Consider the following 144,179-nt stretch of genomic DNA (forward strand, 5'->3'; position numbering starts at 1 on the left):
AAGATGTCATTTAGAATAGTTTGGCAGTGAAAAAAGAGTTTAGTTTTAGTCAATTTTGACCGCGAAACTGTTCTAAGTAACATATTGTAATAAATACATATTTTAAAAAGGCATTGGTTAAAGTCTGAGTCATACTTATATTTCTGACATCATTTTGAACTAAGTTTCTGAAAATAGTAACAAGAAAAGCCCTATATAAGAAAAATAAACAGTTTTTAGCTTCTCCTGAACAATTTACAAAAATGCAGATGGAACAGTTTCGCGCTCAGCCCTCGACATGTACATGCAAAATACACATTTTTATTTGTATACATTAAGAAAATAGTTCACCTAGTTAAATTTTCATGTTTTAATACAATACATATTTGTTTATTTTGGTCAGATTTATTGTAGTTTTACGTATTAGGACTCCTTACAGAACAGAACAGAACAGAGTTTATTCGAATCAAAACATTACGGTTTCTCATCATAAAGATATACAAAATAGAGAAATACAACTGATGTTAAACAATAAGCAATACACGACTACATATGACATATCAACAATGTGATACTTAAATATTTAGCAATGCATGAACTCATAAAGATGAAAACAAGAGAACAATAAATCCTAAATTAATATATCATCTCATCATGAATATATTATGCAAAGAAAAAAAATCACACAGTGTTGTTTAATATATGTTATTTCTAATTCTATATGCATCTCTTATATAGGTGGCAATTGATTATTTAGGTTCGTTTCTTCTTTTAGAATTAAGCAGTGAAATCATTTTGAAAACACTTGGATTTCTCCAATAAAACGTTTTAATGTGTCTTCGTCTAAGATCTCCATAAGGTGCACATTTAAACAAAAAATGGAACTCATCTTCAATGTCATTTGAGTTGCACACTTGGCATACACGTTCAGGTCTTTCAATACGATTTCGTCCGTATCTTCCGGTTTCTGTTCTTAACCGATGTGTAGAAGTTCTCATCTGAACGACTTAACGTCTCTTTTCTGAGATCTTAATAATGTCCAAATATTGCACGTACTCAAAGTTTAATTTCATATGTTTATACAATAAGGATAAAACGATGTTATATATAATTATGCCATTTATTTCCTCTGATTGAGATATATATATTAACTAACATAATAAATGCATGTGTTAACAAAATAAACGAAAAGAAATATGGTCATGATAAATGCATGTGAAACTATACTAATGATATGATCAGATATACATTTGCAAGCAGAAAGATAACACAATATGACAAAATGTGCATTTCACTTTGTAAAGAATATGTTTATATCAAAAGAGAGAAAAAAATGCATATGCGAACAAGCATAAATGTTACATTATCAGGATAAACTTTTGTGCAAGCAACTACTCGAAACAGGTTTTCAAACATTATTACAATGAAAGGAGGTTAAAAAGGAACATTTACGATATCTACTTATTGTAACATTTGTTTCGGCATTATCATACAGCAAACAATTTATAACACATCGTCAGGAATCAGTAAAATATCACTTACGATCAAAAAAATCATAAGAGTCATCATCGAAATCTTGCTTACTTATGTTTACATGCTAATTGAAATTGAAATGTATTTTCAAAATAGTTAAGCATTTGTAGACAAAGTGTAATGCTATTCTCAAGAAATGTTTGTGTACCTTCTTATCTATAAAAACTAAATGTTGTTTTTTTCCAAGCAAATATTGCAACTTTGCGTTGGTCCAGAGTTCGAACATTCTCTATGTCCAAACTATGATCGCATCAGTTCTGGACATTTGATTCATGTTCGATTATTCAGGGGAATGGCTAGAAGCGTTCCATGGTTGTGTTACACTAGATACTACCACACGTGTACCTATGATTGTGTTACACTAGATACTACCATAGGTGTACCAATGGTTGTGTTACACTAGATACTACCACACGTGTACCTACGATTGTGTTACACTAGATACTACCATAGGTGTACCAATGGTTGTGTTACACTAGATACTACCACACGTGTACCTATGGTTGTGTTACACTAGATACTACCACACATGTACCTATGATTGTGTTACACTAGATACTACCACACATGTACCAATGGTTGTGTTACACTAGATACTATCACACGTGTACCAATGGTTGTGTTACACTAGATACTACCACACGTGTACCTATAGTTGTGTTGCACTAGATACTTCCACACGTGTACCTATGGTTGTGTTACACTAGATACTATCACACATGTACATATGGTTGTGTCTCACTAGTTACTACCACACGTGTACCAATGGTTGTGTTACACTAGATACTCTCACACGTGTACATATGGTTGTGTTACACTAGATACTATCACACATGTACCAATGGTTGTGTTACACTAGATACTACCACATGTGTATCCATGGTTGTGTTACACTAGATACTACCACACGTGTACCTATGGTTGTGTTACACTAGATACTCTTACACGTGTACATATGGTTGTGTTACACTAGATACTATCACACATGTACCAATGGTTGTGTTACACTAGATACTACCACATGTGTATCCGTGGTTGTGTTACACTAGATACTACCACACACGTTCCAATGGTTGTGTTACACTAGATACTACCATACGTGTACCTGTACCGTGTATGGTTCTTTTGTTTGTATAGTGACATGCTTTTGCCAATTCATTATTGTTATTGTTTTTGTTGCTGTTCGAAGACTCAAGAATACTTATACACTATACTGTTGTTTTACTTAGGTGGAACACCAGTTTGTTAATGTATTCAAGTATTAATTATATTGTGCTTTTTCCATATAACTCAAAAAAATTCAATCATAAATAAACAATATAATAATCTTGTAAAGTGTGTTTTTGTAATGTTTTATTATTCATTCACTATAATAGTACGGTTCTTGGTTATATATGTATTTTTGTGTCGCCTGAAAAGACGACATATAGGGGTTACTTTTGTCGGCGGCGTCCCATTTTCGCTTGTCCGGGGTATATCTCCTAAACTATTAGTGGTATCAACTTGAAACTTCATATGTACATAGATCTAATTGAGGGCAAGTGCAGTGCACAAGAACTGTTACTCTTGCTTTCTTAGTTTTAAAATTATTGCCCTTTGTTAATTTGCATGCTTAAAGTTTTGTCCGGGGCATATCTTGAAGAATATAAGAGGTATCAACTTGAAACTTCATAGCTAGATATATCTCATTGAGGGCAAGTGCAGTGCACAATAACAGTAACTCTTGCTTTCTTAGTTTTAAAGTTATTGCCCTTTGTTAATTTTCATTCTTAAAGTTTTGTCCGGGGCATATCTTGAAGAATATAAGAGGTATCAACTTGAAACTTCACAGCTAGATAGATCTCATTGAGGGCAAGTGCAGTGCACAATAACAGTAACTCTTGCTTTCTTAGTTTTAAAGTTATTGCCCTTTGTTAATTTTCATTTGAAAGTTTTGTCCGGGGCATATCTTGAAGAATATAAAAGGTATCAACTTGAAACTTCATAGCTAGATAGATCTCATTGAGAGCAAGTGCAGTGCACAAGAACTGTTACTCTTGCTGCCATATTTTTAGAGTTATTGCCCTTTGTTAATTTTCTTGCTTAGGTTTTGTCCGTGGCATATCTCGTAAACTATAGGAGGTTTCAACCTGAAACTTATTCCGTAGGTATATCTGATTGAGGGTTCAAATGCCACCTACACTTGAAAGTTAAATGGCAACATCATTGTCTATAAATGAATAAAATGCCAATCTAACAGCTATAATGTCGACAGTAAATAATTCGTCAGACGACACATCCGACTCGCGGAGTTCTAGTTTAAAGCTGCACTCTCACAGATTGACCGTTTTGACAACTTTTTTATTTTTTGTCTCATGGAATGAGCCAATTTTGCATAAATATCGGCAAACCAGACTGCTGGCAAAAGATCAGATCGCAGATTTTCATATTTATATTTAAAAAAATGATGTTTTATGCATTTTTAGCTCTACTGGCCAAAGGCCAGAAGAGCTTATGCGATGGTAATGTGTACGTAGTATGTGCATCCGTGCGGTCGTGCGTCTGTAAACAATTGCTTGTGATCCGCCCATGCATGCCTAGATTATGGCCCTTGATAGTATAAAAAAATGCTATTGTGTAAACAATTGGTTGTGAACACGATACAGTGTTCAGTTTTGATTGTATCTCGATGAAACTTGTACAGTATCTAGATATCCATTAGAGCTCGGTTCCTTTCGAAAACCAGCCAGATCTGCCCATGAATGCCTAGATTATGCATGCCTAGATCATGGCCCTTGATAGTATAAAAAAATGCTAATGTGTAAACAATTGGTTGTGAACACGATACAGATTGTATCTCGATGAAACTTGTACAGTATCTAAATATCCATAAGAGCTCAGTTCCTTTCGAAAACCAGCCAGATCCGCCCATGAATGCCTAGATTATGGGCCATGAAAGTTTTAAAGAAATGCTTTCTATTTTTAGCCAGGTCTGCATGAGCGAATTCTATTTTTAGCCAAGTTTACATGTATGTGTAAATTCAAGTCTAGAGTTAAGGGAGACAATTTGCAAGTCTAGGATTTTGAGAGACAATTTGCTTTTTGCTTTTGCAGTTGATTTTGTGAATTACTCTGCCTTGTTCTTGTTGAAAGCCCAAAGGCCATTTTTTAGCTTTAAGTTCTGTAGTTTGCGCATTCATCTTAACAAAATTGGTTGTGAATGTTTAAGTTATGCACCTGGTGTCATTACTGGCCACACCCAGGGTTCACAGGTTTGGTAAACATAAATCTGGAAAGGTTTGAAAATCTTTTTGTGTGTTCGTGCATCCATCTCAGCACAATTGATTGTGAATGTTTGTTCAAATTGATCAATGTTGTCCTAGGATGCCCTTGACTTTTACCTTTTGACCAACTTTTTTTAACTTTTAAAACTACAGAAAATTTTACTATGAGTACAGATGACTTTTACTTGGCACATATTAAAATAGTTCATGCAACTAATCTGCTTACAATACTTTCTGGGCTCAGATGTTGAACGTGCTACGTTTTCAGGTAACCCAAACACAAAACATACTATATGTCTGTTGCCTTTTACCCATACATACATGCTCTGGATTGATATGACCACAAAAGCCATGCCAATAGAGCATAGGCCCTTTTGGGCCTCTTGTTCTTAAACTGTTAGTAACGCTTTTAAAATAGCCATAAAACAACTAGAGATTGCTTTTTTGAAAAAGCGCATGTCTCCCCCATTGTGTGGTCGTAGGTGAGAAATAATCAATGATGGACATGAAATTTGTACTTTTGGACTGGAGACGAACAAACATAGGGGTCATCTACTGGTCATGACCAACCTGCATACAAAGTATGAAGTTCCTGGGTCCAAGTATGAAGTTCCTGGGTCCAAGTATGAAGTTCCTGGGTCCAAGCTTTCATAAGTTATTGAGCCAAAAGAAGTGTGACGTACGTACTGGTGACAAAGAAATTGTTTTTTACCTGAAGGTCACTTTGACCTTGACCTACTGACCTCAAAATCAATAGGGGACATCTTATAATCAAGACCAACTAGCAAACCAAGTATGAAGTTCCTGGGCCACAGTTGTGTTTAGTAAATCAGCGGAAACTGTTATTTTACCTCAAGGTCACCTTCACCTTTGACCTACTGGCCTGAAAATCGATACGGGTCATCTACTAGTCATGATCAACTGGCATACCAGGTATTAAGTTCCTTGGTGGAAGCATTCTTTAGTTATTGAGCGGAAACCATTTTTTACCTCACAGTATTGTGACCTTGATCTTTGACCTTCTGATCCCAAAATCAATAGGGGCCATCAATTAGTCATGACTAACTGACATACCAAGTATGAAGTTCCTGGGTGTAAGCGTTCTTGAGCTATTGAGCAGAAACCGTTTCTTCACCTCAAGGTCAGTGACCTTGACCTTTGACCAACTGATCGCAAAATCAATAAGAGTTATCTACTAGTCATGACCAACTAGCATACCAAGTATGAAGTTCCTGGGTGTAAGCATTCTTGAGTTATTGAGCAGAAACCGTTTCTTCACCTCAAGGTCATGGTGACCTTGACCTTTGACCTACTGATCTCAAAATCAATAGGAGTCATCTACTAGTCATGACCAACTAGCATACCAAGTATGAAGTTCCTGGGTGCAAGCGTTATTTAGTTATAGAGCGGAAACCGTTCCTTCACCTCAAGGTCAGGGTGACCTTGACCTTTGACCTACTGATCTCAAAATCAATTGGAGTCATCTACTAGTCATGACCAACTAGCATACCAAGTATGAAGTTCCTGGGTGCAAGCGTTATTTAGTTATAGAGCCGAAACCGTTTCTTCACCTCAAGGTCAGGGTGACCTTGACCTTTGACCTACTGATCTCAAAATCAATTGGAGTCATCTACTAGTCATGACCAACTAGCATACCAAGTATGAAGTTCCTAGACCCAAGGATCTTTAGTTATTGAGCGGAAACAGTTTCTTCACCTCAAGATCAGGGTGACCTTGATCTTTAACCTAGTGACCCCAAAATCAATAGGGGTCATCTTCTAGTCATGACCCACTAGCATACCAAGTATGAAGTTCCTGGGTGCAAGCGTTCTTTAGTTACTGAGCAGAAACTGTTTCTTCACCTCAAGGTCACAGTGACCTTGACCTTTGACCTACTGATTTCAATCAAAATCAATAGGAACTAGACATCATGACCAACCTCACTTCAAAGTTTGGTGAACCTAGATCAAAGCATTCTCCTGATATTGCACGGAAATATTTTTTTACATAAGAGGTCACAGCGACGTTGACCTTTGACCTTGTGACCCCCCAAAATATAGGAGTTTTCTAAACCTCATGATCAACCTCCCTACCAAGTTTGGTGAACCTAGGTCAAACCATTCTCAAGATATTGAGCGGAAATGTTTTTTACATTGGGGGTCGCCGCGACCTTGACCTTTGACCTAGTGACCCCAAAAACAATAGGGATCTTCTACACCTCATGACCAACCTCCCTACCAAGTTTGGTGAACCTAGGTCAAACCGTTCTCAAGATTTTGAGCAGAAATGTTTTTTATATTGGGGGTCGCCGCGACCTTGACCTTTGACCTAGTGACCCCAAAAACAATAGGGATCCTCTACACCTCACGACCAACCTCCCTACCAAGTTTGGTGATCCTAGGTCATGCGGTTTTCCAGTTATCGATCGGAAACGAAGTGTGACGTACGGACGGACTGACGGACTACCGGACAGGGCAAAAACAATATGTCTCCCCCAGAGAGGGGGAGACATAATAATAATTTTCAAACTGGAATATGAAAATCTGCGATCTGATCTTTTGTCAGCAGTCTTATATCACTGGTTTCCATGCATTTTCGCATAAATTGGCTCGTTCCAAGACAAACAATAAAGAAGTTGTCAAAACATTCAATCTGTGAGAGTGCAGCTTTAAAAAATAAAAACAGATTAACAAATAATACTGAATGTATTCTGAATGTATGAAAACTGTAAGCTGTCACAGTAAGTGACCAATGCCCCCAAAATGCCACCAAGTTTAATGTATTATGCATTTTTTATGTGTCTACTATCAGGAAGCAAACATAAACTATAAGCATACACCAGGCCCCCTTATGGTTAACTTCAAGTGTGGGGGTGATGAAGTAAGAGGTTGCACAAGGCATGTCTCTACTTCAAGTGTGGGGGTAATGAAGTAAGAGGTTGCACAAGGCATGTCTCTACTTCAAGTGTGGGGGTGATGAAGTAAGAGGTTGCACAAGGCATGTCTCTACTTCAAGTGTGGGGGTGATGAAGTAAGAGTTTGCACAAGGCATGTCTCTACTTCAAGTGTGGGGGTGATGAAGTAAGAGGTTGCACAAGGCATGTCTCTACTTCAAGTGTGGGGGTGATGAAGTAAGAGGTTGCACAAGGCATGTCTCTACTTCAAGTGTGGGGGTGATGAAGTAAGAGGTTGCACAAGGCATGTCTCTACTTCAAGTGTGGGGGTGATGAAGTAAAAGGTTGCACAAGGCATGTCTCTACTTCATGATCTGTCAACAAGTGCCAAGAAGTTTTAAAATCCAAATGTGCATGAAAAAGTTAAAGCCTGGACGCGATCAACTATGATCTATACATGTGCATATATGCAGCATTCTATAATGATTAAACTCCAAGTGTGACCTTGAATTTAAAGGAAAGATTAAGGGTCTTACACAGCAAACATCTCCTTTACTTGCTTATTTATTTTGCAATCCCACTCAGTGCAAGACAAAGTAACAGCCTGGACATGACCAACTACACTGTACATATATGCAGCATTCCATGATGATAAACCTGTAATTGTGGCCTTGACCTTTGAGGTAGGGACGTGGGTATTGAACGTGCCAAGTCTTCTTTTTGTACCAAACACACTTGCCAAGTAATCTTAAAATTCCTTCTTGCATGAGTTACAGCCTGGACAAGACCAACTACACTATATGAGCATATATGCAGCATTCCATAATGATTAAACTCAAGGTGTGACCTCGACCTTTGTGGTAAGGACGTCTTGCATGTGACATGTTGTCTTTATGTACTGAACACATTATTAAGAAATTTTAAAATCCCTCCCTGTCTGATCAAGTCATAGCCCAGACACAGAAAAACATAAAGGTAAGGCAGCCAACTTCATTTTAAACTAATTCAAGTGATCAATAAAACCAATATCAAATACATATGGAAGGAAAAGTATGAAGTATGACAAAACTAAAAAAAAAACTAATTCGATATCAGCCAAATTCCACATACAACAGGTTAAGAAACAGGGGTTTTCAATTTCTGGCAGGGATCAAATTGAAGTTTTTAGATGTATTTGGTGAAGTATCTCTATTTCATTTTTGTCAAAAGTATTTGCGCTTGGCTGCCTTTAAAGCATAATTTTATGTGGATATTTCTCACTGCAATTTATGAAAAGATTGACAGTTACATATCATATGATGCAAATACAATCTTACCGTACATAAAATGAAGACAAACTCCTAAGGTTGATATCATTAACAATGTAAATGTTTCATGAAGCTTTGAAAAAACTGTTAACCAAAACTGTTAACAAAACCAAAGTATTCATGTGTCCTGCCTTACACATAGGTAATTTAAAGATGCACTATTACTCCCAAGTAAGGTTTACCACAATTAAAACAATTGTTTTAAAATACCATAAAGGATGAATATATGTCGAAAACAATGGTTCTTATGAAGGATACCGAGTTTAATTTGAAAGAAAGGTGCAGAAAATACGGGATGTCTACCTTATGAGAGGAAAGTAGATCACAGTAAATCTTTTAGAACTCACCATTCATTTAATATTTTTCACCTTTTTAGGTATTAAATACAATCTTGTTATCAGTCATTAATATTTTCCACAAATGCATTTCATGCATCTAGTAAGTAGTTAAAGATTTATCACCCAAAAATTGTGTTTGTTATACATGTGTATGTATTGACTTTGAATAAGACTGTCATTTTTAATATACTTGTCATTAACAAACATAAAACTAAAGAAGATCTTTATAAATACTGATCCAGAACTCTCATTTCATTTAAAACAAGAGTATTGCTTGAAGCGCTGGTTGCTCTCAAAATGACCCTTTTCTATGAAAAGGGGTGAAGCACCCTGGCACAGAAGCAGAACTGGCTTTTTAGATGCCCTTCTGAGAATGTCCTTTGTGCACTGCACTTTCCTTCATTGCCATACATCTATATTTCAAGATATGGCCCCAGTAAGCAACAGTTTTAGAAAAAAATATCAGCAAAGGGAAGATAAGTAAACAATATGCAGTCCCATCAGTAGTTTTGAAGTAATTCTCCAGATGGAAAGACAGACAAAGCTGCGACTATACGCTCCTTCCATCGGGGAGAATACTAAATAAATAACAACCAATAGTGACATGTTTATAATAAACAGACATAATTATCACAGAAGTTATTTAAAGACAGTAACTCCTTCTCTTCCACTACTATTTATTGTGCCAAAAAAAGTTCTTCAGTGAAGTCCAGTAGTTGCTGTCATGGTATAGGTATGTCATGGATGATCGCAGAGATGGTTGAAGAGTATCTTTTTCGTACTCAAATTCCCAGAGAACGATTCCCCAAACAATAGCTGCAAACCACGGGAAGGTGTCACCTTGCGGGGCAGGAATATACCCTCGCTTCACAGCTAACTTTGCTAGTCCATATATAATACGGGATAGTAGATACAAGTTTATCTGGAAAACAAAAGCATTTGAGAAACAATGGGTAATTATGCAGAACGCCGCATCATAGCTGTATTTTTCATTTTGGAAATGGCATTTATTCAATAGGATGTATGGATAGTGGGCAGTAATAAAAAATTGCTTTTTACTACCATTTATTGTATTGTTTCGAGGAAATAATAAGTTAAAAAAATGTCTCGGATTCAAATTTTCTGACCAAATTTCATGAAGATGGCATAAAGCGGTTATGAGAGAAATTAAGAACAAACTTAAACATTATGCAGACAAGTATTCTGATCAAGCTTCATAACAATATAATTAAAACTATTTAAATTGAATTTATGATGGGGATTTGACCTAGTGGCCTAGTTTTTGGCCAGGGGTGACCCACATCAAACCTAATTTTCAGTGAGATGTGAAAATGAAATACTTATGGAACGAACTGATCATTGCTTTTTATTAAAAAAATATATATGCTTTATTTAAAGCAAAGAAATTTTGTATTGGAAAATAGGAACAATCTTAAGTTTTACTTGAATACTTACTTAAAGTATTTTAAAATTGGGTTTGCAATTTAAATTTGCCTAATGTTATTAAAAATCAAAGTATTCTATGGTCAGTGTACCAAAATCAAATGCTGCATATAACAAGAGCTGTCACAGTATGTGACGAATGCCCCCGAATGTGACATTGACCTATGAACAAGGTCAGCACATGAAAAGTTGATCTTGCCTCTACGTGTCAAATACATATGGCAAGTTATTTTAAATTGCCTCTGAACATAAATAAATACCACCCATATTTGACAACCTACACTCTTATGTCCTTATATTCAGCATTCCATTGTGAATAAACACTAAGTGTATCTTTAACCTTAGTGGTAGGGACAGGGGTCTTGCACGCGACACGTCGTCTTGGTATGTTGAACACATGTGGCAAGTTATTTTAAAATCTGTCCATACAAAAAACAAAAAACAGCCTGGACACAACAACCTATACTCTATGTCCTTATATGCAGCATTCCATTGTGAATAAACACTAAGTGTGACCTTGACCTTAGGGGTAAGGACACGGGTCTTGCATGCGACACGTCGTCTTGGTATGTGGAACACATTTGGCAAGTTATTTTAAAATCTGTCCATACAAGGGAAAGTTACAGCCAGGACACAACAACCTATACTCTATGTCCTTATATGCAGCACTCCATTGTGAATAAACACTAAGTGTGACCTTGACCTTAGAGGTAGGGACATGGGTCATGCACGCGACACGTCGTCTTGGTATGTGGAACACATGCGTAAATTTATTTTAAAATCTGTCCATACAAGGGAAAGTTACAGCCGGGACACGAGTTATTGAGCCGGATACACGGACGGATGGAAGGTGTGATTTTAATATGCCCACCACTGGGGGGCATAAAAAGAGCAGACTTACTGAAAATTATCATGGTATAACTTTTTTGTTTAAATTTTGCTTAATACATCATTTATGTAAATAGTCCATGAACTTCTTTAACAGCACATGCATATTCATATAAAGATATATAACATCTTAACCATTTTAAACTGGCTAAACAGAAAATACAATTTACCTGTTCATTAACTTTGTTGTATTTTCCGAAGACAAAATATCCTCCTATAAATGCTGCGATGAAACTGTGGATTTGTGATTTCTCACTCTGAAAATGCTCCATAATTCCGGTCATGCTTTTGTACAAGAAGACAAAGGCTGCTAGGTTCTTGGAGTGGGTAAATGTTGCTTCAAGAATGAATTTCAACTTTTCTTCAAGGCTGATAAAGAGAAAAAGACTAGACAATTTCCAAAGAATGACTTTTTAGTTCATGAACTCAAATTAAAGAATAACTAAATTCTAACATTTTTCCAGGACATGTTGCTTATAAGTTTTCAAAAATGTAGGAGGCCTGAAGATAAATGAAAATTACAGTAAAATTTATAAGGAATTGCTTTAAAAATTATTCATAATAAGCCTGCAGCTGAATAGAAATGATGGATTAAGTTTGTGAATGATTGTTTAATTAAATATCAAGTGTTTGAATGAATATGGAACTCATATTGTTTTATTAGCAGTGTTCTTCAACCGGAAATGTAATTGGTGGATAGTTCATGGCTATGCATAACAGGGATGTCAAACAAGTGAAAATAAAAAGCAACAAGAGCTGTCACAGAAACGTGACAAATGCCCTTAAAAGGCCTCGTTGGGCAGATTGGGACTGTGTTGACAGATAGCCTTGAGTATGTATCATATGTTAATCCTTCCCATCAAGTTTGAAAATATTGACCTCAAACATGTACATGCAAGTTGGAGTGGATGTCAACTCGTCTCTGGGCCTAAGCATTCTTCAGTTATTAATTGGAGAAGGATATTTAGCTAAAGGTCACCACAACCCTGACCTTTGAACCACTCACCTCAAAATCAAAGATAAACAAGAGATGTTTGTCAAACATTATGCCCCCATGAGCGCCATGTTGTCAACAGTATTTGGACAATTGAATGAATTATACATGGACCGAAATGACAGCTTATTTGTCATTGACGTTGGATGCCTTTGAGGCAGTTTTAAGAATATGACCATTCAAAGTGTAGGGATAGTACCGGTAGGTACCTTTTTTAATTATGTTCAGATGATGATTGATCTTTCCAGATAAACATGTTTCCTCTTAGCAGCAGGGAATAAGTAAATATGATGAAATGTCAATGACCAATATGAGTCGTGATCTTGACCTTTGACTCTATGACCTCAAAATCCATAGGGGTCTAAACTTTAATATAAACTTTATTCATTTTACGACTGCTAAGTCACTCTCAGTCGCATAATATTGCATGAGAGTGTGGTCTTGTGTCTTAGGTAAATCCAAGTGCCTGGAGGAAGCCTACTTGTTCATCTTGGTGACCACCAACCAAACTCACATACACCTATTCTTTCTTTTGAATTTATTTACCTTCCCTCTTTGAAGAGAAATGTCATAACCAAGGCATGAGGAAATCTGACTTTTGTTCCATATCTGGAAAAGAAAAAATACAGTTACAGGATGAATGAACCAGATTGAACAGACAATGATGAAAAATAATGGAAAAGGCAATGGATTAATAAATAATTAATAAATAGAATCTGCATTATTAATTAAGATATATAAATCCAACGCATTTTGATTCTCAGATTTTGGCTACTTGAAATGAATGAAATTCATATAACTTAGCAATAAGTTACATGCATACTTAATGTTTCATTCAGTACAAAAATGTTAAAAATAAAATTTATCCATATGTAGATGTAATTTTTGTTCAGCTGCATTGTTCAACAGAACATCTTGATTTTGTGTGACTGCATGACAAACATTAGTGTGGTGTCGAGATTGAAGGTTGATGGTAAGGGTCAAGACTGGGGGTTGAGAGTGAGGGTTGACAGTGTAGACAGTGTGGGTAGACAGTGTGGATTGATAGTTGGTGCGGGAGTGGGAATCAAGAGTTGGGGTCGGGAGAGGGGGTTGAGAGTGGGGATCAACAGTATGAGATGTGAGCGGGGTTGAGGATGGGGGTTGACAGTGGGGCTAGAGAGCTGGGGTTGACAGTGAGGCGAGTATGGGCGAGAGAGGGGGGTAGATAGTGGGGGTTGACAATCGGCATTGAGAGTGATGGTTGCATTATATTATTTTGTACATGCATATTGCTAATTGTTCATTTTATTGATTTATTATTTTGCTTTATATTGTACAAGCATTTTGTTCACAACTTTATTCATTGTGGTATTATTTTCCTGGTTTACGTGAGTTTTGCCTTGCTTTTCAGTAATTTCCATGAAAAGTACTTCATTTCTATAAAAGTCGTTGCCTTTTCTGTGCGGTTTTACCCTTCACTGTTTTCCGTGCTTTTCGATATTTAGTCATACCGGTAAAATACACAAAAATCAAAATCCGTGTGTGCATTATGATGGAAAATAAAACCTAACAAATCTATAAAAACGTCTTATATTGCTTAAAATTAACATTAAAGTATAAAACCTTACACTGCTCCATTCCTAAGCCCCTTTAAAGCAGCTAAAAAGGGTTTGTTTTTCTCCGAGAGAAGAAATTTGTTTATCGAGGCCGCCATGTTTTGATCATGTGACCTGCAAGGGAGATTCATTATTAATATTAACACGGACATATAAACCATGTTTATGTGTCCGTGATATTAATAATTATAGCTTTGTTGCAATCCTAAGACAACCTGTATTTTATAAAAAAGTTTCTTCATTTAATCAAGATAACAAGACCGCTGAAAAAATGTTAAATCGTAATCATGTTTTGATCCCTCAACATGCGTCTTCCGGTGGTCTGTCAAATTTCGGATATGGAACGTCTGTGTGAATTTTACCGTCATTTATCATCAGCCAGCCAAACATTGTCACCAGCTTTGTCAAGATACTTTGAGTGAGTTTTATCTTGAAGTTCTTACTTCAAACATCTTGTTTTTATAGTGAAAGATAACACGGCCTCTAAACGCCAGCTCCACCGCTAGGGCAACAGCGCCACCACTTTTATAAATATGTGCATGTTTCCTTTTTAAGAAGTGCTTATCAGTTTTATTGTGTTCCTGCATAGGAACTATACATAACAGTTATGTTTGCATGCGTGATAATGTTCTTACGGAATGTATGCACCGAAATGTACTTGCTATGCAATCAGATCTCAAAATATGTCTGATTTGAGAGAAAAGCTCCTTTGCACCACCATAAAGTGGTGGAGCTGGCGTTTAGAGGCCGTGGATAGTGGTTCTTCATAATCATATCCCGGAACAACCTATTTTCGACAACAACCTATTTTCGACCGCCCCCTGAAAATAGGTAAATTTTTAATTAATGCCAAATTAAACCCTTCATTAAGAATGATTTCAGGCGTAAAATACTTCTTTAAAATCATGTTGTTTTTGTCTGCCAGATTTTACATATCTACCAGAGCCTAAAACCTATGCCCTATAGTTTTCTAAGTATAGTGCACAACATTAAAAGCCCATCCAAATATGGTATATTGCTTATTTTAAAATTAATGAAATTTATCTACAGGTAACTATATTGAATTATAATTGAGCTCTCATTTATCATAAAATTATACATATTGCAGACTAGGCAGGTCATATGAGGCTCATTCAGAGTTGGTCCAGTGATACCAGGGTTCATGATGGGTGAAAAATATCACTTTGTATCCATACAAAAGCCATTAGAAGGGATGATGCATTCATTTGCCCCTCTTGTGGAAATATATTAGTATAAAGTGACTGCAGTGTTCGACATTAACGGGGTCCCGGGATCCCGAGGACACCAATTTTTCGGGAGGGACACCTAAATTCAAAGTCTGGTATTCCGTCGGGACCCTTAAATTTCTGACCGATAAACGCTAAATATCAATAAATAAGTAGCATTTCATAATTTATTACCTAAATTCGGGTCCCCCTAAATTTCTTGACAGTGCATGTCACAATGATATTATAATTAGTATTATCGGACCAAAGCGAAAGTATAGCTGACTTTTTGACTATAGTTACGTCATGATTCTATAAATAAACTGGGCGCATGCGGGTTAACGCTTCCGTTTTGTTGTTTACATTTTGAACAAGGTCAAAGGTAACAGAGATTTATTATCGGTTTTATACTTAAGTGGAATTGTTTTGCTTAGGTGTCAGAACCGCTCAAAAAAGATGCCATCACTGGTGATACCTTTATGATACGACCTTCGAGTATTTACAATAACATTTATGGCACAAAAGACCGGCATCATGCATTCAGCATTCTTTGTTAATTGCCATTTAACTTATCAGTATTCTTTGTTAATTTTAAAGATGTATATTTTAATGCTACGATCAAATCAGAATAGAAATAAACTTTGCTAAGTTTTATTCATTATCTACAGTCAATTTATAAAATGTTACGACTTTATGGCGCGAAAATTAACATACACAATTTTTGGTCGTCTGCTCTTTCAGTATGCACTATACCTGTTGGGCAGTCTGATTGATTTATCAGCAGCTCTACTTAATATTGGCTTCAGTTTTCACAAGCCAGATGTAATATTCCTACTTTTTCTCAATGAAAAGCACTGACATCTGACAAGACCTGAACCATGAAGTATTTTATGCGTATTTTCTGAAAATCTTAAAATAGTAACAAAATCAAGTTTTTGTATACATAGTTTCCATATTTGTTTTTGACTGAAAACAAAAGGGACTTAGACACTCTACCGCTTTGAACCCAATTTACCAACTTAGAGACCCAAATATACCTAACTGCCATTGCCAGAGGTTCACATGTCTGACATTCAGTGCTACTAAACTTGTCATTACATGCTGCTGAAAACATGTATAATATGGTGTATACTTGAAATACAAATTGAAAAGTAAAAGACACTGTATTTGTATATTGAATATAATATTAAACAGGCTCAACAATGAAAAAATGTAAAAAGTGGAAGGGACTCCTAATTTCAGGAAGGTACACCTGATTTCAAATGTTGGTGTCCCTTCGGGATCCCTTGGAAAAATGGTTAGTGTCGACCCCTGGTGACTGTATGGCAAATATGTAAACATTTAATTACTTTTTTAAAAACTAAAATACTTTACACAGTTAAAACAAGTTATTCAAAATAGTATGAAAAATACTGTGCACAAACTTTTGTTGTGAAGTATAGTTAAAGGTTATGGTCGAAAACAGGTTGTATTTAGGTCAAATACAACATGTGACTGCCGCCATTTTGGATGGAAATGTTAACAACAGACGATTGAAACAGATTTCATTTTTATGTTTTTTCAAAGATGAATGATTGCTTTAAATGGTACACACAAACATTTATCTTTTATTATCACTTATTTATGATTGAAATCTAAATAATCCTTAGGCGGTCGAAAACATGTTGTTCCGGGATTATCCCGGATATATTAGTGATGCTCTGTAGCCATAAATATGTCAATAATGCATTAACTTAAGGGAACTTTTTAACATTTCGACTTACGTCATGTTCCCCAGAGGTCAAAACAAAAATCGTCAAAGGCTGAAGCGGCTGTTTAAATGGACTAGATGGCTGGGTAAAAACTCCGTCCTGTGGAGACAAACTGTTGGTAAAATCCCAACCAAATGCCCCCACACCCCAGGGACCCTAGGTAAGGCCCATTCCCCGCTATTTTTGGTGCAAAGACAAAACCACCGCATTCACCCAGCACTGCGGGCCACCTGGAAGGTAAAAACACGGCCCATTTCCCCGGCTATCCCCGGTATACCTGGGACCTGAGGGGGCCGTGGTTACAATTGACTGGTGCATTACTCTTACCCTTTATTTCAAAAATTTAAAAATGAAATTCACAATTTATATTTTGCATGAATACACCTCTTTTTCCATATGAAAACGATACTGTATATGTTTTAATAACATTATGATTGGTCCTAAAATAACAAACTGTTGTTATAAGAACTGATTAAACATTTGTAAACAACTTTTTTATCATTTATCTACATGGCTGACCTGGATCCAGAATTTGACACTAGAGAGCGCGTATCTTTGCGTGTGACCTTTTATACATGTGACCCTCACTAAGAACCTAAATTTATTTGGTTTATGAAAACAAACTAACATAAAAGAACTTGATAATAACCTGCCAAAAGTCAACCTCTTGAAAATACATATACTTGAAATTATGAGTAATAATTATGCTATCTTGATTTACCATTTACCTGCCAAGTTATATTTTGTTTGTGCTGTTTATGCGATGGTAATGTGTACGTAGTATGTGCGGCCGTGCGTCTGTAAACAATTCGAAACCTGTACAGTATCTACATATCCATAAGAGCTCGGTTTCTTTCGAAAACCAGCCAGATCCGCCCATGCATGCCTAGATTATGGGCCTTGATAGTATAAAAAATCATGTAAACAATTGCTCGTTAACACGATACAGCCTTCAGATTTGATTGTATCTTGATGAAACTTGTACAGTATCTACATATCCATAAGAGCTCGATTCCTTTCGAAAACCAGCTAGATCTGCCCATGCATGCCTAGATTATGGGCCTTGAAATGATTAGATTATGATAGTATAAAAAAATGCTATTGTGTAATAAATGCTTGCGAACATGATACAGTCTTCAGTTTTGAGTATTCAGATACCCATAAGGGGTTGATTCTTTTCGAAAACAGTGATGTTGACCACACAAACCCAGCCAGTAGAGCATAGGCCCTTTTGGGCCTCTTGTTTAAGACATGCAATTCACAAATGTAAAGCTTGATTTTTGTACAGTATGCACTCAACAAAGTAGCACATTGTATGGATTTAATTCACAATAAGTATAATAATAATTTTAATCATTTGGTGTTTACATCAGTCTTTCACTTTATTTTTAGGTTGCAGACTGATCAGTCGATATCAAAAGGTAATAAAACTTAATCTAAAATTCTTTGAATTGAATTAAAGTTCAATTTATGATTTAAATGCCTAATAATAGGCATTTAAATCATAAATTGTGTATAGGCATTTAAATCATAAATTGAACTTTAATTAGGCTAATTGATAAAGGTATTCCAAATTGGAGACAGGAAAATAAGCATGAACTCCAGCCATCTTTGTATAAGAAATTAATACAATTTGTCAGTCTGTAGGGGATGATTCCTGAGACTGCCAGATGTGAGTAAATGACAGCACTGGGTTAACAGACCAATGCACACATATTCTTATGTTAATGCTTAATCTTACTTCAGCCTTGTAGTGAAGAGTTTAAAAGGCCTAGACACCAGATGGTCCCGCAAATACAGTATTTCCACAAAACAAGCCTAGAATTGTCAATAGGAGCTAGTATGAGCCTACGAGGCCGATAATCATTTTACATGATTAAAAGAATATTTTTTTTGTCTCAGCTGAGCTCTCCCCTTTTTAAAATAGTGCAAAATGGTGTCCTAGTTTATAGTGTGTATATTTAGCGGGTGAACGTCCTGTGATTAGTACAGATACATATACTGATGCTATTTTTAAGTTAACTTAAGTTCTAGTCCTTTTAAGGATATAATGTTTCATCTTTAGAGAGTGGTGCAGTAGACACAATCTACATACCTTTATTGCTTAATTGTTGAATATTTCAGAGGAAAATAAGAAGTTGAATCTGGAAAGATGTATATTCTGTCACAACAAGTTCAAAACTGGAAACCACAAAATCAGCATACACCCAAGGATAAGGCTGACACCCAAAATCAAGCGTCTCCTTGTACGCAGCGAATGCCAACTGACTAAATTGGGAGCATACCAGAAAAAAATGATTAAGGATTATCACCAAAGTGCCAACCAAGTGGTAGGATCTAATTTTGTATCAATTAGATGATGAATAATATTTTAATAATAAGATGATACCACTTCGATCACTATGTTGACATGATTTCTTTACCTGACATGTGTACTTAAGTTGGCTACATGTATTGTATATTCTTTATCTAACTCTTCATACTTCCTCATATTATGTGATACCACTGTACTTTAGATGGTGAGATGCATGGTGTGTCGGAAGACATCAAAATACAGGGGCCAAACCAAGACTGAAAGAAAACATCAACAACAAGAACAACAGCAGCAACTGCAGCTGCACCAAGTCAACAAGAGTACAGGTAAAGATGCATAGTCTTCTCCTTTTGGGTTTGCAGAAGGAGTGAAGACTATCTTTTTAACACATCTGAGCACACAGTGCTGAGTGTGAGCTATTGTGATAGGGTGATTGTCCTTGGTCTCTCTGCCCATCGTCAACATTTTCCTTCAAATTACTTCTCCTGCCAAACCACTGGAACATTTTCAGTCAAAGGTCCTGGGAGTGTACCATGGGCAGTCCTCTCCAAGATTTTAAGATAAGTTTCTGAAGTGAAGATTTTCAAAGTTTTCTTATAGACTTAAAGTGAAAACTAGCCCGGTCCCTGACTTTATGAATCACTATGGGCTGAAGGAATTTATATGGTAACCTAAGGATCATTTCTGTGGCCTTATTTCAAAATGATTTGTGACAAGTTATATGACTCCAACCTAAATATTGTAAGTGTTATGGTCCATTGAATTTTTTTAAACAAACACATATATTTCATGTTTTTATACGCCCATTTAAACAAATCAGACGTTTATATACAATGTCATGTGGTTTCACCTGCAGCTAACAGGGGGATGCTGCACCCAGTATGTTTTTCAATCAATAACTTTAGAACCAATCATGCCCAATCATGACCAATTTTTGTCAGATGGTGTATGGACAAGTTTGATAACCAGCAATATCTCCCTAGTCACTGGAGGGTATTACCCCTTTAATTATAAAATTACCTAAAATTGGTCTTGACCGATCAATAACTTTGAAAGCCTTTGTCTAATATTCACAAAATTTGATCCGAATGTGTATGGGCATAACACCTGAGAAGAGTTTGGTTTACCTCAGGAACACCATAAAGGATAAACTCCAGAAACACCATTTATGACTTACTCTAGAGACACCAAATAGAATACACTCCTGAAACACCATATAGGATTTTCTTCAGGAATATCATATAGGATTAACTCCAGAAACACTATGTAGGATTTACACATGTACTCCAAAAACACTATTTAGGATTATTTGGCATTTTCTTTTTAGCTGTCTTTGTTTGTTGTCCATCTTCGTCTGTCATCCATCTGTTGTCAAGATTTTCCATCGAACAACACTCGGCCTAAATCACTAGATAAATTGCAACCAAATTTCACAAGAATGTTTCTTGGATGGTCCTCTTCCTGATTGGTTCCATGTAGAACTCTTGGACAAGTTTGATAACCAGCAATATCTCTCTAGTCACCCTTGAATTATTGAATTACCACTAATTTCACAAGAATGTTACATCGATGGTTCCATGTAGATATCTGGTTTCCATGGCAACCAAAAGAAAAAAAAACAACTGTGTTGGTTCCTTAAAGACTTTGCTGACAGGGGGTGGGGCTAGTTCTGCTGGCCAGATTTTAAGTTTAATAATTTCACAAAATGTTCCTATTAAGGTGGCCTATTATCATTTTTCTTCAAGCCAAGATGGTTTGTTAAAAACCCTGCCTTCAGGGTACAGGTCTAGTTTTCATTATATGACTTTATTCTATAGTGAATGTAGCAAGGTGCAGTTATAGTGTTGAAATTCTTCTCTGAACCTGCATGGCCAAGATCTTTGATATTTGGTATGTAGCATTATGTTGTGATTCTTTACCACAATTGTTCAAATTATGCCCCTGGGTCAAAGCTGATCCCATCTTCTTCTCTGAAACCACATGGCAGAGACCGTTGATATTTGTTATGTAGCCTTATGTTGTTGTCTTTTACCAAGTTTGTTCAAATGATGCCCCTGGGGTCAAAGCTGGCCCCACCCTGGGGGTCTCAGGTTTTTGATACATTTAATATAGTAAAATCTTTGAAAATATTCTCTGAAATTGCAAGGCACAGACCCTTGATATTTGGGATGTAGCCTTATGTAGTAGTTATTAATAAACTTGTTCAAATTATGTACCTTGGGTCAAAGCTGGCACCAAGCCGATGGTCTCAGGTTTCTATATACTATAGGAATATTTATTTTCTTAGAAAACAATGGCTTACTTAGCAACCAATGATTACCTTAGCAATTACCTTCATCCATAGCAACTAGGGTCTTCTTTTTTCAACCAATTACTTCCTAAGCAACCATTGACTACATTTGCAGCCAATTACTTCCTTTGCAACCTTTAACTTCCAAAGCCACCAATGACTTCCTTAGCAACCAATGTCTTCTTTAGCAACCACTTTCTTCCTTAGCAACTAACTACATCCATATCAACCAATGACTTCCTTAGCAAAAATTGACTTCCACAGCCACAGACGTCTTCTATTGCCATCCCAGGGATCAACCAGCCGACAATGTCTTGACTTCCCCAGAAGTACTATTGATTTCCCTTTACAAGGACCAAGCTCCTTATCAACCATCAAATTACTAATAAAACAATATTACCTAGGCTACAAGGCAGGCAACAACATCCATAAAAAACGGTGAGCGATAAAGGGCCATCTTGGCCCTCTTTCATTACATAAAATATTATTTTAAAGCTTATCAAAATAATAGTTTTGGTCAATCTAATAATTTCATCTGTGTGTACGTTTTTATTGATCTAGGTTTAAATTGATTGCCAGTGAAGTGTATTATTGCAAACATAATTAAGATTCCCAAGAGTTAAGTCATAAAGTTTAAATGGTAAATAAAATTACTACCCAATCTACTTGCAGCGGACTTAAACATACCACTTTTTGAGTATGTAAACCGTCCAAATACATCCGAGGTTGTTTTCGATAAAAATGGCCAAGGAGCTCCGAATATGTGACAATATCAGATATAGTATGTGCCCTCCTGGGGAGCCGAGCTGATTTATGACCTATCGCATGTCAATTTGGCGGGATACCCAACAACTGTGTATAAGAAGTGTTTTTTTCGGCGATAACTGTTTAAGCTTGGTTTTGACCTAGATGTGACCTTAGATTGTAGACCTATCAAATCTTGTATTTAATGAATAATGTCGAAGAAATAAAGGAAATGAACGTTTGATAGTTACGTCCGTGAGCCTACGAGAGGCATAATATGTAGTTTTGTAATGAAATTTCTTGGGGATACTTCTTATTGCTTCATTATAAAATAAAATTCATCAAATGTCATATTCAAGTTCCAAATATAAAACAAACAAAAAACAAACAAACAAACAATATGTTTTCAGTTATTTATCGTCCATGGAGACCGGTATTTTTAAAAATCCTATTCAAAATTCAAAATAGAATATTTTCAATTACACTTGTTTATGTTTTTTGTAAACAAAGCAAAGATGTGGAATGAACGGACGTATATTCTGCATAACCTTATTGGTAAACAATAGAATTGTGAAGGTGAAAGTTCCGCTATCAAAACTTTCCCAATTGACATCAGTGCTTATTGGAAATAGGGGCCCTTTGTTGACAGTTTGCAACTCTCAACTAATTTATTAGGGTCAATTACACAGCGGGGATTAGAGGGACCGTAAATTGTCCGCCTGGCAACTAACCAGATCTGTTACTTCATCTGTAAATCGTGTATTTTGTGTTTTTTATAGATTTTTTCCGAGTACTCGAGTAGTGATTTGGTACTCAAGTACTCGGACATTGGATCGAGTACTTGGGTACTCGTTGCCATCCCTACTATATACCCTAAACAAACCGCTGTTGTTGATCCTAAAATAATATCTTAGGTCCTTAGGGTCTAGTTCACTGTCACTTAAAATAGAAAACAGTTGAAACGAAATATCTTTAATTAGATATGCCATATTGTAACCAAACTTGGCCTATAGGAAAAATTTATCGAGACTTTATATGGGATTGCTATTGGTGTCTTTCAGGTCAAGGTCACTGTTACTTAAAATAGAAAAACTATTGAAACTGAAAATCTTAATTTACAGTTCATTTATAACACCTGAGCTGTGTACAATGTATATAACTGTTCATGAAATAGAAACATGTTTTCTTCTTAGTTTGATTTAAAGATATTTGAACCAATCTAGAGCTATAGAAATGTTATATTGACCTAAAGTTCTTCTGTCAACCATTTAAAACCCGGTTTCGTTGCATTGAGGTGTTTCTTGTTTGATATACAAATGAAACAATATGCACATGTTAAGTTCATACTGCTTTCTCATGTATACACTCTTCAAGACGCACATGTTAAGTTCATTTTGCTTTCTCATGTATACACTCTTCAAGACGCACATGTTAAGTTCATACTGCTTTCTCATGTATTTACTCTTGAAGACGCACATGTTAAGTTCATACTGCTTTCTCATGTATTCACTCTTGAAGACGCACATGTTAAGTTCATACTGCTTTCTCATGTATACACTCTTGAAGACGCACATGTTAAGTTCATACTGCTTTCTCATGTATTCACTCTTCAAGATGCACATGTTAAGTTCATACTGCTTTCTCATGTATACACTCTTCAAGACGCACATGTTAAGTTCATACTGCTTTCTCATGTATACACTCTTCAAGACGCACATGTTAAGTTCATACTGCTTTCTCATGTATACACTCTTCAAGATGCACATGTTAAGTTCATACTGCTTTCTCATGTATACACTCTTCAAGACGCACATATTAAGTTCATACTGCTTTCTCATGTATACACTCTTGAAGACGCACATGTTAAGTTCATACTGCTTTCTCATGTATTCACTCTTCAAGATGCACATGTTAAGTTCATACTGCTTTCTCATGTATACACTCTTCAAGACGCACATGTTAAGTTCATACTGCTTTCTCATGTATACACTCTTCAAGATGCACATGTTAAGTTCATACTGCTTTCTCATGTATACACTCTTCAAGATGCACATGTTAAGTTCATACTGCTTTCTCATGTATACACTCTTCCAAGACGCACATGTTAAGTTCATACTGCTTTCTCATGTATACACTCTTCCAGACGCACATGTTAAGTTCATACTGCTTTCTCATGTATACACTTTTCAAGACGCACATGTTAAGTTCATACTGCTTTCTCATGTATACACTCTTCAAGATGCACATGTTAAGTTCATACTGCTTTGTCATGTATACACTCTTCAAGACGCACATGTTAAGTTCATACTGCTTTCTCATGTATACACTCTTCAAGACGTACATGTTAAGTTCATACTGCTTTCTCATGTATACACTCTTCAAGACTCACATGTTAAGTTCATACTGCTTTCTCATGTATACACTCTTCAAGACGCACATGTTAAGTTCATACTGCTTTCTCATGTATACACTCTTCAAGACTCACATGTTAAGTTCATACTGCTTTCTCATGTATACACTCTTCAAGACTCACATGTTAAGTTCATACTGCTTTCTCATGTATACACTCTTCAAGACGCACATGTTAAGTTCATACTGCTTTCTCATGTATACACTCTTCAAGACTCACATGTTAAGTTCATACTGCTTTCTCATGTATACACTCTTCAAGACCCTGTTTACAAACTCATCACCATTTATCTTTATATATATATTATATTTCTTGTTTTACATATTTCATGTGAGCGATTCAGGGATATTATGGCCCTCTTGTTTTGAATTATTTACCGTTAAATGATTTGGTTGCAGCATAACCATTTTTTCTACATAATGTATTGTAGAAACAAGTATGAAATCAAAGCGCCAAAAGAAACGTGAGAAGGCAGTCGAACGTAGAAAGCGTCAAGAGTTGGAGTTGGGTGCAGGTCTTAATCTCCCTGAATCATCAGCATGTACGACCACAGATAAAGCAGCATGTAGCAGGTTAGTTTAATCATTAGTCTCCTCATTCATAAGTATAATGTCTTTTTGTCAACAAAATAGATTAAAAACCATTTTTGTCCTAACCATACAAAATAGTTACTGTGTACTACATAAACAGAATTATATTTCATTTTAAATTATGTAAAATTGTAAAATCAAGTAAACATATTTTACAAATATGTGTAAGGAATCTTATAACCCAGAAAGATTCAAACTTTAGATAGTGATATTGGTCGAAGTACTCGATTAAGGAAACATGTGGGTGTCTTACTGGAGGAGGAATGAAGCTCTTTGACCAATGTACAGTGATTTTGTATTTTTCAGAAACACAAAAGTCAACCCTTGTGGATGACAGGCTTACCAAGTCTTCAGATACAGTGAAACCAACCAACATTAATTCAAGAAACTCATTTATCATAAAGCCCATTTATTCAACAAACTCTATGAAATCAGCAAACAGTAATATTTTGAAATTAGGCAGCAACAATTTGGGAAGATCTTGCCAAGCTGGTCCTGGGAATAGTACAGCCCAGTCTTTACAGAGTGGTAACAAGTCTGGCAGTAAAAAGAAGAAGTCTGTAAAGCTCACCCAACGGCTGGGAAATATGCTGAAAAAGGAGCAGCATAAACAACATGGCAGCTCACTCGCAGATTTCCTCTCATCCATTTGATGTGAAATCATTGTAGTTGTATGATGCTTATCAGCACAGAACTGCGGAAATATGAAGATCAGTTGTCTTGGGGGAAAATCCCATTTGTATATTTAGGCCACTACTTTTATATAAATTAGTTTACAAAACCGGCGGGTCTATTTTTCCGAAAAGTACAAAAAAAATAAAAAATGAATTTCACTTTTTTTTCAAAATTATTTTCCCGACCGTATTGATTTTGGTGCGAAACGAAAGAAAAACGAACAGATGAGAGTACGAATGCAGTAGATCTCGACTGGTTTGTTGTTCCTCAGCCGTATTCGCCAATTTATAGTGATAGCATGTGAGCCAGTCAACTGTTATGGCAGCGCCGTTGGCAATTGCGGGATTGACGATAGCAGTCATTCTTTGTATGAAATAATTAATTAAAATATGCAGGAGTTGTTAAAATAAGAATAGCAAAATACATTGGCAAATTTAACAGCCGACACAAACAATAACTGTCACGTTATTGTTGTTTTTCCCCGCCAATTTAGGTCATGAAAATATTGTTGTTTATAGATGAAAAATAAAAGTGTCAGAGGCTGCCATCGAATAAGTAGACACAAATGTCTGTAAGTTATATGTGAGAAAAACATTTTATAACATTTTATGGTTAAATATCAAATAACAGTGCACTTAGTGTGAGTGGTGAAATCGAAAGTAAAATTTCTAAGTTGACACTGGTGACCTAGTTTCACAAGTTCGGTCGGTTGGGTTTATGGATTTTAAATCACAAAATGGTTTTGAAATACTTGTCATTGAGTAAATGTAAAGCTTGTGTTTATTCTAGATTACATGTTTATTCATGTTTGGTTAAATAGTAGAGTAAAGACGGTGAAAGAGTTGAACACATGTGGCAATGACATTTACTAATGCCAGGAGTTACTTGTGTGCAAAGCATTTAGATAAAACAACACGGAAAACTATTTTGAATAAGTCCATTTTAATTTGTAATAAACTTGATATTTCACTATAAATGAGATTTTTGTTGTAACCAAAGAATACTCTTTAACATGAAAAATAAACAATCATGAAGTATAGATGCCCTGTGAACGCATGATACACAAAATGGCGGAGTTGGGAGAAGATGAAAATATCCGATACATAATTATGGATTTCTCTGTTACTATCATTGGTACATAAAGTTAAGTCACATGCTAGATTTATTATTTTGCTATGTGAATTTTATGTACTGATGTGGTTATTTGCTGCAAGATTTGAATTTGAAATGGATTTGGTGAACATCCCATGGTAAATATCCCGGTCCGAAAATATCCGGATTTAGCATGGATTGGGTTACACACAACTAGGACCCCGCATAGTAAAGGTTATTAAAACTGAAATCTAGGTCCAGTTTGGTTTTTAGTTTTTTAGGAATTGATTTCACAATATTAAAGCTCAAATGTCTTCATAAAATGTTTCTTCCTTATTTACAAAATTGGAAATTATTTTACTTTATTGACATTTTCCAATATTGAAGTAACTGAAACAATGTTTAGAAAATGCAATGTATTGTCTTAATACAGTGCAATTTTTGTGTATTTGAATGCGTAAAATTCGCCTCCCTTTTTATTTCAATTTAATATTGGTCAGTTTTTAAGTGTTCTGCATTCACTTTTGCTTTATCATACCCTTAAAGCTAAACAAATGTCTTGCTGAGTAATATTCAATATATCCTTGATAAAAAGTGTAGTTTATACATGTAAACATGTTTTATAGTCAATTTCATTGATGTTTTATATGCACAGTATGTAAGATTTAAACTGTGTTTAATTAGAACTTTGAAACTTTGAGTGCATTAAAACATGCATTAATAGCAGTTTAAAAATTTAAAATGTCAAGTAAATGATATAAGTTTTCAATGTGTTTATGTTGTTTTCTGATTTTCACTTTTTAAGAGTATGTTTTGTGACTTTTTTTTGACCACCCGGTGGACAATTTTTCCAAAAAATCTTGTAAACCTAAAAATAAAAAAGGAGTGGCCTTAGGGTTAGAGATATTGGTTATTTGGTGTACACATGAAAAATCAATGACCATTAAAAATAATCAATATACAATTATTGCAGTTGGTATTTTTGTTCTTTATTTCAGCTGAAATTAGACATGAGGTGACTTTTCAATTCCAAAAAGTTTGCTTGTAAGGGAAGCACATAATTTAAGCACAATCTGTGCGACCGTGTGTCCGTCAGTTACATTCTTGTCTCAGCAACTCATTTATGATTTTTCTTGGGATTTTATTTCAACTAGACAAAATTGTAATGCGCAATGAAAAGTTGTGCTCTGATCTCAAATATTGAAGTCACACTTGGAGGTCAATGTCCTACAAATTTCTATTCTTAGCAATATTTTGTGTCTCAGCAATAACGTTTAAGTTTTAGTCGATTGATGAATGTCCGTCGTCCATCCACACTTAGTTTGTTTAACACTCTAGTGGTCACATTTTTGCCTCAATTGTCACGAAACTTTGTCAGGATGTTTGTCCCAGTAATTACTTGAACGAGTTTGAATACGAGTCATCTGGTGTCAAAATAACCCATAAATAAAAAAAATATTGTTAACACTAGAGGCTACATTTCAGTCCAATATCCTGGAAATTTGTCAGAAAGGTTGTTTTGTTGATTTCTAGCTCAAGAACGAATATGGGTTATCTGGGGTCAAAAACTAGGTCACAGAGCCAAAATATGGAAACACCTTGTTAACACTCTAGAGGTAACATTTTCAGCCCAAATATCCTGGATATTTGTCAGAAAGGTTGTTTCGATGATTTCTAGCTCAGGTTCGAATATGGGTCATCTTGGTTCAAAAACTAGGTCACAGAGCCCAAATATGGAAAAAAAACTTGTTAACACTCTAGAGGTAACATTTTCAGCCCAAATATCATTGAAATTTGTCAGGAAGGTTGTTACATTGATTTCTAGCTCAAGTTCGAATATGGGTCATCTGGGGTCAAAAACTAGGTCACAGAGCCCAAATTTGGAAAAAAAACTTGTTAACACTCTAGAGGTAACATTTTTAGCCCAAATATACTGTACTGGAAATTTGTCAGAAAGGTTGTTTCGATAATTTTTAAGTCAAGTTCGAATATGGGTGATCTGGGTTTTTTTATTGGTATTTTATTGTTTTAAAATCATTGAAAGTACCAACTTCAAACTTCATGAACCTATTCACAGTAAATTGTGATTTTTTGTGACTAGTTATATAAATCCAACCTCAATATTGTAAGAGTTATTGCCCTTTGTATCTTTTTAAGCAAATACATATTTGTCATGTTTTTACACGCCTGTTTAAAAAAACTGGACATATAATAGTTCCACCTATGGTGTATGGAAGGGCAGACAGATACCATCCAGTATGTAGTCCGATCAATTACTTTTGAACCCTTTGTCAAATCATGACCAAATTTGGTTAGAATGTGTATAAACGTGTTTGATAATTAGCAAAATTGCTGTAGTTACCCGAGAGTTATTGCCCTTTAATGATAGAAATTACCTAAAATTGCTCTTGTCCTTTCAATAACTTTTTAAGCATTTGTCCAATTGTCACAAAATTTGGTGAGAATGTGAATTGGCATATTACATCAGAGAAGCCAAATCCCTGTTATTACCCTTTAATAATCAACAAGTCTATAGCACAAAGTTTTACTCAGGTGATCTTGGCCCTCTTGTTATAGTTATAAGTTGTGTCTCAGTCAGAACTTTTATGTATTAATGAAAATTCAATCAAACTTTTGATAATTATAGATAAATATATTTATTTCCCGCTTTTCAGAGAAGGTTTACAGAAAGGTAGATCAGTACTTCCACACAAATACATATGCAAACACAAAGATTATCAACAAGATAAGCATAAATGTATTTAGATAAAGCAAACATAGTTCACGGCCAAGTAAACCTGCGCTCTTGTGCTTATAAACAATAAATAAGGTCAAACTTGGTTGTCAAAGTTATAGACTTGGAGGTTTGTTAGTCCAGTTTTGTAATGCACTGTTTGGTGTTGTTATGGTTATAATTGTTTCATTAAAATGCATCTGAATCTCAGCGAGAAAGGCAAGGATTTGAGTTTTAATTCTGTTCCTTTTGGTTTATGCAAAGCTCTTAGTTCATTATTTACATTAAATTATGACAGGGTTGTCTTGTGTTTGCCTTTGCTTTATTTAAGCGGAATCAAGTAGCCTATAGGTCAATTGACTATCACTCTGCATTTGTCACCTTGCCGTGACCGCACTTGTTATATATTATTTCTCTACACTTAAACCCCAAAAAATCATACGAGTTCACGAGGCATCTAATATGCACGTAAGTGTTCATCAAGTGCCGTAAGTTGACTAAGATGTGACGCAATCAGCAAAACCAGGCCACATCAGAAAATGGCGCTGTTTTGTTTAAGGTCTACAGAGGTTTATTCTTACAGTCAATTAACTAAGTAAAATAAATCGTTTACGCTAAACGCTTCTACGGAGTTATGGCCCCCTTTTTACTTAGAATTATTGAAAAAATACGATGTCCGGACATTAATTGAAGAAAGCGTGGACGGTTTAAATAACATTTCGTACACATATCTAACACCAGAAAATACAGGCCAGGTTTGACAATAATACAATACAATACAATACGGGTTTATTTGCAATTAAAGGCAACCGGTCCAAAATACACAGGTTCCATATATATGCATTTTAAATGTAGATTAGAAGAGATTAGTCAACAACATATTGTCAATGACATGTATACTTATCTTTACAAACGTCATTATACAATATGCATATATAAAAACGTTATTTCTTTTAAATACATATCTTAACATATTCAATTTCCATTTCGTTGTAACATATATTAAATAATGTTCAAAAAAAGACGTACAGACAACAATTAGCCGCGTCTATTACCCTCAATAAAGGTTTGCCTCAACATGTTTGCATTATGTAGAAACTTTGTTAATGAACACATTTGTCTCTCTAACATCAGACATCATATAGTAAAATAATGCAATAGTTTTCTATCAAACCATGCAGTTTCAAAGCATTCTAGCCTTAACGATTCATACAGTGGACATATAACAAAAAGGTGAAACTCATCTTCAGTGATATAAACGTTACGTGTTAAACAAAATGCACAAAATCGAAATTCTCTGTCAACATTTAAATGTTCGCCTCTTTCGATCATCAAGTTATGCCCTGAACATCTAAAATTTGACAGTGATCTTTTCAGTAAGAAAGGCAACTCCAATGTTAAATATCTTTCAGTGTCTAGCATAGTCTTAAATTTCTTGTAATGCAATGCTTTGGGTGAGCTATTTATTTTCGAATGTATGTCTTGAAATGCACAATACTTAAGCCTGTTCTTAAACTGTGCTAGAAATATCATTGAGTCTCCAACACTATCTGCTAGCCAAACAAATCCAAATCCATACTTATATAACATTCGTTTTACATTTGTAGCCCAGTTGGATCTACCAGAATTGTCATGGTTTCTGAGCAAGTTATAAAACTGATAGGGATACCGATGTTCTGGCATATCCGTAAGTCGAAGCCAATACTTAACACAACGTGTCTTATAGGCCACTGAAATTGGCAATCGTCCACATTCACTTAAAGCAAAGAAGTTTGCTATATTTGTGTTTAATCCACACACATTTGCAAAAGTTTATATGTATTCTTTCCGTACAGTCTGACAGTTCATAACCCCATACTTATTACGAATAGCATAAAATAGGTACAACCATCGCGTCGAATAGTTTAAATGCTTCATCTGGTCCAAAGAAACCGAATTGTTTGCAGTAGTTAAATATGTTTAAACTGCCTTTTGAGCCTGCTTAGCCAATGTTTCTCTCGTCATTGTCCAAGACACTTTGGGTGTGAAAAAAAACGCCAAGATATTTGTAATAAGGTACCACTTCTAATTGCGCACCTTTATTTCCACTGTTCGTAATATCGCAGTGGTCCGCCATTTCGAAAAACCATAACTTTTGATTGTTCTGTATTAACCTTCATGCCAACCTTATCCCTGAAGTCCGCTTTATTATTGATAATGCGTTGCAAGTTCATTGTTTACAAACTACCATTTTTTTTATTTATTAAGAAAATGGCGTCGATTTGTTTATGCGCTACAGAGGTTTATTATTGTCAATTAACTTAGTAAAAATAAATCCAGTTTTACGCTAAACGCTTTGATGGAGTTATTACCCCTTTCAACATGGAATTTGATTTCCGAAATAGAACTTACAAGTACAGTTAATGGATTAAAAAGGTTAGATTAAAACTACAGATCAAGATCGACAATATACGTACAAGTCAATTATTGTAACGTCGTTTATCATTGGCTAAATGACGTCGCGCTGATCCAATCATAGCGCACTATTAACATCATTTTATACACCAACGTACACCAACTCTTGCGTGTTATACAATATGTTCTTGAAGTTTTCTCTTTTCATTTCAATTTTAAAATAATTATCACTCACAAGCGATCCTATATACAAGTTATACCTGTTGTTACCAAACATGATTAAAGCTGACTTCTACGCTAGGATCGTTTATCGTTGAAACATGTGTAATTCGAGGCTGTAATACCGATACAAAGGGCAGGCGTAATGCACCAGTCAGTCCCTCTCCGTGGCCTAGTGAGCGGGAGGTCGTGGGTTCGATCCCGGTCCGCGTCATACCGAAAGACGTTAAAAGTGGGTACAAGTAGCTCCCTTGCCTGGCGCTCGGCATTTAAAGGGAAGTGCTTGGAAAAGTGGAGTACTCAGTACTGGTTCAACCCAGGAAAGTTGTATCCCATGTATCGGTGCTATACACCGAGCACGTTAAAGAACCAAGAGGTCTCTTCGCAAAAAGCTAGGGTATCCCACCCGGATCCCTTGAATCTCACTCTTTTTCTTCAAGTTTTTCTGGATTTGACTGCGAATTGCTGTCACTTCTATCTCATGTCACTTATGGCATTTAAACACAATTTAAGTCATGATGGCGTCACGGCGGGGTCAAGCCGCAATACAGCCAATGGGAGCTGGCAGACCTTGAAAACTCAAAAAACAAACAAACACCAGTCAGTTGTAACCACTACCCCCAGGTCCGGTGGTATACCGTGGTAATGGGCCGCGTTTTAACCTTCCAGGTGGTCCCGCAGTGCCGGGTGAATTCGGTGGTTTTGTCTTCACGACCAAAATAGCCAAAATAGCGGCCTTACCTAGGGTCCCTGGGGTGCGCGGGCATTTGACGGGGATTTTACCAGCAGTTCGTCGCCGCATGGCGGGGATTTTACCCGGGCTTGGCTAGACCGAAAGTCAAAAACCCCGTTATTCCCCGGACCTGGGGGCCGTGGTTACAATTGACTGGTGCATAACCTTAATATAAAATCAAAGATGTTTTATAATAATAAAAGGCATACTAAGGGAGATAAAAAAAATAAAAGTTTTAAGCCTCAATTGATGCATTGTGGTGTGTATGAAATGTTTTGTTATATAGACGTGTTGCAGAAAAAGTTTGAAACTCAAAGAGGGGCCCGTCCCTATATCAATTATACAGATCAACCTTATTCACAGAAAATATAATAAAAGTAAATAATATTCGGCTTAGACCCTATCAACTCTTCAATTGCTATAGTCTGTATAGATGGTTTATGAAATAGGGTTCAAATGCATGTAGTATAGTGATCAAGCGGTGATGTGCGTGTGTGTGCTTGCTAATGTACTGAAGTGAGTACGTTCACTCACTGTTTCCGTCACCCGGAGGACCACAGTTAACTTAACAGCACTTAATAACTTGAACTTATTTGTGATTCAGGTATTTACAATTCTTGGTTGCTTATAAACACTATCACATGAGAACAGAAACATGTTTTTAAAGACCTTTTATAAATATATTCTGAATAAAAAAAATACTATTTAAAAGTGTTATCCGCTTAATCACGTACTTTGTTGTACTGGAAAAATGGGGCTTCGGCAACAATGATGTTTTAGAAATAGTTCAACTACGATTCCAATTGTATTTTAAAGCTAAAGCGATCTACTCCAAATTATATGGCCTATGGTGAAACCGGGGTAATCCCGCGTTCTGTTGATATTGAAGATGAAATGACTGCCTTCTGGACACAATTATTACCAAATACTGCAATATTAGGATTTTTTCGCATATCATATATAATAGTATGTATAATTATTCAGTCAACTAAAGCGAGCAATTATCGAAAAGAAAATTCCTATGGATCCATCACATAAAATGTATCTTAGTAAATGTGGGCTAAACAATATATGGGAAGTCAATACTTTGTGAACCAAAAATGGCTGAAGGCAACGGATAAGAAAAGTTAAAAGATGATTTTATAAATGAATGGTTTAGTCTAACTGAATCATCCTATAAAGCAACGTTTTACAGAATACTTAAAACGAAATTCGGCATTAAGCCATGCATTTTAAATCAACCGACTAAAAACTTAATTTTGAAGTTAAATTCAGAACATGGAACCATTGACTCCCGATTGAAACTGTAAGCTGAAATAGAACGCCACTTAATGAAAGAGTTTTAAGAAATTGAGATAACTTAGGCGATGAATTTCATGATCTTTTCGAGCGTTAAAATATTTTTGATGAACGGAAGAAATATTTGAAACCATATTTCTACAGAAACCCTAATATGTTTAAACTAGAGAAACTTATGATTACCCAGAATAAACGACTGATGTTTAACTTAATACTGTTTGCTAAAGCAATTTCATTGAAAACAATATATTAGTATTTGTATGACACGCCTGTTTACATATTTAGAACTTGGGTCATTTTGTTTCTAATTGTTATGATATTTTATTGACTCTCCATCATAAATATTTATTTATGGACGTGATAAGACTTTAACCAAATTGATAACACTGGCAATTAACTATTTATAACATAGATTGCCAAAACAATGTAATGTAAACACTCAAAATATATATGTATGCATTCCACTCGTTCGCCTCTGTGATATCTATCATATGATAATACCTACATTTAATATCCATGTTTGTATTGAAACGAGTGAAATTAATTAAACTTGACTTGACATGAAAAACTATTTTGCAAGGTGTTATAATCAAACAATAAGGATACTAGGATTAAAATGTCTGTGGACAGTTAAGCGGCCTTTTCATTATCAATAAAATGTTTAATGCAAACAATAACAAACAGCAAACTTTCGCCACTATCGGTTCTTACATGTAAGGCCTTTAACTCGCACTTATAAGAGGATTGGAAGCTCTGAAATCATTAAGTAAAACCTTCCAATAGCACGGTGGCTCTTAACTTTTAATATTAAATTATTTTTAAGAGCTACAACCATTTAAACGTTGTGGCTATTCGTTGTGGGAATAAAATAATCTAACTCTGTGGATTAAAAAAAGTTATTTGATCTAAAACCGTTTGTGAACAATTTAAGGTAAGTTTTCAATTAAAGGTGTAATTTTTCAGTTAATGAGACTTACATGTAGTGCCTGAGTGAAACGAAGACGCCGTATTTCAGTTGAATGTATCAGATGTGGGTACACGGTCAGTGCCGATTTAACTGAGGGGTATACGGTCAGTGAGTCGGCTCCGGTTTAACTGAGGGGTATACGGTCAGTGAGTCGGTGCCGGTTTAACTGAGGAGTATACGGTCAGTGAGTCGGTCCCGGTTTAACTGAGGGGTATACGGTCAGTGAGTCGGTGCCCGTTTAACTGAGGGGTATACGGTCAGTGAGTCGGTGCCGGTTTAACTGAGGGGTATACGGTCAGTGAGTCGGTGTCGGTTTAACTGAGGGGTATACGGTCAGTGAGTCGGTGCCGGTTTAACTGAGGGGTATACGGTCAGTGAGTCGGTGCCGGTTTAACTGAGGTTTTTTAGTCCGATTTTAGGGATTGACCGTAAAGTTTTCCATGTATTATGCCATTAGAATCATCACTTTAATGTGAAAAATGAGACGATTTGTTTACTCAAACTTTTCTCTCAGTTAAATCGAACTGTTTTCATAATAGTAGTATTGCAAGACACAGTATTTGTTGACTTCAGATTTTGAAGTATTGCTCCTCGAGTAATCTCATAAGTGAAATGCGTGCCCTTTGTGCTACAAAGCATCATTCCGAAAGGCTGCGATGTTCGTTATTACCATCAATTACTTTCTAATAAATCTAGTTGTTTGACTCGTGTTAATATTTAACATATTAAACGTAAATGGTCTAAACATGGACATAAGTTGTCAGGGTTTTCTGATGATGATAAAATATAAAGTAATAAATATATAGCACTTAATTAAAACACAGAGCAGAATAGAACAGTTGATTAAGACTTATACAACAGAACATCGTCTATATTCTCATTTTATAATATTCTTTATATAAGTTTAAGGCATTCTAAAGTTATAGACAGATACACAACACATTTTATTGCAACTGCGTTAACAACTGCATGAGGACAACACACGCCACGTTATTTCATTGTAAGATGTATCATTAATATTATCATTAACGTATAATAAATGCTTCTTTCATATGTTTACAAGTATTCATAATTTCCTGATGAAGTCAGAAATTTATTAAACCTAAAACAGATGGGTAAGCGTATAGATAACATTTGACATTGTTTTTTTTTGGCATTAAAATAACATCAACAAATACATATGAAATGATATTCGTCCTTTAATATTTCCCTTTTTAGTAATATTACAACATAAACGACATTCGTTACGAGATGAATAAGTACATGCGCGTATCTTCCTGTTTGTATTCTCAGCGGGTGCTCAGAAACCCGCAGTTTACCACTGCAAGTACAATCATAAAGAACTAAATCTAAATTTCGTTTATACTCAAAATGTTTTTTTTTCTATAGATACGTTTACTCTTAAATTCGTTTATAACCTGTACAATATTAGGGTTATCAAATACGTTTGCAAAACCATAGTCAGGGGCGGATCCAGGAATTGACGTCACAGGGGGCGTTACTTATGGGCGCAATCTTTTGACATACGCCCCTCACTCAGAACGGAATTTATATGGCGTATACTGTTGCATGGGGGTTGCGGGTTAGTACCTCAAACAAATTTTAACAATTTGTATTCAGAAATGGTGCATTTTCAGTTATTTCTCCTTTTTTCCCAATATTAAAATGAAAGGTAAACTTGAAAGATTTTAGGGGGAGCGCGTGCCGGGTGCGCCCCCTCTACAACCGCTAGTGATAGTTATTTAACATATATTTAACCCTTAATTACAGTCATCAATAGCCTCGTTTAAGGTTACATATTGCTAATTAAATTTCCGTATACATTCTTATGTAAATAGGCTTCAGACTGGAAAAACTGTCATATCAAGCGTTTCACGTATGTGGGAACCATATATCTCCTTAAAATTCAGTTCAAATCCAGTTAATTTAAGCAATAAAAACGTATGTCACATGTTTCTCCTAAGAAAATTATCATATTTTTAAGTAAAGCACCGTGAAGTTTTCATGTAATCTATTCGCAGTTGGTGGGAAGTTAGCAAAATTCTAGTCCTGCTGAAATATATAAATCTTTGAGCTATTCAATATTTTTTTTTTGATTTCAAGTATTTTATTCAAAATGTAACAAACTTGATTGAGAATCAGTGCTATTCTCAGTAACCACGGTGGTGAACGTGTGTCCCTGGTGGTGTACGCTTGTACCTGGAAGTGTGCGTGTACCCATGTGGGTGCACGTGTACCCCTAGTGGTTTATGTGTATCCCCGGTGGTGAACATGTGTCCCTGGTGGTGTACGCTTGTACCTGGTAGTGTACGTGTACCCATGGTGGTGAACGTGTACCCCTGGTAGTGTACGTGTACCCCTGGTGGTATACGTGTGTCCCTGGTGGTATACGTGTTCCCCTGGTGGTATACGTATACCCCTGGTGGTATACGTGTGTCCCTGGTGGTGTACGTGTACCCCTGGTGGTGTACGTGTGCCCCTGGTGGTGCACGTGTGCCCCATGCGGTGTACGTGTACCCCTGGTGGTGAACATGTGCCCCGGGCGGGATACGTGTGTCCCTGGTAGTGGACCTGTGCCTCTGGACAACAAACGTTTTCAATTTCTAAAATGTTGCTTTCGTTCGCAATTCAGTCGATGGTGACTATAAGAAAAAATACATCCGCCTATATAAAAGGGTTGATAAAATACTGCTTATTAATAATATGCATAATCGTCATTAAAAATCACTTATCATTTAGATGGTGACAGTGATAAATAGTTAAATGACAATATTAAGTATATATTGTTGTCATGGTTGTTATGCTGATGGCAACGTTTGATACGTAAGCTTTGTAGTACTCCTACAGACAGTAAATACAACTAGCCGTTTAATTTTTCAATTTCAATGTTTATCTAAGGTCTTTCAGTTAAGTAGCGCCATTGTCAACACTGAAGTTCAATACAGCATAAGGAAGTAAGCCTAGGTAGGGCATTAACATTAAAGCCTTTGTAGACCACATTCAATTAAAAAGATCTATTCAGTGTATTTTATGCTAAAAATAACAAATACAGATATGTATTTTACAGTTTCATATTTTTGTTATGTTTAGGGATCAAAGCTATCCATACCAGTGGTGGCTCTAGCGGAGGGGGCGCAAGGGCCCGTGACCCTCCACCCAACCAGTTTTCCGGCAAATGAAGTTAATGGAAATGAAACTGCCGAAAATATGCGACAGCTAAAATCTATGATAACGTTATATTAGTGAAATTGAGATTGAATCGAAAGAACGATTGTTGTCTAAATCTTTTTTTGCGGATTAAGTTAGAAAATAAAACACCTAATTTTAACCTGAAATTGGTACCTTAATTCTAACTGTTGATATATTTATACATAAGAAATCCCACATTATCAGAAAAAAAGTATTCTTGAATGAAGGGTGGAAATTAATCAACGATTATACACGCGCGCACACGCACACGCACACACACACACACACACACACAGTTATACTTTCCTGGAACTGCCACTGCATACCTCATGTGATTATCAACAGTTTCAAGTAACGATAATGCTTGTGCGTGATGCTGTTTTTAATGATGATGCTGTTTATGGGTAATTTAAAATGACATTCTAGTTAATAAATATTCATGCCAGTCTATTTTTATCACTTTTCAGTCTGTAAACCATGTTCATAGTATTACAATTTTACAGTTCATTTCAAAATATTTCTAGACAAAAATGTAAACAATGTCTATACTAGTGCGATATTACGACTGGTTTGTGCCATCTACCGGTTTCTATCTCTAAGCTATGTGTAGATACTCGCATTCCCGACAAAGCAGTCCTATAGTTTACTATATAAACATCTGACAAATAAGACTGAAATTTAAAATCGGCAAACAGTATTCATAATGCAGATTATTATTTTCTGTTTGAAGTTTCAACTTTCAGTGACGGTATATAATCCTTATATGCGTGATGTTGTTTTTAATGATGATGCTGTTTATGGATAATTTAAAATGATATTGAAGCTAATAAGGATTCATATCAATTTGTTATCACTCTTTTCCGTTTGTAAAACATGTTCACATCCCAGTAGTATAACTATGTCTTGCCGATTTAATAGCTCGTCACAAGATGATGTGCATGTGACAGTCAGGTGCAATACGTTCTGATACTAGAAGGAAGATGAGAGTCACAGCGGTGCTGATTGGGCTGCTCATCTCGCTGTGCAGCCCCGTCCTAAGTTTCTATGGCAACGATTATTACAACGACAGATATTCCGCACAAGGAATTGCTTATACTACCGGTAAGAATCCAACGTCGTTTGATGATTGCATCTGTAAGTAATCCAGTGTAAATATTCTTGTTATTTTTTTTTTTATGGTACATCATTCACCGATATAAATGGCATTCCGTGATAATAGTTGTCTCGAGTTTTTGTCATTGTGTCGCTGAAAATATCCAAATTCGAATATTTTCCTTCCTTACATTTTTCTTGAGTAATGCTCTTTGGACTGCCACACATGTACAACACACAGTTCATACAGTGCAAGCAGGTGGCCATTCCAGGTATAGAAACTACTAGTATGCCGGATATGTGTCGTATATATTAGACATTGACGTATTAGCTAGGTAAACAGTCGAGTTGAGTTGATTGTTTTGTCTTTCCATAGATGACAGACTTCACGGGCTCTGGTCTGACGAGGGGGCGCTGAAAGGGAACTACCTGTTTCCGAGCTCCGAATGGGACAGTGAAACCTGCTCGGGATGCACGTGTGATGACGCAAACAACAACGTCACTGAGTGCACGGGGAACACGGTGTAAGCACATTTAGTTTGTTGTTCGTCTTATATATCAAACGAAACCTTACATACGATTAGTTTCATCAGCGATCTTGCATTTTGGCCAGTTTTGTAATCAGACGATCGATCTGGATAATGGTGTGACAAAAGTTGCAATGTCATATCGTTGATAAATGTGGTCTTTTTCGATGCCGTGAACTATTGACTGATAAACAAAAATATGTATTCAATGCGACCAACTATTCATATAATGACTTAAAACATTCATTAAATCCCAAAAAGATAATATTTTGTAAATTAAAAATGATTGTGTAGAGACAAGTATGTGTTTTGTAAAACAAAATAAAAATTGAAGAATACTGCTCTATTTATATATACTCAGTAATATTATATACTGTTCAAAGTATATTATATAGTCTGTAATAATTTTGATTTCAAACTGTTATTTTGAAAAGACACGCATTGTAAGACACACTTATTGATTTGTCAAAATGTTAGTTAACTGACGTACATAATGGCGTCACGATTTATTTTAACATTTTCGAATGTATGTACGTGTTCGAAAATAAGGCCAAACATTGAAGTTTATGACTCTTGCGTTAGGCGCACATGAGTGATATAGCCCTGGACGTTATCGAGTGATGACACTTTTGAGTGCATTTCTGGAAACATGAAATGGACAAATAAGCCTTGTATCAGTATCGCCAATCCATCGTTTAAGTAATATACAACAAGTCATGAGCAACAGTTCTCAATCCGTTTATAAAGCAATGTTGGTTTTAAGAGCATTAGTCTTAGTTGTCCACAAGTATTACATATCTTACATACATATGAGAACTTCGAGCATCTTTTTTTATTTTTAGTTAATAAAAGTTCCCCTATTTTTACGCATCAGGGGCCGTATTCATTAAGCAACTTAGTAACTTTTATCAACTTGGTGAAAAATAACCCTTTTTCTAATTTAAATTTTAAGAAAACGAAGAATGTTTGTAGACCAAAAATATAAAAATAAGCAAGAAAATGGTCGAAACAATATATGCATATGAATAAATCTGATGAAAAGTAGCGGGTATTTAAAATAATCGTTATGAAAAACTTTCACCAAGTTGAAATATTCACTAAGATGCTTATTGAATACGGCCCCAGAATTATAAACTGTGTGAGTTGAGATTTTAAACTGTGTGAGTTGTGATTATAAACTGTGTGAGTTGGGATTATAAACTGTGTGAGTTGTGATTATAAACTGTGTGAGTTGTGATTATAATCTGTGTGAGTTGTGATTATAAATTGTGTGAGTTGTGATTATAAACTGTGTGAGTTGTGATTATAAACTGTGTGAGTTGTGATTATAAACTGTGTGATTTGGGATTATAAACTGTGTGAGTTGAGATTATAAACTGTGCGAGTTGTGATTATAAACTGTGTGAGTTGGGATTATAAACTGTGCGAGTTGTGACTATAAACTGTGTGAGGTGTGATTATAAACTGTGTGAGTTGTGATTATACTCGTAAACTGTGCGAGTTGTGATTATAAACTATGTGAGTTGTGATTATAAACTGTGCGAGTTGTGATTATAAACTGTGCGAGTTGAGATTATAAATTGTGCGAGTTGTGATTATAAACTGTGTGAGTTGTGATTATAAATTGTGTGAGTTGTGATTATAAACTGTGTGAGTTGTGACTATAAACTGTGTGAGTTGTGATTATAAACTGTGTGAGTTGTGACTATAATCTGTGTGAGTTGTGATTATAAACTGTGTGAGTTGTGACTATAAATTGTGTGAGTTGTGATTATAAACTGTGTGAGTTGTGATTATAATCTGTGTGAGTTGTGATTATAAACTGTGTGAGTTGTGATTATAAACTGTGTGATTTGTGACTATAAACTGTGCGAGTTGTGATTATAAACTGTGTGAGTTGTGATTTCTTGCAGTATTCTCAAGGGGAAAAGTTTTTACAACCTTACAGCTGGCGTCTTCTCGGAATCAACCACAAGCATGTACGTATTTAAGTGAAAGCAAATTTCGCGTCTATTTTATTACAACGTATATTTTGTTATAATTGCCTATCATTGTAATAATTTGCAAAGACACTTCCCTGAACTTACTCAGAAACCTTCTGAAATGCTGAGATGGTCTTGTGGTTAAGTTGTCTGTCCCTCACCCAAAACGTCTGGTTCGAGTAGCTACTGTTCAATAGCCCTTATATCTCGGAATGTTTCAACCATTCCTGTTTCGAGCAGCTACTGATCATGATAGCCCTTATATCTCGGAATGTTTTAACCATCCCTGTTTCGAGCAGCTACTGATCATGATAGCCCTTATATCTCGGAATGTTTCAACCCTACTCATACAGACTCGAGCATGGTTTATATCGGCATATAGTAACATTGCAGCCTTTGATAAATGGATTCAATGCAAAAAAGTCTTTCGCCATAAATGTTTATTATTAACTCTAAACTTTAAATTACTTTGGTTTTTACCATTCTTCGATATTGACCCAATTTAGCCCTTTACGGAAAACAAATAAAACAGACAAAGCATTCAAATGAACTAAGTGGTTGATGTTTAGTGTTGATGTAAGTGGCACTCTGTTAATACCACTTTAAACGTTCAAAATGTAAATTATTACAAAACAAGACATGTGTTGAATTATGACACAGAAAATTGTATTGATCACCGTCCGTGAAATATTTTGAGCCGTTTGTCAGTTATAGGAACCGTATTCCTGATTTGTTTTGACCATCTAATTGCTAAATCATGAATATTGATGAGTTTGGCGTGGCTTTCCGCCATTCTTTTTTGTCGAGCCCACTTGCGATGAGCGACACATAGGCGGCCCTGTATATGTGAGTGAGTGTGTGCGTGTGTTCGGTCTGAACCTTGTCCGGGCTGTATCTTGACCATGCATGATAGGATTTTTAAAAAAAACTTGCCATGAAGGTTCACCACAATGATGCGGCGTCTCGCACACAAAACCTAGGTTGTACATTAAAGGTCAAGGTCACGCTTGGAGGTCAAAAGCGAAATGATCCTTGTACGGGCTGTTTCTTGACCCTACATTATAGGATTTTCAAAAACACTATGAAGGGTCATCATAATGAGGTCCCGTGTCGCGCATAAGTCTCAGGTATGTACCGCAAACGTCAATGTCACGCTTAGAGGTCAAAGGTTAAAATGATCCTTGTTCGGACTATATCTTGACCCTGCATTATAGGGTTTTCAAAAAAACATGCCATGTAGGTTCAAAATGGTGATGTGGCATGTCGCGCATAGACCCTGGTCTGTACCTCAAGAACCTAATGCTTAGAGGTCAAAGGTTGAAATGATCATTGTACGGGCTGTATCTTGACCATGCATTATACGATTAAAAAAAGCACTTTCCATGAAGGTTCACAATGATGATGTGGCGTGTCGCGCATAAAACCTAGGTCTGTACCTCAAAGGTCAGGGTCACGATTATAGATCAGGTTGAAATGATCTTTGTCTGGGCTGTATCTTGACAATTAATTGTAATAAAGGTTAATTTTGATAACGAGGCGTGTCACGCACAATTCCACAGTATGTACATCAAGGTCAAGGTCGCATGTAGAAGGTAAATGTCAAAGGAGTACCGATGGTAAGACTAGCCTGGACTTTACCTTGTCCGGGCTGTATCTTTACCATACATGATAGGATTTTCCAAATACCTGTCATGGAGGTTCACCATGATGAGGCGGAGTTTCGCAGGCTCGATGTAATGTTCAACTCCACGTTATTCTGTGTTGCAACTGCATGGGAGAAGGTTCGGCGTCCAAGGCTCGTTCAACGAGGACGACAAGTCGCCATTTGGCATGTAGTTCATATTTGCAAGCTAAAGCTCACTGTTTTATTGTATGTAAACTATTTACTACAGAGAACACAACTGTTCAGAAAGAAATGTTCATATGTTAATTTATTTATAATAAGATATTTTATGCAAAACAACAAGAGAGTCAATGACTCATAACCACTTCAAATGGCCACCTCCTGCCACATATAATATTTCCATCTTCTCACATTTTTTAGTCGATTTCCAAAATTCTTTTCATTTAAAAGAACACTTTAAACAATGGTTGTCATCACCTTGAACATTTCTGTTTCAGAACTATCATCAACTGTCCGAACTTTGAGCTATTCGAGGACGACACTTTCCTGAATCTAACAGTTCTCAACGAAATGTGAGTGACTAGACATTTTTATTAATTTATTTATATTCTTATTCATGAATACTTATATTAAGTTTTAATATCAATTTACCTCATCAACCATTTTATCTCGTTAGCTCTTTTTGTACAATATGTTCTGTCTGAATGGGAGACCGTGATTGCGTTAATATGATACGAGTCTATAATACATTCCGAGTCCTGTATTCGAGTCGCACGCAATGTACATATACATGTAAGAGAAACGTACAAGAATACAAGGATATCGGGGCCATCTTAAATTACCAGCGGCCGTTTTTATAATACAAATGCATATGTGTTTACTTTATTCTTGGTTAAAGCAATAGTTACGGCACCCGCAACTCGAGTTATTGAGACTTAACATGAGCATTCTAGCTCCAGTGTATTATTTCCATCGCCATGGTTGCCGTCGACATAACTGTTTTGCGCCATTTTGTCAAGGACAACGTTTAATAAATAGCATGCGGTGCATGTGTATAACATTGTTATTAATCAGAACGATAGTTCTAGAACGGTCACGCCCATACTATTCAACCGTTCCAATGTGAGAGTTTACAAAGAAACCGACATAGTACAAATTAATATATTTAAAAAATCGCTTTGCTGGAAATATTTCATTGTGCTTATTGAAATTGGAGAGATAATTTTTATTTTGTCTTTGCATAGTATTGAACTGAGTTTCTTCATGGCATGATTGTACGAGATTTTAGCATTTATACTAAATAAACAGACGCGTTGACATGGAAGCGTGTACGGTAATTGTTCTCGAGTGACGTGTCACGTGTGTTACATTTCAGCACGGTCCAGGGAACGGCGCTTAACCACGTGCCAGATCTGTCAACCACAACCGTTACGAAAGTGTACGTGATATATTAGATGTTAGTTCTTAGTCAACTTAAGCTCACACTCCTTGTTTTACAATCGTCGGAGATTATTCCTGGATAAAGTGAGATTTAAACTTATTTCTTGTAAAATATTCATGCAATTTGTACAATTGGAATATAAATGGACCTCCAGAGAATATATTGGTCTAATGCACACTTCATGTAACACACTTTGAATGTTTTATTAAGTTCATATCAATGGTTTGTTACCATTCGAAACGAAAACAACAATTCTCGTTAGAACTAGTGTGCGGCCTGGGATATATTTTATTCTAAAACTATTTCAATTGTCAGGAATCTAGCGGGAAACCAGATCCGGATGAACACAGAAAACCACCGTGGCTGGACTTGGCCGTCTACTATAGAGTACCTGTACGTTCGTCCGCCTGTCCGTCTGTCTGTGCATAAGGCATACGACTCCTGGGCCCACAATCACTAACACATCAGACTCAATACTGAAACCAATTGTGTTTCAAACCCAGGCTCAGAAAACTGAATTATGTTAATTGTTTCAATATCTTTAATATAACTAATTTTTACCAAGAAAGTGTGCGTGATTGTAGAACGATTTGTTTGTAACATATACCTCATTATTTTACCAACTTTGCTCTTATACTAGCATTTTTAAAACAAAATTAAAATTTAGCTTTTCTGAGTCTGGGTCGGCCCAGTTCTCGGTTACCCCATGACTCACGTTTCGTGTGGAATTATTTATCTCTTATCGACCCCAGTTAAAAGTTTTGTGCCTAATCATAAACTAATAATAATAATAAAAACTGACCAGATTTTGGCAATATACCATTCAAATTTGTTAAGAAATGGCAAATATGTACCTAATATGTAAAGGAAATCAGTGATATCTTTTTTATTTTAAAAGAATCACTAATTGTCTATACACGTTTAGTAATGTTCAAATACAGAACTGTAACTAATTTTGCGAGATCTTTCAATCTTGACCTGAAACATGTTGACACTAGAATGTAAAACATTAAGTTTCGATCATAGGTTCAGTAACTTTATGTTTAATGGATGGATTTGTATTTTCAGCGCATTAATGGATAACGTTTGTCACTGGATTCCACCCAACTTCGTCAACGGCCCAAATCTCCGGATAGCGTATGTTATCATTTGGATAATCATTTAAATCCCAAATGTTCAAAAATACCAAATGTTGGCCAGGTATGCGAATTATGGATTTGACAGGTCTGCTTAACAAATATGCTTCAAGATAAAGGGTTGATTAAACTGTTAATAGTACTCGACCAGGAAGTCTGTATTTTTAGGAATAATAAATCATTGCACTTATCCACATTTATTACAATTTTCAGGAGCTTTGCAAACAACGAACTACTTCAGATCCATCCAAATATCTTTGGTGACGTATCTTCACTGATATATTTGTAAGTACAGCCTTGGGTATTTTTTGATAAATAAAGGGACTTCACTGTTCTTTGTGGTAAGATCAAAACAGTTGTTTTGTTTCCATTAGCGGAGTTAGCTTAGTAAACTGTGCTAATCGAATCATTTTCGAAGTGGTTACATTGTTATATATACTATCACTAACTTCTGGTGACATTCATGGAATCCAGGCCACATATCCAATTTAAATTTGTCAACATCATCTTCGATGTCCACGTCCGGCTTTAATTCAAATATGTCAATTGTGCATTACAATATACAAAGCTTTCAATTTAAAAAGTAATATTTTTAATGCTAAACACAATCAGTTTGTAATTTTAGTTTTCACAGAAACTTAGTTAAATAACTTTATTTCTTCTGAAGATATTTTTTACCCAAACTATAAGTTACCATACAGGAAAGACCGTCCTACTGACAGTCGGGGAGGAATTATGGTTTAAACGGGTATTTCTGCCTTGCACCGATCTGATCTTGAGGTCAATAGTTTATTATGCATTTGGTAAGAAGTCATTGTAAGGTACAATAATTTAATACAGGGGTCTTTCTTTCGTCCTTCAAACAGCAGTTTTGTCTAGTATTAATGACTCCATAGGTAGTAGATACGGGTATATACCAGATATCCTCGTTACTGGTCGTCTTAATGACTCCATAGGTAGTATATACGGATATATACCAGATATCCTCGTTACTGGGCATCTTAATGACTCCATAGGTAGTATACACGGATATATACCAGATATCCTCGTTACTGGTCATCTTAATGACTCCATAGGTAGTAGATACGGGTATATACCAGATATCCTCGTTACTGGTCATCTTAATGACTCCATAGGTAGTATATACGGGTATATACCAAATATCCTCGTTACTGGTCATCTTAATGACTCCATAGGTAGTATACACGGATGGTGATCTTAATGACTCCATAGGTAGTATATACGGATATATACCAGATATCCTCGTTACTGGTGATCTTAATGACTCCATAGGTAGTATATACGGATATATACCAGATATCCTCGTTACTGGTGATCTTAATGACTCCATAGGTAGTAGATACGGGTATATACCAGATATCCTCGTTACTGGTCATCTTAATAACTCCATAGGTAGTAGATAAGGGTATATACCAGATATCCTCGTTACTGGTCATCTTAATGACTCCATAGGTAGTAGATACGGGTATATACCAGATATCCTCGTTACTGGGCATCTTAATAACTCCATAGGTAGTAGATAAGGGTATATACCAGATGTCCTCGTTACTGGTCATCTTAATAACTCCATAGGTAGTAGATAAGGGTATATACCAGATATCCTCGTTACTGGTCATCTTAATGACTCCATAGGTAGTAGATAAGGGTATATACCAGATATCCTCGTTACTGGTCATCTTAATGACTCCATAGGTAGTAGATACGGGTATATACCAGATATCCTCGTTACTGGGCATCTTAATAACTCCATAGGTAGTAGATAAGGGTATATACCAGATATCCTCGTTACTGGGCATCTTAATAACTCCATAGGTAGTAGATAAGGGTATATACCAGATATCCTCGTTACTGGTCATCTTAATGACTCCATAGGTAGTAGATACGGGTATCCTCGTTACTGGTCATCTTAATGACTCCATAGGTAGTAGATAAGGGTATATACCAGATATCCTCGTTACTGGTCATCTTAATGACTCCATAGGTAGTAGATAAGGGTATATACCAGATATCCTCGTTACTGGTCATCTTAATAACTCCATAGGTAGTAGATAAGGGTATATACCAGATATCCTCGTTACTGGTCATCTTAATGACTCCATAGGTAGTAGATACGGGTATATACCAGATATCCTCGTTACTGGTCATCTTAATGACTCCATAGGTAGTAGATACGGGTATATACCAGATATCCTCGTTACTGGGCATCTTAATAACTCCATAGGTAGTAGATAAGGGTATATACCAAATATCCTCGTTACTGGGCATCTTAATGACTCCATAGGTAGTAGATACGGGTATATACCAGATATCCTCGTTACTGGTCATCTTTATGACTCCATAGGTAGTATATACGGGTATATACCAAATATCCTCGTTACTGGTCATCTTAATGACTCCATAGGTAGTAGATACGGGTATATACCAGATATCCTCGTTACTGGGCATCTTAATGACTCCATAGGTAGTATATACGGGTATATACCAAATATCCTCGTTACTGGTCATCTTAATGACTCCATAGGTAGTAGATACGGGTATATACCAGATATCCTCGTTACTGGTCATCTTAATGACTCCATAGGTAGTAGATAAGGGTATATACCAGATATCCTCGTTACTGGTCATCTTAATGACTCCATAGGTAGTAGATAAGGGTATATACCAGATATCCTCGTTACTGGTCATCTTAATAACTCCATAGGTAGTAGATAAGGGTATATACCAGATATCCTCGTTACTGGTCATCTTAATGACTCCATAGGTAGTAGATACGGGTATATACCAGATATCCTCGTTACTGGGCATCTTAATGACTCCATAGGTAGTAGATACGGGTATATACCAGATATCCTCGTTACTGGGCATCTTAATGACTCCATAGGTAGTAGATACGGGTATATACCAGATATCCTCGTTACTGGTCATCTTAATAACTCCATAGGTAGTAGATACGGGTATATACCAAATATCCTCGTTACTGGGCATCTTAATAACTCCATAGGTAGTAGATAAGGGTATATACCAAATATCCTCGTTACTGGGCATCTTAATGACTCCATAGGTAGTAGATACGGGTATATACCAGATATCCTCGTTACTGGTCATCTTTATGACTCCATAGGTAGTATATACGGGTATATACCAAATATCCTCGTTACTGGTCATCTTAATGACTCCATAGGTAGTAGATACGGGTATATACCAGATATCCTCGTTACTGGTCATCTTAATGACTCCATAGGTAGTAGATACGGGTATATACCAAATATCCTCGTTACTGGGCATCTTAATGACTCCATAGGTAGTAGATACGGGTATATACCAGATATCCTCGTTACTGGGCATCTTAATGACTCCATAGGTAGTAGATACGGGTATATACCAAATATCCTCGTTACTGGGCATCTTAATGACTCCATAGGTAGTAGATACGGGTATATACCAGATATCCTCGTTACTGGGCATCTTAATGACTCCATAGGTAGTAGATACGGGTATATACCAGATATCCTCGTTACTGGTCATCTTTATGACTCCATAGGTAGTATATACGGGTATATACCAAATATCCTCGTTACTGGTCATCTTAATGACTCCATAGGTAGTATATACGGGTATATACCAAATATCCTCGTTACTGGTCATCTTAATGACTCCATAGGTAGTAGATACGGGTATATACCAGATATCCTCGTTACTGGTCATCTTAATAACTCCATAGGTAGTAGATAAGGGTATATACCAGATATCCTCGTTACTGGTCATCTTAATAACTCCATAGGTAGTAGATAAGGGTATATACCAGATATCCTCGTTACTGGTCATCTTAATGACTCCATAGGTAGTAGATACGGGTATATACCAGATATCCTCGTTACTGGGCATCTTAATAACTCCATAGGTAGTAGATACGGGTATATACCAGATATCCTCGTTACTGGTCATCTTAATGACTCCATAGGTAGTAGATAAGGGTATATACCAGATATCCTCGTTACTGGGCATCTTAATAACTCCATAGGTAGTAGATAAGGGTATATACCAAATATCCTCGTTACTGGGCATCTTAATGACTCCATAGGTAGTAGATAAGGGTATATACCAGATATCCTCGTTACTGGGCATCTTAATGACTCCATAGGTAGTAGATAAGGGTATATACCAGATATCCTCGTTACTGGTCATCTTAATAACTCCATAGGTAGTAGATAAGGGTATATACCAAATATCCTCGTTACTGGTCATCTTAATGACTCCATAGGTAGTAGATAAGGGTATATACCAGATATCCTCGTTACTGGTCATCTTAATGACTCCATAGGTAGTAGATAAGGGTATATACCAGATATCCTCGTTACTGGTCATCTTAATGACTCCATAGGTAGTAGATAAGGGTATATACCAGATATCCTCGTTACTGGGCATCTTAATGACTCCATAGGTAGTAGATAAGGGTATATACCAGATATCCTCGTTACTGGTCATCTTAATGACTCCATAGGTAGTAGATAAGGGTATATACCAGATATCCTCGTTACTGGTCATCTTAATAACTCCATAGGTAGTAGATAAGGGTATATACCAGATATCCTCGTTACTGGTCATCTTAATAACTCCATAGGTAGTAGATAAGGGTATATACCAGATATCCTCGTTACTGGTCATCTTAATAACTCCATAGGTAGTAGATAAGGGTATATACCAAATATCCTCGTTACTGGTCATCTTAATGACTCCATAGGTAGTAGATACGGGTATATACCAGATATCCTCGTTACTGGGCATCTTAATAACTCCATAGGTAGTAGATACGGGTATATACCAGATATCCTCGTTACTGGTCATCTTAATGACTCCATAGGTAGTAGATACGGGTATATACCAGATATCCTCGTTACTGGTCATCTTAATAACTCCATAGGTAGTAGATAAGGGTATATACCAAATATCCTCGTTACTGGTCATCTTAATGACTCCATAGGTAGTAGATAAGGGTATATACCAGATATCCTCGTTACTGGTCATCTTAATAACTCCATAGGTAGTAGATACGGGTATATACCAGATATCCTCGTTACTGGTCATCTTAATGACTCCATAGGTAGTAGATAAGGGTATATACCAAATATCCTCGTTACTGGTCATCTTAATAACTCCATAGGTAGTAGATAAGGGTATATACCAAATATCCTCGTTACTGGTCATCTTAATGACTCCATAGGTAGTAGATACGGGTATATACCAGATATCCTCGTTACTGGTCATCTTAATAACTCCATAGGTAGTAGATAAGGGTATATACCAGATATCCTCGTTACTGGTCATCTTAATAACTCCATAGGTAGTAGATAAGGGTATATACCAAATATCCTCGTTACTGGTCATCTTAATAACTCCATAGGTAGTAGATAAGGGTATATACCAGATATCCTCGTTACTGGGCATCTTAATAACTCCATAGGTAGTAGATAAGGGTATATACCAGATATCCTCGTTACTGGTCATCTTAATGACTCCATAGGTAGTAGATACGGGTATATACCAGATATCCTCGTTACTGGTCATCTTAATGACTCCATAGGTAGTAGATACGGGTATATACCAGATATCCTCGTTACTGGGCATCTTAATAACTCCATAGGTAGTAGATAAGGGTATATACCAAATATCCTCGTTACTGGGCATCTTAATGACTCCATAGGTAGTAGATACGGGTATATACCAGATATCCTCGTTACTGGTCATCTTAATGACTCCATAGGTAGTAGATAAGGGTATATACCAGATATCCTCGTTACTGGGCATCTTAATGACTCCATAGGTAGTAGATACGGGTATATACCAGATATCCTCGTTACTGGTCATCTTAATAACTCCATAGGTAGTAGATAAGGGTATATACCAAATATCCTCGTTACTGGGCATCTTAATGACTCCATAGGTAGTAGATACGGGTATATACCAGATATCCTCGTTACTGGTCATCTTAATAACTCCATAGGTAGTAGATAAGGGTATATACCAGATATCCTCGTTACTGGTGATCTTAATGACTCCATAGGTAGTAGATAAGGGTATATACCAGATATCCTCGTTACTGGTGATCTTAATGACTCCATAGGTAGTAGATAAGGGTATATACCAAATATCCTCGTTACTGGTCATCTTAATAACTCCATAGGTAGTAGATAAGGGTATATACCAGATATCCTCGTTACTGGTCATCTTAATGACTCCATAGGTAGTAGATACGGGTATATACCAGATATCCTCGTTACTGGTCATCTTAATGACTCCATAGGTAGTAGATACGGGTATATACCAGATATCCTCGTTACTGGGCATCTTAATAACTCCATAGGTAGTAGATAAGGGTATATACCAAATATCCTCGTTACTGGGCATCTTAATGACTCCATAGGTAGTAGATACGGGTATATACCAGATATCCTCGTTACTGGTCATCTTTATGACTCCATAGGTAGTATATACGGGTATATACCAAATATCCTCGTTACTGGTCATCTTAATGACTCCATAGGTAGTAGATACGGGTATATACCAGATATCCTCGTTACTGGGCATCTTAATGACTCCATAGGTAGTATATACGGGTATATACCAAATATCCTCGTTACTGGTCATCTTAATGACTCCATAGGTAGTAGATACGGGTATATACCAGATATCCTCGTTACTGGGCATCTTAATAACTCCATAGGTAGTAGATAAGGGTATATACCAGATATCCTCGTTACTGGTCATCTTAATGACTCCATAGGTAGTAGATAAGGGTATATACCAGATATCCTCGTTACTGGTCATCTTAATAACTCCATAGGTAGTAGATAAGGGTATATACCAGATATCCTCGTTACTGGTCATCTTAATGACTCCATAGGTAGTAGATACGGGTATATACCAGATATCCTCGTTACTGGGCATCTTAATGACTCCATAGGTAGTAGATACGGGTATATACCAGATATCCTCGTTACTGGGCATCTTAATGACTCCATAGGTAGTAGATACGGGTATATACCAGATATCCTCGTTACTGGTCATCTTAATAACTCCATAGGTAGTAGATACGGGTATATACCAAATATCCTCGTTACTGGGCATCTTAATAACTCCATAGGTAGTAGATAAGGGTATATACCAAATATCCTCGTTACTGGGCATCTTAATGACTCCATAGGTAGTAGATACGGGTATATACCAGATATCCTCGTTACTGGTCATCTTTATGACTCCATAGGTAGTATATACGGGTATATACCAAATATCCTCGTTACTGGTCATCTTAATGACTCCATAGGTAGTAGATACGGGTATATACCAGATATCCTCGTTACTGGTCATCTTAATGACTCCATAGGTAGTAGATACGGGTATATACCAAATATCCTCGTTACTGGGCATCTTAATGACTCCATAGGTAGTAGATACGGGTATATACCAGATATCCTCGTTACTGGGCATCTTAATGACTCCATAGGTAGTAGATACGGGTATATACCAAATATCCTCGTTACTGGGCATCTTAATGACTCCATAGGTAGTAGATACGGGTATATACCAGATATCCTCGTTACTGGGCATCTTAATGACTCCATAGGTAGTAGATACGGGTATATACCAGATATCCTCGTTACTGGTCATCTTTATGACTCCATAGGTAGTATATACGGGTATATACCAAATATCCTCGTTACTGGTCATCTTAATGACTCCATAGGTAGTATATACGGGTATATACCAAATATCCTCGTTACTGGTCATCTTAATGACTCCATAGGTAGTATATACGGATATATACCAGATATCCTCGTTACTGGTCATCTTTATGACTCCATAGGTAGTAGATACGGGTATATACCAGATATCCTCGTTACTGGTGATCTTAATGACTCCATAGGTAGTAGATACGGATATATACCAGATATCCTCGTTACTGGTCATCTTAATGACTCCATAGGTAGTAGATACGGGTATATACCAGATATCCTCGTTACTGGTCATCTTAATGACTCCATAGGTAGTAGATACGGGTATATACCAGATATCCTCGTTACTCGTGGTCTTAATGACTCCATAGGTAGTAGATACGGGTATATACCAGATATCCTCGTTACTGGTCATCTTAATGACTCCATAGGTAGTAGATACGGGTATATACCAGATATCCTCGTTACTGGTGATCTTAATGACTCCATAGGTAGTAGATACGGATATATACCAGATATCCTCGTTACTGGTCATCTTAATGACTCCATAGGTAGTAGATAAGGGTATATACCAGATATCCTCGTTACTGGTCATCTTAATAACTCCATAGGTAGTAGATAAGGGTATATACCAGATATCCTCGTTACTGGTCATCTTAATGACTCCATAGGTAGTAGATACGGGTATATACCAGATATCCTCGTTACTGGTCATCTTAATGACTCCATAGGTAGTAGATACGGGTATATACCAGATATCCTCGTTACTGGGCATCTTAATAACTCCATAGGTAGTAGATAAGGGTATATACCAAATATCCTCGTTACTGGGCATCTTAATGACTCCATAGGTAGTAGATACGGGTATATACCAGATATCCTCGTTACTGGTCATCTTTATGACTCCATAGGTAGTATATACGGGTATATACCAAATATCCTCGTTACTGGTCATCTTAATGACTCCATAGGTAGTAGATACGGGTATATACCAGATATCCTCGTTACTGGGCATCTTAATGACTCCATAGGTAGTATATACGGGTATATACCAAATATCCTCGTTACTGGTCATCTTAATGACTCCATAGGTAGTAGATACGGGTATATACCAGATATCCTCGTTACTGGGCATCTTAATAACTCCATAGGTAGTAGATAAGGGTATATACCAGATATCCTCGTTACTGGTCATCTTAATGACTCCATAGGTAGTAGATAAGGGTATATACCAGATATCCTCGTTACTGGTCATCTTAATAACTCCATAGGTAGTAGATAAGGGTATATACCAGATATCCTCGTTACTGGTCATCTTAATGACTCCATAGGTAGTAGATACGGGTATATACCAGATATCCTCGTTACTGGGCATCTTAATGACTCCATAGGTAGTAGATACGGGTATATACCAGATATCCTCGTTACTGGGCATCTTAATGACTCCATAGGTAGTAGATACGGGTATATACCAGATATCCTCGTTACTGGTCATCTTAATGACTCCATAGGTAGTAGATACGGGTATATACCAGATATCCTCGTTACTGGTGATCTTAATGACTCCATAGGTAGTAGATACGGATATATACCAGATATCCTCGTTACTGGTCATCTTAATGACTCCATAGGTAGTAGATAAGGGTATATACCAGATATCCTCGTTACTGGTCATCTTAATAACTCCATAGGTAGTAGATAAGGGTATATACCAGATATCCTCGTTACTGGTCATCTTAATGACTCCATAGGTAGTAGATACGGGTATATACCAGATATCCTCGTTACTGGTCATCTTAATGACTCCATAGGTAGTAGATACGGGTATATACCAGATATCCTCGTTACTGGGCATCTTAATAACTCCATAGGTAGTAGATAAGGGTATATACCAAATATCCTCGTTACTGGGCATCTTAATGACTCCATAGGTAGTAGATACGGGTATATACCAGATATCCTCGTTACTGGTCATCTTTATGACTCCATAGGTAGTATATACGGGTATATACCAAATATCCTCGTTACTGGTCATCTTAATGACTCCATAGGTAGTAGATACGGGTATATACCAGATATCCTCGTTACTGGGCATCTTAATGACTCCATAGGTAGTATATACGGGTATATACCAAATATCCTCGTTACTGGTCATCTTAATGACTCCATAGGTAGTAGATACGGGTATATACCAGATATCCTCGTTACTGGGCATCTTAATAACTCCATAGGTAGTAGATAAGGGTATATACCAGATATCCTCGTTACTGGTCATCTTAATGACTCCATAGGTAGTAGATAAGGGTATATACCAGATATCCTCGTTACTGGTCATCTTAATAACTCCATAGGTAGTAGATAAGGGTATATACCAGATATCCTCGTTACTGGTCATCTTAATGACTCCATAGGTAGTAGATACGGGTATATACCAGATATCCTCGTTACTGGGCATCTTAATGACTCCATAGGTAGTAGATACGGGTATATACCAGATATCCTCGTTACTGGGCATCTTAATGACTCCATAGGTAGTAGATACGGGTATATACCAGATATCCTCGTTACTGGTCATCTTAATAACTCCATAGGTAGTAGATACGGGTATATACCAAATATCCTCGTTACTGGGCATCTTAATAACTCCATAGGTAGTAGATAAGGGTATATACCAAATATCCTCGTTACTGGGCATCTTAATGACTCCATAGGTAGTAGATACGGGTATATACCAGATATCCTCGTTACTGGTCATCTTTATGACTCCATAGGTAGTATATACGGGTATATACCAAATATCCTCGTTACTGGTCATCTTAATGACTCCATAGGTAGTAGATACGGGTATATACCAGATATCCTCGTTACTGGTCATCTTAATGACTCCATAGGTAGTAGATACGGGTATATACCAAATATCCTCGTTACTGGGCATCTTAATGACTCCATAGGTAGTAGATACGGGTATATACCAGATATCCTCGTTACTGGGCATCTTAATGACTCCATAGGTAGTAGATACGGGTATATACCAAATATCCTCGTTACTGGGCATCTTAATGACTCCATAGGTAGTAGATACGGGTATATACCAGATATCCTCGTTACTGGGCATCTTAATGACTCCATAGGTAGTAGATACGGGTATATACCAGATATCCTCGTTACTGGTCATCTTTATGACTCCATAGGTAGTATATACGGGTATATACCAAATATCCTCGTTACTGGTCATCTTAATGACTCCATAGGTAGTATATACGGGTATATACCAAATATCCTCGTTACTGGTCATCTTAATGACTCCATAGGTAGTATATACGGATATATACCAGATATCCTCGTTACTGGTCATCTTTATGACTCCATAGGTAGTAGATACGGGTATATACCAGATATCCTCGTTACTGGTCATCTTAATGACTCCATAGGTAGTAGATACGGATATATACCAGATATCCTCGTTACTGGTCATCTTAATGACTCCATAGGTAGTAGATACGGGTATATACCAGATATCCTCGTTACTGGTCATCTTAATGACTCCATAGGTAGTAGATACGGGTATATACCAGATATCCTCGTTACTCGTGGTCTTAATGACTCCATAGGTAGTAGATACGGGTATATACCAGATATCCTCGTTACTGGTGATCTTAATGACTCCATAGGTAGTATATACGGGTATATACCAAATATCCTCGTTACTGGTCATCTTAATGACTCCATAGGTAGTAGATACGGATATATACCAGATATCCTCGTTACTGGTCATCTTAATGACTCCATAGGTAGTAGATACGGGTATATACCAGATATCCTCGTTACTCGTGGTCTTAATGACTCCATAGGTAGTAGATACGGGTATATACCAGATATCCTCGTTACTGGTGATCTTAATGACTCCATAGGTAGTAGATACGGATATATACCAGATATCCTCGTTACTGGGCATCTTAATGACTCCATAGGTAGTAGATACGGGTATATACCAGATATCCTCGTTACTCGTCATCTTAATCTCGATCGTTTGAAGCTACTCTCAAAATACAAGATTGAAAATATTTGTACACAATATGGTTTGTCACTACTGAATTAAGTTGCCACTCACTTCACAGAACATTCTCAATCACTTATTGATAAATTTTTGGTATCATCATAATGTCCTTGTCCTGAGTAGGCGAACCTTTCTTAGATCAATTGTGTCGGTACCATTGTCCCATTTACTGCTATCTTTAATACGAAAAGGCAACCAATTCTGCCTTTTAGAGGTTAACGACTCTCCAATCTAGTATCCGTGTATCATTCTTTCTGTAAAGCTCTCGATGATGAAAATAATTCAGGGTAGTATGATGTGATATATCCAAAGTGGTAAACAGGGCGTCTTATCTCATGGTTTGAGACTACCAAACCGAAAACAATATGTTGTACTTTCATGAACATTTTCTGATAAAGTTTCTATCTCAAGCAATCATACTTGTAAGAACTGGAAAACCACAAATATTTGGGTGCCGTTCAGTTATCGTTTGGAACTTGGCACGAACACATTTTAATTATTAAAGAAAAGGCATGGGAGCGCATTAATGCACTACGGAAATTTAAGTTCACCATCTTGACCGACCTTCTCTTCAAGCTACGCTGATTCAGGCTGGTTTAATATTTATACTACTTTCTCGTTGTTAAAAATACCGTGAAAAAGCTAAGTTAGAGTTGTCCTGTCTGATTAAAGATACATGACATGACCTTATATAGTTAATTTTACTCACGACATTTTGCAATCTTGTATCTTTTACGTATTCTTTCTCTTACATAGAGCAGTTCAAAGGGATGGACTATCAGTCACCTATAACATCATTGGGTATCGGATGCCTTTATGTGATGTGTGTGTATGTTTTGTTTGAGCCGCCTCGCCACATCTGCTGAACATCTTGTTTCTAAAACGTTCTAATTAGAATTGAAACGTCAAGTCCTTTTAACTGCGTGTTTTTTCCAGAGGAATGGACGGCAATCAGATCAGCAAGGTGTCCAGGAACAGCTTGGCCCCTATAGCAACCAGTACATTCCTACATCTGTACGTATCACCCTTCTCCTGGGATTTGAGTCGCTTAAACGTTTAATTCCTTACTTGTACCTTTCTGCGGGCTTTGAACCCCTTGCCAATGATTTTAAATTTGAACGAAGTTGTCTCTTATATAAACTCATATATTCTATGCATTCTTAATAGTATTGTATAAATCTGAGTACTGCTAGTTTGGAATTATATCGAGGTGTCGGGTCGGTTTTTATCTAAAATCGAAATTTGTAAAAGTATATGTTGAACTTGTTGTTCTACCCTTGTTTAAATTTATGAATATTTTAATTTCAGTAATATCAGTAACAACCTGATAACTTTCCTACAGGATGGAACCTTCAGTCAATTCCCAGCCATTCAGATTCTGTGAGTCATACTTTATAATGTTATTAAAGAGTATGTTTTGACGTTTTATGAACTATTTTAGCTCACATTAATTGCATAAAATGATGAATACTTGTTAGTTTCAACTAAACATTTATATCTGAAATATATGTGTTAAACTTTCATATTTTGTATTATTATTTTAATGTATATATTCTATATTTATTAATCATGTGCAGTAAACGGAATAAATATATGTGTTCGATATGTACATCATGTGATATGTTTATATTGTAACTAATGAATGCATTGGAAGTCCAGACTTAAATAAGCTACGCCCCTGTCGGTATCCTAATTTGACACGCGTATTATGTAAAAACTGCTGCTAGTACTCATACTACCCATACTACTCCAACAACAACTGCTAGTATTTAAACTACTGCTGCTGTTGCTACTGCTTGCGATATTGAGGGAAATAGTGCAAACATGGGAGTTACTTTAAAGTGCGTCATTGTATGTCACTGACATGTGAGGCCCACGGTTACCGACCCTTCCCGGGGACGGTAAGTATATGTAATTGATGCGAGGGATCTAACCTGTGACCCCTGGATTGACAGTCATGTGTTCTACCACAATACTACTTGACTACCGATCCGTCAAACTACTAACTTCTACTATTGTAACTACCAATAGAGCTCGGAGACCAGAGACCGGAAATTAATACTAGAGCAATCAATGAAAGCCATAGCAACAAAGCCATAGCAACAAAGCAATGCTACAAACAGGATACAATATGTAATTTTGCACCAAAGATTGAAAACAAATATGCGATTTAAAATAGTTATGCAAATATACAAATTTCATTATACAAACATATTTAAAATATGGAAATAAAAAAACAACATAATACATATGCAAGTATACATTGCAAACATGATCTCTTTGAACATAAATATGACATTTACTTCACAAAAGTTAAATATATTATACTACAACGCCCGACACCGCATATAACACTTTTAACTATGGTGTTATTTAGTGGATGCATGTAGATAGAAAACAATTCGCATGAAGTGAAACCGGTTGGCAAATATGTATATTATAGAAATGTGTTTTCAGAGAGGTACACCAGAACTACCTGAACACGATCAATTACAACGTGTTCTGGAACATGCCAACCCTTCTACATCTGTGAGTAACCTTTGTTTGTTCATTTTTATAAATTACATGCATCATATTTTCAAGATGTCTTAGTTCATCCCCAAACGATTTTTGTAAAGAATCTACTCCAAATCAATAAGACTATCGTGATAAAAATATTGATATCATTAAACTATTTGATGCTTTCAATAGAGATCTACATAACAACGATATCGAGTACCTGCCGAGCCGGAGTTTCGAGAATCTCCCAGAACTTAGAGAGTTGCGACTCCACTCGCAGAAAACCAAGATGAAAGCCATCGCTTATGACGCCTGGACTGGCATAGGAGATGAGCTGGTTTACCTGTATGCTTTATCTTTACTGAAATTACAAACCCTGTTCCTCTTTTAAGCATTATAATACTATATGCCCAAACGTTTGACATGGTATATGATTGTGCTCAGATTATTAGAATCGTTTTATAGTTACACATGGGCAACCTATTCTGGTTTGAGTACAGCCTCTGTTAGCATGATCGGATTGTTTAAAGCATTTTTCGAAACTGACTCTGATATTTTTATCAGGTTCGTGTCTGAGAACGAACTGCAAACATTCCCACATCAGGTGCTGGAGGAGGGATTCTACCCAAACCTTGAGATCATGTGCGTATTACCTTGAACTTCTTATACTGTAACATGTAAACATCCTATCTTTCATCGTCGTCGGCACAGTCATGCAAATTTAGTTTAAACTACGCGCGTATGATGAGAGTTATTCAATACGACGACCTGGCAACTACGCGCGTACGATGAGAGTTATTCAATACGACGACCTGGCAACTACGCGCGTACGATGAGAGTTATTCAATACGACGACCTGGCAACTACGCGCGACGATGAGGGTTATTCAATACGACGACCTGGCAACTACGCGCGTACGATGAGAGTTATTCAATACGACGACCTGGCAACTACGCGCGTACGATGAGAGTTATTCAATACGACGACCTGGCAACTACGCGCGTACGATGAGAGTTATTCAATACGACGACCTGGCAACTACGCGGGTACGATGAAAGTTATTCAATACGACGACCTGGCTTAAGCCTGTTAACGGCGAATAGTATTTAATTACTCTTCCAAGATTACTCACTTCTTGTGATTATTAAATTTTCAACCCTGTCTGCTCTGGAATAAAAAATGTTATTTGCTGTTTTTAATCTGTCATTTTAACATTTCAGAAACAATTTAAACATGTCGGTATTATTCCTTGTTCTCCCTAGATTTGCGGACAACAACGGTATCCAGAACATGACGGAGTACGGGGAGGAGGCGTTCCTCACGTCACAGAAGTACCTCTGGACACAGAAAAAACGCAACTTTCACTTCGCCTTCACAACCTACCCCGCACTTAATACCCTGTCAGTTTTTGTGTCAAATATATAATTTTCAACATACAAGTTTTCTGTTCTGCCACAATTCATATGAGGGCATATGTACATATTCTCTACTTTTGTGTAATGTTGAGTTGTAAGAAATGAAACAGCAATTTAGTGGAAAAGCCCAAGCCCTGTTTACAGACAAAAATACTGGTATATATAATAAATTTTAAACCTGGTTTTCCTTAATGGTTTTTTACTTTATGAAATACAATAATTTTGTATGTTTTCAAGATTTTATGGAGCTAAAATAAGAGCGTGTAGTTGTTTCTTGCAGGTATCTGCACGGGAACTTCATCGCGGACATAGAGCGTGACGACCTATGTAACATGACGAACCTTCAGAACCTGTTCCTGGGCACCAACCTGCTCACAGAAGACCGCATACACGACGACGCCTTCCAGTGTCTCCCAATCCTGGACTACCTGTAAGTTAGAAGGGCTAATACGTGAAAAGAGCTGATATGTGTAAACAATATGCAGCCAGCCAGACGGGGTTTTAAGCAATGAATTAAGGATTCCAAAATTGTGTAAACTGCGCAACTGAGCTCGGTAGTATAGCACACCCCAAACAAAGCGCCATAGCAGCAATTTTGAGGTTATCATTCTTTAAATGCGTTCTTTTACTTTGGCCCAACCGGGTCGGCGGGTCGGAATTTATGAAAAAACGGCGTATACACAACAGTTTTGCTTACTCATGGGGTCATAAAAACTTAAAAGCGGGGCGAATGGATAACTGCAAGCAAACACGTTAAGTATGTATTAGCCACATAATTAAGTGTTTAATATGTGGGGGACACAAATGTATGTATAGAATGCGCGGGGCCACAAACGTACGTATAGCATGCGCGGGGGACATACACGTATGTATAAACGTATATTTAGTGTGCGCGAGGGACACACATGTATGTATAGAATGCGCGGGGCCACAAACGTACGTATAGCATGCGCGGGGGACACACACGTATGTATAAACGTATATTTAGTGTGCGCGAGGGACACAAATGTATGTATGGCATGCGCGGGGACACAAACGTATGAATAGCATGCGCGGGGGACACACACGTATGTATAAACGTATATTTAGTGTGCGCGTGGGACACAAATGTATGTATGGCATGCGCGAGGGACACAAATGTATGCATAGCATGCGCGGGGACACAAACGTATGAATAGCATGCGCGGGGGACACACACGTATGTATAAACGTATATTTAGTGTGCGCGTGGGACACAAACGTATGTATAGCATGCGCGAGGGACACAAATGTATGTATAGCATGCGCGGGGACACAAACGTATGTATGGCATGCGCGGGGGACACAAATGTATGTATAGCATCCGCGGGGACACAAATGTATGTATAAACGTATATTTAGTGTGCGCGAGGGACACAAATGTATGTATGGCATGCGCGGGGACACAAACGTATGTATAGCATGCGCGAGGGACACAAATGTGTGTATAGCATGCGCGGGGACACAAATGTATGTATAGCATGCGCGGGGACACAAACGTATGTATGGCATGCGCGGGGGACACAAATGTATGTATGGCATGCGCGGGGACACAAACGTATGTATAGCATGCGCGGGGGACACACACGTATGTATAAACGTATATTTAGTGTGCGCGAGGGACACAAATGTATGTATGGCATGCGCGGGGACACAAACGTACTTATAGCATGCGCGAGGGACACAAATGTATGTATAGCATGCGCGGGGACACAAATGTATGTATAGCATGCGCGGGGGACACACATGTATGTATAGCATGCGCGGGGGACACACACGTATGTATAGCATGCGCGAGGGACACAAATGTATGTATAGAATGGGGGGGCGAACACGTAAATGCAGCATGTGCGGATACATATATGTAAGTACATGTATAACATGCGCTGGGTATATATAAGTATGTGTAGCATAATGAAATGTAAGCAAGGTAGCATGCGTGGAGGACATACACGTGTTTCGAACTTAATAAGATTCGCACTGTCATTCATATACGTAGCAAACCGTCATAGTATATTATTACAAACACACATTTAACAATCATCGGCAGACAGTAAGCAGATTCTCGGTCAGCTTACATCAATAACAGACGATGGCAGTTTAAATACGTTGTGTTTGATTTCAGAGACATGGGAAGCAACTTTATCCAATATGTGCCTAATGCACTGAAGAACAGCAGTGTGTTGCCAGCACTCACCCAGCTGATCCTTAACAACAATAAAATCACCTTCATCGAGTCCGGGACCTTTACGAATGTGACCACCCTCAATTTGCTGTAAGTATCCCCTTCATCGAGTCCGGGACCTTCACGAACCTGACCACCATTTATGTGCTGTAAGTATCTCCTTCATCGGGTTCGTGATGGGAATTTATGTTCCCATGGGACACTGTACCTGAGTGAAGGCTTAGCAATTCATTTTCCCACAGGACACTGTACCTGAGTAGAGGCTTAACAATTCATGTTCCCATAGGACACTGTACCTGAGTGAAGGCTAAACAATTTATGTAAATCAAAAAATGTTTTTTTTATTGTTTGTGTAATTAGCCTGAAACATTAAATGGCATATTTCAGGTATTTGACAGGAAACGGAATAATTGCGGTGGAAAACGAAGCGTTTAATGATGATATTGCGTACCTGTAAGTATTTCACCTTGAACAGTATATTTGTGTCAACTTGTTAAAATCATTTAACAAAACCGAGTTGACTATATTTTTCTTTTAATCAAATGATGCTACATTTTATGTCATTTATTTGTTATAATAATTCATAAATAACTTTTTTATACTTGTTCACATTTGAAAGAATTGCAATTTCAGTCACATTGACTACAACGAGTTCCGGTTCACACACAAGTATCCGTTCAGTAACCTAGGCAACCTGCGCGAGCTTTGGTTGAGTGGCAACAGCATCGACTACATTCCTCCAAACGCTTTTCAAAACTGTACTTCACTGCTTGAGATGTAAGTTTGTGTTTCGATATTTTTTTTTCTATGCGATTGTTTAAGATTTAAATGTTGTGAGGAAATTATTTTATATATATAACGGAAGTAATAGGCAGAGGTAGGCTTATCGTATTGTTATTGTTCTTTACAGTCAAGTAGCGCGGATTTATGCAAAACCTTCTAACAATATTGCAACTCCTATACGTTCTATTACAGTCAACTAGCGTACAACAATATTCCTCAACTTTTAAAATCCCATTTTGAGAACTGCCCACTGGCGGGAGACCTACTTTTTAACGACAATGACATCGGATATATTGAGGACGGAACATTCGACCACGTCACCGTTATGACCAGATTGTATGTATCTTCTTCTAATACCTTTTTAGGACGTAGCATACTTCAAAATATCGTTCATTGAGTATACAATAACGGCGCTAGTTTCGCTACTTCAGTACTGTCTTTCTTACTTTTTGATAAATGATAATAATGTTTAAATTGCTGTAAAGCAGACCCAGTACAAACACAATGTCAGTGTGTCGTCGGAATGACGTTGAGTTCCATCGCAACATCGGCGACCAAATATCTGACGTTTTACCGACGTTTATTTTCAATTTCCTATCCAGTCAGTCCCTTGACGAGCAGATACAATATTATATTATATATCGATATGGGTTGTGAAACAGCTTAAATTTGAAGATGTTTCCTGGGCAGAAGTCATTGCTGCATTCTTTTAAGAGGCCATGCGAAAGAACCCCTGATGGAGAGGGAGCCCACAACGTCTTGGGTTAACCTCTTGGGTGAGAGGCTGACATCTATACCACAAGACCTGAAATAATAAAATATTATGACATCGATATCATTTGCAAACCAATTGTTTTATAGGATGGGGGATTAATTGTTTAAAAAAACCCATCATAAATAGTTTGAAAAGTGGTCGCATTTTGATTTAAATTGGTCAAAACTCGACGTCAATATGACGTCCTGACTTCAGAATGACGTCCTGTGCCTGCGGTGGAGTGTAACCAATAATCGCCGTACAAGGTTAGAGGTTGATGTCTTCATTATATTGGTTTTTTTATCAGTAAAGTAAATTAATTCCAAATAGGAAGTGATGACGTATTATACAATATTTTAGCTCAGTCGCTAACAACAAGCTGACTCGTCTTCCCAACGGCGGAGACTTCGCGGATTTGACGGTGGTTGACTCTGGGGGACCCGGTCAGGGAAACATGGACTTTAGTAATAACCGCCTCGTCATCTTGGAAAGCCACACGTTTGAGAACCTCAACATCCAAAACACAATGTACGGCTAATTGTTTGTGGATTGCTTAGCTATATAGGACAAGTATATTAGTTGAAAATGCTTAGGATTTGAAGAGACACAATGCATGTTTCCTTTTTGCAAATCTGTTTCATACCCGTTTGGATCTAGTTGAAATTGAAACACGAATTTAGCATTCAAATATCACACTTTGCAATGAATATACATGTACCAATAGTGTGTTGATATCAATTGCAGGTCCCTAGTCAATAACCAGATAACACGTATAAACTCGCAGGCGTTCAACGGGCTGACGATCGAGTGGCTAGATCTGCAAGGTAACCCTGTCCGGGCACTTCACTGGAAGTCCTTCTCATCCGTAGCCGTGTCGGAGGCGATCTTCCTCAATTCCCTGCTATTCTCGACCATTCCGACATACACTTTCTACGATGTGTCGGCAAAAAACATCTTTCTCCATGACGGAAAGGTGGAAACGATCGAGTTTGAGGCCTTTTATGATGTTTCCACTTCAGAAGACCTGTAAGACATATCTATATATTATACACTGTTATATCACTATATCACTTATGAGTGCTTTCATATTTGCAAAGTTTATTTTACTTCATTATGCGTGTAAAATAATAACTAGTTTGACATGTATTTGTGTATGGTACTGAATGTGTTACCTTCAGTGTCCGTAGTATATAGACGCAGTGTAGTGTAGGTATTGTAGGACTCAGTAGGGCCATGACTCACGTGAGTTATTTATTTTAGTATTGCGAAACATTTCCGCATGCTTTCAGAAACTTGAGCAACAACAATGTGTCAGTGCAGGTGGAGACGATGTTTGGAGGCACGTGTAGTGTGGGGGAATACTTCAGGTTGAGCAACAATAACCTGACCGCTCTTAGCACCGACGCCTTCAACAACGCTGCCCTCACAAAGATCGACCTCTCAAACAATAACCTGGATATTTATCCGCAGGCTCTGTTGTCACAAAATCCTCAGATCATGTAAGTACGAGCCAGATTTTATTTTATACACGAAATTTTTCAAGAAGTATTTAAGTTATGTGCATAGAATGAACAGGAACAGTCCTGCAGCTTCCAGTAACTCATTTGAAAAAGCAAGAGAAACATGTCAGCAACGTACTTGATGTCACCTTAATGTTTATAAGTGGCAAAACATGTCTGAGACGAGAAATGTCACGTATATACGTCCAGTTCAATTTAATGACTTTGATTGCCTCCATAATAGGAAATAGGAATAGCAAACAGACGTGGAGAGAAAAGCAACAATATGACGCATATGGTAGGTACAATATAGACAGGAAAGGTAATACATATATGATGAGGAACGCAGCAACTAAAGCTTGTTCGCAAATAAATATGCACAGTAAATAAGCATTGTAAATAAATATATCTATTGCACTAAAAACGACGAAAATAAGACTCTGGAACCCGTACTGGTTGAACAGGGCCTGTTGAAACACAACGCTATAATTTATAGACCGGGAAATTGAAATATATAGAGGGAGTTTGGCATGTGATCGGAGTAAAGTTCCCATCCACTTGCCTTCAAAGTTTCGTCCAGACTCCGGATGTCATGGCCGGAAGGTAACTTTTTGAAAAACAGAACAGAACAGAACATAACAGAACACAAGTTTATTTCCACAAAAAAGATCACACATATATACATCCATGAAGTAGACTATGATAGTCCATGATCATTTCCATATATATATATATATATGTTTTTTAACTAGTTGAGATATGTTACAGGAACAGAAATAGTAGCAAATGTTTATTAAAAGAATTATTACGAACAGATCCTTATTACAACTATATAACGGCTGGTGTTAAAACCTATAATAATCATGTATCATGTAAAGTAATGAAATTCTTTCTCTGAGCAAATGCTTTATACACGAAAATAGAAAGATTCTTTAACAAATCAGTATGATCTGTTTTCAGCAATTTTATGGTTTTAAACATATTTGGATTAGTACGATAATATCTAGGAATATAATTAGATCTAATATTTGTATACAGGCTGCATTCAACCAAGAAATGGAATTCGTCTTCTAAGACATTACAATGTGGGCAAAGTCTTTGTTCCAAAATTGTATTATTCCACCTACCAACTTCTATATTTAACCGATGCGACGATAATCTTAATTGGCTTTAAGCAATTCTGAATTTCTGTACATTAACACACTTAAGATAGAGTTTTAATTCTAAATCAGGAATGTTTTTATAAAATAAAGCTCTTGAGGAGTCTGACAATATGCTGTTTAAATTTTGAACATAAACGTCTCGTATTCTTTGCTTCGAAAATGACAATTTTACAACATCATTTATCATTACATTATAGATGGTTCTTACATATTTATCATTCGGCATACTTAAAACTTTAAGTCAGTACTTAATAATATTTATAATGCATTGCGACAGTAGATCTAATCTGCCCGTCTCTGCATATACAAAGTCATTTTGTGTTGTTGTTTTAACCGAAAGTACATATTTTATGAATTGGGTGTGTATCCTTTCAATTAGCAATCGTTTTGAAAATCCCCAAACTGCTGAACCATATAATAGGATAGGTCTAATAAGTTTGTCAAAAAGTTTCAATTTATGTTGAGGTGTTATAAAAGTAAATTTGTTCAAATATTTTCTTAATTTAAAAATTGCTTTATGTGCTTAACCCCCCGAGCTAAAGACTATACCTAAATATGTAAATTTGTTTACAACCTCCAATGATGATCCCTGATAGAAAAACTGAAGATTTATAGGCACTCTTCCCCCTTTCCTAAAAACCAATATCTTTGTTTCGCTTTTATTGACCTTAAGTTTCCATGTGTTACAATATTCCTCTAATATATTAATATTCGCTTGCAGTTCTGCTGCTGAATTAGCAAAAATTACAATATCGTCTGCATATAAGAGTAGCAAGAACTTTAAAAATCCTGTGTCGACCCCTTTGAGATATAATACTTCCTCTAGATCGTTAATATACAATGAAAATAATAACGGCGATAGGCAATCGCCTTGACGTACACCTAAATTACTTTCAAACACTGCACCTAACTCGTTTTGGTGTTTAACTCTCGAATACACATGATTATGCATAGACTTTATAACTGAAAAGCGATTGCCCCGTAGTCCTAATATATACAGTTTATACCACATATTGTCTCGTACTAAATAATCAAACGCTTTTGTAAATCAACAAAAACACAAAATAACTGCTTGTTTTCTTTAAGAACATGGTTAATTAAATTTTGTAATACAAAAATGTTATCAACGGTACTCATTTTAGCTCTGAATCCAGCTTGTGCCTCGATATATACATGGTAATAGTCGGCTCAAGTTGAAAGCCGGCTGTTAATGATATTTGTGAATAGTTTTCCCACAACACTTAATAATGTGATTCCTCGAAAATTTCCAACTTCGTTAAGATTTCCCTTTTTATGTATTGGGACTATATAACCCTCAGTCCACTTTTCCGGAAAATACCCGGTTATTAAAAGTTAGCCTTAAAAGTTAGCCTTAAAAGAAAAGACGATAGTATATGTTTACCATATATCAAAAATTAATTAAGTATCCGATCTGGACCAGCACTTTTTCCCAAATTTAATTTGAAATTCCTTTAAGAACGTCTTCCTCAGTGAATGGCAAATCTAGTTCAGAAAACATTATCTTTAATTCATTTTGTAAAATAGCATTATTAAAGTACATACGTCTTCGTCTGGCTGAAAAAACCTATCATTAATTGCCTGAAAGTAGGCTGTAAACGATTCAAGAGATATATTTTTAGGAGTTTTATGAGTTGTTCCATCTTTAAATGATTTCCAATAATCTTTTGTGTTTAATTGATCCGTCCGCTTATTCATATTTAGGTAGTTATAACTTCGAACGTTCCTTTTATAAACACTTCTCACCCGAATCGTTATAGCCTTATTTTCCTCAGTTTTATATTTTCTGTAATTATTTAAAGCAGTGTAAAATGACTTTCGTTCGTCTTTACATGTTTTATCGAATAAACTACTACTAACACTAGGAGTAGATAGATACACATTAGTATCCGTTTTACGTGAAAACAATGGTACGCAAATAGTATCGATACCGTTAATAAAATTCGATAAACACGAATCAATATCAGAATTATTTTCCGATTGTTCAACTGAAATTTCCAACTGATTCATAAACTGAATAAAATAAACATGCCCCCCTCCCCTGCTGTGTCCATCCTACTTTATGTAAAATTTCAAAGGTTCAGGCGAAAAACATTAAGCAAACTTAAAGCAAAGCAAGACATAGTTATTGTTTTTATTTAACAACGACATCATAAATACGTTTAGGGCGATTTTTAAAGGTATACTATTTGACATTCAAAACAAATAGAACATCACAAATACTAAACATGCTAATGACACTTAGTAAGTGCTTTTATTTTAAATAAGGCAAAACAAGGACATACCAAATAATTCTAGATACCTTTTAGTTCGAGTCTTTATCTAATCTGAGCAAGTAGTGCTCAGAGTGAGATTTGCCCATCGACCACAGTCCGTCCGTCGAACTTCCAACAATTGCTTCATACGACATCTTCTCCTAAAGTGCTTGGTCAATTTAGATGAAACTTTACTGGGATGGTCATTGGATGGTGCTCTTTCAAAATTGTTTAAAGAAGTTAATTCCATGCAGAACTCTTGTTGCACTAGGAACTTGGTAGAGGACAGAGGACAACTTTATGTTGTTACATACAAAATAGCAAGGGTGTGGGCAACAATAATGTTTTCAAAGATTTTCCTTAGTGAATAGGGAACTTGTGAACCCCTTATTTTTGAAGCTACAGCAACGAAATTTGGACCATGTGTATAGTTATGAAAACAAATATCAATGTTGCCCTCGGATTACATATACAATGTGAAATTTTGACATACTTTCTTATTTTTAAGCTACATAAAATAAAAATTGGGCCATGTGTACATTTTGAAAACAAATATCATTATTGTGCTTTGATGACCCTCTGTTACCCTATGACCTTCTTTATTGCTATTAAGGCTACACAAATTCAATTTAGAACATGTGTGCAGTTTTGCAAACAAATACCAATTGTGTGCTCGGTTGATCTTAAAATATACCACATTTGACAATACTCACATAGTTCAATCTCGAATTGCATTGTCATAAACCAATAAACTGATTAATTCTCATAAGAAAAACAACAACAAAGTTTTAAAACTTTCACTCTGGTGAGCGATTTAGAGCCATCATGGCCCTCTTTTGCCAAGTAACTACGAACTGAAAAATTGAGTTCATCAACCTTTTTCATTCATGGTGCTCCAAACAAGCGTAACTTAAAGCCAAATTTATCTAACAAGCTTAATTCTTTAAAGATTGCTTCAGAACTAACGTTTCATAGGTAGCATGATCTACACGAACGTCTTGTAATAATCGACATGTTTTATATGTCGACTCTGTTCGATTTCCTCAATTGCTTCAAATTCGTTATATATGTTTGAAAAATGTTAACATTAAGAAATTGTGCAAATTCATATATTTTTTAATTTGAAATTTATTAAATGAGGACCTATGTGTTTGCCATTTCAGTCTTATCGACAATAACGGTCTCTCTCAAATCAATGATGACTCATTTTCCGGGCAGACTAACCTACAGACACTGCGCTTATCGGATAACAACATTGAAAAAGTACAGACGGGCCTCTTCGATGATCTCACAGGTCTTCAGATATTGTAAGTTTAAGTGTGAATATAAAGTCATCCTCTTGAATGAGCCTTTTTCTTTCACAATTATTTTTTACGATATCTTGTTCAAAATCGGTCATATATCATTTACACATATAACTTATTTAAAAAAAAAAAAGAATGACAGATACATAAAAAATGGCTGAAATGTTACAAATGACAAACATTTAAATTGCCGGTAACGCACTTAATACAATATTGATTATTTTTATTTTAGTGTTCTATTGAATTAATGCAAACATTATATCTATCATTTGGATCGAACCTCTTATGACGATTTACCATTTTGACAACTATTTTCGGACAGGTCAGGAATTGTCTTAAAGTACAAAACGTGAGAAAGTACCTTTGAATGGGAAGCCTTACACACGTATCAATGTTTTATTCTAATAAAAAACAAGCTTATTCAGTCGTCGTCACTATTCATTATAAATGTATTCTGCTCTGTGTATGGTTATCTGGTAACGATGTGGTATTCTTCAAATGCATTTGTGTAGATAGTGATTTCAGTAAAAGATGAGAGTGAAAGTCATTCCCTCTCGCTGCAGGTACCTCCAGAACAACGCGATCACGGTTATCGGGGAGACGGTGTTCGATGCCCTGGTTTCCCTAGAGGAGTTGTACGTCGAGGACAACGCGCTCAGTCACTTCCCCGCCCTCCTCACACAGCCAATCACCACCATCGACCTCTCCAACAACGACATTGAGACAGTCGGGGAAAACGCCTTTACATACCTCAGTACACTAACTTCACTGTAAGTGCGGTCGTACGGATGATTTTATCAGTAAATTATTAGACTTTGCACAGTTTTTGAAAATGACATTGACTTACCAGTACAGTTCAAACGAAGCGATATTTGAAGGGATTTTATAATACTATGAACACTTTATCACCAGAGATGTTTTCATAAACTATCGTTGGTGAATGAAATTCACTTTATTCTTTCTACCCGAACGGATCAAACATGATGTTCACTAAAACAGTAACATTATCATTTATATTGCAGCACGTTAACTGGCAACCCACTGGCGTGTCAGTGTCAGCTGGTCACTGCGCTCAATGACGTGTCTACGGCACTGACGGGGGCGACGTGCGAATCACCTACCTCTGCGTTCGGTGTAACATTTGACGACACCACAGCACTCGACCCAACATACTACCTCAACGTTAACGCATCGCTCTTCCAGTGCTGTATGTAAAATGGATCAAACGTGTTACAACCCATCCAAAAAAGCAACAGCAACAAAAAAACAACAACCACATTAAAGCTGCACTCTCACAGATTGAACGTTTTAACAACTGTTTTATTTTTTGTCTGGAATAAGCAATTGTTTGCGTAATTATCTGCAAACCAGTGATGAAAGACTGTTGACATAAGATCAGATAGCAGATTTTCATATTTCTATTCCAAATTTGATGTTTTATGGATTAAACCGTAGCAAACAGTTTAAACAAAATGCATAAAACATCAATTTTGGAGTGGAAATATGAAAATCTGCGATCTGATCTTTTATCATCAGTCTTTTATCACTATCACAAAAATAAAAAAAAGTTGGAAACACGGTAAATCTGTGAGAGTGCAGTTGGATAACATCACGTGTTACTGTCCAAATATCACGCTTAAATAATAGACACAACACCGAAACCAAACCAATTTTTAGGAATCGTTTATTCTACTTTGTCAATAATTCAAGATTAGCCGGAAAATCTTGGCATATGAACTTATTTCATAACCGCTGCCATTTCTATGTATTATTTCGTGATACATTCGGAACGGATACATACTTATATATACTTATTATGCGATTCGCTGTACGATTTTATCTCTTCTTTGCAAACTTTTGTTTATTATAATTTTATATCGAACAGCCTTTCAACTTGTCTTGCCCTTCAGCTGCGGAGAACCTGCAGGCTGTCGCCAACTCCGGCACTGAGATTGAAGTGAGCTTCGACCAGCCGACCGAAATCTTCTTCCAGCCGAACTCCACCCTGGGCACCTCTCCCTCCCTCGACGGCTCCGTGTAAGATACAACTTCACATAAAACAAATCCAATTAAACCATGTATTGCCGACGAGTTACATAAACTAATTAATATATGGATTCAACTCCCATAATTCACATGTTGAATGTTTTCAATTTTCTAAGAATCTGTGTACGATCATAAATAACTCAATTCGGCCTGATATTTTCTTTTAAACTATAAACAACGAAACATTACACCCAAGAAAAAAATAAAAAAATGCATTCTTATATCTTGATTACGTATACTTACCTAACCTCAATAAATAAGTAAATTATCCGTTATATACATTAAAACAGTATTGCCTTTAACGATGAAAGAAAATTCAAAAATACGTAAATGATGATCTGTACGGTTACAGGGAATATCAGCTGACATGCGTGAGCGACACTGCGGCTCAACTGTACGATACGTTAACTGACAGTGACGCCACTTCGGGTGCTACGTCATTCACTATTACGTTTAACAGCAATGTCGTAGCTGGTACAACATACGACTGCTCCGTCAAAATGGCCTACGAGGGTTATACGAGCGGTAAAAGTATTCCAACCACTGTCATCACGCCCGACGCGAGTAAGTTAACACTGACGCATGTTAGGTATCTTGTGTCAATCAACGCATACAAATCATCCATGAGCTTGATTGAAATTTTAAATCTTTATTTTTTCAAAATATTCCTGCGTTGTAAGAGTTTGTTAAATGTGTTTCATTATCACCGGCCCCGTTATTTCTAAGACATTTAAGAGCCTCATAATATGCAACAGATTTTGACGATCCTATATTATTACCAAGTGTAGATCCTGGCATAGACACCGGTTAGTTACCATGTATATTTGGCAACCCGAATATTTCTCATAAAAATAAAAACAATAAGGCAGAAAATGTTGACTTTTTCGCTTACGAAATAAACAGAAAATGAAATTTTTACCCTTTATACACCTAGCCACGCCGACTAACCCTGGAGCTCAGGACATTGTTCTGGACGTGCTGTATTACGACTTCAGTAAGACCCACACGGACTTTGCCGATCTTGTCTACCCTGACGTGTCCAACCCCGATATTGTCCATTCGCCTTATGGGGCGTGGCTAAAAGTCTCTGATACGCCCTCCCTGGACACTTTCTCGACATGGTATCGCTCGAATACGGGCGTTAATGTCGAGATAAATGATACTCTTATCCTAGCACATCAGTCAGGGACGATGAAAACGTAAGCGTCCGGTCAAAATATAGTTTCATTTAAATATATTTATCAGCCATACTAGAAGTAATTAAAAAGTATTCGGTGTGCACCTTTACGTTGTTGTGTATTTTGAAAAAGAGCATTGAACAAATGCAATACTGTTGTAAACACAAAAACTAACTTAGTTTTCTATTGGGTCAAGGTTTTGGTCCGATGCGTTTTTCCCGGTTGATGGTGAAGGATTTTCGGCCGAGGAGCAGCAAGATTGTGATGGCGTTTACCATAACTTCGGGTAGATATATTTTAATCCTCAAAATAAAATTGATCTAATCTACTTGAATGTTATTTTTTTTAAATGTTGAATGCAAATATCAATTTTAATTTATGATTAAGTTTACTATTATGTTTACCTCATACATTTGCACATATTGATAAGTTTTGTGTATTCCGAAATGCGATGATTACATTTGGGAATGCACCATTAAATTTTCAATAGAAATAATAAGTTTTAAGGAAAAAGGTTTTAAATTAGTGGATACAATTTTAATTACTGTTATATTGACGAAAATTGGATTAAATCTGAATTGAAAAAAATGGCAACAAAACATTGCATGATGGAATTGAGTAGATCCACCGTTGTAAAACGGAGTCTGATTATTGCCCATGCTGTCCCACAGCTTCACCAGCGCCGTACGTTCCGGAATAACATTCAACGGGACAGAGAAGATAACCGTCGGCGGAGGAGAAGCCATGTGGTTGTTCATTAATCGCACAAAAATAGTGGACCACGTGGCCTCTCAGTCCAAACATAGCGACTATTGTTTCTATGTCGACCTCTCGCCGGCTGCGTCTGTCGGTGGTGGGCTTGTGCAGCCCCAGCAGGGAACCATTTCCTCATCGGGTGTGTGTGAAAATCTCGTTAACTCACCACTGTCAGCCGTGATGGAGCTTGAGGTAATATTTGTTGAATAACTTTAAAACATTTGATTTTGTACATAATTTTTCACTTATTTGTACCCTGCCTTTTCCAATTGAGGTAACATGATGATCATATGCTTTGTTTTATGCAATCACGTGAAGGTGAGGGAAACAAAATCACAAATCTATAAATAAATTTATTACAGTCCATTACTTTTAAACTTTCCGTTGCATATATCTCATTCTTAGGTGGGCGAGATTTACCATTTCGACCTTTTTCACGCGGACACACGACGGTGTACCTCACAGTTTCTCTTCCAAGTGGAAGGCACGTCATTCAGCCAATCACCGCAAACAGAACTGCCCCTTGACTACAGGTGAGACTGCTATGGTATATTCTGTGTCACGGGATACCTTGCTGCTTCATGTTGAACTTTTGGAACATTGAATAAGCAGATTAAAAACAAACTAGCTTAATTTACATTTTAGTTACTGTTGCATACTGATAGAATCAAACGTTATCCTGTTAACATGTTATTATCATATATACACACAACCTATAGAAAACTAAAAGCAGTATTATGTCATTCTGAGTATTTTGTGACATGCAAGGTTTTGTTCACAGTGTGGCAATCGACGAAGATTTCTACGTAGATGACATTCTTACATCGGTGACGTTGGAGGACGATTTTGCTGTCGGCCCTTACGTCATTACTCTCTATGCGGGTATCCTGTTTATTTCAAGTTTTAGTCTGACACATGCTATACATATGTATGTTCTCAAACGTTCAGTGTCTGAGCTATTTCGAAATAAGTCTTATATTCGAGTATTCTGTAATAGTAACATTAGTTTTTTCTATGTTACTACATATTTCTATACGACAAATCTGGCCATTTCACGATTGCATGGAATTCTGAATTTAATATTTCATATTATGGGTCGTAAAGCGGCTTCCTCGGTTTTGCAGTACTTTCTTTTTGTACAAATAAGGATACATCTTTGTAATACAAAAACAAAACGTCTGATTGTTAATTCCACACACATATCCAATTGATATTTCACTATATTAATAATCCATCCCAGCTCTGCTGAGCACTAAGGTTTCATAGGAATTCGATTGTCATTCACAATGAAATAAGAGCGCCAGTGAATTATACCACCGTTCGCGATATTCTAGGTAACACGAATCGCCTGTTCGAGTTTAAAGATGACACTGTTGGGAACCAGTTTACCACCCCTGTCCCAACTGCTCCCTCCTACACAACTCTAATTGATCAGGATGGGAATACCGTCATCTTTGTTGGTAAGATACGCTTCTATATGGATACATAAGGATGGAAATACCGTCAGCTTTCTGGTAAGTGACGCTCCCATGTGGATAAGTCAGGAAGGAAATACGGAATTTATTGAAATGGGGACCGTGCTCTTGTATTGTTTAAGGCTTAGTAAGTTTTTATTACTAAACACGATATGATTAGTAGCTTTTGCGTTTATTAAATTTCTATGGAATGATCAGAAATGGAATTCACATGCTTTTGTTTATTGATTAATACAAACATTCTTGTTTCATGATTTAAAACGCTAAGTATAGAAATCATTGCTTCATAACGCATACAATTCAGAGAGGCTTACTGAGTTACCGTCTACGCACGTACCGTGTCCGAGGTTCTGAACACATAAACACGATTGATAGACGTTCTTGCATATATATCTTAAATTTTCCACTTGTGTAAAAAGGCAAAGAGAATATACATTTCAATAAAAGCGGATGAGACCATGTTTTATGAAATCATAACGCGTACTAATTTTAGATCAATGTTTACGTCTAAAACATTGCCTTTTAAAACTGACTTTTACAAGTTTGTGATTTTAATTCCTTTGATGATTTAAGTATTTAGAAATAAATACGATAATTAATTAAGCGCTCTCTGACGTCACGCGTTTCCCATAATTCTTAGGTGATAGGTGGCGCTGTTTTTTTAGCGCCAATTCCATCGCGCCGCCAGCCGAGCGGTTATTGTTACGCAGATAAATGTATAAAAACTGTGTTTTATGTTTACAAAATTGAAACGTGACCTGGGGTTGGCAATTTCGATCTGCTACACAAACACATGAAACATACTTAAGTAATGCTATCTCTAAAATGTTCATCTCTATTTTAGATGTCGTTTTGAACATTTTATTGGTTCCGTTATTTTAAATAGTATATTTTTAAAAACAAGCCTTAAAAGATTGTATCAGAATAATTGTATCAGGGACATATGACCATTAAAAATAGGTACACATGTAACAACCATAGCATCAATGTCAAGTGGGTTCTATTGAAAACTGTTGAACGCTATGCTTAACTGATGATTAAACTAAACCAAACTTACTAACGCATTGAAATGACTTGCTTTACAGAATGTAGTAGCGTTTTCACTCCGTCGTGGGGGAACGACTCGACATCGGAATCGTTCAGTATTTCCTCGACATCAGCGCTCTTTACTTTGAAGTCCGAACTGGATTATGAGACAACCACCGCTTATTACTTCCTTATGACTGTGGAGGACCAAGGAACTAGCCTCACCGGGTCCATAGCTATTAGGGTAGATATATCTTTGTCGCATATTATAAGCTATCATATAACAAATCTAGTTTGAAAAAAGTATCTTAATTTTATTAGTACTATATTACTCAAACGTTATTGTAAACAATGTTTAGCATGTTTGTGCATCCACAAAATCACGATGCATATAAAGTTGCTCTTTCACGTCAGTCGCTATGACCGTCAAGATATATGACCCCAAACCATATATGTGTTCCATAGAGACTTAAGTATGAAGTAGATCCCAACAGCTGCCCCTGGCTTACTTTAAATAATTGCCAGTTGGGTTAAATCAGTCTTGACCCTGAAAAAAATACAACATTTTATGAGCTGCTTTTCACGTCATAGGACACAATACAACTATGAACCATGATTGTGGTAATTTAGTGCGTGTCGAAAAGTGTGTAAAAAGCAGTAGATTTTGGTAAAATAGTGTGTGTCGAATAGTTTGTTAGAAAAGCTGTGGATTGTGGTTAAATAGTGGGTGTCGAATAGGTTGTTAAAAGTAGTGGATTGAAGTAAGATTGTGTGTGTCGAATATTAATGTGTGTCGAATAGGTTGTATAATTAGTGGATTGTAGTAATATACTGTGTGTCGAATAGGTTGTATAAGTAGTGGATTGTGGTAATATACTGTGTGTCGAATAGGTTGTATAAGTAGTGGATTGTAGTAAGATAGTGTGTGTCGAATAGGTTGTATAAGTAGTGGATTGTGGTAAAATAGTGTGTGTCGAATAGGTTGTATAAGTAGTGGATTGTGGTAAAATAGTGTGTGTCGAATAGGTTGTATAAGTAGTGGATTGTAGTAAGATAGTGTGTGTCGAATAGGTTGTATAAGTAGTGGATTGTAGTAATATACTGTGTGTCGAATAGGTTGTATAAGTAGTGGATTGTAGTAATATACTGTGTGTCGAATAGGTTGTATAAGTAGTGGATTGTAGTAATATACTGTGTGTCGAATAGGTTGTATAAGTAGTGGATTGTAGTAATATACTGTGTGTCGAATAGGTTGTATAAGTAGTGGATTGTGGTAAAATAGTGTGTGTCGAATAGGTTGTATAAGTAGTGGATTGTAGTAATATACTGTGTGTCGAATAGGTTGTATAAGTAGTGGATTGTGGTAAAATAGTGTGTGTCGAATAGGTTGTATAAGTAGTGGATTGTGGTAAAATAGTATGTGTCGAATAGGTTGTATAAGTAGTGGATTGTGGTAAAATAGTGTGTGTCGAATAGGTTGTATAAGTAGTGGATTGTGGTAAAATAGTGTGTGTCGAATAGGTTGTATAAGTAGTGGATTGTAGTAAGATAGTGTGTGTCGAATAGGTTGTATAAGTAGTGGATTGTGGTAAAATAGTGGGTGTCGAATAGGTTGTATAAGTAGTGGATTGTGGTAAAATAGTGTGTGTCGAATAGGTTGTATAAGTAGTGGATTGTGGTAAAATAGTGTGTGTCGAATAGGTTGTATAAGTAGTGGATTGTAGTAAGATTGTGTGTGTCGAATAGGTTGTTTAAGTAGTGGATTGTGGTAAAAGAGTGTGTGTCGAATAGGTTGTTAAAATTAGTGGATTGTGGTAAAATACTGTGTGTCGAATAGGTTGTTAAAATTAGTGGATTGTAGTAATATACTGTGTGTCGAATAGGTTGTATAAGTAGTGGATTGTGGTAAAATACTGTGTGTCGAATAGGATATATAAGTAGTGGATTGTAGTAATATACTGAGTGTCGAATAGGTTGTATAAGTAGTGGATTGTAGTAATATACTGTGTGTCGAATAGGTTGTTAAGTAGTGGATTGTAGTAATATACTGTGTGTCGAATAGGTTGTATAAGTAGTGGATTGTGGTAAAATAGTGGGTGTCGAACAGGTTTTTAAAACTTTGGGTTGTGGTAATATACTGTGTGTCGAATAGGTTTTTAAAACAATGGATTGTGGTAAAATAGTGTGTGTCGAATAGGTTGTTAAAAGCAGTGGATTGTGGTAAAATAGTGTGTGTCAAATAGGTTGTTAAAAGCAGTGGATTGTGGTAAAATAGTGTGTGTCAAATAGGTTGTTAAAAGCAGTGGATTGTGGTAAAATAGTGTGTGTCGAATAGGTTGTTAAAAGCAGTGGATTGTGGTGTTATACGTTGTGTCGAATAGGTTGTTAAAAGCGACGGATCGTGGTAAAATAGTGTGTGTCGAATAGGTTGTTAAAAGCAGTGGATTGTGGTAAAAAAGTGTGTGTCGAATAGGTTGTTAAAAGCAGTGGATTGTGGTAAAATAGTGTGTGTCGAATAGGTTGTTAAAAGCAGTGGATTGTGGTAAAATAGTGTGTGTCGAATAGGTTGTTAAAAGCAGTGGATTGTGGTAAAAGAGTGTGTGTCGAATAGGTTGTTAAAAGCAGTGGATTGTGGTAAAATAGTGTGTGTCGAATAGGTTGTTAAAAGCAGTGGATTGTGGTAAAAGAGTGTGTGTCGAATAGGTTGTTAAAAGCAGTGGATTGTGGTAAAATAGTGTGTTTCAAATAGGTTGTTAAAAACAGTGGATTGTGGTAAAATAGTGTGTGTCGAATAGGTTGTTAAAAGCAGTGGATTGTGGTAAAATATTGTGTGTCAAATAGGTTTTTAAAACATTGGGTTGTGGTAAAATAGTGTGTAAAATATTGTGTGTCGAATAGGTTGTTAAAAGCAGTGGATTGTGGTAAAATAGTGTGTGTCGAATAGGTTGTTAAAAGCAGTGGATTGTGGTAAAATAGTGTGTGTCGAATAGGTTGTTAAAAACAGTGGATTGTTGTAAAATAGTGTGTGTCGAATAGGTTGTTAAATGCAGTGGATTGTGGTAAAATAGTGTGTGTCGAACAGGTTTTTAAAACATTGGGTTGTGGTAATATACTGTGAGTCGACTAGGTTTTTAAAACAATGGATTGTGGTAAAATAGTGTGTGTTCAATAGGTTGTTAAAAGCAGTGGATTGTGGTAAAACAGTGTGTTTCGAATAGGTTGTTAAAAGCAGTGGATTGTGGTAAAATATTGTGTGTCGAATAGGTTGTTAAAAGCAGTGGATTGTGGTAAAATTGTGTGTGTCGAATAGGTTGCTAAAAGCAGTGGATTGTGGTAAAATAGTGTGTGTCGAATAGGTTGTTAAAAGCAGTTGATTGTGGTAAAATATTGTGTGTCGAATAGGTTGTTAAAAGCAGTGGATTGTGGTAAAATAGTGTGTGTCGAATAGGTTGTTAAAAGCAGTGGATTGTGGTAAAATAGTGTGTCGAATAGGTTGTTAAAAGCAGTGGATTGTGGTAAAATAGTGTGTGTCGAATAGGTTGTTAAAGCAGTGGATTGTGGTAAAATAGTGTGTGTCGAATAGGTTGTTAAAAGCAGTGGATTGTGGTAAAATAGTGGGTGTCGAACAGGTTTTTAAAACTTTGGGTTGTGGTAATATACTGTGTGTCGAATAGGTTTTTAAAACAATGGATTGTGGTAAAATAGTGTGTGTCGAATAGGTTGTTAAAAGCAGTGGATTGTGGTAAAATAGTGTGTGTCAAATAGGTTGTTAAAAACAGTGGATTGTGGTAAAATAGTGTGTGTCAAATAGGTTGTTAAAAGCAGTGGATTGTGGTAAAATAGTGTGTGTCAAATAGGTTGTTAAAAGCAGTGGATTGTGGTTTAATACGTTGTGTCGAATAGGTTGTTAAAAGCAGTGGATTGTGGTTTAATACGATGTGTCGAATAGGTTGTTAAAAGCGACGGATCGTGATAAAATAGTGTGTGTCGAATAGGTTGTTAAAAGCAGTGGATTGTGGTAAAATAGTGTGTGTCGAATAGGTGGTTAAAAACAGTGGATTGTGGATAAATTGTGGGTGTCGAATAGGTTGTTAAAAGCAGTGGATTTGGGTAAAATAGTGGGTGTCGAATAGGTTGTTAAAAACATTGGATTGTTGTAAAATAGTGTGTGTCGAATAGGTTGTTAAAAACAGTGGATTGTGGTAAAATAGTGTGTGTCAAATAGGTTGTTAAAAACAGTGGATTGTTGTAAAATAGTGGGTGTCGAATAGGTTGTTAAAAGCAGTGGATTGTGGTAAAATAGTGTGTGTCAAATAGGTTGTTAAAAACAGTGGATTGTGGATAAATTGTGGGTGTCGAATAGGTTGTTAAAAGCAGTGGATTTGGGTAAAATAGTGGGTGTCGAATAGGTTGTTAAAAACAGTGGATTGTTGTAAAATAGTGTGTGTTGAATAGGTTGTTAAAAGCAGTGGATTTGGGTAAAATAGTGTGTGTCGAATAGGTTGTTAAAAGTAGTGGATTGTGGTAAAATAGTGTGTGTTGAATAGGTTGTTAAAAGCAGTGGATTGTGGTAAAATAGTGTGTCGAATAGGTTGTTAAAAACAGTGGATTGTGGTAAAATAGTGTGTGTCCAATAGGTTGTTAAAATAGTGGATTGTGGTAAAAAAGTGTGTGTCCAATAGGTTGTTAAAAGCAGTGGATTGTGGTAAAATAGTGTATGTCGAATAGGTTGTTAAAAACAGTGGGTTGTGGCAAAATAGTGTGTGTTGAATAGGTTGTTAAAAACAGTGGATTGTGGTAAAATAGTGGGTGTCGAATAGGTTGTTAAAAGCAGTGAATTGTGGTAAAATAGTGTGTGTCGAATAGGTTGTCAAAAGCAGTGGATTGTGGTAAAATAGTGGGTGTCGAATAGGTTGTTAAAAGCAGTGGATTGTTGTAAAATAGTGGGTGTCGAATAGGTTGTTAAAAGCAGTGGATTATGGTAAAATAGTGTGTGTCAAATAGGTTGTTAAAAGCAGTGGATTGTTGTAAAATAGTGGGTGTCGAATAGGTTGTTAAAAGCAGTGGATTGTTGTAAAATAGTGTGTGTCAAATAGGTTGTTAAAAACAGTGGATTGTGGATAAATTGTGGTTGTCGAATAGGTTGTTAAAAGCAGTGGATTTGGGTAAAATAGTGGGTGTCGAATAGGTTGTTAAAAACAGTGGATTGTTGTAAAATAGTGTGTGTCGAATAGGTTGTTAAAAGCAGTGGATTTGGGTAAAATAGTGTGTGTCGAATAGGTTGTTAAAAGTAGTGGATTTGGGTAAAATAGTGTGTGTTGAATAGGTTGTTAAAAGCAGTGGATTGTGGTAAAATAGTGTGTCGAATAGGTTGTTAAAAAGAGTGGATTGTGGTAAAATAGTGTGTGTCCAATAGGTTGTTAAAAATAGTGGATTGTGGTAAAAAAATGTGTGTCCAATAGGTTGTTAAAAGCAGTGGATTGTGGTAAAATAGTGTATGTCGAATAGGTTGTTAAAAACAGTGGGTTGTGGCAAAATAGTGTGTGTTGAATAGGTTGTTAAAAACAGTGGATTGTGGTAAAATAGTGTGTGTCCAATAGGTTGTTAAAAGCAGTGGATTGTTGTAAAATAGTGGGTGTCGAATAGGTTGTCAAAAGCAGTGGATTGTGGTTAAATAGTGTGTGTCGAATAGGTTGTTAAAAGCAGTGGATTGTTGTAAAATAGTGGGTGTCGAATAGGTTGTTAAAAGCAGTGGATTGTGGTAAAATAGTGTGTGTCAAATAGGTTGTTAAAAACAGTGGATTGTTGTAAAATAGTGTGTGTCGAATAGGTTGTTAAAAGCAGTGGATTGTGGTAAAATAGTGTGTGTCAAATAGGTTGTTAAAAACAGTGGATTGTGGATAAATTGTGGGTGTCGAATAGGTTGTTAAAAGCAGTGGATTTGGGTAAAATAGTGGGTGTCGAATAGGTTGTTAAAAACAGTGGATTGTTGTAAAATAGTGTGTGTCGAATAGGTTGTTAAAAGCAGTGGATTTGGGTAAAATAGTGTGTGTCGAATAGGTTGTTAAAAGTAGTGGATTTGGGTAAAATAGTGTGTGTTGAATAGGTTGTTAAAAGCAGTGGATTGTGGTAAAATAGTGTGTCGAATAGGTTGTTAAAAACAGTGGATTGTGGTAAAATAGTGTGTGTCCAATAGGTTGTTAAAAATAGTGGATTGTGGTAAAAAAGTGTGTGTCCAATAGGTTGTTAAAAGCAGTGGATTGTGGTAAAATAGTGTATGTCGAATAGGTTGTTAAAAACAGTGGGTTGTGGCAAAATAGTGTGTGTTGAATAGGTTGTTAAAAACAGTGGATTGTGGTAAAATAGTGTGTGTCGAATAGGTTGTTAAAAGCAGTGAATTGTGGTAAAATAGTGTGTGTCGAATAGGTTGTCAAAAGCAGTGGATTGTGGTAAAATAGTGGGTGTCTAATAGGTTGTTAAAAGCAGTGGATTGTTGTAAAATAGTGGGTGTCGAATAGGTTGTTAAAAGCAGTGGATTGTGGTAAAATAGTGTGTGTCAAATAGGTTGTTAAAAACAGTGGATTGTTGTAAAATAGTGGGTGTCGAATAGGTTGTTAAAAGCAGTGGATTGTGGTAAAATAGTGTGTGTCAAATAGGTTGTTGAAAACAGTGGATTGTTGATAAATTGTGGGTGTCGAATAGGTTGTTAAAAGCAGTGGATTTGGGTAAAATAGTGGGTGTCGAATAGGTTGTTAAAAACATTGGATTGTTGTAAAATAGTGTGTGTCGAATAGGTTGTTAAAAGCAGTGGATTTGGGTAAAATAGTGTGTGTCGAATAGGTTGTTGAAAGTAGTGGATTTGGGTAAAATAGTGTGTGTTGAATAGGTTGTTAAAAGCAGTGGATTGTGGTAAAATAGTGTGTCGAATAGGTTGTTAAAAACAGTGGATTGTGGTAAAATAGTGTGTGTCCAATAGGTTGTTAAAAATAGTGGATTTTGGTAAAAAAGTGTGTGTGTCGAATAGGTTGTTTAAAACAGTGGATTGTTGTAAAATAGTGTGTGTCGAATAGGTTGTTAAAAGCAGTGGATTGTGGTAAAATAGTGTGTGTCGAATAGGTTGTTAAAAGTAGTGGATTTGGGTAAAATAGTGTGTGTTGAATAGGTTGTTAAAAGCAGTGGATTGTGGTAAAATAGTGTGTCGAATAGGTTGTTAAAAACAGTGGATTGTGGTAAAATAGTGTGTGTCCAATAGGTTGTTAAAAGTAGTGGATTTGGGTAAAATAGTGTGTGTTGAATAGGTTGTTAAAAACAGTGGATAGTGGTAAAATAGTGTGTCGAATAGGTTGTTAAAAGCAGTGGATTGTGGTAAAATAGTGTATGTCGAATAGGTTGTTAAAAACAGTGGGTTGTGGCAAAATAGTGTGTGTTGAATAGGTTGTTAAAAACAGTGGATTGTGGTAAAATAGTGTGTGTCGAATAGGTTGTTAAAAGCAGTGGATTGTGGTAAAATAGTGTGTGTCAAATAGGTTGTTAAAAGCAGTGGATTGTGGTAAAATAGTGTGTGTCGAATAGGTTGTTATAAGCAGTGGATTGTGGTAAAATAGTTGATTGTGGTAAAATAGTTGATTGTGGTAAAATAGTGTGTGTCGAATAGGTTGTTAAAAGCAGTGGATTGTGGTAAAATAGTGGGTGTCGAATAGGTTGTTAAAAACAGTGGATTGTTGTAAAATAATGTGTCGAATAGGTTGTTAAAAGCAGTGGATTGTGGTAAAATAGTGTGTGTCGAATAGGTTGTTAAAATCAGTGGATTGTGGTAAAATAGTGGGTGTCGAATAGGTTGTTAAAAGCAGTGGATTGTGGTAAAATAGTGTGTGTCGAATAGGTTGTTAAAAGCAGTGGATTGTGGTAAAATAGTGTGTTTCAAATAGGTTGTTAAAAGCAGTTGATTGTGGTAAAATAGTGTGTGTCAAATAGGTTGTTAAAAGCAGTGGATTGTGGTAAAATAGTGGGTGTCGAATAGGTTGTTAAGAGCCGTGGATTGTGGTAAAATAGTTGATTGTGGTAAAATTTGTTGTTAAAAGCAGTGGATTGTGGTAAAATAGTGTGTGTCAAATAGGTTTTTAAAACAATGGATTGTGGTAAAATAGTGGGTGTCAAATGCTCATTTACACTTTCCAGTGGATTTTTCAAATTTGTGGGAAAGTCCTTTCCCTATAAAATACTCTTTGTTAAAATATTTTGGATTCTTTAACTGCGCTTTTAATGGTTCAATTTCGATTTTGATTTTCAAGCAATTAAATCGAACGTTTTGGATGATTGCTATTAGTTAAAATTGACCAAATTTTGAAAACGTTGATTGCATACAAATGCAAAATAAAGCTTTTGTTATTGAATCTAGGTTACTGTTAACGATGTGAACGACAACTGCCCCATTCTGTCACCGGAAAGCGGTTCAATGACGCCACTTCCGGTTCTCGTGGATGATCCGCTCATGTACTTCAGTTCCACGGACATGGACAGCGGCGAGAACAGCAACATCAGATACATAATCTCCCAAGTCATTCCAGAGTAGGTTAAAATAATTATATATTGGTAAACTATTTTTAGACATTTTTGGAGCATTATCGCTATCGGCGCTGGTTCATTAAAATATCTGTACTGTTCTGAATAGAGTATGATTTTGTTGTTGAGTTTTTATTCCAAACCTGAAGTATATATGCTTGTTTCAAACTACATTTTATTTTTGCCCTTTCAAAATATAAAAAATAAAAAACCCCAGATAACCTACTGTTGAACCAGGGTACAAAACATAACAAAACACGTATTTTCTCCAAGTTATTCCTTCAAAACTGTTCATGCAAAGATGCTGTTTCAGCCCACCTGTTGACTTCAACGACACCATGGATCTGTGGAATGATGTTTATTTGAACTACACCACGCTGAATTTCCAAGTAATTGCCATCGACAACGGCACGACACCTCGCGGCGATATAGCCACGGTTAACATCACAGTCAGTAATACGTGTGTCATGGATGTACTGTTTGGGGACATACAGTATATATTCGCTGTGAACAAGACCACAGGAGGGATGACGCTAAGAATCCCTAAATACTATGTGGTAGAATTTTGTAAGTTTGATGAATAATCAGTCATGTTACGTGATTTGCTATAAATGCTGATCTCAAAGTATGTTCCAAATATATAAGTATGAATCCTTTATAAAGATCATCATAAACTACTGATGCACTGTACACATCAAAACTCATTTGAGGAATTTGAACTTACATTCCTGGTTTCATTTGAAACTATTTTATTGGTTTAAAAATAGTATTCTAAACTCGTTGTATTCGCTGTGCTCTGAGCATATTGGCTGAGCATATTGGCTCGATTTCGTTTTTGGAATGATGCAAACATGTTTTAATGTCTTCTTCTTTGTTTCAGTGTGCAACGAGAATCTCGGTTTGACCTCGGGTTTTGTTCTGGACTACATGTTGTCCGCGTCATCAAGTCTTGACGATCTTGCCACGGGGCCCGGTAGAGGAAGAGTTAATGGAACAGCTAGTATGTACTAAGGCTGAAACAACTAATTTCTTCTAGTTTAATGTTCATGTTCCGCTTTAATAGGATTCATTTCACATTTCGTGTTTGGTATACTAATTACTTGTTTTCCGTCTTATTTCTGTATTGACTTGTAAGGGAAATAAAGAGGCTTATGACGATATGTATCGTTTTCACCAGACGTCTATAGCGAGCTTGCCGGGGCATGGGTGGCGAAAGTAGCTGACACTAGTCAATACATGGAAGTGGACATGGACCTGCCGTATCGCTTCACCAAAGTTCACATCCAGGGACGAGAAGACGCGGACGAGTGGATCACGTCCTTTAAAATCCTGTATTATAATGATACTTCAAGCTCCTGGGATGAATATACTGATAGCAGTGGCCAGAATGTAAGCCTACAAGACAACAGTGTACTTTTCGATCACGCCAATGACTTTTTTAAATGTAAAACTTCAATTCTTTAAACTTTGCGATATATATATATACAGTTGAACACCGTTAATCTAAACTTACTTAAATATATATTGTTCAATTCAGATTGATCACTGGTTAATAAAGAACATGTAATTGTCCAACAGCCGGACCATACGTTTTTCCAACTATGTTAAGAGGTTCGGAATATTGCTATTTCAGATATTCCTAGGTACGACCGGAAGAGATGCCATCAACGTTTTAGACCTCGATCCACCAGTACTGAGCACCAAGATACGAATCAACCCACAGACCTGGTCAGGTGGAAATATTTCGCTGAGAATGGAGTTATCGGGATGTCAACAATCCGAACAGCTTTATTGTGCGTACATGCCATTACCTTATTATACATTATATGTTATTTTATATTCTTTCCTGTGTTCAGGTTGATGAGGCTTACAGTTTTATTTTTGTAAATAGTGATATATGTTGGGACAAATGTGAGGTTATGGCCATACAAACTAGATAAAAAAACAGAGAAATCCAAAGTGATTTTGTTGAGCGTTCCAAGGCGGTACCCCAATATTTATCAAACGACTGCTTGTATTTTTAGTATGTTGTTTGTTCTTCGTTTGTGGCTGTTAACTCGTACTTTTCATACTTTGTTGATTAATGATGGGACAAGTGTGAGGATATGTATCAACTAATTTGGAAATCGTGCTCGGTGAAAGAGTGTTACTTTCTCCGTTCAGAGGCACAGAGACTATTAAAAGTAAGCCAGGGGCAGCAGTTGGGATCTGCATCATACATTCAAGTCTCTGTGTTCAGAGGCGGTTATCCCATCATTTGTCGATAAAGCTAGTCATGAGTATGTGATCTGCGTTTGGTGTTTATTTAATTAAATATCTGTGCATGTTGTATTTATACGACAGTGTCTCTAGTTCATTTTTCTTTTTGGCTCTCGCCTTATGCCTCTATTTAAACAGGGTTTATTTTTTCAATTTTCTAGTTTTCATTGTATTATTGCGATTAAAATATTACCAATAATTTGTCAAAGATAAATCTGTACTTCTGTATGTCGTATCAGGACTGGTACATTTGATACATAGGGATTGCCTATGATACATATACTCGTTCTGTTTCCAGACGACGTGAGCTGTGTGCGGTGCGACGCAACTAACTACTGTGAGGGAGAGGGTATCCAGAAGCCATGTGGCCGCTGTGACCCCTATGACCCTAGTTCCACGTGCGGCCGGAACCCCGTGGAACACTCGTTCGGCCATCAGTCCGAGTGTACACCCTGCCCGGACGGATGGGTCAGTGTACTTTCTGTGTCGCTTTATATACAGTTAATTAAAAAATCGATTAAGCTATCCAGCGATTAGAATCATCGGTAGAGACACTTGGATATTGCTTGCAAGGAGAGCTTGCTCTGTTTCTAAGTGCGTTTCAAATTGTGGAATATGTAATACTATGCTACTACCACGTGAGATTACGATGGCACTTTGACGGATATTGAATGAAAGGCGTTTAAGATTGAGACAAGTATTCAATTGGACAAAAACCTAACACTAAACTTATTTTGTTCATTAAATAAGCACATTCAATTTTAATTTCAGATCTGCAAGGACGGCTATGCGACCATCTGTTCGGAGTTTATGTATGCCGAGTGTAACGACACCTGGTGTCCGGCCGCCTGCAGCCAGTGTGAGCCGGGATACGCATGTTATGACGGCCGCCGGACCCAATGCACCCCGGGATACTGGTCAGATGGTTACATGGGTATGTTGGATCGTTTGATTTATTATTGTAAAATTATATGCCTAAGTTATACTGCCGGTTACATGCGTTAGCTGTTTATATGTACGTTTAGACGCTGAAAAGCCGCCAGTCTCTGTCGAGCACTGAATACAGTTAACCAATACATTTGGTCATACAATCTCGTTGTTTGCTGGATAGATAGAAATCATGATAATGTTATGTCTCAGTATTGTTTTTTTTGTATTTTTTAATATGAATAAAAGGAAAATATGTAAAAAAGATCAAATATTATTTTAATGCTTACCACCTAAAAGATTGGAGCAATCATATAAACAAATCCACTAATTATCTAAAGACCAGTGCAAAGCCTGCATTGCCGGCACTTACAACAACGAGACAGGCGCCAGTGGCTGTCTTGACTGCGCTGCCGGCTACTTTAGCGGCTCCGGTATGACACAGTGTGACGTCTGCGAACCAGAGGAATACGCCCTTAATGACGGCAAGGGCTGTGTCGTGTGTGCGGATGCCACAGAGTGCCCTTGTTTGACGTTTGACAAGTGTAATAATGGAACAGGTAACGGACGTTTGAATAATTGTGGGAATATATAAATATACAATTGAAATATTAAAGAAACAACACCTTTGATAGCAATAGGGGTTAGAGTTATTAATTGTATTATTTGTCAACAACATCTTAGGTATGACTGCCTCAGAAATAATGCGAAAGAGTTTTTGTATGCAAAGGAATTTTTTTCCACAGGTTGCTTCAACACCGGAAGTGGTGGATACGCTTGCCTCCCCTGTCCCGACGGCTACACGGCGGCCGGAGAATCGTGTGTTGACATTGATGAAGTATGTTCTATCGATTTTACATCGTACCTACATTACTGAGGTTAAGATAAGAGGCTACTTTAAGGCAGATTATCGCCTTCAACCCATAAATTGTCTTCAGCAAGATTCGACACGTTTAAAAATGTCTTTCAGCTTTCACCGTAAGTTTTCATTTCCTGGTACATGCATATGGTGTATATCTATTCAAGTTTTAGATAAGTTGTGATGTTTCGATACAGCTCGCAGATTTAAATATCTGGAATGTCAGCTCGACTTCATGCATACCGACTTTTTACCCATTTATCATTTGCAGTGTTTCGACAACAATCCATGTTTCAACTCGCGATGTGTCAATACGGTGCCCGGCTTTCAATGCCTAGAATGCCCACTAGGCTACAGTGGAACGTATGAGGATGCGTATGCTTGGGACGTCCAACAGCGCGTGTTTGTCTGGCAGAATGTTATGCGGTCCAACTTTTCTTCTCAAACCTGTGATGACATAGATGAATGTTTGTATGACAACGGCGGTTGTGATTCGCGGATGCCGTGTATAAACACCCCAGTAAGTGTGTATTTTGCTTTTTCAAATCGCACGGTCTTTCTATTTTCCAAAATACGAGCCGGTTTAACAAATGGTTAAACTTTCTTAAGGTTTCATCTTTAAACGGATATATATTTAACTTTAAGTATATCCTTAGTTTCTCTTAGTACTGACACCAGCTAAACGGCCCGTTTCAGGGAAGCTACTACTGTGATTTTTGCGAGACGGGTTATATAGGAACAAACAAGAGCGGGTGTTACCTCGACAACTTCTGTATATCCGGCGCACACGACTGCATTGCGGAGGCCGACTGCATCTATCTCGGGCCTGCCCAGTACAGATGTGTTGTGAGTATTCATATTCATATTCAAAGGTTTCCCCGATACATCTATGGTATGACGTGTCATGCAACACAAGTCAAATCTGGTAAACAGCCTTTTTTAAGTTGCTGGGTTGAACACTTAATAAGTTAATACAGTATCTTTAATTTATTTGTAAATGGATGCTACGTTTTAAACAAAACCGTATTTGTGTGCATTATTTAAATGAACAAAACGTTCCTTCTGCTTTCACAGCTATCTCGTATTCTTTTATCTCCAGTGCAAGCCTGGTTATGCTGGGAACGGTGAGGTGTGTGGGCTGGATAGCGACAATGACGGTCATCCTGACAAAGGTGTGTCCTGTCTAGACTGGGGTTGTAAACGGGTGAGTCCACTCTGGCAGTTTAGACTTATCAGTTTGGTAAAACGTGTGTAAACCATATACAGAATCCGTCCTGTGGAAGGTAGATTTCTGTCGTATAGTGTAGCTAGTTATAATTCAGATTTTTTTTTAAATTTTGGATATCATTGCATTACCTGCTTTGTTTCCAGGACAACTGTCCGACGGTCTCCAATAGCAACCAGGAGGACACAGACGGAGATAACAAGGGAGACAACTGTGATACGGACGACGACAACGACGGCAGATATGACTGGCACGTACGTGAACAAAACATATTTTCTTATTTCAGCCTGCGGAAATTATTTGCTGAGATTGCCCTCGTGCAGGCATTGAAAAAATTGTCAATCAACAAGATATATAAGATGGTTTGAAACTTTGCGTGGTATATCTAAAAACTAACTCGGGATGTTGGTGTATTGTGTTTGCTTTGATCATCATAATAAATATTACATACTAATTAAATTGTTTAAAGTAATGTTCAATTAAGGGAGTCTTATAAAAGGTTTTGCTGCCGTTAACTGTTCTTTATAACAGGTTTATTGTAACGCATGATATCACTTTTTGTCTTGTGACGTATATCTATTTAATATATTATTTTATTATACATGTACTTCTTTTTATAGGACAACTGTCAATACGTTTCAAACTGGGACCAGGTCGATACAGACGGCGACGGTTACGGTGACGCCTGTGACGTCTGTCCAAATGACGTCGATCCCGATCAGTTGGACAGCGATGGCGACGGCACGGGTGATGTGTGCGATTCCGATGACGATGATGACAGTGTGTATTTAGTATATACATAGTTGATATTGCGCTTAAATTGCTCGTTTATGTCTTTCCTTTGATAACACTGATATTATTATTGGTTTACTAGTAACGCTGTTAGATATTGCACCATATGAAATAGCATTATCTTAATTAATCTAGTTTTACAGTGTTATAATGGTAAATGTGATATTTGAGCATTTGACAATAGCGTCTCTTCCATGAAAATACATCGGCATTATGTGAGAACCCCTGTTGCACCACCGATCATATTTTGTCATTAAGTACACAAACTTATATCATCAACATTTCTTCCTTGTAAGATGTTGCCGATGGATCGGATAATTGCCAGACAGTGTACAACCCCGACCAGTACGACACAGATAGCGACGGTGTTGGTGATGAGTGCGATAATTGCCCGACCACCTCGAATGCCGGACAGACCGACACTGACCAGAATGGTGCCGGCGACGATTGTGATATCATCGGAGGAATCGACAAGGATGAGTAGGTTTTCAGATAATGTTTATAAGAGTCACATATTGATGCCAGTTTATATTAGTATACAATAGAGTCGCGTTTCATATACTTAAGGACGAACGTTTTGCACGAGTATTCAATTTTGAAATTCTTTGTATCTTCGTGTCCTAACATAATATATAATTTTGTTTATGTTTGTGCAATATTTTTTCTTGAACCAGATGTTTTTTTTAAGCAATGAGCTTAGTTACGGATGATATATCATGGGTACCCTCATTCTGTCAAGAATTTTCTCCGCGTTATAAGAATGTATTCATTACAATAGATTAATGTGTAGACGTGTCGCTCGCGGATTCAAGCAATATGTGAACACTTATTTTACGCAAAAAGTGGTGAAAGGATAGCGTTAAACAAACCTGTGAAGGAATAGCGACGGATTAGCACTTATAAGCAGAAGTGACAGCTGAACAGGTATCGAGGACAAACACAATATAACATGTCTATGACGGTTGAATGGCAATTTTGAAACGTTTTGATGCATCATGTTTAAAACATTGACCGTTAGACCACGCCCCAAGCAGTACGAAAACGTTGCGCAACCACGTGTTGTCAAGTTATGTGAACATAAACAGTGGATATACATTATATAGTGTATTGTGCTTCACAGTGAGATGACATCTCACTATACTTTATTTGCCAAGAAGTGTTAAAAATGCCTTAGTTCATGTGTGACTGAAATATTTTTCAGAGATGGAGACAGTATTTTGGACACTCTTGATAATTGTCCTAGTTATCCAAATGGCGACCAGTCCAATACCGACGGTGACGGGACAGGTTTGTTCTATATCCGCTATGTAGTACATAGCATTACTACTTCTGAGTTCTTAACACTTAACACTGATACAGTTTTCTAAACGAGCTATATATGGTATGTAAAATCGTTGCTGTTACCGGAGTTTGATAATTATCTTCATCAAAAACTTCGACAAACCTGTCTCGAAAATAATGTTTTGACAGTGCTCCGTCAGACGGCCGTTTTGTGAAAAGGTTTGTCGAAGTGTTTTCAGAACTCTCAATCAATTTCTGGTAAAAGACCGAAGGTGGGGTTTCATAAGCGGCGTAGACTGCGCTAAGTTTCATTTAAAATGGTGAAGAAATAGTTATCTTTGTTTAAAGTTTTCATTCGAAAAAAAAATTGCCCTCCGACGTAGCATTTATGACGCAATTTATCACGTGATATACCCACTCTGAACCATTGCTTAATGTTATACATCGTTTCAGGTGATTATGCCTTTATCTTTAATAGGCGATTTATGCGACGATGATATAGACGGCGATGGCGTTGACAATGGTCTAGACAACTGCCCATATCTTAGCAACAACGACCAGACAGATGTCGATGGCAACGGCGTCGGTGACATTTGTGAAGAAGATTCCGACGGTGATGGAATTGCCGACAAAAACGACACATGTCCACACGTCTCAGCCATGAGTAACACAACTTTTGCGAATTATTTTACGATTGACCTTGATCCTACAGTCGACGACACTGATCCTTTATGGGAAGTAAAAGACAATGGAGCGGAGGTTCAACAAATGGTCTACACTTGGAAACCCTCGCTACTGATCGGTATGAAGTACCTTGATGATCATTGTTTTTTAAAAATAATCTCTCATTTTAAACATAACGTTCTCAGTACACAAAGAAGCATAGCATTTATTCCATTAGTACAAGTTTTTAACTTAAGATGACCAAACCTATTTACTATATATGTTTGTGTGATACCTAACGAAGACATATGAATTCATCTTTTTTCGTTATACAGGCGAACAAACGTATGGCGCCATTGAGTACGCTGGAACATGGTTTACAACAGAACCAACAGCGACTGATTACTTCGGTGCAGTATTTGGTTACGTCACCAATAGACGTTTTTACGCTGTCATGTGGAAGGGTAACCATTATAACTACGGCAATACAACGTGGAAGGCAGGAATAACAGGAATCCAGTTAAAAGTAAGCAGTATTTTGCACATTCGTACAAATTGTAAGCAGTTGAAAACCCTAAGATAACAATTTCAGTTCAAAATAAAAACCTTCAAATAAATGGTATCACATCTTACTTATCGTTATTTCAATGTCAATCAATTCCTATAAATCACTCATATGGTTTAAATACAGATCGTCAACTCTACCTCTGGGCCCGGCACGACGATGGCAGAGGCCCTTTGGCACAGCTCGGACACAAGCGACGAGGTCACTCTCCTGTGGCAGGATCCAGACCTTCAGGGCTGGGAGCCAAAGCTGTCTTACCGCTGGTTTATAACTCATCAGCCGTCCACAGGATACATCAAGTGAGTATTGTCGGCCGTCCACAGGCTACATTAAGTGAGTATTGTCGGCCGTCCACAGGCTACATTGAGTTTAGTCGGCCGTCCACAGGCTACATTAAGTGAGTTTAGTCGGCCGTCCACAGGCTACATTAAGTGAGTTTAGTCGGCCGTCCACAGGCTACATTAAGTGAGTTTAGTCGGCCGTCCACAGGCTACATTAAGTGAGTTTAGTCGGCCGTCCACAGGCTACATTAAGTGAGTTTAGTCGGCCGTCCACAGGCTATATTAAGTGAGTTTTGTCGGCCGTTCACAGGCAACATCGAGTGCGTATAGTCTTTATCAAGTCAAGTATAGTCAGCCTTCCACAGGACACATGAAGTGAGTACTAAGTCTCTAGGCTACAATAAGTTCATATTTACCGATTTCCTTCGCACTTCCAACTTCCAACCTTCACATCTGCTCTTACAGAGCACTCTGAAGGTAGATATGAAGGTAATATGAAGAGCAAACATTTAGAAACTTTTCAACTACTGGTTTTAAAGCTATTAGATCCCTTTTAAAAAAAGTAACTGACTGTGTGTGAAATTCCAATAACTAGTAAACAAACAATCATCTTTATTGTCATACTGTAATAGTTAGTCTGACATTAAATCTCATTACTCTTTTCTAGCATCAAAGTATACCGCGGCTACACTCTGATGGTTGATTCCGGGGACATATTTGATGGCACGATATCCGGTGGTCGTATCGGTGTTTTGCAATTTGGTTACTTCCCCGTGATTTTTTCCAACCTCCGGGTCGAGTGCCTTGACCATATCAATATGGCCCTAGCCTTTGACGGAATCGATGACTTCGTCGCGCTTGATGATATCCAGACTATGAATATGCAGGAAAGGTACGAACGTATGCTTTTCTGTGATGCCACCGCCACTACACTCATTACCTTCTTACTTTCATGTCTACCATAGAATGGAATTTTTAAAAGGACACACAATATAACCATATACACAGAATCGTGATATAAAATAAATTCGATCCTTATTCAGCTTCACAGTGGAGGCTTGGTTGAAGTTAGACGCGGGTTATACATCCGGGCCCTACCCCGTACTGTGTACGTCTAACAGCACGCTGTGTCTGTGGATCGAGAATGGCTACGTGTATGGGCAATATGGTGATTACAGCGTACAGTCGGCGGCCACATTGAATGCCGAAACGTGGTACAACGTCATGTTCAGGCACAGCATTTCGAGTAAGCATACATTAATGTATATCCACTTCCCTTCTTTGAGGTCTGAATAGAAAACTGTTTTGATATTTTGTTGCTTTGTTCATTCTCAACGGGATAATGGTTAGCACATAGTGAAGACGAAACCTTGCTTATAGTAGTTGTGTTTGATGTTTATGTATGATGCAAGTTACACCGATTGACTATGCCTCATTGCAGCCATATTGATATCATGCTATGTAAATTACTGTATACTAATACTTCAGATGAAAGTCTCGATGTATTCATAGACGGGCTTCTTAGCGGGACCACGTTAGACGTCCTTATGGTTAACTGGGTACGTGATTTAATCGTGTCGAGTCTTTACTAATACATTTTAAGGCATACAAAATGATCAAGAATTTCACTATAATAGCTTTCTAGAAATGTCGACATACATTGTAAAGTAATTACTTGCCTTATCAGCGAACACGTTGCATGATAATGACTGTTCTTCCGAAACGAGTTATTTCATGAAAGTGGTTACAGTTATTTAGATACATTTTGATTGACTTGTCACCTTTGACATTTTACTTGATTTTGTAAGTCTTGGCTGTTTTGTTTTTATTTGTGACAGTACATTTGACGTCCAAGATTTTTCAAACAGTGATGGGAAGGGGATTTTATTTAACATTTATACCACATAGACATTATTACGTCAGAGGTCAAACCAAGGTTGCTCAATCTTGACACTCGACCGAAGCTTATTCTACTTTAAAATGTGATGCTTTTCTCTGAAAAAAAGAAAAGAAGAAACATAAATTAAACTCAATTGAAAAATAACAGCTATGCCGTTTTCAGACCATCACTGCCTATACGGATGACCTTACGCTTTATATCGGGAGAGAAAACAGTACATATTTCAAGGGGACAATTGATGAGGTACGGACACGTGTATTTGAATGGCTTTTCAATTTTATGAAAAATGTTCAATATTTCATCATATTATTATTATCATCAGTAGTATGTTAATAATAAAACATGCATTTGCTGGCTAATGGAAATTGGTTACTCTCGATGAGTTAAAATAATGTATCAGTTCGATTTTTTCCCTACAACGTGTTATTTTTAGTTCTACACATGCACTTAATTTGCTTCTATGATAATAACATTTTACAAAGTATTTTCGAGTTCAGAACAGAACATATGTGTCCCTCTCATTGTAGTCACGGAATTACAATGCAATGACAAATGCTTATTGTTCATATGTAATGTTACTTTGGCAGGTGGGAAAAGCGACCATGAACTAGTAGTTTGATTAGTAAAGTCAAAACATAATGATATAATATACATGTATATTCCGCTGTTATATTTAGTTATAAGATTCTATTGAATTTCTTTTGTTGATAAAACATACTATAAAATTGAAAATCAAATAGTCAATAACAAAATTGTGCTGAGAAGTTTCAACTAGCCAGCAGAAATGCAACATTACACTTAGCATTGAACGATTAACATATCATCGACAAATGGCAACAGGCGGTGTAGAAAAATAACGACCTCTTTTTCCAAGGCGTTGGTCGCCATCAACTGAAGTCATTGATGTAATGCGAATCAATTTTAGAGATAATTGTGACCTTAGATATGGTCATCTTGTCAGAAATGTTCTTGTCATTACCTTATTTATTTCAGCTTCGACTTTACACTGTGGCCATCCCAGACTCAGATATATCAGAACACATAGGTCTGGTCACACTGCAGGTAGTGCCTATTTATATAATATCTGGTTCACTTGAGAATTGTTTTATGTGGTTTTTGGCATATGTTTACAATGCTTCTTTTTTGACCAATCGTTGAGCTCGTAATTTTCCGTGGTTACATGTAGAGCATTGCTACCATGGACGATCAGACCCTTGTACTATATCAGGCAAGTGGTTACATGTAGAGCATTGCTGCTATGGACGATCAGACCCTTGTACTATATCAGGCAAGTGGTTACATGTAGAGCATTGCTACTATGGACGATCAGACCCTTGTACTATATCAGGCAAGTGGTTACATGTAGAGCATTGCTACCATGGGCGATCAGACCCTTGTACTATATCAGGCAAGTGGTTACATGTAGAGCATTGCTGCCATGGACGATCAGACCCTTGTACTATATCAGGCAAGTGGTTACATGTAGAGCATTGCTGCTATGGACGATCAGACCCTTGTACTATATCAGGCAAGTGGTTACATGTAGAGCATTGCTACCATGGACGATCAGACCCTTGTACTATATCAGGCAAGTGGTTACATGTAGAGCATTGCTGCTATGGACGATCAGACCCTTGTACTATATCAGGCAAGTGGTTACATGTAGAGCATTGCTGCTATGGACGATCAGACCCTTGTACTATATCAGGCAAGCGGTTTCATGTAGAGCATTGCTGCTATGGACGATCAGACCCTTGTACTATATCAGGCAAGTGGTTTCATGTAGAGCATTGCTGCTATGGACGATCAGACCCTTGTACTATAGCAGGCAAGTGGTTACATGTAGAGCATCGCTGCTATGGACGATCAGACCCGTGTACTATAGCAGGCAAGTGGTTACATGTAGATCATTGCTGCTATGGACGATCAGACCCTTGTACTATATCAGGCAAGTGGTTGCATGTAGAGCATTGCTGCTATGGACGATCAGACCCTTGTACTATATCAGGCAAGTGGTTACATGTAGAGCATTGCTGCTATGGACGATCAGACCCTTGTACTATATCAGGCAAGTGGTTACATGTAGAGCATTGCTACTATGGACGATCAGACCCTTGTACTATATCAGGCAAGTGGTTACATGTAGAGCATTGCTACTATGGACGATCAGACCCTTGTACTATATCAGGCAAGTGGTTACATGTAGAGCATTGCTACTATGGACGATCAGACCCTTGTACTATATCAGGCAAGTGGTTACATGTAGAGCATTGCTGCCATGGAAGATCAGACCCTTGTACTATATCAGGCAAGTGGTTACATGTAGAGCATTGCTGCTATGGACGATCAGACCCTTGTACTATATCAGGCAAGTGGTTACATGTAGAGCATTGCTACCATGGGCGATCAGACCCTTGTACTATATCAGGCAAGTGGTTACATGTAGAGCATTGCTGCCATGGACGATCAGACCCTTGTACTATATCAGGCAAGTGGTTACATGTAGAGCATTGCTGCTATGGACGATCAGACCCTTGTACTATATCAGGCAAGTGGTTACATGTAGAGCATTGCTGCTATGGACGATCAGACCCTTGTACTATATCAGGCAAGTGGTTACATGTAGAGCATTGCTACCATGGGCGATCAGACCCTTGTACTATATCAGGCAAGTGGTTACATGTAGAGCATTGCTACCATGGGCGATCAGACCCTTGTACTATATCAGGCAAGTGGTTACATGTAGAGCATTGCTGCTATGGACGATCAGACCCTTGTACTATATCAGGCAAGTGGTTACATGTAGAGCATTGCTACCATGGAAGATCAGACCCTTGTACTATATCAGGCAAGTGGTTACATGTAGAGCATTGCTGCTATGGAAGATCAGACCCTTGTACTATATCAGGCAAGTGGTTACATGTAGAGCATTGCTACTATGGAAGATCAGACCCTTGTACTATATCAGGCAAGTGGTTACATGTAGAGCATTGCTGCTATGGAAGATCAGACCCTTGTACTATATCAGGCAAGTGGTTTCATGTAGAGCATTGCTGCTATGGACGATCAGACCCTTGTACTATATCAGGCAAGTGGTTACATGTAGAGCATTGCTACTATGGACGATCAGACCCTTGTACTATATCAGGCAAGTGGTTACATGTAGAGCATTGCTGCTATGGACGATCAGACCCTTGTACTATATCAGGCAAGTGGTTTCATGTAGAGCATTGCTACCATGGACGATCAGACCCTTGTACTATATCAGGCAAGTGGTTACATGTAGAGCATTGCTGCTATGGACGATCAGACCCTTGTACTATATCAGGCAAGTGGTTTCATGTAGAGCATTGCTGCTATGGACGATCAGACCCTTGTACTATATCAGGCAAGTGGTTGCATGTAGAGCATTGCTGCTATGGACGATCAGACCCGTGTACTATATCAGGCAAGTGGTTGCATGTAGAGCATTGCTGCTATGGACGATCAGACCCTTGTACTATATCAGGCAAGTGGTTGCATGTAGAGCATTGCTGCTATGGACGATCAGACCATTGTACTATATCAGGCAAGTGGTTACATGTAGAGCATTGCTGCTATGGACGATCAGACCATTGTACTATATCAGGCAAGTGGTTACATGTAGAGCATTGCTGCTATGGACGATCAGACCCTTGTACTATATCAGGCAAGTGGTTACATGTAGAGCATTGCTGCTATGGACGATCAGACCCTTGTACTATATCAGGCAAGTGGTTACATGTAGAGCATTGCTGCTATGGACGATCAGACCCTTGTACTATATCAGGCAAGTGGTTTCATGTAGAGCATTGCTGCTATGGACGATCAGACCCGTGTACTATAGCAGGCAAGTGGTTACATGTAGAGCATTGCTGCTATGGACGATCAGACCCGTGTACTATAGCAGGCAAGTGGTTACATGTAGAGCATTGCTGCTATGGACGATCAGACCCTTGTACTATATCAGGCAAGTGGTTACATGTAGAGCATTGCTGCTATGGACGATCAGACCCTTGTACTATATCAGGCAAGTGGTTACATGTAGAGCATTGCTGCTATGGACGATCAGACCCTTGTGCTATATAAGGCAAGTGGTTACATGTAGAGCATTGCTGCTATGGACGATCAGACCCTTGTACTATATCAGGCAAGTGGTTACATGTAGAGCATTGCTGCTATGGACGATCAGACCCTTGTGCTATATAAGGCAAGTGGTTACATGTAGAGCATTGCTACCATGGACGATCAGACCCTTGTACTATATCAGGCAAGTGGTTACATGTAGAGCATTGCTGCTATGGACGATCAGACCCTTGTACTATATCAGGCAAGTGGTTACATGTAGAGCATTGCTGCTATGGACGATCAGACCCTTGTGCTATATAAGGCAAGTGGTTACATGTAGAGCATTGCTACTATGGACGATCAGACCCTTGTACTATATAAGGCAAGTGCGTAATCCAACAAATGCTGAAGCAGTTTCAACACAGTTCATGTTTCATGTAGATAAGGCATGGTATGATAACAAATTTAGTTTGCATTTAAACGTTACAATACATAAATAAGACAATATGTATTTTTTACATATTGCAAATCGTTAACCTTTAAAACAGCTGTTTGAAAAAAACGGAACGTCTTATGGGAAAACAAATGGCAAGCGGACGGAAGGACTTATGACGTACTCCAAAGTTGTCCGTTCTCTTACTAGCCAATTTCCATCCGATATTCATCACACTTTGTAATTATGTTTTTCAATACATTTAATAATCACTTGATCGCTTAAGTTATCTTGAGTTGTGGCCCTAAAATTGTCAAAAAAGACCAAATTCGTCTTGTCCGCTCCCTCACTGAGCCATTTTTCATCCTACTTACCTTGTTCACAAAAAAAGTCAAACATGACCCGATTGACCTTGTTCCAGTAGAACAATATTTACGGGCGTTATAATTAACTTTAACTTGTCGAAGTGTATATTCTTCAGTTCTGACGGAAAGTGATTGCAATGTGTTAAATTGATTGCAATGTGTTAAATTGATTGCAATGTGTAAACAGAATATCTCAGATTAGTTTCGATATGCACTGTGTGTTCCTTTTTACTGGCTGCGTGCTTACCACCGTCGTATGTTGCTCAGCCTTACGCTGGTCTATGCACTTTCCTGCATTTAGTGTTCAACCTGCATGTTCAGTCAAGGAAATTGCAGATTGCAATATTTAAGTGCTAGGCTTCATTATTCAGAATTTCAACTTTCGCGATATTTAAAGGTCCACCTACTGTGTCAGATTTTGCGTTGACAAATGTCAGCCAATGAGGTTGTATTCTAATTCAGCTACGATTATTCCGTCCATTCTTAATCATTAAGATTTTACTTCATGTTATCTTACTATTACTTCTCCTTCTTAAACACCCTTATAAGTAGGTCAGCGTTCCATAGCCATTAACCGTGGATCATACAGGGAAGATAGATATGTCTTTTTACGAATTGCTGTTACCAATAATACTATAACTGATACAAGTTTCATTTCACTCCAGCGTCCAGTATGGAAGGATTATGGCGTGCTTCACTTCAAGATGGAGGACTCACTCACCTCAACAAACCTGACCAACTCTGGCTGGTACACGGGGAACCTCCAGCGCTCCGGGGGTAACTTTGTCACTGTAAGTGTCGTACTTACGTTTTTTAATGTTTTGAAAATATGATGGTTTGTTTTTAAAATTCTTAATCAGTTTGCTTACAAGTTAGTGTATATTTTCTATTGTTTTTTTTCTTCTCATTTTAGAGTTACCAGCAGTTCAACCAATTCAAGCTAACCTATCCGTACAACAGAAGATAAATCACGTGTTACTAAAGTTATGTTTCCATATTGTGACTGCTTATTGCATTTCTGTTTATACGAATATCTTTGAATCAAAATACATTCTTTTATCAAAATATGTGTTTCTGCTTAGGTATTTCTGTTTCCTATTTCATCATTATTATTATTATTATTCTGACATCTTTTCCTTGTTTTCTGCATACGATGGTTATTTTATATCTGTGATGTTTGTCTGTGTGGCACTAGTAGCTATCTTCACAATTTACACCCATCATTTTTAACCAATTCATATGTTCACATAGTAGTGTATCATTGCAAATAATTGTTTAGTTTTACATATTTTGCAGGCCAAAGTATATTTTCTCTGTTACTAATAAAACATTTCAACTAATAGAGTTGTTGAATATTTTCGTTACTGTGTATTCTGTGGTGAAAGGTCAATATATCGGTTACATTCATTCTGCTCCGGTCCTGAACCGGTTTCCAATTTCACGAAAACGACCTACGTATTCCTGTGGACCGGATCTATAGGCATTTGCGGTAAACTTTGCCATAAAACCTCCATGCGAGATGGGTCACGCGCAACACGCTACTTCTTATTTCTTTTATTTTACGGTTTATGGAAAGAACAAAATGGCATTCAATAGAGCACAATTAAATATAAAAGTATTCAAAACATATCAATCATGTTTTTCTGGTCCGGATCGGAAAAACCGACCCTCGGGAAAGCCTCGTTACCGGCTTACGTGCGTGCTCTCGGTCGTTTTTTTTATCGGGACCGGATAAAACGTCTTTGTTTCTTTGTAAAAAAAAATGTGTTAAAATCGGGCAAACACTGCACGCTGCTTCCGTGTGTGTCCAATTTTTAAGACGGTACCATTTTTCTTGAGCACGGAATGTCGGTCGCTTGACTAAATGGAAATTCAAACATGTTATATTGAAAATATGTGCCGCGTTTATGCATTAAGCCGATAGGATAAGGATATTGGACACAAAATAATAGAAACGTACGGAAACCCATTTTAGTTGATTAATAGTAATAGTTTTTTTACCAAACGTTTAGATCTGTATTAGCTGGATGATTCTAAATGAATAAATCAGAATCCGTGGGACATGATCGTAACGGCTTTAACACAAACATCGTCGTGTCATGTTGTCGTAGCTGGAATACAAGAATGCAAAGCGAGTTGAATGTGTAGAAGTGCAACATCGTTACAACAAAAAAGCAAACATTTGACCTTGATTTGATTTTGATAGTGGCCAACAAAGATCGGCATTCCACGCATTCATGGATGTTTATGCTTCCGTCAAAATGGTACACAACAAAACATAGTAGAAGCAAAACAGTTTGTACGCGGCAAATGTACGTCTTATGAAGCTAAAGTTGAGACAAATGTGTAAAAACAAAATATTTGGAGCATATAAAAACGATTACAACATTAAATGTTTTATCTCTTTTACCCAAATATGCACCAATTTATGATAAAAGCAAGTAAAGCCAAATAAAATAATGTTTCAGTCAAAACGATTATACGTTACAATTTACCCGAATAGTTTGTACGTGAATTACTGATATCATTTCAAAACAATTGCGGAGTGGCCAATAGACATAAAGCGTTATGACAATGGCAAGTGATTGTCACTGAAGCGCAATATAAAGTGCAATATAAAGCGATTTTATATTTGTAGTTGCGTTTATTGCATTTCATATCCGTCTATTTATGTAGTAAACATGTTGCTTTCAAACAGATTTCTGTTCTAAAACATAGGTGGTATGAAGTGTCGTAGAATGGGAAATAATAAAAGTTCTTGCTGTTTATTGTTTAATCTAAATAAAACTGCTTTAGATAAGATGGCAATGAATGCATAAACACCACTGCCCACAAATCACCGTGAGTCTATCCCTTGTTTACAAATATCCGCCATTTATATTTTATATCGATATCAAACCCATTCCTCAGCAACATATTTGAGCCACACGTTTAACAGCATATATTAAAATGTAGGAATTAAACCATGTTAGATATTCAAATACTTGTTGAAGTGTATTTTGTTTGTAAATAAACAATACATAGTCTGTAGTGAACGAGTTTCCAATGTTGGCTCTCCGTTTAATTTTCCACACGTTTTCTTTTGCCCGGTCCATGAACGCCGAATACACCATTTCTTGCTGGAATAATAATAATAATAATAATAATAATGGTTTTGTAATTATATCGATTACAATTTATTACCGACAAAACAATGACAAAGTGCAGCCTTGACGCTAATTCACGCATAGATGTTGTCAGTTTTTCTAAAACATCCAACCTAGTATACGATGGTGAATCGAACCGTAATTTTTACGAATAAAAACCCGCCATGGTTCGCAATTTCGATGAATCAAATAGTGCATTTTGAACAATATCCATTACATTTTCTAAAAACCATGATGTGCCTGGAATGTGCTTTATTCAACTTTTTAATTTGGCTCTTCTGAGAATGGCGTCGGTAGCTTGTTCTATCTAGTCGACAACAACACGTCTTGATATTGACAGATTGCAGGAGTACAATTCACGAACGGACAGTCAAGAAACGTTTTCGACCTTCAGCCTTATGACACAATTCACAACAACAAAACAGATACCGATTTAAAAAGTTTAATAATGCGCGTTCCTTCAGTACGGCATATTTGTTAAGAAAATCGAGGAGTATCTTTTAAAAAAACACATTTTCCTTCTCGAATGGAACGCAACCTGCTCTATTATATTGGATAATACTACGGTTCAATTCTCCACCGTGTGCTATAGACCTACCCATTTGTGCCATGGCGAAATTGTTTCCCGCCGACACCCTGGAGCCATAGCCTGCGTCCGATATCATGTGTCGACCACGCCTCTCCCGAGATCTGTATACAGAGATAAATGTGTTAGTACAGAAAACAAGGACTAGGAGTGTTTGTGAGGTAATGTTATTATTGCTATGTTATTAATATTAAGGTGTTGTCTTTTTATCAAAATAGTCCCGGGTAAGATGATTCCCAGCAAGGGCAACCCTAAATTCCCTCTATAAATGCACATAAATACGCTCGATTGCGCACGTTATCAGCTTATTCTATTATTTCATTACAAACAAAACCCATAGACTATTGGTAAGATTTGGTTAAAAAGAATAGAAGTCTTGTATACATTTTGATCGATCTTTATAATGACCTTCAATCACATCCAATATTTCAGCAAAAGGAATCCATGTGACATTTATTATCCTACAATCCCAATAAATTTAAGGCATGCTACAATTTTACAGGGTTATGAAGGCATAACACACATTCGAACAAAACTTTACGAAATTTACGGACACATATCACCATTTCATGGTAACAAATTGCCACTTTCCATGTTTGCTTAACATAATGAATACTGTAATGACAACTGTAAAATGCGTTATGATCAGAAAAAAACACACACAACCGCGTATAGTTATAAAAATGAGTATAACGTGAATGCAGCTAGGATCGTTAAGTCTGTATGCCCTAGAAGCCCGCACCTTAACACTGATACTCCCTTCTCAAATAGGTTGTAATATCTGGAACGAAGTAAAAGCCTGAGCGCAATTTGGTCAAGCGCATCTGTCATTCTGAAAAAGAAAGATTGCAATTATAAAGCTAACGTCCTTTTCAAAAGTTTAAGTATAAGTTAGAGTTCATTTTGGCAATCTACAGAAAAATGGTGCGTTTCAGCGATTTCGCAGGCCGAGAAAGCTCGCACCTTTTTCTGTAGATCGCCAAAATGAACTCAAACTTAATCGGTGTACGGACTTATTTGACTCACTAGCTCCGGCCTCTATGTAGTCACGTGGTATTTTAGCGCGAAATTAAAATCGTCCAGACGTTATTGCTTAATAATGTATGTCATGTGTTTCCAGTCCAGATAGATAAATCCTACCCTAGGGCAACTACTTTGCCAGGTAACGAGGCTTGCCGACATACCGGCTACGTAGCTACAATAATTAGCGATCAGGTATCCTTTTTTATTATTTTGACATTTCCTTAGTATCCCTGTCACGAGTCTGTCATAGTAAAAAAATCGTCAAAAGACTCGTTGACGGCCATTTAGGTGGACTAACCGGCTACGCAGCGTGCCCGAGGGTAGGATTTTTCTATCCGGACCGGACACACATGATTGATATTTTTTTTCAAACATATCTTAAATTTCTTCTATTTTTGTGAAAAATGACATAGAAAAACGCATGTTGATGCAACGGCAAAAGGTGTGTGCGATGATGTTTACTGACGCGCGGTAATTTTTATTCGCGGCATACGTCAAGAAGTTTTTCCAATTTAACGTCTTTTAAGGGGTATTTCATTTTGTTTTGAAGCTATATTTTTGTTAAGTAAATGGGGATTGACCCAAATGGACGTCATTATCACCGTTTACGTTACCATAGTAAATTTATATCAAGCATATATTGCGGACAAAATAAATCATTTCTAAACATAACGGATGTTGGCAAATCAATATGCGATAAATATCGAGCCTCGTTTATACTTTCGACTATGGTAGAATACAAAGCATTTCCCTCATTCAATATACAGTCTACATCGACAACCGTCAATGAGTACCTGTGGTTGTGTTCGTAACTAAAAAAAGCCAATAATGAGACCAGAGCCATAGCGGTACATTGCATGCCATTGTTGGAGAAAACAAATCTCTTACCATAGTGAGTTTTCGCGTTTTCTTTCCCCGCAAAAAGATGGAGGAGGATGCTGAATCGTTGTGTCACGTGAAAAATTCGATACCCAATTGGCTCAATAAAGTCATGTGACAATATATACAATTGTTAACATTCCGAATAAACACGGACATAGCCGAACTATAACGGTTTAATCAACTTTCTAGATTGTGGTTACTCGGTCGTCTCCGGCATGCGTGAATTATTTAGACTGGTACCATGCATTATCACCGATAAAATTATTGGTGTCGGGTCGATTCGGCCGAGATATCATTTCGGCCTGATCCTTTTCGGCCTACTTTTATTCGTTAATGTTTGTTTTAAATCGTGTAAATTACGCTTTGAACTTTCATTTTTATATCAGTTAAATTTAAATTGTGTTAATTTCGTTATTGCGACTTATATTTGTTAGTAAAATCGTGTGAATTAAGCTTTGTACTTCCATTTTATATCACTTAAATTTAAATTAGTCAATTAATATCCTGTTAAGGCACTTATATTTGTTATCAAATGCATAATTTAAACTATTATTCACAATATGCCCGTAAATTCTCACATGCTTATTTACTACCACAGCGTGTATATAAATCGTTTTACAGAAAGTAAATTTCTAAAATAACGAACTCGTATGACCGGCGACCAGTCAATACACACAAAAAACACAGAATATATTTTTTTAATTTCCTGTTTTAAGCATTAGGCTTAATTTTTTATATGACGTTTTGGAAGTTTTACACGCATCAAAACGGTTATTGACGACAAATTTTAAGTAAAGTTGAATAAGAGTTGATATCATTAACAAATATTTTTTTTTCATAACTAAAATTTATGCGTATACACTTCCCCATTGACAATTGCAACCGTGCCGCGTCTAATAAAAGTTATTGCGTCACAGCTTGTGACTCATGGTGCCAGATAGAGTTTTCCAGCACGGCTGAATTCACCGGAAATGCCTATCCCGTGTACTAGAATAATTAAATCAGTAAATGAGTATCATGCGACGGTATATTGTCGCGGCTTTGTGATGATTTCATAATAGCAAATACATTTATATGTTGGTTGTACATATAGGGAAAAGTACCGATAGTTGAACTTTTAGGTTCTTTTTGTTAAAAATCAACAACTTGTAGGTATTTTGGATGATTATAATTTCCTTGGTACATTTAAATAGTACAGCTACTGGGATGACATCGTTAATTTTGTCATTCATAATGATGTTATGCTCTTTTCGATTACGTTTTTTTTGCTCTCATTTCGTATGAGAATGACTATCAACAAAAACGCACATTTTGGTACTGAATTGTGCTTGCTTTGATGGTTATTTATTAAATATAAAGAAGGTGAAGATCTTACGTAAATGTTTTTTGTTTATTTGAATATTTGTCACACAGATATTTTAAATGTGTACTAAATACAGGTAGTTTATAATTCGATTCGATAGCTGATTACATCTCTATTTTAAATTCTGGTTCTTCTGTTAAATCTGATAAAGGATAAGCCAGCTACTGTTATATCTGACGAATGGTGGACAAGCAAATGTCATGCCTAATCAAGAATAAACCAGCTATTGCTATATGCAGTATAAGGTTTGCTTTTTGCCACTTTTGCAATTAATACCGGTTTACTGACACGCACGGGTAGTCAGTCGTTTAAGGTTGTAAACCGGATTGGAATAAGTCGAGTACCCAAAACTCAAATCCGGTTTAGAAACAAAATACGTATGTATATATACACACAGTCAGGATCTCGTCTTTCAATTGAAATCCGAGGAAAATGTTGAAAGCTATATTATCAGGATTTGTAGTTTTCATAAAACAATCTTCATAGCTTCAGTGTACTTTCATGGGTTTGCAAGATCGAGGTCGAGATGAAGCTAGAACAATAACGATCAAACTGAATTCTTGATGAACATCCACAACTATCATTTGTACGGCAAATTGGCAAAATTATACAGCGACAAGCTTTAAACGCTGTGGCTTCCATCACTTTGTCATTAGGCCACCGTTTAACTATTGAAAGGAATATATTAGACATTCTTTAACCGCTGCCTTATATGTGCATACAGTATGGGCATACTTGTTTAAAAGAACTGCATACTCGGCATGTGGAATGGAGTCGATCCGTAACATTCTACAAATATAAGCTATCATAACCTGAAATTATGTTTACCCTTCGTAGCCTTTTCCCCGTCATATTAAATATAGCAAAGATTTCCATCTGAATGAATAAGACGTGTCTCGATTAATTAAAACACATAACACCAAAAAACCAACAAAGACACACAGCCGTCTCGACGTCCCGAACAAAGACACACAACCGTCCCGAACAAAAACACAAAGCCTCCTCGAACAAAGACACACAATCGTCCCAAACATAGACACATAATCATCCCGAAAATAGACACATACATGTCCCGAACATAAACACAAAACCGTCCCGAACATAGACACATAGCCGCCCCGAACATTGACACAAAACTGTCCCGAACAAAGACACAACACCGTCCCGAAAATAGACACATAACCGTCCCGAACATAGACACAAAACCGCCCCGAACATAGACACACAACCTGCCCGAACAAAGACACAAAACTGTCCCGAACAAAGACACACCTTCCCGAACAAAGACACAATACCTCCCCAACATAGACACACAACCTCCCCGAACATAGACACAAAACCTCCCCGAACATAGACACAAAACCGTCCCGAACATAGACACAAAACCTTCCCGAACATAGACACAAAACCGCTCGAACATAGACACATAACTGTCCCGAACGAAGACACAAAACCGTCCCGAACAAAGACACACAACCGTCCCGAACAGAGACACACAGACGTCCAGAACAAAGACACAAACCCGTCCCGAACAAAGCCACACAGACGTCCAGAACAAAGACACACAATCGTTCCAAACATAGACACACAACCTCCACGAACATAGACATAAAACCTCCCCGAACATAGACACAAACCCGTCCCGAACAATGACACACAGCCGTCCCGAACATAGACACAAAACCGTCCCGAACATAGACACATAACCGTCCCGAATATTAACACAAAACTGTCCCGAACAAAGACACAATACTGTCCCGAAAATAGAAACATAACCGTCCCGAACATAGACTCAAAACCGTCCCGAACATAGACACACAACCAGCCCGACGTCCCGAACAAAGACACACCCTCCCGAACAAAGACACAAAACCTCCCCGAACATAGACACACAACTTCCCCGAACATAAACACAAAACCTCCCCGAACATAGACACAAAACCGTCCCGAACATAGACACAATACCTCCCCGAACATAGACATATACTAGTAACTGTCCCGAACGAAGACACAAAACTGTCCCGAACAAAGACACACAACCGTCCCGAACATAGATACACAATCGTTGCAAACATAGACACACAACCTACATGAACATAGACACAAAACCGTCCCGAACATAGACACAAAACCGTCCCGAACAAAGACACGAAACCTGCCCGAACAAAGACACACAATCGTTCCAAACATAGACATCAAACCTCCCCGAACTTAGACACCAAAAATATCAGCCCTCACATATCCTGTATTTTGTGTTGATAATTTGACTGGTTGCTGTCCTCTATACATTGTTCATATTGTTTACCAATATTAATGTACACATACTTCAAGTAATGAACAGTGATTTACGGACATTTTTTGTAAATCGGTGTTGTGGAACCGTGTAAGAACATTTTCTACAAGTTGGCTACGATTTCGTTTCATATTGTGCAAACTGTGGTGCCAGGAACTTTCCTCCCGAATCGGACGAGATCTGCTAGTATTTTAAGTACACTCAGTTCACTGGCACCGGATTTTCAAACTCAATTATTTTTTTTTAAAAATAAAAAAAAATGCACTTTGTACTGTATAATATACTAACTGTTAAAAAAATCAATAATTTTTTACATATTCGGTATTATAATTTTTAGTAAGGAATTATAAGATTTTTTTGATTTTTTAAAAAAATGATTGAGTTTGAAAATCCGGTGCCAGTGACTCAGTTGCTTACATTAGTAGGAACATTCTGACGCACGCAAATATATATATTACTAGTATGTAAAGTCGGAACACAACACAACTAATAAGCACTTCTTAAAAAGGAAATATGCACATACTAATAAAAATTGTGGCGCTGTTGCTTTGGTGATGGCACTGTCGAGAAGTGGTGGCGCTGTCGAGTATGTTTTGCGCCCGATGTAACAAAGATTTAACGCTTTAAGAATAAATGCAAACTGTACGGAATGTCGTTAGGGCTATCGACTATGAATGTGTTGATCTGAAGCGCGATAATCGGTAGTACGATGATGAAAACGCGAAATCACGAAACTATGATGGTTAAAACGCGACAGTACGATAACGAAAACGCGATAATACGACATTACGATGATGATAGTGCGATAAACTATCGTGTTTTCACCATCGTTCTTTCGCGTTTTCACCATCGTTATATCTTTATTTTGCGTTTTCATCATCGTACTGTCGCGTTTTAATCATCGTACTGTCGTGTTTTAATCATCGTACTGTCGCGTTTTCATCATCGTACTGTGTGTTTCATATCGTACTGTCGTGTTTTCATCATCGTACTTTCGCGTTTTCATCATCGTGCTGTCGCGTGAAAAAATGACCCTCCATGTGACAAAATGTCGGTTTCAGGGGTGCTTGTATTAAGTCATTGAATCATGTCTGAACTGAAATACTGTTCATAAATAGTATAAACAACGATTGACACAATAAAGATTAAATTATGAATTGTCTTTATACAATAAAACCAAGCAATCAAAACAGTATTTTCGAAAGTTTTCCAAATGCAATACATTTGAGGTCACATCATCATCATCATCATCATCATCATCATCATCATCATCATCATCATCATCATCATTATCATCATCATCATCATCATCATCATCATCATCATCATCATCATCATCATCATCATCATCATCATCATCATCATCATCATCATCATCAGTAGCAGCAGCAACGCCACCACCACCACCACCACCATCGACAACAAACCACATATACTTCTAATTCATCATTTAATTTGTGTTAAAATAGTCACTAGCAGTCACTCATTATTATGCCGTGTTCTTTGAACAAAAGCGTCTACAATAACCCACAAGTGCTTGTGAATTATTTTAGACGCTTTTTTTAAGAATGCAGCGTATAAGACTGATATATAACAGATACAATAGCAGCATAAGCAACATATAGTCAATCAGAAAAGAGACCGCGAAACGTAGAAGTAGTAGTAGTAGTAGTGGTGGTTGTTGTAGCAGTAGCAGTAACAGTACTACTGCTACTGCTACTACAACCACCACCACCACCACTACCACCACAGAGGTGGTGAATGGTAGAAGTGGTAGCTGTGATAGTGGTAGTGGTAGTGGTAGTTGTAGCGGTAGTGGCAGTGGCAGTATCAGAAGCAGTAGTAGTCGTAGAAGAATTATCATTCATAAAAAAGACAGGTGCTCTTTTCAGGTTTATATGACTTGGCGTTATTTTATTTCAGGATGTGTCATTCGCATGCGCTATTGTTAGTTTTTTTAAGTAATGAATTGCGGGGTTGATGTCATTATCGGGGTATGAACGCAAATGGGCTGGTCTAAGTATGTGGAGTCCGAAGGAAACAAATTGAAACACTTTTGGCAACAATACGTTTAAAATATAATAACTTAACAACTTTTAAATGTTGATTTATATTTTACGGGACCTGCTGACACAATGCAAACAATTACAATATCAACAGTTTTTCATGTATATTGTTATGCGATGAATTTTGATCCGAACATATCCGAAGATGTTGCGTTCATCGATTGATAAACGCAATTGCCGAAAGGCAGTTCATTTAAGGAATGAGGTGTAAATATTTTCTAAACGACTGAAGAGTTTATGAGACTTCTTAAACGCCTTTGTAATTGTCATTAAGTTGGTCGTTATTATGATCGTACATTTACGATAATGGCATATCGTAAAAATGTTATGAAACGCACCCCTGCATTTGACATTTTGTCACATGGAGGGCAAATTCTTCTCTGGGCATGCGCGCCGGAAGGCGATAGTACGATGATGAAAAACAGGACAGTACGATGATGAAAACGCGACAGCACGATGATGAAAACACGATAGTACGATGATGAAAATATGACAGTACGAGGATGAAAACGCGATAGTACGATGATGAAAACGGACAGTACGATGATGGAAACACGACAGTACGATACTACGATGTTGAAAACGCGAAATCACGAAACTACGATGGTGGAAACGCGACAGTACGATGGTGAAAACACGATAGTTTATCGCATTATCATCATCGTACTGTCGTGTAATCGCGTTTTCGTTATCGTACTGTCGCATTTTCATCATCGTACTGTCGCATTTTCACCATCGTAGTTTCGTGATTTCGCGTTTTCATCATCGTACTTTCGAGTATCGCGTTTCAGATCAACACATTCACAGGCGATGGTCCCATCATTCATTGTTATGCTTGTTATGACCACCAGGAGCGGAAACAATACTCTATGGGAACTGCCTTTACCAAAGAAAAACTATTTCGAAAACAATAGGCTTTGTGCCGTAAAATTTACCATAAAACTACCTCTTTCATAACCTGAGTCATCGAAACAACCTTATAAATATATCAAAATTAACAGATATCTTGACGAGGACAAACCGTATCAAAATTATAAGTTATTCTGAAGCTCAACATGAGCTTCCAACACAGTTTTAACAACCTTTCACAGACATTTTACTGATGCGGGCAACCTATCCTCATTTGTAATGTGGAATGTTTTAATGTTTCCCGGCAACTAAAGATCTTGAGCATGGTATAAAAAGAGATTTTAAGGACCGAAACCCAATGTCTTCAAAAAAATCAATTGAAAATTATTATTAAAGTTCAATCCTTAAGCCATTATAATACATATGTTCTATCATACGTGTGTTTTATAAACTATGCTAATTTCACAAAAGAAGATTTTGTCTCAGAAAGCAATTTGAAAATATATCACCAATAAGCCACAATATCATATTGATTCGATAGTCAGGAATAATTTGGGGCAAAACTTATTCATGTCAGCGAAATACTTTTCTAAATGACAATGCAACCAGAATTACAACAAATCTCATATAAAATATTCCTGTTGTGAAATTTGCTCAACTCTTTATTACACCAACGCATGTAGCAAAGGATTTATGTTTTTACTCTTGCAAACTGTTTTACCTCAACATTATATATAAGAAAACGAATTTTGAACGTTTTAATAATTGATCTTCCCAACACACTTTGGTAAAGTTAAAGGCTCTTAAGTTATTGCATTTCTCACGTGATGTACTTCATATGTCTCTAACTTGAATAATTTTACTCGAAATTAAAAAAAGACAGTATTTATTTTGTAGATGACAATTGTTGTTTATCTAGCGAATTAGGTTTACAATATTCAGAACATTTAAAATAGAACGTGTTTTGTGGGGAGCTTTTTCTTAATCAAATCGTTTTTGTTTGCTTTAACTGCTCATCATACTTTTCATGATTAATTTAAAAGATAAGAAATCCAATATCAATCGGTATTTCGGATAAAATAACGTCTGTAAACATATTTATTATTTTTTTTCCGACACATTTTTGCTACGTTTGGCATCATTCTGAAAAGAAATAAGAAATAATTTCTGCACGGAAATAACTTGCATTTCATAAAGCATTGACGATTTAAACCGCTGTTTTAGAATCGTCTAAGTTTCAATTAAGCGGACTGAAATAAACTTATTCTGCTATTTTGTGTAGATTTAAATTACCTCATCGTAAACATTGTTGTTGATTTTTTTGCAACATAACGCTGGATGATAAAATGATACAGTACCTAATCTAAAAATAAAATGCTATTTCAACAATTCCATTATAAATAACATCATATGATCGAATTGCAGATTGTTCATAGACTTTTATCTTTAACGCCTACATTTTTAAATTCCCTTAAGGAATGAATTGCTTGATTGATGCCATTATCGGGGTATGAACGCAGTTGGGCAGGTTAAAGTGTATGGCGTCCGAAGTCTTATATTTACAGCAATAGTTCATTATTTATTTCCAAAATTGTTAAAAATTACTTAATTTCATTTAAGAAAACCTTTTAGTTGTTTTTTTCTCACCAATTTTGAAAATAGAACCGTACCGGAAACAGTTTGTCATATGACTTTATAACAACGCGGAGAAAAAATAAACAACTTCATAGTAAATTTTAACGTAAAATTAAAACGCATGGGCATTTGTGTAACAGCCAAAATTGTTGTTCCGAGGTGGAGGGGATGACTTTCAACTGCTCAGAATGCCATCCCCGACACCGAGGTACAACGAACAGAAACATTACACAAATGCCCATGCAACAACTGTTTTATTACGTGAATGTATATTTTTGATAACATTCTCCGTGCTAAACGAGTCTCTATTTTCCAGCAAATTGTTGAGTTCAATCTCGGAAACATCTTCAAATCGCGACATTGTTTGTTTACGTTTGATATAATTAAACAGTACCAGAAATTCACGAGTTTAAACTATATGCAGTTTATTTTTTATAATCTCGGTAAAACCCATGACGTACCTATGACGAAGCCTCACGCGCGGGTAACAGTTCATACCTTGTACCGGTCAATATTGTCATGTTGATTACATGTAGTTTACTATTTGTAAAACAGTAGAAAATATTGATTTACATTTATAAAGGGCATCGGGTAATGATTGTTTTTGTTTGCCATCCTGGGAATGATGTAAATCATCGAAATCACAATCATCACAATAATCTCATCTTAAAGTTCACTCTCACAGATTTCAAACGTTTTGACAACTTTTTTTAATTTTTGTCTTGGGTTGAGGCAATTTTGCGAAAATGCATGGAAACCAGTGATTTAAGACTGCTGAAAAAAGATCAGGTCGCAGGTTTTCATGTTTATGATAAAAAAAATGATGTTATATGCATTTTTCTTAAAGCGTTAGTAACGGTATGAGCCTTAAACCACTACTTTTCGAACTTACATATGAAAAACTGCGATCTGATCTTTAGTCAGCAGTCCTGTATCACTGGTTTTCTGATATTTACGCAAAAATTGGTTCATTCCAAGACAAAAAAATTTCTCAAAACGATACATCTGTGAGAGTGCAGCTTTAATGAGTTACTACTATTTCAAGTAGAATCAATAGGGCCATGTCCGTGTATATACCGTCTTTTCGTTATTCGTTTTTTACAATTGAAAGTAAAAAAAACGAAAAAGGAACATACATATCCTTTTTCGTTATTATAATGATAGAAGAGTTAATTGTGAGAGTTAAGAGAAAATTGTTTTTTTTTTCTTTTTCGTTTTTTAATTATAATCACGGAATACAAAACAAGGAAACTATTTATTTATACCGTTTTCTGTTTTTTTTTTCCGTTTTACAAAGTGTAAAATGAAAAACGAAAAACAAGGTATACTGTATATACCGTTTTTCCTTTTTTTCATTTTTAATGATTATAAGTAAAAATCGAAAAAGTAACATTCAAATCATTTTTCGTTTTTCTTATGACTGAATAGAAAACCAAAATCGATAGGCTTTTTCTTTTCCATAAATTCAATTTTACTAACGGAAATCAAGACAAGAAATTGATTCATTAATACCGTTTTTCGATTTTTGTTTTACAAAGCGCAAAACGAAAAACGAGTGGCGCTGCGATTTCCTGTTTTCACATGTACTTGATGACGTCACCATATATGGTTACGCCTACTAAAGGACATAAGGGGGATATTTACAGATGCCTTTCAAGAATTCAACGTGAAATTAACACAGATTTATTTCTCAGGTGAGTATTTTTATCAAATAAATTGAAATATTTTGTATCTGCAGCATGATTTAATAATTTACCGAGCATTGGAGTACATGCCTTGTTACAATTCGGCTTATATGTCATCCTGTCAGCATGCCTTAATAAAAGTGAAAGTAGTTCTGGAGTTTAATACGATAAGACAGTGACCTAATGTAGTTGCTGACATGTAGGATGCATCTTTCAACACTATTTCTTAGAGACTACACTTCAGAGTGTTGTTTTAGTTTATTGCATATTCCAATAACCGAGCTAGATTTGACAAAGTAAGAAGCAATCGTAACGTAATATCTATTTTAATCATTTAATGTGTTGAACTTAAATAAAGATAATATTAAAGTAGTATCCCTGCGCCCAGAAATGAATGAACATCGAAACGCAAACAAAGAATTACTATCCACTCAAAGCGCATCATTGAAAATGTCATTTCATTGAAATGAATTGAGTTATATTTTTTGCTGGTTTGGAGTAAATATGAGAAAATATCACGGATTTAATTACTTTTTTGGGTGTTTCATTTCCAGTTACAGGCTTCGTGGAGTTTGTTTCTATGCTGTTTCAATAATTCACCAGCCGTTGCATATCATCTATTTATCGTTCCTCCCGGGTGAGAATCCATTTTTTTATGTAAATAATGTATATATCATTTTAAAATACTCTTTGAAATTTTAACAATGGCCCTGAAAAGGATCGTTTTACTTTTTTTTAATAGTATAGTATTTGTTTATGCCAACATCTAAATACCAACCGGAAACGGGTTTAGTGTATCTTTGAAATTCACCCTGAATGATCAACTAATTTCTATTTTATTTCCCTGGTTAATAAATCCTTGGCAAGCCTAACTCATATTGTAACACCATAGGATGGAGTCTTATGCTGAGAATGGTTACATTCTCCATCCTGGTTTGCCTGGTTACACAGCGATATTAACTTCATTGTCAATAAGATATTAATTTGTCATTTACCATCATGCCTCAATAAACCTGGGGCGGCCCCTGTGGTTGGTTTACACGGGGACTCTTAGATTTACTGTGCAACATATCAGCACCTTATTAATACACACATGGTCGTGAATCATAATGGTGAAAATCCGTATAAAACCCTGTTCATGCAGCGCTATCAGCGCTTTGATTAAATAATTGGTTATACATATTTTGATAGCAAGCACTAAAGAATCATCCTCGGCACCCCAGCGTATCATAACCTATATGATATCATATAGGTTATGATACGCTGAGGTGCCGAGGATGAAAAGAATGGTCACCGGACGTATTTCAACTCAGTATGTACATGAAGACGCCATGACTTATATCTTCTCTGATACTTTTTATTAAATTGACATATTTCGAAGATCAGAGAATGTGGTATCGTGTAAGATCACTTTTACTACAGGTTGGCTACGATTTCGTGTTAACTGTGGTGCCAGGAGCATTTCTCCCGATTAAGACTTGTGCATATTTTGCGCATGCAAATACAATCGTTGTGTATCGAACTTATGCCGACACACAGCAAACTTACAAGCTATTCTCAAAAAAGCAAATATCCACATATTTAAAAAAGTGGGGCGCTGTTGCTCTAGTGATGGCAGCGTGGAGTTATAGTGGCGCTGTCTAGCATGCTTTGCGTTGAAAGCTGATATGATTTAAAACCTTTGGAAAGAATAATGTATGGTTCCATTTCACCACGGATGTTTTTTCTGTTACGGAAACAATATGCGAAATACCTTAACCAAAGGAAAAACCATCCCGAAAATAGTAGTATGTGTGCCGGTGTATTGTGCAATAGAACTGCCTCTTTCATACGCATTCCTCAAAGCAATATCTGGTATGTCGGATTGCTGGGGTTCGCTCCAAATAAGATGTAATGATTTGCGCCTAAAGTAAAGATTTTGACTTCTTGCCCCTATCCTTGTGAAATATAAATCATTGACTAAAATTAAAAAGTATTTTTACTGTCAATGTATGGCATGACAAACGTTGCAATAATCTATGTCTATATTTATTCAATAAAAATATATACGAACAAAATCTGTGTTCAATAATTGCAATTTTACCATACCTAATTTATACGTCCAATCGTAAACGCTTTTTGAACCACGTAACCGTACAATACATTTCCGTATTTGAACGCACGCGCGAACAAAATCCCATTTACGATTCACAGGTCCCATGTTAATTATACCTATGATAAAGACCAAAATCCGTGAACAGGTTCCGTATGATAATCCGAATCAACAGACGCTCTAGATAAAGCGTTACGATAAAGCTTCGGTTATTATCGGATCAATATTGTTGTTTGTAAACACGGAATGTTTTTAATGACCTTTTTATACTATACCTATAAATAATAATAATAATAATAATAATAATAATAATAATAATAATAATAATAATAATTAAAATTGGGATAATGATAATAGGTATATAATAAAAAGGTCATAAACATTTTCTGTACAATTCGGAATATATTTGGACTCGTACACAGCTTGGAAAGTCATATTGGACTCGCCTAGTTTGTACAGCACAATGTTAAATGACCTATAAATATTAAAGTATTTATTTTTTGTCACATGACACTTTTGTCGCGAAATAGAGAAGATTAATCTCTTTGTTTGAATAAAGATTTGACGCTATAAGTGGGCCGAAATGATGTCATTTTAAAGATTTCGCAATGGTTGTATTACACCCGGGACAAGAAATGTCCTGTGATAAAAATGTATCCATTAAATATAAAAAATAATAAACGATCGTAACTGTAAACGGCTAAAATAAATATGCAGTAGCCTGTATTGAGAATAGTTCAATTATAAAAAGGTCATTCGTATAGTTTTGTTTTAAATATTTTCTGTTCAATGTACTAGATGTAATGGATATTTGTGAGCATTGCTGACCAATTCCGTGTATATACCGTCTGTTCGTTTTTCGTTTTTTTTTTACAATTGAAAGTAAAAACGAAAAAGGAGTATTCAAATTCTTTTTCGTTTTTCTAATGATCGTTTTTAATTATTACCACGGAATACAAAACAAACTTTTTATTTATACCATAACATAGCTTGCATTTCATATAATCCGCACTTTCTCAAATATTATTTTTGGTGGTAAAGAGGCAAACGACACTTGTTTCTATTAATAGGCATTTTATGTTGTGAGTGTCGAGTTTGTGGCTACACTGAACAACCCTGTTCAAAAACCATGGCATATAAATATATTGAATGTAATATCGTCAAATACGTTTTTCTGCGAAAAGTATTGAAACGTTCATGGACATTCCGAATTCTCAATATTGCTTTGTCTGAAAGATATTATTATAAATAGATCTATAATGCTCTCATACCATTGGCAACACAAATTAGACTTCAGACAAGGGGGCATTTGGAAGTCCACTAAAGGCTTCCCTAGTTGCTTCATTTGAAACAAGCGCACGATGGATTTTTTAGGATATCACACAATTATAAAAATATAACCTCTTTTGTATCAATTTCAATACCAAACCATACGTATTTTCCATGCACAAATACGTTCTAAAGCCGTAAAGAACATGTCAGGATTGACTAAAAATGAAAAGACATCAAGTAAATAGGTTGCAGAAACTCAAAGGGTCATCGAAAAGAGTTAAAGAATGGGGTAGCATGAAATAAATATATTTTTACCTCACACTAAGCACATAGTAGCATGGGAATCTTCACTTTGTATACAATTCCCGTCTTGTCGGTGCATACGTACCTTAATCATAAAACTTGTATATTTTTAAAATATCGCTCCAACTACCTTCAGTCCGTTCAAAATATGCTGGCAAATGTACATTACAAGTATGTGAATCATTCGAAAGGATGGTAATACAAAAACTTATTTGAAACAATCCCGTGTTTTGTTACATGTTTCAAAGAGTGAGAATTTACGAAATAGATGGGCGAAAATTCAGGGATTCAAGAAATTCATTATCATTAAAAGTTTAAATGTTAAAAAAACAGTTTTTGCCATTCTCAAGAAGAGTTTTTTTACCATCGCCAGCCTGATATTCTGGTAATAATTAAACTTTGATTCTTGAACATATTTATTTACAAGGAATGCGTATTTTCCTGAAGAAACAATGGATGAAAACAGCTTTAATGTAATGAAGCAATTGTGGTATTGGCCTTATGGGCGTTGTTAACTTTGAAATGAAATTGGAAACAAAATGTACTGAAATATTCTTGAAATAACATTTAAAATGATGCCTGAATTAAGGTTTAAAAGGATCTTGAATGTTCTTGACCGTTTAAAATGCGCTGAATATCCTTTACGTATATTACGTATAAAGATATGAAAACAAACATGATAATACTACAACTACTGTACTATATTTCATTCAGTATGTAATGCAATCGAAGCAATGGTATTGTATTCACAATGCTGTTCACAAAGGACCATTTAGAATATAATGCAACGGAAACAATTGTAATGTTTTCACATGTACGTTGATTATCTGGCTCTAAAGTCATTCGCTCCTGCAATGTCGCGTACATGTACGTCGATTATCTGGCTCTAAAGTCATTAACTCCTGCAATGTCGCGTACATGTACGTCGATTATCTGGCTCTAAAGTCATTAACTCCTGCAATGTCGCGTACATGTACGTCGATTATCTGGCTCTAAAGTCATTCGCTCCTGCAATGTCGCGTACATGTACGTCGATTATCTGGCTCTAAAGTCATTCGCTCCTGCAATGTCGCGTACATGTACGTCGATTATCTGGCTCTAAAGTCATTCGCTCCTGCAATGTCGCGTACATGTACGTCGATTATCTGGCTCTAAAGTCATTCGCTCCTGCAATGTCGCGTACATGTACGTCGATTATCTGGCTCTAAAGTCATTCGCTCCTGCAATGTCGCGTACATGTACGTCGATTATCTGGCTCTAAAGGCATTCCCTCCTGCAATGTCGCGTACATGTACGTCGATTATCTGGCTCTAAAGGCATTCCCTCCTGCAATGTCGCGTACATGTACGCAACTCCTGCAATGTCGCGTACATGTACGTCGATTATCTCGCTCTAAAGTTATTCCCTCCTGCAATGTCGCGTACATGTACGTCGATTATCTCGCTCTAAAGTCATTCCCTCTTGCAATGTTGCGTACATGTACGTCGATTATCTCGCTCTAAAGTCATTCCCTCCTGCAATGTCACGTACATGTACGTTTACTATCTTGCTCTAAAGTCATTAACTCCTGCAATGTCGCGTACATGTACGTCGATTATCTGGCTCTAAAGGCATTCCCTCCTGCAATGTTGCGTACATGTACGTCGATTATCTGGCTCTAAAGGCATTCCCTCCTGCAATGTCGCGTACATGTACGTCGATTATCTGGCTCTAAAGGCATTCCCTCCTGCAATGTTGCGTACATGTACGTCGATTATCTGGCTCTAAAGGCATTCCCTCCTGCAATGTTGCGTACATGTACGTTGATTATCTGGCTCTAAAGTCATTCCCTCCTGCAATGTTGCGTACATGTACGTTGATTATCTGGCTCTAAAGTCATTCCCTCCTGCAATGTCGCGTACATGTACGTTGATTATCTGGCTCTAAAGTCATTCCCTCCTGCAATGTTGCGTACATGTACGTCGATTATCTGGCTCTAAAGGCATTCCCTCCTGCAATGTCGCGTACATGTACGTCGATTATCTGGCTCTAAAGTCATTCCCTCCTGCAATGTCGCGTACATGTACGTTGATTATCTGGCTCTAAAGTCATTCCCTCCTGCAATGTCGCGTACATGTACGTCGATTATCTGGCTCTAAAGTCATTTGCTCCTGTTATGTTGCGAACAAGTTTGTCGTTGTTCTGGCTTTAAAAACATACATGTTAACTATTTGGCTCTAAAGACATTTACCCCTCATTTTTGTGTACATGAGTCTTAATTATCGTTGAGAATAATTGAAATATCAGCTTAAGTGATGAACTTACAGACGGTCGCTTATAATTATTGAATTTCTGGATCTAAACATGGCTTCATTGCATTAAATAATATTTGATAATAATTTCCATTTATTTCCATCATTTTACTTCGTTCAGAGCGTTTGCTTTTTCATTTTAAGATACCAATTACAGCCTCGAGTTTATTGAATATAAAACATTTTAACACTGCTCTGTTCAATTGAAGCATACATTAGAGATATGCTGCACTGAGGTTAAAATATAGAACAGAGCAGAACAGAACAGACAGTTTATTTGTCTTATACAAGTGTACATCGTCGTTATACATCCAGCCATGTATATATATATATATATATATATATATATATATATATATATATATTTCACATATCTGAACTTAAATAAATTATATAATATAATGTATTTTAATGAAAATTTGTTTATGTAAATTAAATACAAGATGATTATTTTTCTAACATTGGCAGTGAGGGAAATTATTACAATGCTATTTAAACTATTATTTTGAAGAATAAGTGAGTTGCGTATAAGAAATGCTCTTTCATATATTTACAAACATTATTAACAAAACAGAACAGAACAGATAGTTCATTCAACTCATATTCTTAATACATATGGTTATAAAAATACTCATGTCACGTATCTAAACATATAGTAATCTAATTAATTATTTTATTAAACATAAAAGTCAAGGTCTAAAGCAATAACATTTTATTATTTTTTGTTAAGATTGGCAGTGCGAATTTTTTCATAACTACTATACTAAGTTGTATCATTAACTGAGTTGCGTATAAAAAATGCTTCTTTTTAATGTATTTACAAGCATTCATAACTTTCTTTTTATCGAAAGATGTCATTAATTGATGGAAGTTGAATACTGATGGGTTAACAGTAAACTCGTTTATATAAGTTTTACGTAATGCCCCCATTTCACCAAGAATTGTTTTTTTTTATCATTCAGCCCGATCTGTACCAGATTATCCCCGATGATTTATTTTTTGATCGGCCAGATTGTCGTCCTGAATCACCTCCAATCGTCCCCATTTTTTAAGCCGATTGAATTCCGACCAATGAACCACGGAGAGGGACGATTCACGGACGTTTTTCGAGCGATCGACACGTTTCAGGGGTGCAAGTATGCGAAAGTACGTGCAAGTACCCGCAAGTACAAGACAAAGGCCCGGTAGAGACCCGCATCTCGTGCGCAAGTGAGCGATGTTCGCGCGTTGTTCGGCCGAGAGGGACCGAAAATGGGCGATATCGGCTCGAAAGAGGACGCTTTCGACCGCTCTGCGGCCGATGTCCGCCGTTCTTACGCCGTTCTTCGCGCGAGAGTGGCCGAATGTAGGCTTATGTTGACGCAGGTAGCCGCAGAAACCCGAAAGTAAAAGTTCTTCGGACGATTTAAACGATCTTTGGCCGACTAAATTTGCCCAGATCGGCGAGAGATCGGTGTATTTGTGGCCCGACTATATAAATCGAGCCAGATCGAAGCCTTTCACCATTTTCTGACAAGCCAGTGAAGGTCATGGACCAACAAGCAGTGCTGGGGCTTGTTCTAGCTTTACAACTTCGTACTGCTATAGCACAGCAAAATGTTACAAGACTAGAAAGTATGCTGAGGAGAAGAAACAGGATCAAGAGAAGATATGCTAAAAAGAAGTAAGTTTTTGTGAATTGTTAAAGGTTTTTCACCTGTGTTTTGTTTCAGTACCTGTTCTGAGAAAAGTTTGCAGTTTATTTTTATTATACAGATTTTATAGTTCCCTGACATTGGTATTAATTTGTACATTTATCATTATTTATAATTACTTTGAGTAAATATATGCGTTGCTGTTCTATTAATTATTTTTGACATTTAAAATGATTTTTATATGTTCTGGTGATGGTCGGGTGCTTACACTCCGACGACACTACGCACGACCCTCGGAAGTGAGCGGTAGAGGCTAAACGAAAGCTCCAGAAGGCCCAAGAGGGCTCCAGAGGGCGGGCGAGACAAGTGGACCTTCATAGGACCCTCGGGCGACTAAGGCGACCACGGGCCGACTGTTTTTGATCGGCTACTGATTTTCAACTTGTTTAAAAACAGTAGCCGATCACATTTTAGGTACCCAACCCTCGGGGGACAAATGCGATCGCGCCAGGTCTTACCCCGAAGGTATAGGTTAGTGCACGTTAGTGCACGCAGGTTCCCGACTTATTTTGCAAAAATAGGGCTGGTCGACTAAAAAAGAGATCCGGTACTCTCGGGACCAAAACAATCCTTGGTGAAATGGTCCTATAACTGACAATGACATCAACCAATACATATGAGGTGATATTCATCCTCTATGTCCCTACTATTACAACATAAAAAATAACGTTCGTTACGAGGTATATTATTTAAGAATTAAACATTATTTTCTGCGTTTTATTGATGTATGAAGTGTCGGAAAAATTAAACCTTATTTGCATAATTACCGAAGGTGTTTAATAACAACTACAAAAAAAGAGCTGTCGTAAGACAGCGCGCTCGACTACGCCGAGATTCAGGTTCAACTGCTTTCTTCTTTTTTTTTGTAACTGTGACCTTGATCCTAAGGGCCCGAAACACAATCCCATACAAGTCTTCCTACATATCAAGTTTGGTCAAAGAATGTCAACCATAACTTAAACAGTAATATATTTTTAGCAACAGTGACAAAAATGCATTCCAATGAAAGTTCTGCATTAACGTGTCCTAAATACCAAGTTTGGTCACCCTATGTCAACCCTTACTTGAGTTATTCAGTACTAACCATATTTCTATTGTTAGCAACAGTAACCTTGACCTAGACACTAACTCTCAGGTCCAAAAACAATCTTAGGAAAGGTCTCTATAGACTCTTCCTATATACCAAGTTTGGTCACAAAATGTAGACCCTTACTTAAGTTATTCAATACCAACCCTTTTTCTATTAATAGTAACCTTGATATTGATCCTAGGGTCCTCAAACGCACTCCCATAAAAGTTATCCATAAACTCTTCGTATATACCAAGTTTGGTCTCGTTATGTAAAACCTAGCTAAAATTATTCGATACATAAGGTGACTTTGACGCTGCCCTCCCACTTGCCCGCCCGAACAATGATGCAAGTCATTCAAATAACTTGTTTTCTCTTCATGAAAATGTGGTTAAGAATATAAAAATGTGCCTGTCAAAAGAAATTAAAAGAAAATTAAAAAAAAATCAATCAAGAGCCATAATTTGTATTTAGGGTTAAAATGGAATTATGTTGCCTTATTGTAAGATGGTCGTCATTAATTGTACGAAGTATTAAGTGCATTGAATGGAGAGTATGGAAGTTTTTTTTTATTAAAGTCCCAATTTGCCCGAAAACTTTAACCTACTCTAAAACTTTAACCTAAGTCAACCAGGGGCCATAACTTGTATTAAGGATAATATGGAGTTATGTAACCTCATTGTGTGATGATCCTAAAAAATTGTGTGAATTATTAAGTCAATTGAAAGAAGGGTATAGAAGTTATTAATAAATATCCCAACCTGCCCTCAAACTTTAACCCAAGTTCCATAGTCAGTCAGGGGCCATAATTTGTGTAAAGGATAATATGGAGTTATCTAACCTCATTATGTGATGGCTCTGAACAACTGTGTAAAGTATTAAGTCAATTGAAAGAAGGGTATTGGACTTAAAAGTGAAAATCCCAACTTGCCCTAAAACTTTGATCGGACGAGGACGCTGACGCCGACGCTGGGGCGAATAGTTTAGCCCTCCTTATTCTTCGAATAGTCGAGCAAAAAGCTCATTTTTATTTTGCTGGTATCCAAGAACCGCAATTCATCACTTGTTAATTCCAAGTAGCATTTAGCCTTCCCATGCGTATGAATATATCGTCGTCTTGGAGACACGTCGAGCTTAATTTAGTAACAATAATAGCAGTAATGGCTGCCGACTCCTCAATTTTTGCCCATTTCGAAACGGATTTACAACACTTTTCAGGTAAGATATTTACGTAAAGGCGACTTGTTTAAACTATGAAATGTATTTTCCATTATTCCTTGCCTAAGACAATATTTTTACCAGTATTTATTTGTTTCAATAAGGGTTCCAATAATGTGAGTCGAGACACATGTGTTCATAAATATAAACAACAGGACAGTAGGTTTAAAACCTTAAATGAACAAGACCTGGAATCTACCAGAGAAGACAATTGCTCAAACAAAACCAAAATGAATACTAATAATAAAAAAATAAAACAAGATGAATATCTTTTAAAGGTTTATTGTTCAGTTGTTGCTTTATTTTAACCCCTAAATATTTTAAGAAGGGAAATACACATTAAATACGGTGACAAATGTAAACAACTTCCTACTATGACGTGACGTAATAGGTTGTAAAAAGAAAGTAGTCCGGTTATGAATAGTAATAAGCTGAATTACATACACGAATGCTTCAAGGAGAAATGAATGAATGTCACATAGGTTGTTTTATCCAATAGGATTTAAGCATTTACTTGCACCTTCTCAAAATTGTAGTTATTACGTGTATATATATAACGTCATGTTTGTTTTCTAAACGGGTGTGCGGAAACATTTCAATTTAACAAAGAATGAACGTAAATTCTTTGTATGTAAGTCTAAATATGATTCATAATCAAATGAAGTTTTGAAAACAATATACATATCCTAAACCGAACTATTATTCATATTTCCATACCAATTTTGTGTAAATGTACCTGTTATTCTCGATTAACATCGTTTATAAATTTATTATCATGTAAAGTATTTGGGTTATTCAATACATATGCAAAACCATAACTATGTCACAGTTTTTTAACATTAGGGTTTCCGTTGTGAACCAATCTTTAATAATTCTTACATATCTAATAATATATATAAAAGATATCTACCTAGTCCTGTATATACTCTAGCGTCACATGTGTTTATTTTAACCTTTAACAATCGTTTACAAAATTTTAAATGTATACGTTTTACCTACTTCTTTTGAGTTACTAAAACTTCGGATTTCAACATTAAGCCAACAAAAGCATCATTTAAGAATTCATTGCCTTAAGGAGGGGGGGGGGCATTTTCAACCAAATGCTCTTGATTCTAAACCGTTATAATTATCATCTAAATCGATATTATGACCATTATAGTTCAATGCTCATTAGACGTATTCTAGTAACCCCGTAAACGAAAAACCATTATTTTTTTTGTCTTTGATGTATTAACTTTTCAACACAATGCATTGCTATATAAGTAAAGATTGTTTAAATGTTGTTGACTTCTTCGGGCGGTTCCGAATTGCGTCAACTGTTCAGCAACCTTTTCGGAATCTGAATTGCGCATCAGGAATAGTAGCCTTATTTTCACAAAATGACTTGATGCGCTTATTTAAAATTGTTGTAAATACTGTTGAAAAACAAGTAGTAGCAAGTATATTTCCTCTGTAACCATTGACAACATTAACAGAACCGTCTTTAGAAGAAATTGATAACACCTTCCGTCCACTTTTCTCGAAAAAACCCCCCCAAACAACCGACAACAAAATGTCGTTTAATATCTCATAAGTGACTTGGATGTATATGTCAACACATTTAATAATGTATTCATTTACAATACAGTCGCTACCAGCTGGCTTATTACGTTTGAATGCTTAATTGCACAACGTACCTCAATAACAGAAAAAGGTTGTTCTAAATCTTGAAATGTATAATTACCTTTGTGAAAATCATGACTTGAACAAAATTGGTCAGCGTCATCGTTTTTGCAATCAAACGTATTGTTGCTAAGATTTTCAAAAAAAAAATGTTTTAAAGTCATCCGAATAAATACTACAATTGTTATTTTTTTTATTTAATAAAAAAATACTAGGATTATTTTCCCTTAAACTCTCAATATCCGGTTTTAGTCGATAAGCAAAGTTTTTCTTTTTACGAATTAGATCTTCATAATATTTCTTTTGTGCACACAGTGTGGTTCTATTAATATCAGTTGTATTCGTTTTACAAATACGTAAAGCATCTTGGTATAGACGCCGTGTATTATCACAATCATTATCAAACCAATCAACATTTTTCGTACAACTATCAATATTCAACAATGGTTTATTTTAACAATGTTTTGAAAAATTGATAGAACGGAGAGTGTCACCAATCCTTCCCACCCTGGAATCCGGAATACAGCTTTATCTTTGAAATGGAATCGGGAATACCGCGGGATCCGGAAAACAGCTTAATTGTTTTTAAATGGAATCCGAAATACCGCTTATTTTTTTTAAATGGAATCCGGAATACAGCTTAGTTTTAAATGGAATCCGAAAGACCGCTTACTTTTGAAACGGAATCCGTAATCCCATTTTCATAATTATTAAATAAAACGTTCCAATATTGCTTGGTTTTGGCCCGTTAAAGTATAAAGTTTATGGCATATAGTACCTTTAAAATCCAACCCTTTTCTTATTTACTAAATGCAGAAAGGTGCCATATGACATGTGTACCTTTATGTCCTAAACATTTTTATCATTCCACAAACATTTTGTTCAAAGCAAAAAGGTGTCACATAACATAAGGTTACTTTTTCCACTAATATGTTTATGGTCTATCATTTGGTACTGTTTTATTTTTGATATTTCAGGAATAATTTAAAGGCAAAAGAGTTATACTTTTACGTCACAATAATGTAACTAGATTGAAATATGCCAAAAAAGCATTGGCAAAAATGTTAGTTGGCACCTTTCTGCACTAAGGGGCGATATAAGCTATTCGAATATTATCAGAGTACACCTTAGCGGGGGAAATGGGCCTTACCTTCCATGTGGCCCGCAGTGCCGAGTGACTGCGGTGGTTTTGTTTTCGCGCCGAAAATAGCGGGGCATGGGCCTAACATAGGATGACCCTGGGGTGCGGGGGCGTTTGGCAGGGATTTTACCAGCAATTTTTCTCCACAGGGCGGGGGTTTTACCGGGGGTTGGCTGGACCAAAAGTCAATGTGACCGCTATTCCCCGGACCTGAGGGGGCCGTAGTTACAATTGACTGGTGCATTAAATTGACGTGATTAGCGGCGGTTGCTAATTTGACGTCGGGTTTCGAAGGGTCAGAGAGCTTGAAACAAGCCACTTCCTGAGAGACAAGCAATATATATTTAAATGTGTGCTACGAGAGATTCGGAGGTTATCCTACTTGAAAATAAATAAGTACTTTTCAAAAATGTTGCCACAATGACGATGTATTTGTTTATGAAAGTCATTTTATTACTGTCAATTTTGTTTTTCTTATGGAATCCAAACCCTGTTTGCTCTAATAGTGTAATCCGGCCTACCAAACCAGGGTATCCGGAATCCGTCGTACCGAAATGGGTGGGGTGACACCATCTAAACGATAAACTGGGGGCTGATGTAGTAACGATATACAGAATGAAGGGTCGACACCCTCATAACGATATACAGAATGGAGGGTCGACAACCTCATAACGATATACAGAATGGAGGGTCGACACCCTCATAACGATATACAGAATGGAGGGTCGACAACCTCATAACGATATACAGGGGGCTGGTGTGACATCCTCATAACGATATACAGAATGGAGGGTCGACACCCTCATAACGGTATACAGAATGGAGGGTCGACACCCTCATAACGATATACAGAATGGAGGGTCGACACCCTCTTAACGATATACAGAATGGAGGGTCGACATCCTCATAACGGTATACAGGCGGCTGGTGTGACATCCTCATAACGATATACAGGGGGCTGGTGTGAGACCCTCATAACGGTATACAGGGTCTGGTGTGACATCCTCATAACGATATACAGAACGGAGGGTCGACACCCTCATAACGGTATACACAATGGAGGGTCGACACCCTCATAACGGTATACATCATGGAGGGTCGACATCCTCATAACAATATATAGAATGGAGGGTCGACACCCTCATAACGGTATACAGAATGGAGGGTCGACATCCTCATAACAATATACAGAATGCAGGGTCGACATCCTCATAACAATATACAGAATGCAGGGTCGACATCTTCATAACAATATACAAAATGGAGGGTCGACACCCTCATAACGGAATACAGAATGGAGGGTCGGCACCCTCATAACAGTATACAGAATGCAGGGTCGACACCCTCATTGCGGTATACAATATGGAGGGTCGACACCCTCTTAACGATATACAGAATGGAGGGTCGACACCCTCATAACGGTATACAGAATGGAGGGTCGACACCCTCATAACGATATACAGAATGGAGGGTCGACACCCTCATAACGATATACAGAATGGAGGGTCGACACCCTCATAACGGTATACAGGGGGCTGGTGTGACATCCTCATAACGATATACAGGGGGCTGGTGTGACACCCTCATAACGATATACAGGGGGCTGGTGTGACATCCTCATAACGATATACAGAACGGAGGGTCGACACCCTCATAACGGTATACAGAATGGAGGGTCGACACCCTCATAACGGTATACATCATGGAGGGTCGACATCCTCATAACGATATACAGAATGAAGGGTCGACATCCTCATAACGATATACAGAATGGAGGGTCGACACCCTCATAACGGTATACAGAATGGAGGGTCGACACCCTCATAACGGTATACAGAATGGAGGGTCGACACCCTCATAACGGTATACAGAATGGAGGGTCGACACTCTCATAACGATATACAGGATCGAGGGGTGACACCCTCATAACGAAATACAGGATCGAGGAGTGACACCCTCATAACTATACACAAGGAGGCTGTTGTGACACCCTCATAACGATACACAGGGGGCTGGAGTGACGCCCTCATAACGATATACAAGGGGCTGGTGTGACATCTTCATAACGATATACAGTGGGCTAGTGTGACACCCTCATAACGATATACAAGGGGGCTGGTGTGACACCCTCATAACGATATACAGTGGGCTAGTGTGACACCCTCATAACGATATACAAGGGGCTGGTGTGACACCCTCATAACGATATACAGGGGGCTGGTGTGACACCCTCATAACGATATACAAGGGGCTGGTGTGACATCCTCATAACGATATACAGGGGGCTGGTGTGACACCCTCATAACGATATACAAGGGGCTGGTGTGACATCCTCATAACGATATACAGGGGGCTGGTGTGACACCCTCATAACGATATACAAGGGGGCTGGTGTGACACCCTCATAACGATATACAGGGGGCTGGTGTGACACCCTCATAACGATATACAGGGGGCTGGTGTGACACCCTCATAACGATATACAGGGGGCTGGTGTGACACCCTCATAACGATATACAAGGGGGATGGTGTGACACCCTCATAACGAAATACAGGATCGAGGAATGACACCCTTATAACTATATACAAGGGGGCTGGAGTGACACCCTCATAACGATATACAGGGGTTTTGGGTAACACAATTTTAACGAAATACAGGATGATGGACGGACACCCTCATAACGATATACAGGATGGAGGAACGACAAGTCCGGTAGCCTACACTTTATCAAGAAACAAGGACCAATATCATCAAACAAACACTTGATTGATGTGTGCTGGTGCTGGGGAACAAGATTCACAACGCTTCAAGACAAAACCATTACGAAACTATATCAAACTATCCAAATAAAAACATTGACACGGTCACCAGTTAATGAGCGCTCTACGAGGAGAAATTTATTTTAAAAAATCGATCGTAAGTAACACTCGCCGATTATGTATAGAAACCAAACGGTACGGCCGCTAATCGTGACTTGTAACGAAAGCGCTGAAAGTTTTGAAATCCTGCAGGCGCGACAAGCGTTATTTTAGCATCTTTTACTATTTTGTTGACGGATCAAATATGTAATGTAAGTTGAGGATTTTTAATACAATTAGCTAGTTTCATAACAGTAACCGATAAATCTATATAAACATTGCTTTCATCTCTAAAATGTATTGCTATTGTTAAGTTTATTAAATGAAACCCGATATTGACAGAATACGTTTTGACTATTTGTAGTTGGTTGTATAGTAAAAAGGCTCAAGACCACAGTTATCTGCCCCCCGTTGACCAAGATCCGGATGTGAATACAGAAAAAAAGAGTGCTAGTGTTCAAGTATCAATATTTTATCAAAATTGAATGAAAAAGAAGCAAAAAATGTTCTTTTTGCAGAGAACTTGACTGAATTTGACACTCTATTGCAGAAATTGATAGTTTTCAGTGTAGATATTGGAAAAATCATAGCTTGTGGAAGTCTGAAAATTAGTTGTTTGTAGCCGATTGACTCCTTGGCGGAAGGGTTATGTATTTGTACTCAATTTTGACAGTCGGTCAATGGTAAACATGGTGTTTTCTTGTGATTATATTTTGTGTCTTGAATTGTTCTAGAGATGCCATGTCCTTGTTTTTCAATTGGGATGTGTATAAAGTCAAAAGCCAGGTTAGTGTCTATATGAAACATAGTAAAAATAACTGTGGTCTCACGCCAAAATGTATTTTAATTTACCTATTACATAAAGGTTACTTTTTTATTTTTGCTATTGGTCAAGATGAGGATTCCAGCATGGCCAACTATCTGGATCTACTTATATGATGTGGGAGAAAGAAAAAGTAGCGTGAAGAGTATGAAACGTTGGAATATAATAGAGACATGGACAGTTACGTGTTAAGCATTGATACAGAAAAGTGACGTGCATGACACGCTGGAACGAAATGTGAGACATAAACAATAACGTGACGTGCATGACACGCTGGAACGAAATGTGAGACGTGAGACATGAACAATAACGTGACGTGCATGACACGCTGGAACGAAATGTGAGACATAAACAATAACGTGACTTGCATGACACGCTGGAACGAAATGTGAGACATAAACAATAATGTGACTTGCATGACACGCTGGAACGAAATGTGAGACATAAACAATTATGTGACTTGCATGACACGCTGGAACGAAATGTGAGACATAAACAATGACATGACTTGCATAACACCCGGGACGAAATGTGAGACATAAACAATAACGTGACGTGCATGACACGCTGGAACGAAATGTGAGACATAAACAATAATGTGACTTGCATAACACCCGGGACGAAATGTGAGACATAAACAATAATGTGACTTGCATGACACCCGGGACGAAATGTGAGACATAAACAATAATGTGACTTGCATGACACCCGGGACGAAATGTGAGACATAAACAATAATGTGACTTGCATGACACGCTGGAACGAAATGTGAGACATAAACAATGACATGACTTGCATAACACCCGGGACGAAATGTGAGACATAAACAATAATGTGACTTGCATGACACGCTGGAACGAAATGTGAGACATAAACAATAATGTGACTTGCATAACACCCGGGACGAAATGTGAGACATAAACAATAATGTGACTTGCATGACACTCTGGAAGAAAATGTGAGACATAAACAATAACGTGACTTGCATGACACGCTGGAACGAAATGTGAGACATGAACAATAACGTGACGTGCATGACACGCTGGAACGAAATGTGAGACATAAACAATAACGTGACGTGCATGACACGCTGGAACGAAATGTGAGACATGAACAATAACGTGACGTGCATGACACGCTGGAACGAAATGTGAGACATGGACAATAACGTGACGTGCATGACACGCTGGAACGAAATGTGAGACATGAACAATAACGTGACTTGCATGACACGCTGGAACGAAATGTGAGACATGGACAATAACGTGACGTGCATGACACGCTGGAACGAAATGTGAGACATGAACAATAACGTGACGTGCATGACACGCTGGAACGAAATGTGAGACATGAACAATAACGTGACGGACATTAGATGACATATACGACAGAAATGCAACTTACTAACATGAATTGTTTTGACCACACGTGAGGCAGAAACATTAACGTGACGAACATGAAACGCTAACATCACATGTGAGACATAAACAGTAACGTGACGAACATGAAACGCTTACATCACATGTGAGACATAAACAGTAACGTGACGGACATGAAACGCTGACAACACATGTGAGACAGAAACACTAACGTGACGGACATGAAACGCTGACAACACATGTGAGGCAGAAACACTAACGTGACCAAAATGAAACGTTCAGACCACACGTGAGGCAGATACGGTCACGTGACGTGCATGAAAGGCTGAGCTGAAATGTGTATCAGAAACGGTCACGTGACGTGCATGAAAGGCTGAGCTGAAATGTGTATCAGAAACGGTCACGTGACGTGCATGAAAGGCTGAGATGACACATATGACATGTACATAAACGTGACGCTGACATGGTATGTTAGACAAAATCATTAAGGTGATAAGCATGAAAGACTGAGGTGATATGCGCATACATTTGTTCACAGCATCTAATTTAAGTGTAAGAAGTGTTTTCCCTGGTTTTCCTACCTTTCATAAATGACTGTACCCGACCACTAATATTGTATTGCCATCAGGCAAAACATTCCTGGCCATCAGTTTTATTTGTGAAATGATATTTCTTTAAAAAAAATATGGAAAAATAGTAATAATTAAATAACGGACCCACTTACACCATTCCATTGGCAGTAAAATCGGAAAGAAACTCTTTTTTTTTTTGGTCTCAGCAATTCATTAGGGGAAATACAGCAATATTGACAGCACTGTAGTTCACAATAAAGTCGGGCTGTATGAACTGTACCATCTAAAAAGTAATGGAATGCAGGCTAAATGAAGCCGCTGTTGTAACATAAGGACACGATAAATTACATTACTGTTCAAATGGCGTGAACACTGTCGCTGAATTCGATAATTAGTTTTTAGAACAAGTTCCTTCTAATTATTGTCAACGTTCGTTTGCAAAGTCAACAACGTTTGCTCTTGTAAAAGCGAGTTCAGTCGACAATTGTTTTAGACAATGATTCAGGAAATATCAAGTATTAACAACAGGAGCATTCGAGTGTGCATATCGTTTTATTATTTCTTTATGATATAGTTATTTCTTTATATTTTTTAAAGATGCATAGCGCAGTGATTGACCAACATTTTCACTGAACTGATTTTTGTGGTTATGAAACAAGCCCGAATCCGTCTTCACCACGAAGAATGTATCAATACTATGATTTCACACTCGGTGAGTTTGTAATAAATCCTCCTTGCAAATCAGCATAATATCTCAGTAAACTTGAATAAAGTCAGTAGTCAAAGTTTGAAGCAAAACACATGGTCGAGGCTATGGCCCGAAATACACTGAAAGCGATACGAAACACGTACAACACAGACAGACCACACACGACAAACATGGCTTTGACAACAAATGCATTGGAGCTGTCCGTTAAGCAATTGTATTGCAAACAGTGAGGGAACGGTCGTGAAAATACAATTGCTTGATTTCAATTTTAAATGTTAGGTCTAATGAATTTACTATCATTATCACAATCACTATTACTAGAACTTTCTGAATAAAAAACATATAAATAGACAATGAGTGTTTGTTTCAGCTTAGCCAGTGTTCACCAGTGGTGAAGCCACGAGGGTAAACACGAGGTGAACTTAACACTACAACAAACATTTTGTATTAGTACTTAAAGTATATGCCTACATGATACGCAAAGGCATTACATTTCATTTTGATAGAATACACGCCAAACTGTATATACACTGAGTCGCTGATATTGTATCCTAGCCCTGTTCACGCTGCTGTTTCATTTTGATAGTATGAAATAATATTTCAACTTAAACTTTTACAGTAAGATATCATTTTTATTTCACTGATACATCTGTTTTCCGATACATCGGAAAGTATATAAATATATTCTCAACATTTGTTCGTTGTTTTTGAAAGGACGTCAAACTGACACGAGAACGAATTTAGCAAATTAAGAAATTAAGCTACCGAGATGTAACATAAGTGAATGTTATGAACTTTATAAAAAGGAAACTTATAAAGTATTATGTACTCTTTATAGAACATTTACAGAGCATCTACGTTTTGTACAATTGTCCAACAAAGAGTTTTATGAGCAAATTCTTATAATGAATTGCAATATTTTAATAGCTCTATTTGTCGTATTTGTGAATTTATTTTAATGTTTTGATACCTGCTGACCCAAAACGAGTGATTTAAAAAACGCACGCTTTTAATAAATATCTTCAGAGCACCAAACCTGAAAAATTATTCGTATTAAAAATAAATAAAAAATAAGTTCACATTATCGGAAAAGCCTTAGCTAACGTATCAAACATACGATTAATGTTCAAGTTCCAAATAGTTAACAATTACCTTTTACCCCGCTCCAACGTGCAAACACGAGCCGGTAATATCACATACAGCACTAGTATAATGAGCGAGAGGCAGCGAGCCGTAGGTCTTTTCAACTTCATTCTGAACAGAGATCTGCCCTCCGTTAGAGCACTATCATTCATCACTATTCGCCGCTCTCCGATATTCGGTGACTATATCCGGATTGAAGGAAATCATCTCCGAACTTTCATCTATACTGTAAACATATAACGATGGCAACACTTTGATTCAGTGTGCCTCGTGCGTATCATATTTGTTTCTTGGTGATAATTTGTCTTAGTTGAAATTACCCAGCACGAATGTCTATGGATGTTGAAACACACCGTGTTAACAGAAACTCTATCGAGGAAATTATCTTTGATTTGTTGAAAGTCGAAGGTGAATAACTGTAAAAACCATTTACAAGTCTGATGTCGGTGCGAATGTTGCCTCTCAACTATAACATGTGTTAGTATTAAAGATATAACCTGCTGTCATGGACTCGAGCTTTTCAAATAAATGAAAACCAACGTTGCCAATAACTTATTGTAGGCAGTATATACCAGAGCTTAAAATGTACACCTAACACACAGATTTGCTGATTTTCGGCCTTAAATAGTTTATTAATCAATGGAAATTTATTTCACCCATTACACTTTCCCCCTGAAACTCACCCAAAACCCTTTCTACTTAATTAAATCGAAAAAACATTTTGTTTTGAACTTTATAATGCCGGAAAGTGAAGTGACCCTGTAGTCGTTGCGCCCGTTTCACAGAAGTCACGTTATAAGCTTTGTGCCTGTTTAAAAGTAAAAACACTTAATAACCGTTGTTACAGTATTAGTTTTTCTGAGTGAAGTGACTTTATTGCCGCTGTTCACATGAGTGTATCAACGTAAAGTGACTTTATTGCCGCTGTTCACATGAGTGTATCAACGTAAAGTGACTTTATTGCCGCTGTTCACATGAGTGTATCAACGTAAAGTGACTTTATTACCGCTGTTCACATGAGTGTATCAACGTAAAGTGACTTTATTACCGCGGTTCACATGAGTGTATCAACGTAAAGTGACTTTATTGCCGCTGTTCACATGAATGTATCAACGTAAAGTGACTTTATTGCCGCTGTTCACATGAGTGTATCAACGTAAAGTGACTTTATTGCCGCTGTTCACATGAATGTATCAACGTAAAGTGACTTTATTGCCGCTGTTCACATGAGTGTATCAACGTAAAGTGACTTTATTACCGCTGTTCACATGAGTGTATCAACGTAAAGTGACTTTATTACCGCTGTTCACATGAGTGTATCAACGTAAAGTGACTTTATTACCGCTGTTCACATGAGTGTATCAACGTAAAGTGACTTTATTGCCGCTGTTCACATGAGTGTATCAACGTAAAGTGACTTTATTACCGCGGTTCATTTGAGCGTATCAACGTAAAGTGACTTTATTACCGCGGTTCACATGAATGTATCAACGTAAAGTGACTTTATTGCCGCTGTTCACATGAGTGTATCAACGTAAAGTGACTTTATTGCCGCTGTTCACATGAGTGTATCAACGTAAAGTGACTTTATTACCGCTGTTCATTTGAGCGTATCAACGTAAAGTGACTTTATTGCCGCTGTTCACATGAATGTATCAACGTAAAGTGACTTTATTGCCGCTGTTCACATGAGTGTATCAACGTAAAGTGACTTTATTACCGCGGTTCATTTGAGCGTATCAACGTAAAGTGACTTTATTGCCGCTGTTCACATGAGTGTATCAACGTAAAGTGACTTTATTACCGCGGTTCACTTGAGTGTATCAACGTAAAGTGACTTTATTACCGCGGTTCACTTGAGTGTATCAACGTAAAGTGACTTTATTACCGCGGTTCACTTGAGTGTATCAACGTAAAGTGACTTTATTACCGCGGTTCATTTGAGTGTATCAACGTAAAGTGACTTTATTACCGCGGTTCACTTGAGTGTATCAACGTAAAGTGACTTTATTACCGCGGTTCATATGAGTGTATCAACGTAAAGTGACTTTATTACCGCTGTTCACTTGAGTGTATCAGCGTTATGTGACTTTAAAACAGCAGTTCACATATATGTGTCAACGTAAAGTGACTTTATTACCGCTGTTCGCATGAGTGTATCAACATAAAGTGACTTTATTACCGCTGTTCGCATGAGTGTGTCAACGTAAAGTGACTTTATTACCGTCGTTCATATGAGAGTATCAATGTTAATTGACTTTCTCACCGCTGTTCACATGTGTGGTGTCAACGTAAAGTGACTTTATTACCGCAGTTCACATGTGTGTATCAAAGTTAAGTGACTTTATTACCGCTGTTTACATGTGTGTATCAAAGTTAAGTGACTTTATTACCGCTGTTCACATGTGTGTATCAAAGTTAAGTGACTTTATTACCGCAGTTCACATGAGTGTGTCAACATTAAGTGACTTTATTACCGCAGTTCACATGAGGGTGTCAACGTTAAGTGACTTTATTACCGCTGTTCACATGGGAGTGTCAACGTAAAGTGACTTTAATACCGCGGTTCATATGTGAGTATCAACGTTAAGTGACTTTATAACCGCTGTTCACATCAGAGTATCAAATAAAAGTGACTTTAAAACCGCCGGTCATATGAGAGTATCATCTTTAAGCAACCTTATTTGCGTCGGTTCATATGAGAGTATCAACATTAAGTGACTTTATAGCCGCTGTTAACACCAGAGTATCAAATTAAAGTGACTTTATAACCGCTGTTCATATGAGAGTATCATCTTTAAGTAACCTTATTTGCCGCGGTTCATATGAGCGTATCAACATTAAGTGACTTTATAGCCGTTGTTAACACCAGAGTATCAAATTAAAGTGACTTTATAACCGCTGTTCATATGAGAGTATCATCTTTAAGAAACCTTATCTGCCGCGGTTCATATGAGCGTATCAACATTAAGTGACTTTATAGCCGCTGTTAACATTAGAGTATCAAATTAAAGTGACTTTATGACCGCTGTTCATATGAGAGTATCATCTTTAAGAAACCTTATCTGCCGCGGTTCATATGAGCGTATCAACATTAAGTGACTTTATAGCCGCTGTTAACACCAGAGTATCAAATTAAAGTGACTTTATGACCGCTGTTCATATGAGAGTATCATCTTTAAGTAACCTTATCTGCCGCGGTTCATATGAGCTTATCAACATTAAGTGACTTTATAGCCGCTGTTAACACCAGAGTATCAAATTAAAGTGACTTTATAACCGCTGTTCATATGAGAGTATCATCTTTAAGTAACCTTATCTGCCGCGGTTCATATGAGCGTATCAACATTAAGTGACTTTATAGCCGCTGTTAACACCAGAGTATCAAATTAAAGTGACTTTATGACCGCTGTTCATATGAGAGTATCATCTTTAAGTAACCTTATCTGCCGCGGTTCATATGAGCGTATCAACATTAAGTGACTTTATAGCCGCTGCTAACATTAGAGTATCAAATTAAAGTGACTTTATAACCGCTTTTAATATGAGAGTATCATCTTAAAGTAACCTTATCTGCCGCGGTTCATATGAGCGTTTCAACATTAAGTGACTTTAAAGCCGCTGTTCATATGTTTGTGCTAACGTTAAGCTACATTATTACCGCTGCTCATATGTTTGTGCCAACGTTAAGCTACATTATTACCGCTGCTCATATGTTTGTGCCAACGTTAAGCTACATTATTACCGCTGTTCATATGTTTGTGCCAACATTAAGCTACATTATTACCGCTGCTCATATGTTTGTGCCAACGTTAAGCTACATTATTACCGCTGCTCATATGTTTGTGCCAACGTTAAGCTACATTATTACCGCTGTTCATATTGTTGTGCCAACGTTAAGCTACATTATTACCGCTGCTCATATGTTTGTGCCAACGTTAAGCTACATTATTACCGCTGCTCATATGTTTGTGCCAACGTTAAGCTACATTATTACCGCTGCTCATATGTTTGTGCCAACGTTAAGCTACATTATTACCGCTGCTCATATGTTTGTGCCAACGTTAAGCTACATTATTACCGCTGTTCATATGTTTGTGCCAACGTTAAGCTACATTATTACCGCTGTTCATATGTTTGTGCCAACGTTAAGCTACATTATTACCGCTGTTCATATGTTTGTGCCAACGTTAAGCTACATTATTACCGCTGTTCATATGTTTGTGCTAACGTTAAGCTACATTATTACCGCTGTTCATATGTTTGTGCCAACATTAAGCTACATTATTACCGCAGCTCATATGTTTGTGCCAACGTTAAGCTACATTATTACCGCTGCTCATATGTTTGTGCCAACGTTAAGCTACATTATTACCGCTGCTCATATGTTTGTGCCAACGTTAAGCTACATTATTACCGCTGCTCATATGTTTGTGCCAACGTTAAGCTACATTATTACCGCTGTTCATATGTTTGTGCCAACGTTAAGCTACATTATTACCGCTGTTCATATGTTTGTGCCAACGTTAAGCTACATTATTACCGCTGTTCATATGTTTGTGCCAACGTTAAGCTACATTATTACCGCTGCTCATATGTTTGTGCCAACGTTAAGCTACATTATTACCGCTGTTCATATGTTTGTGCCAACGTTAAGCTACATTATTACCGCTGCTCATATGTTTGTGCCAACGTTAAGCTACATTATTACCGCTGTTCATATGAGAGTATCAACATTAAGTGTTTTTATCACCGATGTTCACATGTTTGTGCCAACGTTAAGCTTCATTATTACCGCTATTCACATAAGCGTATCAACGTAAAGGGACAATATTCCCGCTGTTCACATGTGAGTTCCAATTATAAGTGACTTTATCACCGATGTTCACATGTGAGTTTCAAAAATCAGTGACTTTATGATCGCTTTTCATATGAGGCTATGAAAATTATGTGTCTTTATCACCCCAGTCTACACGAGAGTGTCAACGTTAAGTGACTTTATTACCGCTGTACATATGAGAGTTTAAACGATAAATGACTTTATCACCGCTGTTCACATGTAAGTTTCAACGTTAAGTGATCTAAAAACCGCTGTTCATACGAGAGTATCAACGTTAATTGACATTATCACCGTGGTTCATATGTGTGTGTCAACGTTAAGTGACTTTATTACCGTTGTTCATATGAGAGTTTCAACGTAAAGTGACTTTATCAACGTGATTCATATGTGTGTGTCAACGTTAATTGACTTTATCACCGTGGTTCATATGTGTGTGTCAACGTATGTGACTTTATAACCGTTGTTCATATGAGAGTTTCAACGTAAAGTGATTGTATTACCGCTGTTCAAATGAGAGTATTCACGTAAAGTAACTTTCT

General features: G+C 37.0%; 3 protein-coding genes across 3 annotated transcripts; 2 read left to right on the top strand and 1 right to left on the bottom strand.

Moving 5' to 3' along the window:
- Window positions 1-7,461: 7,461 nt before the first annotated feature.
- On the bottom strand, window positions 7,462-14,365 carry LOC128231672 (peroxisomal membrane protein 4-like). The gene is made up of 4 exons (XM_052944732.1): window positions 14,249-14,365; window positions 13,185-13,247; window positions 11,815-12,013; window positions 7,462-10,235 (listed from the first exon to the last, which is right to left on the bottom strand). The coding sequence occupies exons 1-4, from the start codon at window positions 14,332-14,334 to the stop codon at window positions 9,987-9,989; spliced, it is 597 nt and encodes a 198-aa protein (XP_052800692.1). The 5' UTR covers window positions 14,335-14,365; the 3' UTR covers window positions 7,462-9,986.
- A 149-nt stretch (window positions 14,366-14,514) lies between these two features.
- LOC128230686 (UPF0711 protein C18orf21-like) lies at window positions 14,515-28,101 on the top strand. Its single transcript, XM_052943130.1, has 6 exons — window positions 14,515-14,654; window positions 18,606-18,634; window positions 19,338-19,543; window positions 19,730-19,853; window positions 25,402-25,539; window positions 25,868-28,101. Exons 1-6 carry the CDS (start codon window positions 14,542-14,544, stop codon window positions 26,212-26,214), a joined length of 957 nt encoding a protein of 318 aa, XP_052799090.1. The 5' UTR covers window positions 14,515-14,541; the 3' UTR covers window positions 26,215-28,101.
- Window positions 28,102-39,843: 11,742 nt separating this feature from the next.
- LOC128232091 (uncharacterized) lies at window positions 39,844-104,333 on the top strand. The gene is made up of 60 exons (XM_052945446.1): window positions 39,844-39,964; window positions 40,332-40,479; window positions 42,396-42,461; window positions 44,586-44,660; window positions 45,464-45,526; window positions 45,845-45,922; window positions 46,598-46,666; window positions 46,879-46,950; window positions 59,410-59,487; window positions 59,782-59,853; window positions 60,931-61,002; window positions 61,165-61,317; window positions 61,537-61,614; window positions 62,235-62,372; window positions 62,668-62,817; window positions 64,531-64,680; window positions 64,978-65,043; window positions 65,224-65,367; window positions 65,566-65,709; window positions 66,488-66,655; window positions 66,872-67,153; window positions 67,417-67,626; window positions 72,226-72,369; window positions 72,930-73,136; window positions 73,389-73,573; window positions 74,277-74,403; window positions 74,765-74,976; window positions 75,347-75,611; window positions 75,787-75,876; window positions 76,262-76,538; window positions 76,752-76,879; window positions 77,128-77,228; window positions 77,681-77,806; window positions 78,907-79,091; window positions 87,246-87,415; window positions 87,723-87,976; window positions 88,290-88,409; window positions 88,587-88,798; window positions 89,043-89,202; window positions 89,967-90,136; window positions 90,440-90,602; window positions 90,937-91,155; window positions 91,342-91,433; window positions 91,726-91,974; window positions 92,151-92,300; window positions 92,554-92,658; window positions 92,826-92,933; window positions 93,300-93,459; window positions 93,768-93,951; window positions 94,673-94,758; window positions 95,231-95,554; window positions 95,751-95,941; window positions 96,107-96,279; window positions 96,929-97,153; window positions 97,305-97,507; window positions 97,750-97,820; window positions 98,324-98,404; window positions 99,155-99,223; window positions 103,711-103,836; window positions 103,959-104,333. Exons 1-60 carry the CDS (start codon window positions 39,844-39,846, stop codon window positions 104,010-104,012), a joined length of 8,763 nt encoding a protein of 2,920 aa, XP_052801406.1. The 3' UTR covers window positions 104,013-104,333.
- Window positions 104,334-144,179: the final 39,846 nt, after the last annotated feature.

Source organism: Mya arenaria, chromosome 4, assembly GCF_026914265.1.
Source record: "Mya arenaria isolate MELC-2E11 chromosome 4, ASM2691426v1".
Classification (NCBI taxonomy): Eukaryota; Metazoa; Mollusca; class Bivalvia; order Myida; family Myidae; genus Mya; species Mya arenaria.

Excerpts from the sequence above, each read along its gene's own strand:
- LOC128231672 (XM_052944732.1), bottom strand. The coding sequence starts at position 14,334 with ATGGCGGCCTCGATAAACAAATTTCTTCTCTCGGAGAAAAACAAACCC. Across the intron at positions 13,248-14,248 it reads GGGCTTAGGAATGGAGCAGT|ATATGGAACAAAAGTCAGAT; the intron begins GTAAGGTTTTAT and ends TTTCTTTTCCAG. Across the intron at positions 12,014-13,184 it reads TTTCTCTTCAAAGAGGGAAG|CCTTGAAGAAAAGTTGAAAT; the intron begins GTAAATAAATTC and ends TCTCTTTATCAG.
- LOC128230686 (XM_052943130.1), top strand. The coding sequence starts at position 14,542 with ATGCGTCTTCCGGTGGTCTGTCAAATTTCGGATATGGAACGTCTGTGT. Across the intron at positions 19,544-19,729 it reads ACCAAAGTGCCAACCAAGTG|ATGGTGAGATGCATGGTGTG; the intron begins GTAGGATCTAAT and ends ACTGTACTTTAG. Across the intron at positions 25,540-25,867 it reads CACAGATAAAGCAGCATGTA|AAACACAAAAGTCAACCCTT; the intron begins GCAGGTTAGTTT and ends TGTATTTTTCAG.
- LOC128232091 (XM_052945446.1), top strand. The coding sequence starts at position 39,844 with ATGAGAGTCACAGCGGTGCTGATTGGGCTGCTCATCTCGCTGTGCAGC. Across the intron at positions 59,854-60,930 it reads TTCCCAGCCATTCAGATTCT|AGAGGTACACCAGAACTACC; the intron begins GTGAGTCATACT and ends ATGTGTTTTCAG. Across the intron at positions 61,318-61,536 it reads GGAGATGAGCTGGTTTACCT|GTTCGTGTCTGAGAACGAAC; the intron begins GTATGCTTTATC and ends TATTTTTATCAG.